The 144,179-nt window shown below is 44.8% G+C and overlaps 3 protein-coding genes and 1 pseudogene across 3 annotated transcripts in view; all 4 read right to left on the reverse strand.

Annotated features, from left to right (window-relative positions):
- Positions 1 to 15,116: 15,116 nt before the first annotated feature.
- Positions 15,117 to 23,282, reverse strand: LOC146189292 (uncharacterized). The gene is made up of 4 exons (XM_084605229.1): positions 23,154 to 23,282; positions 21,686 to 21,993; positions 18,531 to 18,533; positions 15,117 to 16,891 (listed from the first exon to the last, which is right to left on the reverse strand). The coding sequence occupies exons 1-4, from the start codon at positions 23,280 to 23,282 to the stop codon at positions 15,169 to 15,171; spliced, it is 2,163 nt and encodes a 720-aa protein (XP_084461355.1). The 3' UTR covers positions 15,117 to 15,168.
- A 7,708-nt stretch (positions 23,283 to 30,990) lies between these two features.
- Positions 30,991 to 32,854, reverse strand: LOC146189293 (uncharacterized; annotated as a pseudogene).
- A 19,255-nt stretch (positions 32,855 to 52,109) lies between these two features.
- Positions 52,110 to 113,707, reverse strand: LOC146189294 (fatty acid synthase-like). Its single transcript, XM_084604151.1, has 29 exons — positions 113,575 to 113,707; positions 110,568 to 110,894; positions 105,687 to 105,887; positions 102,306 to 102,428; positions 99,874 to 100,107; positions 97,775 to 98,076; positions 96,199 to 96,588; positions 93,920 to 94,109; positions 90,651 to 90,880; positions 87,240 to 87,443; positions 85,658 to 85,915; positions 84,818 to 84,823; positions 83,841 to 84,048; positions 79,739 to 79,993; positions 77,011 to 77,184; positions 73,980 to 75,204; positions 72,332 to 72,486; positions 68,254 to 68,469; positions 66,918 to 67,250; positions 66,091 to 66,210; positions 64,902 to 65,257; positions 63,411 to 63,764; positions 62,571 to 62,814; positions 61,281 to 61,517; positions 58,505 to 58,755; positions 56,846 to 57,070; positions 55,559 to 55,819; positions 54,265 to 54,522; positions 52,110 to 52,223 (listed from the first exon to the last, which is right to left on the reverse strand). Exons 1-29 carry the CDS (start codon positions 113,705 to 113,707, stop codon positions 52,110 to 52,112), a joined length of 7,584 nt encoding a protein of 2,527 aa, XP_084460277.1.
- Positions 113,708 to 142,512: 28,805 nt separating this feature from the next.
- LOC146189295 (fatty acid synthase-like) overlaps positions 142,513 to 144,179 on the reverse strand; it is a 49,479-nt gene continuing 47,812 nt past the window's right edge. The window contains exon 26 of the mRNA XM_084604152.1: positions 142,513 to 142,776. The gene's annotated coding sequence lies outside the window, so the exon portion shown is untranslated. The remainder of the gene's footprint in view (positions 142,777 to 144,179) is intronic.

Genomic DNA, 144,179 nt, shown 5'->3' on the forward strand with positions numbered 1-144,179 from the left:
GGTTATCTCCCATATCAAAGTATGTAGCCTCTCTGCTAACCGGTACTCTTTTGTGGGCCAGATACACTGACGCCAAGAAAAATGGTCCATCTGAAATTAAGGAAGAAGAAACGCATTATGAAAAATTAGGGGGGACACCTAAGCTTCGCCTTTAAGGGTATGACGCGATAGCGTAGGCTACTAGCCAATATATAACTTTAACCGAGTCGTATGAACGTGTCTGCGCGGCTTTGGAGTAGGGGTAGCGCGAATGGAAGGTTCTTGTCAGGCTGATCGTGATATCACCCTCCCATTATGAAAGGATAGGCTCGAGATGGCAGCTTCTGCCAAACGTAACGTCAGGCAACCCTATGTCCAGTTAGTGCTCGGCCATGTCAGCAGCTGCAAGCTAGCGCCTGCCAGCGCCTTGCTCGTGACTTTTCGCTCACAACGGCGACGCTGACGGATGGCCGTCGCTGGCCACCGGAGTGGCTCAAAGGACGAACTCGAATTGACGAAAATTTTTTAAAGTAAGAAAGAAAATAATGACAAAAAACAAAAATTGGAGGCTTATCAAAGTTAAGCCCAGTGGATGCGAAGCATGTTAAGCAGCTTCCTTAGTGTGGATGGGGTTGCATTCCTATTATTAACGTCCTTAGCGTTTGGAGGCATCTTGACTGCATACACGCCCGGCGCAAAGACGCTGGCGCGGTTGCGGGCACAGAGACTGACGTGACGGCGGGCGCGCGCCGCTTCATCCCTGGCGTGACGTCACATATCACGTGATGCAGCGATGGTGGCGCCGCCGCCGCGTCGCGCGCGACGGCGCGAACCGAAGCGTGGAGGCCTCCGCCGGGCGACGTCCGACGGCGCGATATGAGGCCCCATCTGCAGCCGGTGTGACGTCATCACGTGACGTCACATCATGTGATCTCACTTTAAGGTCAGTGGTGGCCACCGCCGGGAGGCGACAGACGGCGCGATATGAGGCCCCATCTGCAGCCGGTGTGACGTCATCACGTGACGTCATGTCACGTGACCCCCACTTCAGGGTCAATGGTGGCCACCGCCGGGCGTCGCGCGAAGGCCCGAAACCTACGTTAATATGCTTCGCATAATAGGTGTCATGCGAAGGCATGATAACCGATGATCACATCATCAACTGGACTATACCCACTGCAGGGCGCCCGCATCTCTAATATTCCTCCATTTAACTCGGTGCTCTGATATAGCTCTTCTCACTGATTATCCGATGATCATCGGTGATCGTGACTGAATGGAATCCAATAGAAGGTATGCGTAGCGATGGGCTGCAGTAGGTCAGGTGGGCGGTGCACAGGAAGTTTTGAAGCATTAGGTGATAGCAGGTGGCGCAGGACTAGTTGGAGGGATATGGGAAATACCTTTCCATTGCGGTGGGCGTGAAGATGGCTGATGATGAATATTATTATTAGTTTAAAACTATCCCAGATGCCCTTTGTGATGGGCTTTGGTCGCTTAAAGTTCAAGCGACCTAAATTCTGGGGATTGCAAACCTGAGCGATTGGTCTATAAAAAGCCTCCACAGAAACGAGCAACATGGTCCTCTCTTAGCTCGCTGCACGCTGTCTGGTTAGGCTCAAATGTTCCATTACGAACTATTTTAATGCACGAATATATCGTGCTCCTGACGTCGCTTGAGAGCTTGACTGGCTAAGTGCTCGAGTTGCATTGGAGTATACACGGTAGTTATCGACGAGAGTTGGCGCAGGAATAGCAGAAATGGGCGAAAAAGAGGAAACAAAATGGCGAAAGCAGGTTTTGGGGGTGTAAAGAAGCGACCAGGGTTTTTTTCGTTATATGACGAGTTATCGTTCCATCAGGGCAAAATTTAGTTGTTTGCTCTGCCTCGTGACGTAGGCGCGCCCACTTCAACCGCAAGATGCCCTGAGAAAAGAAAACGTTCTGCGAAGCCGCCCAAGACATGCTAGGGTCAGCGACGAACCGCGCTAGTGTAAGTGCACGGTATAGCGTGAAGTGGGGGAGAAGTTGAAAGCTTCCCAGGAATAGCGCGGTCGGGCACTGCCACGTTGGATGACGTCAATGGGTCCGCAACACATAACGGCCGGCTGCTGCCAAGTAGTGGCGAGAACCGAATGTTGAGACAGAGGCGGAAGTTTTTAGTCGTCACGCTGACCGTTCAGGGCTATTGCAAGATTGCAAAGGTCGTAAATTGTTACTTTTCACCTGAAAGCGCCGCTTTTCCCGTGATTGTTGCTGCGGGAGCCAAGTAGAGCTTCGTCAATCATCGCGATGTTAAAAAAGGATAGCAACGTCTTCGCCATCTCTCCTACAGATGGCGAGCAACCATCAGATTTCTTTTGTCTCCATTTTTTGGTGAAACTACTAACAGAAGCGTCAAAAAGAACTGATGTCCGCATTTTCCGGCGCTCGTTCACGATGTGAGAGACAAAACCGTTCAGTGCACTGTGTGTTGTTAAAGACTTCCTTAAATATAAAGAGAAATTTGGCGGATGTAGTCTTATTCCGTCTGACAGGTATACACGAAGATGCCTCCGGAACTTCTGCAAACGAAATAGTTTGTTGGGACCTTGAACAATTAAATAAATATTGCGCGAAGTAAAGGAAATGGACGTTGTTTTACTTTTTACCATTTAACATGACTGCCGTTTTTGTGACATCACAACCAGGTTTTGGTCAACGGCAACTAGACATTATCACCTTGGAATGGTCAGCCAATCATAGTGCATAGTGCTTCCAACATGCTATCGAGGTTAGTGGTTGCCTGGCCAACAAACCAAAACTTTTTGCTAAAGGTGGTTGGTGTTGCCATCTAGAGGTAGTAAACGTTGCTGAAGGTTGTTGCTGTTACTACATTAGGTTAGTTACCATTCTTACTACCCTGCGGTAGTAAATGTTACTGAAGTTAGTTGCTGTTTCTACCTGTCCAGAGGTAGTAAATGTTACTACCCTGCAGTTACTACCTACAGAGACAACCTGGGTACGTAGTCATATATGTGACGGTTGCTGCTACCCCAAAATGTAGTAACCTCAACTACCTTCTTTTTAGAGCTACACACCGACAGTTAGATAAACTTTAGTTCAACCCTTCTTGCTTAATGAACTCAACAAATTCTTTTTTAGTCCAAGCGTCCTCATCTCACCTATTGACCTGTAGCCCATAAGGCATTGCAATAGCCTATAATCGGAAATAGCTCAGCAACGAGGCGGCGAGTATACGCGTAGAAGAGGGCTCTTAAGCCAATGACGTCGATTGATTGCGATAACATTGCTGTTAATATTCTTGCCCCTGCTAATCTCTCATTGCAGAGGAACGGCAGTCGCAAGGGGATTAGACACAGAGATTAACCAGATTAACAGGTCTGTCGTGAAAATCCGTCGGTGCCATTGGCAGGAGAGCTTTTTTTGAAGTGCACCTGCTGCCGCTTTATTGAGCTGCATCCGACTATTGGCAATTTTCATGACAGTTAATTAAACGCGTCAATGTTAAGGAAGATTGTTCCCAGCGATAACGCGTGCTCCAAAATTTTGCTGTAAACCCTCGCTTCTTTGTCACTGAAGGCAACTTTGTGCCAACCGAACGTCCCCTTTTCACGAGAGTACAAAGGAGATAAGAAAACTCGCTATGTGATGTTTGTAAACGGCCGACGTAAAAGCGGGCTTGTAAGTGGTAAGCGCTATTTAAAAACTATGACGTCGCCAATAAATGGCTGTCGTAAAAGGGCTGAATGACAAAATCAGAATTACAGGTGGGCAGGACTAAACGAAGATCAATTTTGGAATTCCACTTCGCAGAACTGGAGCTGCGCAAAAAATCGGTCAGCCATTCTCGGAGGATCCCGAACTTGCGACGCTGTGTCTCTTTTGAACTATTACGTGTTCATAAACTGTATTATCACTATGCTATGCATTAAACATGACGTTACCTCTCCAATCGTGTGTGCGGCTGAATGGCTAAATCTAAAGAACAATGAGGTCGCTTCTCCTTTCTGCCCTCCCCCTAATTCATGATTTTCTCTAGGAAATAAACCCTGTGCTCCTATTTCGTTCGGGAGGAAAAGGTGGAAGGCGTGGAAATAAATGTAAAACCCATCTGGTGCGTATCTTTTACATCGATTTTTATTATATTCTGTTGCTACCCGTCCGTCTATCCGACTTATTCCAAAAAGAGCCACTGCATGCATTTAAAGTACAAATAGGAGCAGATTTAGATGGGGTTCAAAAGACGTCATTACGTCATCAAGCCGTCACTGTGCGTGCATATGTGAGAACCACATCATTATACAGGCATACCGCAAAATAAGTCTGTAAAAGGGAGGCAGTAAAGTACAGATATCTTAGTGGTTCAGATATGTGCCCTATGCGCGCTGAGCGATGCTCCAGTGCAGTCAGCGCGGCGCCCTTGCATAGGCGCTTGCGGCACTTGTAGAACATCTGTTCAGGTATGAGAGCTCGGCGCCTGAGGACAAGTGCGCTGCCGTGATCCTGCAAGCGTTCCTCAGCATGCCACTTACCGGCTCTCCGGTCTCATTAGCATGAAAATATCCAAGTAAATGCGTTCTTGCAATATATACATTTCAACAAATTTCTGACTAAAACGTTAGCAAATAGTAGTGACCATTTGGCAACGGAACAAATGATGATATTCCGCGCTCGCCAATCCTGAGCGGGCTAGTTAGCCATGCGCCGATTTCGTGAAAACTGCTGAATGTGACCTTCATTGCATTTGATCTACAATAAGGTGATCACTGGATCTACAGCTTTCTTGTTTTTACCCCGCCGGGGGGGCGCAGTGGTTACGGCGCTCGACTACTGTTCCCAAGGACGCGGGATGGAATCCCGGCCTCGGCGGCAGCTTTTCGATGGAGGCGAAAAGCAAGGCGGCGCCGTGTGCTGTGCGATGTCAGTGCCCGTTAAAGAACCCCAGGGGGTCGAAATTTCCGGAGTCCTCCACTACGGCGTCTCTCATAGCCTGAGTTGCTTTGGGACGGTAAACCCCACAAACCAAACCAAACCAAGCTTTCTTGTTTCGACTATGGTTCCCATATTCACTTAACCTTTCAGCCATTTCCCCTTTCTATTGCTTGTCATGTTTCGGATGTGGTGCCTAAGCTTACATAATCCTCCCGGTTTGATATGGAATTCACGTGGTAGTTACCGGAAAGCGACGCACGATTCATTTACTTGCTGCCACAACCAGCTCAAAACCTTTCGATTCACAGCAATAATTCTTTGACGATGGCAACTGTTCGTTTGAACAGCAAACTTGCACAGGAGCTTGGAGATGAGCTGAAAAAAAAATTTGTTGCTATTTAGATGTGCACAAAATATTTGAATGCTATTTACACTTGCTAATGCAGTTAGGACGTTGCGCACAGCAAACCGAGATAACCACACTAAACCCAACATTTCTGAATCGATGCAAAATGCGACGTTCCTATAAAATTATAGTGACCACAGAGAAGATTGCACTGAGGTAAGCAGCACGTGGCCATAAAGAACATGCACTAGACTGTGCCATAAGAAGTAACTGAAATTACTGTGGGTGTATGTTAAGCAGTTTCCCCCAGAACTAATGATGCACTGATTCCAGAAATACCTCTTTTTTTTTTCCGCACACCTTTTAAGCCGGACAGAACATTGCTGCTTTCTGTTTGACTAATTGAATCATAACAACCCTGATAAATATTCATCTGAGTTACGCGTCAGAAACTTGTAATAACTCATTTTTGATCAGTTTTTCCGTAGCATTGTAGGTCTTGAAAAAACTTTGAAAAAGTGAGGACTACTCGAAAGAACGTCTTGTTGGGCTATTTGATAGCAGTTAATCGCAAGTTAAAGGCGCGGAAACACACACAGACACCTACCTTTCTTGTGTCCATGTGTGTTTGCGCGCCTTGAACTTAGATGAGTACTACTCTTTGGCAACGGCTAGCACAAACGTTTACGCACCAAACAAATCATTCACGATGTTTTACGCAGTCATATACACCGGTATGGTATTTACTGTTCCCCCAAATTTTGTTTTTAACCTTCATCGGGCTGCAGTTTGTCATATTTCGGTATCCGACATTTTATTTATTTATTTACAATATACTGCCAACCTTCTTTCAAGAACACAGCAGGGGGCTATTAGTACATATCAAGCAAAGAACATATATACGTATTCTTCATGGGGAGCTGACAGGACATAAAAGTACATGTTTGCGAAAAGTGCAAAAAAAAAAAAATCTGTGTTAAAAGACATACGAAGCAAAAATATTCAATGACAAGCAAAAAGACTTCATTATCCAATCAAAATCGTGTAAAGTACAAAGTTATAAAGGTGACGGTTTTCCTATCAGTAAGTAGCATTTGCGGCTCTTGCCCCACTATCATGAATCCATTAAATGCTTTGCTTCTAAAAAGATTGCAGGTGGGGATTGTGCGTTAGAAATGCGATGCTCTAACCAATTCCATTCAATGATGGCGATAGGAATGAAGGAATGCTTGAACTTTTAATTGTGAATAATATACTCGGTTAGTGCGCACGAGTGTTGTATCGAGATGGTCACGATTGTGAGAAGGTTACGCATTTTTCAAAATCTATCTTGTTGTAGTGGTTATGCAACGACTGAAACAGAAAATTCAGGTACGCTTGCTTTGCTCTCGATGATAAGGGAGGAAGGCCACATGATGCTGCAAAGCAAGTTTAGGAATCTGTGCTGCTGCATTTGTTATATATTATTTGTCATATATTACTGGTAATGTTTTGCGCTGAACAGCTTCTAGTTTTTTTTTTTTTTTTTTTTTTTTTTTACGTTTGCTACTGATTGAGGGCCACAGACTGTATTCGCAGATTTTAAAATTGGCCTTAATAAAGCTGTGCATGCTAGGAGTTCAGAGGCTACTGGTTTGAACCTCAGGCGTCTCCTTATAAAGAAGAGCTTTCGCAAAGCAGCTGGTGTGATGTTAGTAATGTGAGAGTCCCACCTGAGGTCAGATGGCAGCGTGGTGCCTAAATATTTGTGGTGCATTCCATGTGTTAGTAGTGCGTCGCTTAATGTGTGCGAAAAGCGCGTCGCGTGTTTTTTTTCTTGTTACGTTCATGTAGATATAATTTTGGGTGCTTAATGTCGTTTTTCATGTGTTACGCCATTCAATTATTTGTTGGAGAGAACTATTTACCGACAGGTGATCGTTTCGTTTCACTTCAAAACTAATCCGCAGACCCGTGAGAATCCCTGGACCTAGTCGCGTTGCGTCACGTGTGCTTAACATTCACAAATGTTACAAAGAGGCCTACAAGTCTTACGAAGAGAGACTTGGCAAACTGTGCTTCGGTATAGGTCCAGTGTTCCAAAAATAAAGCCGACTTTATTTACGGATCGGAGTGCCTTTCGACGCAACAGCCAATAATGACGTTCGCGTCAACAACAGCTGCGCTCGCTGAAATGGCCCGTGTCGGTTGGTGTACTCGATGCCCTTGCTTGCTCAGTTCAGTTCAGTCGTTCAGTCGTGTCCGACTCTTCGTGACCCTATTGACCATGTCACGCCACGCTTTCCGGTCTCTCACTATCTTCCTAACTTCACATAATTTCATCTGCAGTGCCTCGAGGATGCCATCTAACCATCGCGTTCGCTGCCTACCCCTTCTCCGGCGACCCTCAACCTTTCCCAACATCAAATCTTTCTCCAGCGACTCCTCTCTTCTCATCAGATGACCTTGCTTGCTACTTCAATACAGTTTCAGCTAGTTGCACTTGGAGCCAGAAATTGCGCCGGAAACACTCTGGTCGCAAAGCGCAGCAGAATGCCACATAAACTTGGGAGTCAACACATCATTTGGCTCCCAGCTCCGACTGGCAGATTGTGGTTGTCACTGTTTCAGAGCTGGGGACATGTGTTTACTAGGTGGCATAGGCTAGATTAGTACGTGCGACACTAGATGGTGTTCGGAAGTAGAAATAGATCGATACTTGCAAAAATACTTAAACGACTCCAAACTAGCTCCCGCCGGGGTGGTGCAGTGGCTATGGCGTTCGACTATACTGTTCCCAAGGACGCGGGATCGAATTCCGGTCTCGGCGGCCGCTTTTCGATGGAGGCGAAAAGCAAGGCGCCCGTGCGCCGTGCGATGTCAGTGCACGTTAAAGAATCCCTGGTGGTGGAAATTTCCGGAGTCCTCCACTACGGCGTCTCTCATAGCCTGAGTCGCTTTGGGACGTTAAACCCCACGAACCAACTCAACCCAAAACTAGCTAGAACTGAACTACAAACGTTGTGACCGAATGGACTTCAGAATATAACCGTAATAGTCATTGGGACAGAGCGTATCTATCATGAAGAAATGTAGTCTATTCCGTTGTGTCCCTAAGCGTAGCTGGGCTCAAAGAAGACACAAGAAATGATAAAAGTTTAACTTTTTAAAGTCTAAATACACAGCGAGAGCTGTACGTACTTTGCTTGATTACGCTTGTTGTAAAGCTTCCGTGTCAATGGTCAAAGGTCAATGTCGTTGGGGAAATAGGACTCAACACTATGTTAAGCGGACTGCTTAACTTGAAACTAATGTGTAGTCTTCAAAGTCAAAATTGTACCACCCGATGACCTTGGCGAGACCTGCCGTAATAGAGTTCTCGCTCTAAATTAATCGCTTTCAGGTGAGATTTTTATTAGGCCGTAGAAACTGCACATCAATGAACATACATACATACATACATACGTACATACATACATACATACATACATACATACATACATACATACATACATACATACATACATACATACATACATACATACATACATACATACATACATACATACATACATACATACATACATACATACATACGTACATACGTACGTACATACATACATACATACATACATACATACATACATACATACATACATACATACATACATACATACATACATACGTACGTACGTACATACATACATACATACATACATACATACATACATACATACATACATACATACATACATACATACATACATACATACATACATACATACATCATCATCATCAGCCTGACTATACCCACTGCAGGGCGAAGGCCTCTCCCATATTTCTCCAATTAACCCGGTACTGTGCTAGCTGCATCCACTTGACCCTTGCGAACTTCTTAACCTCATCCGCCCACCTAACTTCTTGCCACCCCCTGCTACGCTTTCCTTCCCTTGGAATCCAGTTTGTTGCCCTAAGCGAGCATCGGTTATCCTTTCTTCGCACTACATGTCCTGCCCATGCCCATTTCTTCTTCTTGATTTCCACTATATTGTTAGTAACTTGAATACCCAATCAGCACGCTTCCTATCTCTTAATGTTACCCCTACCATTTTTCGTTCAATAGCCCTCTGCGTTGCCCTCAACTTAAGTAGAACCTTCTTGGTTAGCCTCCACGTTTCAGCTCCATAGGTGAGTACAGGTAAGATGCAACTGCTGTATACTTTCCTCTTGAGCGATACCGGTAAGCTGCTAGTCATAATCTGCGAGTGCTTGCCAAATGAGCTCCATTCCAATCTTATTATTCTTGTTATTTCCTTTTCATAGTCCCGATCTGCGGTTACTACCTGTCCTAAGTAGACATATTTGCTTACTACTTCCAGTGTTTCGCTACCTAACGTAAACTGCTGTTCCTTCCGGAGGCTGTTCAACATTACCTTAGTCTTCTGCATATTGATTTTCAAGCCTGCCTTTCTACTTTTCCTGTCTAGGTCATCAATCATTATTTGCAGTTCGTCCCCCGAGTTACTTAGCAAGGCAATGCCATCAGCAAATCGCAGATTACTGAGGTATTCTCCGTCTACCCTAATCCCTAACTGCTCCCATTCGAAGTCTATGAATACTTCCTCCAAGCAAGATGTTTATAGTACTGGGGAGATCGTGTCTCCTTGCCTAACACATTTCTTTATGGGAATTTTGTTACTTTCTTCATGCAGAACTATGGTTGCGGTGCAGCCACTATATTGTCGGGGGTATGCGAGAGTGAAGCTGCAGGAGTCATTGCCTCGAGCTCTTGGCGGACGATGCGGGTCAAAGTAGTGTCATTAGTTGGCGGTCGAGGAGGCGGAAGATCGACACAGGAAGAGCTGGCAGCCGTGTTCGGTAGCCGGTCGAAACGATGAGATATGCGCCTCTGTTTAGCTTGTTCGAAACGTCGGCACACTTGTAGTACAGAGTCCACGGTGGAACAATCCCTACATAAAAGGAGGTTGAAAGCATCGTCGGCAATGCCTTTTACTATGTGGTCGACTTTATCCTCCTCAGGCATGGCGTGGTCGACTTTGCGGCACAGGGATAGGACGTCCTGTATATAAGTGATGTAAGACTCAGTAGACGTTTGCGCGCGAGAAGCGAGCGCCTTTTTGGCGGCAAGGTGGCGGCCAATGGGCTTTCCGAAGAGGTCGTGGAGTTTCTGCTTACAGATGTCCCACGATGTGAGGTCCTCTTCATGGGTCTCAAACCACACCCGCGCTGTCCCAGTCAGGTAAAAGATGATAATAGCGAGCATAAGTGTGGGATACCACCTGTTGTGCTTGCTGACTCGTTCGTACAGGGCCAGCCAGTCGTCGACATCAACGTCGTCGGTCCCACAGAAGGTTCCGGGGTCACGGGGATGGGCCATGACGACAGCAGGTGCGGCGGCAGCAGATGTAGCGGCGTCAGTAGTCATAGTGGTGGTAACGATGCGTCGGCCGCTGCGGAGATCCAGCTTGTGATGGGGATCGAAAGATTCACCTCCACCAAGAGATGTTACGGGAGATATTCACAGTACTACAGTTGTCTACACCACTGAGGATGATCCCAGCACAGCACTAGCACAGCACAGCCCTCGTCTGCGTCTTCTTCTTCTGGGAGTCGGTCACACTTCTTTTTCGTCAGCACGGCCAGCGAATACCGCTCAGTAACAATATATATATCTTCCAGCACTTTCAAGTATGGCTCCTGGTTGATGTTATGGATATGACCGATAGTAGAGTACCGTTTCCGAAAACCTACTTGATCCTTTGCTTGATTGCAGTCTAAGGTTGTCCAGATTCTATTAGCGATTACCTTAGTAAATACCTTATACGTAACAGTAAGCTGATTGGTCTGTAATTAGTAGGATCCTTAGCGTCCCCTTTCTTATGAATGAGGATAATGTTTACATTCTTCCATGGTTCCGGTACCGTCGATGACACCAGGCACTGCGTATACAGGGTGACCAGTTTTTCTAGCACGATATCCTCCCCGTCCTTCAACAGATCTGTAGTTATTTGATCCTCTCCAGGTGATTTCCCCTTTTTCATAGTTTCTAATGCTTTCTTGACCTCGTCCTTCGTCACTGGTGGAACTTCTGACTGTTTTTCCCTACCGCCAATCTCATTACGGTCCTGACTACTTTGGCTACTGTAGAGATCTGTATAGAACTCCTCGGCTATTTTGACTATCTTGTCCATATTCGTGATGACGTTGCCCGCCTAGTCCCTTAGCGCATACATCTGGTTTTTGCCTATGGCCAATTTCTTCTTTACTGCTTTAAGGCTTCCCCGTTTTTTGCAGCATGCTCAATTTTCTCCATGTTATACTTCCTTATGTCAGCCACCTTGCGCTTATTGATTAGCTTTGATATCTCGGCCAATTCTGTCTGGTCTTTTGGATTGGAAGCTTTCATACTTTGGCGTTTCTTAATGAAATCTTTCGTCTCCTTAGACAGCTTACCGGTACCGCCTACTTCTAAAGCGCACTAAGTAATGATATCTCTGAAATTATTGTTCATTGCTTCTAGGGTAATGTCGCCACCCTCGATTAGAGCTGAATATCTATTCTGTAGCGAGATCCTGAACTCTTCTGCCCTCCCCCTCACCGCTAATTCGTTGATGGGTTTTTTTCTTACTAGTCTGTTGCGTTCCTTCTTCAGATTAGGAGAACTAGGAGCAGGTTTCCTTGTCAATAAGTATATAGTGGGTAATATAGATGAATTCTATAGTATTAATAAGAGGGTGGCAGGCATCGTAATTAGGCTTAATAAGCTGTATAAACTGAAGGTTGTACAGGCCTATGCATCTACATGTAGTTATGACGACCAGGCAGTTGAAAGCTTCTACGAAGAGGTAGAATCGGCGATGCGAAAAGTAAAGACGCAGTATACTGTACTAATGGGCGACTTCATTGCCAAAGTAGGGAAAGAGCAGGCAGGAGACCAGGCAGTAGGTGACTATGGCATTGGACCTAGGAATAGCAGGGGGGAGGTACTAGTTGAGTTTGCTGAGCGTAATAAGTTAAGAATCATGAATACCTTCTTCAGCAAACGGAAGAACCGAAAATGGACATAGAAAAGTCCTAATGTGGAGACAAAAATTAAATTGACCTCATACCGTGTTCAACCCCCGCCATTATGCCCTTACAGATATTCTAGTCCAAATCAAGGAAAAATGAGCATGTAGTGCGAAGAGATGGTTTGGTTTGTTAGGTTTAACGTCCCAAATTGACTCAGGCTATGAGAGACGGCGTAGTGGAGGGCTACGGAGTAATTTCGATCACCTGGGGTTCTTTAACGTGCACTGACATCGCACAGCACACGGACGCCTATAGTGTTTCGCCTCCGGCAAAAAGCGGCCGTCGAGGCCGGGATTCGATCCCGCATCCTTGGGAACAGTAGTCGAGCGCCCTAACCACTGCGCCACCCCGGCGGGGTGTAGTGCGAAGAGAGGACAACCGATGGTATCTAAGGGTAACGAATTTAATTTTGGGAGAATCGTATAGCAGTGGACTGCAGAGAACTGGGCGGGTGAGGTTAAGAAGTTAGCGGGAATAAGGCAATCGGAGTTAGTACGACAGCGTTATCTGGAGAAAAGCGACATGGGACGTTTTTCTAGAATGCAGTTAAGATGATGATGATGATAATGATGATGAGTACACTCACCGCAAGAACACAAACTGTGTCTCGCATTACAGAATGACAGGCGCGCTTTTTTTCTTTTGGAGACTCTATAGAATCAGTCATAACGTTGAGTTACTATTGTTAGCATTAGCGTTAGCCTTGAAGCCTTACCGGGCAACTTCCACAGCTTGGTCCCTGTTACCCGACACGCGCTAGTCGGAGGCAAATATAGGCTCTACGATCGCTGCCAGGGCTTCGGCAAAGACAAGCGCGAAAGGCCCGTTATGTTGTTCCGCGCTGAACACTGGTTCTCTTTATGCTGCCGACGGCGCCGCCGCGTCGTCGCTGCTTTTTGTTGATCTTGACCGGCTTCCAAACGGCGGGAGGAAATGGAACGAATAATACGTGTGTCGAAGAGCCGTATGGCTTTCTCCGTGTTCGACCTTTTCCTGGTGTTTTGGACCGGGAATTTGAGCCCTTTCTCCCGCCTTCCTCCACTCCCACAGCAGTTATATAGATGTCGTCCTCCTTTCTCCCGCTTTTAACTCGAGAAGCTGTCATACCCAAGCCACGCCTCAACAACAAAAGCCATGCCTTAGCAACATTAAGGTTTAAAGAACAAATATGCATAATTTTTACCTTGTCAGGGCTCTATTCGCTTGAATATACAAGCAAAAAATTGAGACCAGAATTCAAGGCTTTGATAGCATAAGCTATTAGATCCTATCCCGTTCATTAGACGCCGTTGCAGGCGTTGACATCCGCATTACATGCTCCTTTGGTCAAAGTGCTGTGACGTCACGCGTGAGAACTACATAGTGCCATAACAATACAACAAGCGAGGGAGATAACATTGGCGTTGGTGGCATGCAACCGTACTTTGATTTTTAACGGGAATGCATTCAAAGTTTCGCTTAGCCAAGAACTCGGCGACGGTGGTGGCATTTCGAGAAAATTTGGATTTGTCGAAAGGGTCGTACCATCATAAGGAATCGAAACTGATTTAAAATGCCACACAAATTGGGAATATAAAGTCGCAACATGACTCAAGCGTGAACATTGAAGAGTGAATTAGTTGTACTTTTCTGAAAAGAAAGTCGTGGTGAAATCGCAATCGAAGCTGGGACCAAGTTCCAGTTCTGTCCCTAAGATCATCGGAAAACTCTGCAGGTGCAAGTCGCCTACCCTTCGACTCTTTTGGGCACAAATGTACAAATAAACTTCACGCGAGAATGATGGTGCCAAAATGTTCGAACGTCTGCAGATAAATCCAAAAAGGTGGTGTGGAACAGTTTTCTTTTGAATTGAGCTTGAGTGCGAAGCCACTGTCAAACTTACGCAGGCTAGGGCTGACAGTTCACTCGGGAGCAAATTTAGTAGGAACAAGTTACTAAACAGAGAGCCGAAAGAGCCTCTCTTTCGCGCTGGTCCCCAATGAATGTTAACCAAGTTGCACAGTACAGCATGGTGTGAAATTGTTACCAAAACTGCACCTGAAAAAGCTAAAGCACGGGCCTATATTCACGCACATGAGTATTTTGCTCTAAAGGGATAACTGCTGCCTGAAGCTTCGTTCTGAAATGGTGACTGTGATCTCCTGCCGTTGTTCTATGTTGCAAGCATAGTTTCAGTTCAGAACGATATCATAACATCACGAAGCACCGGACAGTACAAATTGGTATCATATATCGCTCTGCACACAATTGTGGTTGTATGGCATAAAACAACCCTCAATGGCAAATATTCAATAAAATTTTCTTGCTTTCTGGAGTTAAAGGAGGGTTATTATTTTCGACATTTTTAGTTCTTTCACGTCACTTAAGCGCTCATGTGAAATCAATTGCAGAATACTGAATGATTCTTTCATTGTATAATTTTCTGCCCCCCCCCCCCCCCCAATTAAGAGGCATGTTCGCAGAGCTATTTATGGTTGATTAAATTTAAGTCTTGATGTGCGACGCGCGTTCTGATTGCGTAAAAAAGGTCGGTAGGGCTGCTGATCTGAGTAAATACAATTAAAAATAATGAGCCCCCGAAGGTCGTACTGGTACTTTGTCTAAAAGTTTCGGTGATGTGTACAGGTATATGATGCAAAAGGAATTGACCAGATAATGTTGGTATAGTACTAAACCACAAATTATGCGCTTTATTTTTGACTTGCATGCGTAAAGCAAACGTTTCCACGTTACGGTTCTTGAAAAAAAAAATAAAACTGCTACCGAACTGCTCATGTTAGTCGGATTTATTTGGCGTGGTTCCTGAAGTTCTCGTTGGTAAAAAAACAGTTTCCGCTTCAAAAAAGGAGACATCGACGACCACCCGCCTTGGATGATGCATCGAAGCAGCCAAAGGCTTCCCCAAATTCACTCGAGTTCATCGCTACGTTGCACAGTACCGGCCCGCGCGGATGGCCGCAAAAATTGCTGCAGAAGTTGACGTAAAACGTTTGCAGTCCCGTCAACTGCTCGAGGCCCTCCAACTTGTCCAGTCGGTCTCGGGTGATTTCCCTAAGGGCCATCAGAGCGACGTCCAGGGCGTACAGACGGGCCACATTTTCCTTCTCTCGGCTTGTCGTGGCTAAATCCAGGCGACATTTTTTGACCTGCATCCACGAGTCTGTCACGCCCGCGGACCCATCGATCAAGCGGCCCCGTTCGTCAAGTGCTCTTACCACCCCTCTGGCAAGCAGAAAGCCCAGACCGCTGTAGGCAAGGACGCCGGTATCATGGCGGTAGTATAAAGGTGGGAACAAAGCTGACAGACCGACTTCGAGGATGCCACCTGAGTACCAGTATCGCACCTCCTCGCCGTGCCACCGGATCTTGGCTGTTATCAGTCGATTGTAGTGGCTGTTCTTCATCAGCTTCCTGACCGCCTTTCGTGACTCGAACCAGGACTTGTAGAAACTTGTGGCCAGAGGAAAGCCCGCGTAAAGCTCATCCAGCAGCTCCGAGTGGAACAACGGTTCTGGAGGCCACACACGACGTGTGGTCCTTTGTAGCAGCTTTTCTACGGCCCAGAGCTTTGTCAATTGCACTAAGCTACTGGAAGACCGCACGTCCCTTGCGATCACATGCGTGGTTGTGTTCAACACAGTGAAGACACGCTGCCTCTCGGCGTTCCCGAAGTACGTTAGGAACTGAGGAGCCACCAGAGCTAGGCCAAAGAACTCCTGGACGGCCAAGAAGCAGGAGGTCTGGTTATCAAACACGTCGCATGTTTTGGCTGAGTGGAAGCGATCGAAGTCGGGATTGATGATCCAAAGATAAGTGTAGGCGAAAATCCAACCAATGACGTTCAAGAGCCTTTCCCTGGGCAGCGTTTTCAAAATGTGGGCGATGCCGAAAAAGTGCCGCGCGCTGTCAGCTTGGATTTTGGTTGCGGGAGAGAGGCCTACGTCGGAGCCGACGTGGCGCGTCAGGAGAGTTAGCCAGGTCTCATTAGTTTTGGATGAGGCAAGGGTCGCGCTCTCATTCAGGGACGCAACGAAGGAGTCACCTCTATCTTCAAGCAGGGCTGAGGACGTGAGGTTTGCCCTAACAGTTGTCTCATCACGACGCAGCTCGTCACATTCTGCGTCCGAAAGCTGCGTGCCCTGGTGCAAGTACGCGGCAACATTGCGCAAGAGTTCGTTGTATTCGCTGACATTCAGGCAACCGGAGAGCTGTTCCATGCGGAGGAAGGCCACGGATCCCATCTCGTCGAATGTGACAACCAAAGGATTGTCGACGTTGGTGTAGACAACTCTGACATCAAACAACAGCGGTACCCTCCAATTGACCGCCAAGTCTATGAGTATGTCTAGCGGTTCGGCTTCTTTAGGAGGACTTTGGGGCCAGGGTATCTTGCGAGCTTTCATAAAGTCCACAAATGGTTCGACGCTATCACCCGCCCGTCGCGAGAGGCAGGCGCTGAAGGCGGTGAACGCCTTGTAGGCGGCGCTAGAGTTGTGGTCTCCTGGTACTAGGCCACGTTGAATCATGCCTTGCACCCTGTCCAAGTAAGGTGCCAGTTGACTGTGAAGAACAAAATCATGGGATGGTCGGTTAATACTTCATAACAGGCCCTTTAACAAATACATTTCGAAAATGGTTAGGTGGTGAACGCATACCTTGCGAGCACAGTACTGCAGTTCTGGAAGTGGTTCGGGTAAAAATATGGAGGACACTGAAGCTCCGCCTTTAATGGTATGACGTTACAGCGTAGGCCCACATGAGAAGACGCGATTTAATTAAGCCGTATGAAGCGCTGTCGCATTAATATGGGCGCCTAACTTCTATACTCTTCTAGCCTACAGCACTGATCAAACATCTTGAAAATGCCGAGTCACTGCTAGTTGCTGTTATAGCTACTCGGTTGCCCAAACCGCATGTCTTGATCCGGGTATCCCAGCTATAAAGTTAAAAATATAAAACATTTGAGCTAGGCGGATTACAAAAAAATTCACACGACTAGCGAATTGTGCGCCACGATTGTACTGCTCTCAACCTAGGCTTGAGTGAACGAAATAAGCTGTGGCTGTGGACGGACTTCACGTTGCAGCGGCAGGCCGATGTGTTCCCGACAGTTTCTTCGCTCGCTTTAGCCACTCGATGCATATGTCGGTGCATGTGTCGGTGTAAGTTGCAGCGAGCGTTGTGAGCTCGCTGCAACCATCGCTAACATATAGCCTCTCGCTGGAACTGGACCGCACTGCCACCACCGTAGTTGATTTCGTTCATTCAAGCCATTGTTGAAAGCAGCACAGCCGTGGTGCGCGAATGCGCTAGTCGTGTGATTTTTTTTGTATTTCGCGGGCTTGCTTGGGAGCTTGGGAAAAAATACATATGAGGCTTTCTTTATCGCAAATCAATGGAATGGGAGTTTCTTAAAGTACCCTCCAACTTTGCAAATTGCATTCATCGTCTAAAGTGAACATTTAGAACATTTACTATTCGGTTAACTGCAGTCCAAAAATTGCCTGTGGTGTGCAGAAGGGCTGGCGGCTGCATGCAAGCAATTTTCATGGCTTTTGATTGTTTATTTTTTAACCCTTGGCTAAAGTTAGGTGGGACACCCTATATAAATAATTGAGATCCTTTTCCGTGTGCACACTGTCACCACGAGCGACACGATGACACTGAGCGCTGTGAAAGATATCGTAGAGCATGACCAAAACACTCTCTCCCTGAAAGCTTTGTTCTGAGTTTTGGATATTGTGCCACCCTGTAGGCGAACGTATACATGGGTTCACTTCGTGCCCGCACGGGCGTCGATAATAACAGGCATTGATGAGTTGCTACTTCGCGGTCTCGATTACTCGTGAAGGCTTAAACACAACGCGCAGATTATATAGTACAGATGCCAGCACAAGTTCATGAAATGGAAAACTGAACAATTACAAGCTGAACCACCCCCTGACACCCAGAGCCGAGCCGAGCCGAGCCGAGCCGTGATTGAAAGGTTAAAAACGCTTATGTCAACCGTTTTTCTAAGTTTTTTTATACGTCCTTGATACAGCGAAGCTGACGAAAATGTGGCTCATTAGCGGTCTAGTCAAGCTAGCACAGGACGAAGAATGTCGTTGAGGCTTCCTGAAATGAGCTGTGTATTGCACGTCTTAACGTAACGCTGCACATGCAGCAGCGTGCGCGTTTTTACGACGCGTTTGTGGACTGACTGTTGGCACTACGCTAGGTCACGATAATGGCGCCCTTTAGACGCACCGACTAGTATATGCTTTCAGGTAAAATTATCGGATGTTTCACTCTGGTTTGTTTACAAGGCTTAATGTCCAAAGCGACTCAGGCTATGCGAGAAGGCGTAGGGGCGGACTTTGGAAATTTCGACCACCCTGATAACGCACACTACATCGCACAGCACACGGGAGCCTAGATTTTCGCATCAAAAAGCGGCCGCCGATCCCTAGGTATTGTAGGTATTGTAGCCTTAACCATTGTCGCATCGCGGAGGGGGGGGGGTATCTCTGCTTAATCTTGTTTCGCATTGCTTTACATAGCGGTTTGGGACGGGGGAGACTGAAAAAGAGTTCAGCAAAGCGTTAAATTAGTTTAGTGTGTTTCTGGGAAAAGGGAAGACACAGTATCCCACTTGGGGACATTTACACTTGTAACTGATGGTACACAACTGGAGATAAATTCCTATTGCGAACTAGTCTCCAGCATGACTAGCAGATGACTGCTAAATCGGAAACGAAACGGTGTGATACGAGCCTGAACGTTGCAACAAGAACGGTTGTGTCACAATTCTGCTAAAAAATCTCATGGGTATTTTTTCAGACACGTTTGGAACACTGCAACGTTTGTCTCCAGGTACAGCGATGGCGACAATGAGTGAGACTGTTGGCACGATGCCAAGTCATGACAACATTAAGTCCACGTGCCATCAAGCAACCTAAAGCAAATGCTTATGAGAGCGAAGGACTTGGTCGAGCCTAATCGACATCCCGGAGTTGCTTACAAGATTCCGAATAACAATTGTGGATATGCATATATCGGTGAATGACGTCGCCAATGGACGCACGAAAGAAAACGCCTTGACAGAACATTGCGAAACTGCGGAGCATAGAATCGATTGGGACAACGCCTCAGTCATCGCAACGGAGAAGAATCTGTCGTCATGACTACCTCTCGAGTTACTGCACATCAAACGAAGTTTTAAACCGGACGCAGGATAATTTTTCCGAGACTTACGCACGCTCATTACGCCACCTAAGCTGTACATAAGCTATTTCCCTCGTTCATTCGCTTTCATTGTGAACAAGGAACCGGTACAGACTCCGAAACATTAATGTTTTTCATTGTTCTCTTTATTCTTTTGGCGAGTGTTGTTTTTTTAGTACGGACATTTAGGCTCCCCCTTGAAAAGGTACTACGGGATAGTGTTAATAGAGAGTTTTAGCTTACCGTGATCCGTGATCCGCTACCGTGATCCGCTACCGCGCGTTCCACTGCGCATGTCCAGACCCCCCTTGACGCCAATAGATGGCGCCACATGCTGAATGTCGGTACACAGACCTGCCGCGTCGGGACCAATCAGCTTGAGCGTCCGGCCAACGCGGTAGAGAGTCACGGTGGCGGATCGCGGATCACGGTAAGCTAAATCTCTCTAATGGCTCCTATAAATGACCCTTGTTATGGACCCTCGTTTGCGTATATTCAACTCTCACCGACATGGTATTTGCTACTCGTTTAATGACTGTTATCAAATTAGGCCTCTCTAATCTCCCACACGGTGATTAGCACACAGTCGTAAGCCCTCTCATAATGTTAAAATACGCACAACATAGACATAAAAATGGTAGCGGCGTTACTATGGCCAGAGAGCATTGAAGGACTCTGCTATGGCTGAACCGAGTTCGAAAAACAACAGCTCTGTTTCGCATGTCTTTGCGTAGTTTAGTGTCTGCTTTTGGGCTATACTCGTCGACAACTTTCCACCGAAATATGACTTGACGTTGTGGTTTAGAGTTCAATTTTTGATCCCAATTAACTAGTAAACGTTATTAACAAATAACTTGAATTAGTGTAGAGCATTCGTACCAGACAGATTTACAACGATATATGACTTGATGCTTCAGCATAGAATTTAATTTTAGTCAGAGTTACCCAATAATGGTGATTGGTTGTTTTTTTAAGGGGTTTAACGTCCTGAAGCGACTCAGGATATGAGACACGCTCTAGTGGGGGCTACGGAAATTTAGACCACCTGGGGTTATTTAACGTGTACTGACATCGCACAGCACACGGCCACCTTACCTTTCGCCTCCATCGGAAAGCGGCTGCCGCGGCCGGGATTCGATCCCGCATCCTTGGGCACAGTAGTCGAGCGCCCTCAGTCATACTCCTCATATGCTGTTATACTCGACATCAGCTACGCAACGATATAACACTTATTTTGGTACTGCTTGACTCGAGGCTTTGACATTAGGGCTGAGCTTAAGGTCAAACGGTCTCAATCCGCCGGTGGTCTACCTTTGCAATGATTAGAGCTATCGCTCTCAATCTCCCGCTTTTGAAAGGCCGGACGAATAGACTGCATGACAGTCAACGAATAACGTTTATGACTTAGGATCTCAGTGCCCCAGATTCGATTCGGTTCTCACTCTAAGTTTTCTTTTCAGCGCAGTTCATTTACTTTTAGAATTCAGCGTTGCAGGTGTGAGGTCGGACAAGTTCAACAATTCCGGAATTTCTCCACACACCGCGGCACTGGCAGCCTCGGGTTATCCGCTGAATGGATAACGCTGTATAGGGCTATCAAACGCTTTTGACTCCTGTGCTTCGAAAACGTTTTTAATCTTCTGTACCACGGCCAGACGAGAACGCCGGCAGCGGTGCGCACATCTGAAGCGCATGCCGCCGTCTCGGCTCAAACCTGGCCATACCTGTATCTTCGCTTCCTTCTCTTCTTCCCAACTCGGGATCGCTATCTTCACGTAACTGCAGAGGTGGCAAAACAGCTTGGGAGCCAAATAATGTTTTTCCTTTCTTCAGAACTCCACTTTCTTCTATGGTATATGTTCGAGAAGCTGCTTGAAGTGCTGCAGAAGTTATGGTCGACTAGGACAAACCATAATGACACGCACTGCATGAGTGTGCTGCTAAGTTCCAGTCACCGATGGAGGCAGAGCAAAAGAACTGCTTTTCCTTTTCGCATGACCAGTTTTCAACCTGGAACGATTCGATTTTATGGGTTCACAGCGGCTCAGGACTCATTAAATAGCCCAAGGCGGCCGTGTCCTTCAAATGAACGAGCGCTTGTCCAAGGTGTGGCTGTGATACAAACGGGACGTTGCAACTGTCGCCCACCTTTTCCTTGTATCGCTGCTGGTTTCGGCTGCGCAGGTGTATGCGTACAGGTCTGCACACGGTTCTCGGTTGGTGTCGATGCGTCGGGAGAGGAGGGCAGCCTGCTCGCGGCAATCGTCGGTGTCGCAGCCCATCATGGCGGTCAGGCGCTGCGCCTCAAGCCGCACCTGCTGACGCATGAGCAGCACCGCCGCAGCCAGGCCCCCACAGGCGACCAGGAGGCACACCGCACAGGGCAGCAGGTTGGTCTGCCGCTGCCGCAGCGCCGAGAACACCGAGAACGGGCCCACGCTGGTGCCGGGAAAACGCTGCTCGCCCGCGCAAACGAGGGAACACCGATGATCGTAATGAGCCAGGTACAAAGAAGCGGGGTAGAAGCAGTGGATAGCTGTCTTCACAACGTAATTCTAACGTGGTGGCGACAAACTATAGCTACAACAGTCAGCTGTGAGTACATGCGCGGGCATCAATTACCGGTTCTATATTTGGAACCCCGCCGGAATGGCGCGGAAATTAAGAAGAAATGGACATGGGCAGGACATGTAGTGCGAAAAGAGGATAACCAATGGTCGCTTAGGGTAAAAACTAGATTCCAAGGGAAGGAAAGCGTAGCAGGGGGCGGCAGAACGTTAGGTGGGCTGATGAGGTTAAGAAGTTCGCAGGGGTCAAGTGGATGCCGCTAGCACAGGACCGGGTTAATTGGAGAAATATGGGAGAGGCCTTCTCCCTGCAGTGGGTATAGTCAGGCTGATGACGACGACGACGACGGGGTGGCGCAGTGGATATGGCGCTCGACTACTGTTCCCAAGGACGCGGGATCGAATCCCGGCCTCGGTGGCCGCTTTTTGATGGAGGCGAAAAGCAAGGCCCCTGTGTGCTGTGCCATGTCAGTGCACGTTAAAGAACCCCAGGTGGTCGAAATTTCAGCAGTCCTCCGCTACGGCGTCTCTCATAGGCTGAGTTGCTTTGGGACGTTAAACCTCACAAACCCAACCCAACCCACGTTTGGAATGAGATGCAATCTGCAAGACGCCTGTTCACTGCGCGATGCCAATGCATGGTACAAACCAATTCCAGAAGCACCAGTCAAGGACGCGGAGGAGTAATGGCTTCCAAAAGAATGGTAAAGGAGGCGTTGCGGTTTTACTCTCAACAGAGAACATAAGTTGAAGGGTGAGCGGAGTAGAACATAATTTAGTGGCGCTTGTTGACCTGTACTCTAGGTTATTACTAACGAAGCAGCTGGAACGGCCGCGCTACGCAAACCACGATTTTCATTGCAAAGTAAGCTAGCGGTTAAAATCTTCGAAGATGCGATTGCCCTTAAATCGTGTAGAAATCTCTATATATGCTCAAAGGCGAGAGCTCAGATATGTCAGGGGGAGTTTCTCGAGCCACGCGCTACGATGACCGCCGCTGCAAAGAGCCGAGCGCAAAAGCCAGCTGGGTAGCTTGCATGTCTACTTACGCGGCGTCCTTTGATAGTGAAGACGTGGGGCAAGTTGTCGTCAGGAGAAGAAGAGCCCAGGCGGGTACGGCTCGTTGACGTTTCCTCGTCGTCCCTCAGGGTAACGGTGGGCCTGCGAAAGCCAAGCATGATCGGTCGCTTCGACTTGCTCCGAGCCGGTGCACGGGCAATGCGCACGCCAGCAAGATCACGTGCACATGAGACCGTCAACGGTTTCTTCTCAACACGAGCCAGCCAACGGGTACCAGAGGGCGCAAGTAGACAGTCGGCTGTAATCATTGTAGCGCATATGCTCCGTATATGGGCAGGACATGTAATGCGAAGAGATGATAACTGATGGTCGCTTAGGGTAACAAACTGGATTCCAAGGGAAGGAAAGCGTAGCAGGTGATGGCAGAAAGTTGGGTTGGCGGATGAGGTTAAGCAGGCAGGGGTCAAGTGGATGCAGCTAGCACAGGACCGGGTTATTGGAAAAATATGGGAGAGGCCTTCACCCTGCAGTGGGTACAGTCAGGCTGATGATGATGACATGCTCCCTTAGGAAGCTGGTTGCGCGAAGGTCCACACAATTCATCTTTCTGTCCCAAGAAATTTGCAGGAGAGCTCAGCTGAAAGAGCGCTTCTTGAGCGGCTGGAGCCACTAACACCGCAGCGCTGGTGTTCTGTAGTTCGCTTGCTCCTTGGAAGCGCGTAGGCGGTGGTAGATCAGAGAAAACGCGTTGTCCTTTGATTACTTAAATCCACAGCCATTGGAGAATCTGAGCGTGCCAGCCCACTGAGACACACACACATAGAGAGAGAGAGAGAGAGAGAGAGAGAGAGAGAGAGAGAGAGAGAGAGAGAGAAATAACAATTATTTGTACCCGTCAGAAGGTTGGCGAGGATCCCAGGCGCAGCTCTGTCCTAGCCACGTCCTCCCCCTCAGCCGTCGACCTGGATAAACTCGAGCGTCACGCGCATAGGTAGACGCGGGAGTTTAGATGATTTTCTTAATATGATGCAGCACCTTCACTGAATGGGTTCTTTTGAGCGCCTGATTAACAGTTCACATTTCTTTTGCTAGCAGTTGCCTACTCATTCCCGGAAGTTCTAGGTGAGAGAGTTATTTAAAAGCGAAATTCTTTATGAATGATTTCTTTTCCACTACTTGAACATTGCCCCCTAAAAATCAAAATATGCACGGATGGTCGTTTCGCTGTACTTGTAATATGTGCACAAATTATTTGCAAAAATGAGGCTCGTTGGTCTTATATGACAGTTGTATGGATGCTCCGTGCGAGCACGTGACAAGGTTAAGTATATTGTGTAATGCATAGGAATATTTTCCGCCGTTATGTATACAACTGCATAGTATAATTTATAATTGTGCATGGTTGGCTCAGAATTGTCAACAGCGGGACACATCGATTTCTGCGGTGGTTTTAACTAGTAAGTGCGAGCGTGGGTAAGGCATTAAAGAAAAGATTTTTGAGACACTTCGAAAGATTAGGCCGTTCCTATAAATGTGTTCAAACAGTATCTTATATTATTCGCAGTTTTTCTCTGAAAACGTGAAATAAAGCTGGACTGCCGTTTAACGAACTAATTGGCTCTTTATAACTTTCAAGAGAAGCTAAGCTGGGGTAGAAGACCTCTCACGTACTCCTTTGATCCTGAAATTCCGCGTAAAATAGGATAAATAGTGCTCGATATTCTCTTTGGTGGCCTGCCGAGCAATCCAAGGGGATGTGGTCGAGGTACCGTCAACATTGACCACGTGTGCTGCACTCTGGTTTGTATCTATCAGGGTACGCGTGACTGATATTATTTTTTTCTTGGCCGCTGAAGCGACATGATGTTATACAATATCGGCCATGGTATAACTGCGCACGCTTCGGCGATCAAACTCTTGTCCTCCCTTACAGAGCGGAAATTAGCGAGTACTTCATGCATATATTGGCACGTGCCACTGGTACGCTTGAATATGAACCCAAGAAACATTCGTATATTACCTGTAGAACACGACAGACAATAGTCATACAGGAATAATATTTCTGTGTGTTTCCCTAATATCCTGATTTATTTTGGGATGTTAAACCACATAAATAGACTATTCCTCTGCCTTTTAGCCTTTTAAACCTTTACCATCTTTTGTTTTTGCCTACAAAATGCGGCGAATTGAGAATCACAGGGTGGTTGTCGGTTCAGCTATGAAAGTAGAGTTGTTTTGATCTCTATTTCTCTCTCTCGGTTTCTTGGCTCGCCAAATAAATGCGGCCGAATGATTGATAACTCACTTCTTACTTGTCTTGGGAAACTTCCTGATTATTCTACCGCACAAGGCAGGTTTGGATTCGTCAGGGCCATAAACGATATAGTGTGAATGGAGAAATTGAACAGTTGATTCAGTCTTCGAAGTTCAATGCTTATCACATTCATTATTGATCGACTTAAGTCTTCAATGGGTCTGATGCGGCTGCTCGCGAGGTTTGGCGTTTAAAGCAGCATTCCTTCCATTTGTTTTAGCGAACGTTGTATGTAATAGGCGGGATCGAATCCCGGCCTTGGCGGCCGCTTTTCGGTGGAGGCGAAAAGCAAGACTCCCGTGTGCTGTGCGATGTCAGTGCACGGTAAAGAACCTCAGGTGGTCGAAATTTCCGGAGTCCTCCACTACGGCGTCTCTCATAGCCTGAGTCGCTTTGGGACGTTAAACCCCACAAACCAAACCAAACCAACTATATTCAGCTTCAATGGGCTCTGTTTTTATTGGTGTAAAAGGTCCGTAACATAGTCCAGGGTACAACGCCTACTGAAATAAGCTGCATGTCCGAGCGTAGGGCTTTCATCTCTAAAACTAGAGGGGTTCAACGCTGCTGTCTATTTTATGGATTTATTTCAAGCTGTAAGGATTTCGAACAGAGCCTTCTAATCACTGTATGTTTATGGGGTTTAATTCCTCAAATCCACTCAGGCTACAAGAGACGCCGTAGTGGGAGGCTCCGGAAATTTAGGCCACCTGGGCTTCTTTAACATGCATGACATCGCAGAGCAGACGGGTGCCTTGCTTTTCGCCACCATTGAAAAGCGGCCACCGTGGCCAGGATTTGATTCCGCATCCTTGGGCACAGCAGTCGAGTGCCTTTACCACTGCCCCTGCGCCACCACGGCGGGGCATTAGTAAAATTGTAAAATTGGTTTAGAAAAAGGGAGATGCGCAGTATCTGTCGCACTTGTGTGTGAACACGTGTATGGTGCGGTAAGGGAATGTAGAGACGAGGAATTGAAAAAAAAGGAGCTGCAGTTTAGCGGTCGCATTCCGCAAAGTTTGGCTGGTCCACCTAATCTGGCGCCTGCTCACGCCCCTCCTATATGAGTTGCCAGCAGAGCGTTTTGATCATACCAGCGAGGAAACATCTCGGCCTCCCTGGCAACAAGGAAGGTAATTCCCCAGCCGGAGGTCTTACATTCCGGGCTAGAGGAATGGAGCCCCTTTCTACTCTCTCCTATTCTATTCTTCATATTCTCTATATTATCTCGTTCTACCGGCACAAACGAAGGGTATATACACACCCAGTCCCATCCCTTACAAGCGCTTGCAGCCGCACATTGGCGAAGCTTGCAGACTCAGACTGCTTCATACCCTACACTTCTACGTGCCCGATACCCAGACCAATTCTTCTCATCATGTAGACTTTGCGGCAAACCGGAAGACTTCCTACATGTCCTTCTTACATTTCCCGTCTCTCCTCATGCCCCATCATCGTATGTCCCAGAGTCTTACTGGGTGTCTTTTATGACCAGAACTTCAAATCAAGACCAGCGTAGGATAATCTCCAGTGCTATGGGGAGGATTGCGCTCCAAAGACTATTTTGTCGTGTAAGGGTGTTTGTCATGTTGTAAGGAAGCACCCAGGTTCCGTGCAGAGGGCTTCGCCCCCACTATTTGTACATATGGCCATAAATGTGTCTACCGGCACCACAGATGCACCCAGTGAATGAGAAGGGCGTTTTACAGTTGCGGAAGCCGAGGTCATCTCCGGGCAGCGTTATACAAGCGCATGTTACACCGGAGCTAGCAGTCGCGTGCTACTCGCGCGCCTTATAGCCTCTTCGTCACCTCTTTCAAGGCTTCAAATTCATCGAGATGGAGAGAAGGCCGTTTACGCTTTATCTGTGCGCCCTCTCCACTGCTGAGCCACGTGACGCGCACGGTCCGCCTTCTTTTTCTTCGCTTCAAGTTCATGAAGACAGACAGAAAGAGAGTGAGTGAGAATTAGCGGCTTCGGACAGACATCAGCGAAATCCATGACTGCGGCTAGTATTACAATGCACTAAAGATCGCTGAGTGGCGGAAACTACCATCCCGTTTCAAAGAAGATGCTCTTATAATCCATCCATCCATCTTTGTAGTGGCTATAGGTATTAGCTGCTTTTGACAGGGCACGCGGCACTGATTGTATGGTGATCGCTCGCTTCCACTCATAGACCACGCGATTGCCAGATTATTGCTTCATGCCGCTTCAGGTGTTGCTCCCGCTTCATCCGTAGCGTGGCGTTTTTTTCAAATGCCGATCAGCTGGAGCGGCAGCCAGCGGCAGATTTCCTCGCCGTTTGCAGAGGTGGCATTGGCGCTCGCCCTGCTTGTGACTTGACCATCAAGGCTGCCATACTTGAAGCGTTGTTCGAGATGTTTTCTTCGCTTATTATTGCGTAAACAATAAGTTTTCAATGTCGTGTCACCATAAGTTTGTCGGCAGGCATAGGTTCGAACGATACGAGCGGTAAGATAACGAATGATTGCACTAGATAGATGATAAAATTCTCGCTGGGGAGTTAAATCTGGTGCATGCGGAGTAATTAGTTAATTTTGAGATCCACATAGGTCAATCAGACGTCGGATATGTTGTGTCACCAGATGATTGTCGACAGGATCACGTTCGAACTAAATGAGTTATATGAAAACGAATAGTTGCACAATGTAGAAAATAAAAAAATCTCGCTGGGGAAAAGATTTGGTGAATGCATTGTAATTAGTCAAGCGAGTGGAGTCAATTACTTCAATCAGATGTCGGGTATGTTTTCAAGGTCTTGTCACCAGAAGTTTGTCGGCAGGAACAGGTTCGAACGAAACGAGTTATTTCTTAGGATCTTTTATGAACTAGCTAGACCAACCTACTTCAAATAGATCCTCTCAGCGCAGCAGTTTCAAGAGAGAGGCCAAGACGACAACTCAACTTGAAGCCAGTAAGTGAGATTAGAATTGACGTTCTGCTTTCTGAAGCAATCGGAGCTGTCAGCTACGGAGGACGGAGGAACAGCTATGTCGCCGTAATGATGACGGCTTATCCTGGCAAAATAGCGGTGCGACATGAAAGCCATCGATACCTGGTAGCTTCGAAAAAGGCCGTCTTAATGAAGATTTACTATGTTTTCATTCCATTCTCATTTGTTCCTTACTAAACATGGCGGGCAGGAAAACCAGTAAGCTAACTTTTTACTAATCACCTTTATCCTCTTATATATCATGTTTCTTCCCAGTAATTTTAGCGCCCCTGCCTAAATGTCAAATGTTCGAGCTAGGACACATACGGGATCCAAACAAGCCACTACAGCCTTTCATAGCGATTACACTGGTGCTGCACGCCATTGTATACGCCTCTCTGAAACCAGAGCTTGAAGGAGCTCAAGGATAAGTAGCATCCTGCCGATAAGGTATGACGTGTCAATACCTGACGGCCAGCCTGATAACCCCAAGGGAGTCAGCCGCACCACAAAGAAACAGACAACGTTCCGAAAAATGGCAATGGTTTAAGCATGTCTTGAATCTAGTGATATGAGAGAAACCTGTGAGTAGCCGCGATATTCTCTATAATGCCGTATTTTCAACCAGCGATTTGTTTTCGTATTTTTTTAAGGTAATAGGTCTTGAAGAAATGGTGCAGTATACCTTTGGGTTGACACCAACGAATGATATATACCTATAAATAACTAGATCCTAGACACAGAACTTTTTGAAGGTCAATGCCTAATAAGATAAAAGGTCAAGTTTTCATACCTTTTCTTAATAAGTTGATCACACCAAAAGAAAGGTGCAGTATCTGAAACATTATGTTGACACCTGTATCGCGTCATAAGGAACGGGAGCAAGGTGGGAGTGAAAGTAGAGAAGAGAAAGGGGAGGCATAGTGAAGGGCTGTGGAATAATTTCGAACCCCTGGGGATCTTCACATGCACTGGCATCGCACATCGCACGAACGCCTCTCTGTTGATATAATAAAGAGAAACCTTCAATAGCCACATCGCGCGAAAATCAGGTCGCCGGCGTGTAGACGCGATGATACCTCAAGATAGCGTATCATGTTAAAGATCCGCAGGTGGGCAAAATTATCCCGTAGACCTCCACCAAGGCTCCTCTTTCTCTCTGGATGAGTGATTGATGCTGACATGTATTGGCGCGCCGAAGCCGGATGGAAGGGACACTTGCTTATGTATTGCGGCTACAGAAAGCAACGCTTTCGCAGTCGCACACCAAGCCTCTACCGAATTTTTCTTTAGTAGTATATTGTGACGAAGGAATGAAGAAGACGAAGCATGAGAAATGAGACACGTGCTTCCCAACATCACATACGCTTTCAATACTGTTACTCGTGAAACTACCGGTCACATTCCATTCTACCTCTTATACGCTCGCCTACCACGCTACACCCTCGACACAATCCTGCCGTTTCCTACCAGTCAAATCTGGATGTCGCTGAGATCCTGTCATTGGCTGAAGAAGCTCGTCGGGTTGCCAGCTTGCGATATATTGAATCACAACAGCGTTTCAAGGACCGCTACGATGGTCGTCGCGGGAGGTGGGTGGCTGCTCCTGACCTTACGGAGCTTGGACTGGTGGGCCACTGCCGCTTGCGGTATCTGTTGTAGGCCGTCATTGCAGAAAAAGAACAAAAAATGGGTTTTGGTTTAGCTTGCCTGGAGTTACGAGAAAGCAATCTGCATGGCTACGCGCAGGTTCGGCTTCAAAGTAAAAACATGGCTTTTGCGCATAGTAGTTTACTTTATAGCTTCAGCTTTATTTATGCCCTAGGGGAATCACTTCACGTATGAGCAACCCTTGCCTCTCGTCGTTGACTATTCTCATTCGGGTGTAGAAGGCTTCTAGTGGTATAAGATCATCTCTACGTCGAACTCTGGGACACACCACCATCCCAACGTTTGAACGAACCTTCTGTCCTAGCAACTACTTGTCGTTCGCCTCTACCAACTACCGAGTTATCTGTCTTCTTTTACTTCTTATTCTTCGCATTTTTTTCTTTTTCTCCTCATTATTTTCTTATTTTTGTTCTTTATCAGCAAATGGCTTACCGAGCAGGTACCGTCGGAATTTCGAGACCTCAAAAACTAGAGCCAGAGCTTCACGCTCCAGTTGTGAATAATTTCGCTCGGCTTCCGCCAGTACCCGAGAACGGAAGCCTATGGGCCGATGCACCCCGTCCCCGACATCGTGAGAAAGCACTGCCCTGATCCCATCCGGGGAGGCATCGTATTCCAGGACAAAATGCTTAAGGAGGTCAAAGTGCGCCAGGAACTCGGCGGACACGAGGAGGTTGTTCACCTTGCTGAACGCCCGTTGTTCCCTGAGACCCCCTCCCACTTAGCTTCCTTGCGGAGCAGATTCAGTGGGGTCATAGCTGTAGATACATTGGAAAGAAACTTGTGGTAGTATGTTACCATGCCTCGATACGACTTTAATTTCACGAGGTTCCGCGGAATCTGCATCCAAAGAATGGCTTCCATGTTTTCCGAATTTGGTTGCCGTTCCTGGGAACTAATTTGATGTCTCAGAAAATCAACCGGTGCACGACGCAACTTGTCCGCATTAAACCGCATGCCGTTTTCCGTAAGCCGCTGCAAAACTTCAGTGTGGTGCAGTCATCGTGTTTCTCAGCGATGATGACGTCGTCTAAGTAGAACTGAACCACAGGAAGTCCTTTTAATATAGTCTGCATGCGGTGTTGGAACACTGCTGACGCGGAAGCCACTCCAAATGGCAGGCGAGTGAAGTTAAACAGTCGCTTATGTGTGTTTATGGTCGTAAGTAGCCTAGTTTCCTCGTCTAACGGTTGCTGATTGTAAACCTCGCGCAAATCTGTCGTGGTGAAAACCTTACCACCGTTCAACTTTGTAGGATGTCTTCTACCCGGGGCAACGGATATTGCTCAGTGTGGCAATTTTTATTTACCGTGAGTTCAAAATCACCGCAGAAGCAAATGTTGCCATTCCGCTTTACTACAGGCACCACCGATGCGGCCCACGTCGAATGAGGCACAGGAACAATAATTCCCGCGGCCACAAGGAGTTCAAGTTCAGCGTCGACCATAGGACGAAGGTGTACAATACTTCGCGTGCTTTCTAAAATTTCGGAACCACGTTGTCTCGCATCTCAAAGCGTACCGGCGGTCCACTGATGAAAAGGCTTGGCGCGAACACTTCAGCGAATTCTGATACCAAACGGTTTATGTTCGCATCGTCCGTCCCGACTAAAGACTTGCGCGCACCTGTCGTGTAGACGTTCATTACTGGCGCCTCCAGCATGTTGAACGCTTGCATCAGGTAGAGTCCTAACTGGTTAGGGCCGGAGCAACCGAGGACCGTCAGGGGTCCGTCCAACGACTGGTTTCCACACGGAACTTTGAGCTTGAGTCCTCCCCGAACGGGAAGCGTACCCAGGAAGCAAGTCAGTTTCAATGGCGAATCATGCAGCTTAGGCCACACTGTCTTGTTTTGCTCGTAGATGGGCCATGTGATGCCCGAAACTGGTGAATTCCACTGGAATGCCTCCACAATTCAATGAGCGTACAAAGTGTTGCGGGATGCCTTCATGGCTGATATGGCTGTACGCTGCTTCTAACTGAAATATACCATCCGCGCGCACAGATGCGCCCTCTTCCCGATACGGTGAGGTATTTACCTGACGCAACGGCTCTAGCGGTGTTTCAATGAATTCCTCTCTCTCTCGATGGAAACAGGCTCGGGCGACATGGTCCCGCTGTTGGCCCGTGAAGCATATTGCTGAACGGAATCGGCAATCCTCAGACTCGTGTCCTCTCGCTCCGCTGAGGTTGCACGAAATAATCCGTGGCCAGTTTCTCGGGCGATACGACTGCCCTGCCGTCGCATCTGCGCTTCCTTCCTGGGCGTGGCTCCTTATTTGCTGCGCGCTCGCTTCTGCCATTTCGGCTGATAGCACGATTTCTTTGCGTCACTCATCGTCAGCTCAGGCTTCTCAAGCAAATGTCGACGCATTCCTACGTTTTGCAGCCCAAAACGGCGCGATCTCGCAGCATTCTATTGAACGTAGCGCAAAAATTGCATGTGCCCGCTATTCGACGAATGGCAACTATGAAGTCTTTTACAGGTTCGCCTGGCAGCTGGTCCCGTGTAACGAATTTGTAAGACTGTGCTATTTCGTTTAGTTGCGGCGAAAAGTGCTTTTGCAACAAAGCTACCACTTGGGCGTAAGAAATTTCGTTCACCTTGTCTGGCGCGCATCGACCACTAAGTAAATCTACGGTGTGAGTCGTCAGCGCTGCAACCAACAGGGCTCGCTTCTTCTTGTTGTCCGTGACGCCATTGCCTTCAAAGGCCTCCAGTCGCACTTGGTAAGCTGGCATATTGTCGCTCGTTTCGTCAAACTGCGGCGAGCTTGCATATTCTCGCATGATAGCGAAGGCTACAGAGTACTAAGAGGGGGGGGGGGGGCCCGTTGTCATCCCATCCTCATCGCCTCTGAAGAATCTTTACCGTACACAGTGGTGGCTGTGCCAAGGCAACGTTTATTGCTTTGATGCGTATTAACACAGGCGTTGAGCGAAACGGTTAGGAAAGAAATGTGAGGAGGAGGACAGCGGCGATAACTGTCGCCATACGCTGGCGTGATGTCATGCCGATGTAGCACAACTAATACCTCTCTTCTACTATTTCTGAACCCAATGCGATAGTTGCTCACTGTCTTGTATCCAGCTTGCTTTCTGCCTACCTTGGCGTTGAAGTCGCCTTTTAGTAGTAGTAGTAGTAGTAGTAGAAGGTTATTGAAGCGCAACACTTAGGCGCCTAAACCATCGATGGTCTGCTGGACGAGCAGGCGCTGTTCTTCCTCACGCTCAGCACCAAGCCAGTTCAACCAGGTCCATAGAGGGGTGGGAAATAAATCCAATTGCAATGCAACCAGGTAGGAAAATAGTAAGTGAGAAAGGGAAGGGAAGTTGGGCCATGAAGGATCGCGGCAGAAATTGTACAGATATAGCCGTGCAGGGGTTATGAGTGTATTCAGTTGTATCTGCCGAAGGACATGAGTCTTCTGCGCGGAGAGATTAGAATGAGGTTTGGGGTAGAGCTTGCTGTCTAAGCAAGCAGTATTGTAATATTCTTGTTGATGACATGAAGAGGCAGTTTTGACCCGTCCTCCAAGGACTTAGGCCAGGGGGTAAATGGTGCCCGGCTACGAGTTTTACGGGCGCTGGTTAGCCAGCTCATTGCCGTCTATCCCCGAGTGTCCAGGTATCCATCGGAGGAAAGCGGGGGTAGGTCTGAAACGAAACAAGTGCGACCTCGAGTTCCGTGGACTGATGAGATGTGAGGTTTGGCACGGATAGCTGTCTGGGAGTCAGTGTAGAAATACACTGAAGCACAGAAAGGAGAGAATGAAAAATTTGAATGGCATGAATAACGGAGAGGACCTCAGGCGAGATAATATCCAGAGGGTGGAGAAAGGGGCCGCTAGTGTGAATGATATAGGTAGATGGACGAGTTTGAAAGAGGGCCTGGCTTCCGGACCCGCGAGGAATCACATAGGAGGTATTCGTTTAAACGACCCGACGGGTATTGAAGGACGGTCTATGATGAGCGGTAGCAGCATGTCGGCGGCCAGTATGCAGGACGGGCGACATAATGGCTGGAAGAGGAAGTATACGGAGGTTTGTGGCCTCTGGAGGGGAAGGAGTTGGCAGAGGGACTGACTGGATGGGGGAAATGTTAGCCTGGTTTAGAAGCCAGCATCAATGAACTGTGCCGGAGAGGTGAGCTACATATCGGTCGTGGTGGAGGGAAATGAGACTGCGAAAAGGATGAAAAAGCCCGCTGGCATAAAGCTTATCGGTGGAAGTGATTATGGGAAGACGAAGAGCAGCTTTATAAAGGCCATGAGAAGCTGTTGTAAGTGCCTCTAGCTGGCTTTGGGTGAATGAAAGATGTTGTATGAAGTAAAAGAATTTGTTAAGAGCCAGCGTGTGAGTCAGTCGACAGGTGTGAGCTTCCCTCAGGCCGGAGGTTTGTCCCACAATTCGGCGAAGTAAATTGGTGACAGACTGCCAGGTAGACACAGCCGCATGGAGAGCGCGGACATTCTTGGCGGCATGCAGAGGCATGCCAAGAACGCGACATTGAGAAACTGGACATTGGGTAGCCACCTAAGATAAGGGACACCAGTGAGTTAGCTTGTTGATAGGGGGAGTGCGTCAAAAATAGTTTTGACTTCTTGGGCGCGGAAGAAAGACCAAGACAGGAAGAAATGATATCCAATTCCTGCTGAATGGTGTCTTGAACATGGCCAGGAGATCCGCGGGAGCAGCACAGTGTGATGTCGTCGACGTAAAAAAGTGCTGAAGTTCGGCAACAGACTATAACCGAACCACGAGAGGAGCCATGGCGATAATAAAAAGGGTGGTTGAAAGAACGGCACCTTGCAGGGTACCGCAGGTGAGACGGCGGGGTGTAGAAGTAAAGTCCAATGCTCGGAAACGGGCCTCGAGATTAGAAATAAAAGTTCGAATGTAGTTATATATGTGGGAGCCACAGTCGGTGCTGGAGGGCAGGAAAGGCAGGTAAGAATATGGTCATGGGAGACGCAATCGAATGCCTTGCGAACATCGATGTGACCAGGGCATGAAGCTGAGAGCTACCATAGATGAAGAAAGTATGCTGAAGTATGAGGAAAAGGTCCCGAGCAGATATGTGGGGACGAAAGCCAATGAGGGTATGAGGAAGCGAGTTCGAAGCCTCCGAATGCCGACTAAGCCTAGTGAGCGCCATTCTTTTTATCGTCTTGCCGACATAGGAGGTCAGAGAAATGAGCCGGAGATCGGAAAGGGCTGAAAGCTTACCAGGTTTAGAAATGAGAGAAATAAGTGAGGAAGTCCAGGGCAGAGAGCCTTCTTCCCAGGCGGTGATATAGTGGTTGAGAAGGTGCTCTTTTGCGTTATCGCGAAGATTGCGAAGAGCAGAGTAAGTGATTCTATCTGCACCGGGAGCCGACAGAGTGGCGTTAGCAAGAAGTGCAGCTTCAAGCTCGCGCAGTGTAAAAAGGATATCGAGGTCATAGCCTGCACAGCCTGCATATTCAGGTTAAAATGGGGACAGAGGGTGTGGGAGATAAAGATCAGCAAGGGCTGCGAAAACCTTATCGGGATACTTTGTGGCAGGGCTTTAGCGAGAATCGGGGCAGGGACAGGGGTGGTAGGAAGAAAGGTTCGAAAAATGCTCCAGGTATATTTTTATGGACCGCCGTGTCAAGATTGTTGCATACGGTATTCCATTGAGAACCCTTAAGCGTAGCACAATATGCCACGATTTCGTCTCGCAACTTTGAAAGGGAAGTCTGCAATTGAAGGTTGCGAGGTTGCAGTCTGGCTTTTCGAAGAATGTTTTTGCGACGCTTCCATAACCTGATAAGATAGAGGTCGGGGTCAGAAGTGAGGTATGCAGCGGTCTCCGTGCGAGTAGAGGACGAAGTCGCTTGGAGAAGGGCATTAGTCCATTCCTCATCGATGTGAAAGAAGCATAGGAGAGGATATAGCGAAATACATGCCAGTCGGTATGTCGAATTAGCTTCTTGCGGATGGGGATCCGAAGAAGGACGAAGATGGAAATAATGTAGTGGTCACTAAGAAGGGTATCGGCACTGGCTGACCACTGTGGGGAAATAGGACCAGAGCAGTAAGTGAGGTCAGGGGTTGTGTGGTACTGGGATTATGTGCCCGCCTAAGCGGGTACTCGGGGTGTTGAGGAGAGTCATGTGAGCTTGCTGAGCCATGGAGTGGAGTAGGCGGCCGTTACGAAAAGTCTGCGGATAACCCCATGGTGTGTCAGGGACATTAAAGTCTCCGCAGAGTAGTACAGCCGTATTAGAGGGCAATGCGTTAAGAAATTTACCTGGGGCCGTGAAGTGTGTGGCGTGAAGGGGGGGGGGGGGGAATTGTAGAAGGACAACCGTGCCAGGTTGAGGTGAGCCTGAGGAAGATAATAGATTGTTCCTCCATGAAGGATTGGAGCGATGATTGAATGTCTAGGACTGCTACCGAGAGGTCACGGCGAACGTAGATAGAAGATAAGGGGTTAGACCCCATATGGTGAAGTGCCCGGTAGCCCGGTTAGCGGAGCAGAGAATTTCGTGGAGGAGGACAAGGTGGGGCAGAAAGGGGAGAGTAAGAAGATATTGGTGTAATAAAGCGTGGTTATTATTAAGATTGCAACATTTCTACTGAATAATATTGAGGTCCTCCAAGTTGACATCAGTACAGTACGCGTTGTTTATACTTTCCCCATTGCCGATTCTACATCTTCGTAGAAGCTTTTGACTGTGTGTGCATCAGGACAACATGTAGGTGCGTCTGTTTGTACAACGTGCAGTTTATACCCCTTATTAGGCTTAATTTCGATGCCTGCCATCCTCGGATTAATGCTATAAAATGCATCTATATCACCAGCTATATCTTTATTTACAGGGAAACTTACTCCTGCTTCTCGTCTCTCCGGGAAACCTCGATAACACAGTACTACATGCCCACCCTCCAAAGCAGGTTATGCCTCATTTAGGCTCCTAACAATTCTGAGCCCTATGATATACCATTTCATATTCTCTAGTTGCTGTAATTGCACTGCTAAACTAGCCTCACTAGATAGGGTTCCAGCATTAAACGTTTTCAGGGTTAGTTTACAATGGTGGCCTGTCCGGAGCCCAAAGTTCGTAGCACCCTCCGCTGCGTCGCAGGTCTGACCGCTGTCATGGTCGCTAATTATGAACTATGTTGCGGCCTCTGATGGCTGCCGCGGATACCGTTGCACCTCGGCCATCGACTACCGAAGTTACCGTCGCACCTGTTCTGCCACTTGCCGCATCAACATAACATAGACTACTTCCTTCGCGCCCATGTTCTTGAACCGTCGCTCTAGAGCTTCGGCTCGTTTGGCCCTTCTTTCGACATTAAATTCTGGATGCATATTTCTAGGGAAGGGGGGGGGGGGGGACTTCCAAGGCGTTCCTGCTTTCCCTACTAATTGTTAATTTTTTTTGAACTCCTTTGTCTGGGTTTGAGGCCTACTTTTTCAAGGATTACCCTGCCCGTCTCGGTCGTGCTTAGTCTCTCTAATTGGGAGACTCGCACTGCCTCCGCCAATTTTGCCCACGTGTTATGCACCCAGAGCTCGAGTAGTCGTTCGCTCGAGGTGCCCATGGGCAGTCCTAGTTGTGCAACCAACCAAGCCGCCATGGTCACTTGCTCTGCAGCCGCTGGTGACAGAGGGATTTTTTTTTGTTTGTTGCAAATACCTTTTACGCAATTACCTGTTCCAAGCACCTGTTGCGCAGAACAGGTGCTTGTGAATTACAGCGTGGACTATAACGACGAAGAAAAATGACAGAATGGACCCTTCTTATCCACAGGTTTACAGTAGCGCCAGGCTGCCCGTAGTGTTCTTTCCGTAGCGGCGAAGGAACTAGAAGGTGCTCGCTGGAGCAGTGCTATCTATGCAGGTCTTTATTTCAGTCGGTGTTGGTCTTATCACTGCACCACCGCGGAGGGGGCCTGGCGTTCTAAGCAGAATCCACTTTTATGCGGACGCTCTCCTCCTCAACTCTGTCAGTCCTCCACGCCGGTGCGCGCATGCGCAGTGAAGAACTTTGTTACGAGGGCCAACGCCGACGGTGACGCCACGACAGGCAGGAGTGGGCGCCCAAGGGCTGCGCTCTAAAACGTCGCGGAAACTTTTTGCGAAGTATATCTCTCTTTTGGCTTTGAATGCCTTTTCCCGAGGACTACAGGTTTTTGTAACAGGTAATTCAGGCCTTCCCACTGTCTTTAGCTTGGACTGAAGATATCAGCTTGATTAAAGCAGTGGGTGTCGCGCACACTAATCTCTCCGGGTTGCCGGCTGCATCAGCAATGGTCGTCTGAATTATCTATCTTCCTTATCTCACATTATAAGGTTCATGTGCCATCTGTTTCCACATAACACCCGCGAAGTTGCTCTCTAATCTTCTTACTTCGCTTTCTGCTACCCCTGCTACGATTACCGAATGCTGAATTGATGTCTGTTACACTAGGCGATCAACACGTACTTTACGAAAGCATGTCTTGCCTCCTCAATAGCCTCATCCGAGCCTGTTACCAGAATGTCACCGAAGCGTGTCTCCAAGGCACATTATCATGAACTGACAGTCAATAAAAAAGTCGTGTCCATGTTAGGACTCGAGCCACCATCCTTCCGTGTCCCAACCAAGCGAGCTAACCTCCTATCTCTGCTGAGTTCAAATTAATTGTCTATAATGCTCCTTGTTTGACGTAAAGACGATAAATGATGTTGAGACAAATAAAAAACAGATTTGTAAAAATAACGGCAGTAAAAGAAAGTAAACATAAAATAAAAGAAATAAGAAAGAAAACAAAATAGAAATTGCAAAGAAAAATAATGCCGACGCTTCAATTCCCAGAATCACAGAAATAACAACGCTCACCGTTTCGCCCATTTGCGCAGTTGTTGTAGTGCTGTAAAATTATTTTTGTTTTGACATTGCTGATCACATTGCCTCGCTGAGTAGCTCATGATATGGTTTAGAAAGCATGAATTATGACATTGGGCGAATACAACCGTACGAATAATGTTTATTATGCAAAATATAAAAGTAATTTCAACAAACAAGGAGAGGAACCGCCGTTGGTATGAGCAGCGAGGCACTGGAAGTTGTAAGAGAATATGTCCACTTGGGTCAACTAGTAGCAACAGGTAGGACTACGACAGCAAAGGAGCGAGAATGAAATGATTGAGTTGAAGCAGATTTGAAAAGTGCTATCCGAACGTATCAATGGCAGGCAACCAATAGCTCTTGCGAGAGAAACGTATAATAAAATTATTATACCGGTTCTCCCATATAGAGCACGGTAGTGGAGGCCAGGAAATTGAGCTCTACTTAGGAAAATACCGATGAGCGAGAAAGGTTCACTGATGTTGAAAGGCAACAGGACGAGCGCTCATCCATTTTCCTTTTATCGCCGGAGTACCTTTTATGCGCTCCTGTGTCTTCCTGAATATCACCAACATGACCAGCTGCAAATACCTTTTCTTACACTGAGCGCCACGGAGCTATCTATGGAACGGAAAATGGTAGGGGGAACGTTAGGACAAGGAAGTGCGCCGACTGGACGAGGGAAAAGATTTTAATGAAATTTTAGTAGATATTAAACAGTTTTGCGTTAGTTTTTTTTTAGCAGATACGATTTAAGCTATCATTCACAAGGAGAAGGTTTGTATTTACTTTCTGGGTAAGTACTGTAATTATTATGAGGTTCTAAGGATCATTCAGAAGCTTTACTGCTTTAATAAAACCGACATAAATTAACCAATAAATTTCAACCAGTGCATACTCTATGGAGACGAGGCTGGGATGCAAAGAGACCCGTTCATTGTACAAATGTTCAAAATATGTCTTTCTCAATTTCTCTTCTTTAGAGCAAGAAAGCAAGAATGATTTATTGTTAGTTTATTTGCACATTCTTGACATAAGCGATTGCCTTCTTTCTCTGAAATGAAGTCATGTGGCACGTGCGTATCTGAGATGTGAAAGCGGCAAAAATTACTTCGGAGAAACAGTTTTGGTACTGCACGGTATTCGTTCCTCAATAATTAGTTTGACAAATTGCCACTGTTGTTATTTCTTTTCACGGAACAACGAAAGGTCAACAGCCGCACTTTGTCAAACTGATCATAGAGGAACGAATATCGTGCAGTAAGCAAAATCGATTCTCCGAAGTAATTTTTGCCCCTTTCACATCCGAGACATGCATGTGGCACATGACTTCATTTTAGAGAAAAAAGGCAATCGCTTATGTGAGGGATGTGCGGTACTTTTTTGAGAACGGGTCTTTTGACACTACGGCTTAAAAGGCTCATTGTCGCCGATAATCAGGTACTGCTCGAAGTACAAATGACTGCGCTTGTTTCCGCATATGGCTCAATGGATGAATGAAGCATTCTTGACTGGAATGCAGAAAAACATAATCGCTAATCACTGACGCATCGATGCACACAAGAGGGAAGAAAGATTAATCCGCGCCTTTGGGATTAGCTGGCATGCTGCGTGACTGCACAACAACATCGTGTGGTTTGGAGGGGCGTAGAAATTGACGCAAGTGTACAGCATGAAAAATCTGGTAGATAGGGAAGGTACGTGAAACCTCCAAACATTCAAACAGCGAAAAAGGCTTCAGCCACCCTGAAACCATCAGGAGCAGCCTAAAAGGCGATATTTGTATGTGTGTGTGTGTGTGTGTGTGTGTGTGTGTGTGTGTGTGTGTGTGTGTGTGTGTGTGTGTGTGTGTGTGTGTGTGTGTGTGTGTGTGTGTGTGTGTGTGTGTGTGTGTGTGTGTGTGTGTGTGTGTGTGTGTGTGTGTGTGTGTGTGTGTGTGTGTGTGTGTGTGTGTGTGTGTGTGTGTGTGTGTGTGTGTGTGTGTGTGTGTGTGTGTGTGTGTGTGTGTGTGTGTGTGTGTGTGTGTGTGTGTGTGTGTGTGTGTGTGTGTGTGTGTGTGTGTGTGTGTGTGTGTGTGTGTGTGTGTGTGTGTGTGTGTGTGTGTGTGTGTGTGTGTGTGTGTGTGTGTGTGTGTGTGTGTGTGTGTGTGTGTGTGTGTGTGTGTGTGTGTGTGTGTGTGTGTGTGTGTGTGTGTGTGTGTGTGTGTGTGTGTGTGTGTGTGTGTGTGTGTGTGTGTGTGTGTGTGTGTGTGTGTGTGTGTGTGTGTGTGTGTGTGTGTGTGTGTGTGTGTGTGTGTGTGTGTGTGTGTGTGTGTGTGTGTGTGTGTGTGTGTGTGTGTGTGTGTGTGTGTGTGTGTGTGTGTGTGTGTGTGTGTGTGTGTGTGTGTGTGTGTGTGTGTGTGTGTGTGTGTGTGTGTGTGTGTGTGTGTGTGTGTGTGTGTGTGTGTGTGTGTGTGTGTGTGTGGGAGGAATTGTATGTAGGAGGATATAAATAACAGGCCTTGAATATCATCGAAACCTAGAACACATCGAAAAAGAATTCAAAGCAACTATGATAAACATGGTCTGAATCAGATATACAAAGTTCGACAGTAAATAACAGCACAATAAGCTGCAAGTTATGCTGTCATTGTATGTGTTGCTTACCACATTCCAAACAGTTATTAAGCTGCCGACGTGTCACTGCTTTAATTGCAAAGAAAAGCCTAACGAACAATTTTCTGTTGAAAATCATGACGAAGGCAATTAAGTTATTATTATTTTATTTACATAACACGGCAGAAATCATGTGGTCCAAGCAGGAAGGGCAGGTAACAAGGCATATTTTCAAACACCATGAAGTTAGTACGTAGACAAAATGTTTGACACATGACACAAATGAGTGAAACAAGTCAAAAGAAATACAGTGCACAATTTTTTGTTTTATATTTCATTCCTAAGAGACCTTTCAAAACTCTCACATGAGACAATCAGGCAGTACATTCTACTCGCTTATTGTACGCGGAAAATATGAGTATTAAACCAGTTTCTTTTCGCGAAATATGGTGTTAGGGCATGAGTATATTGGTGACAAATTTCTCATGTGGTTGATGGTGTAACATAAGGTGAAAAAGCAATTCCAAACTTTCCCTGGATTAGTCAATGAAGAAATATTAGTCGAGCGATTTCCCGCCTTATATGAGGAGGTTTATTAATTCGAAAACATTACTTCGCTATGTTCACAAATTTCTGTCCGCAAAGCGCGTCCGCAGGCCGCATCAGCAAAATCGTGTCCGCAGCAGTTGTGAGTATTTGAGAAGTGGCAGAGGCTAATGAGTGGTGGCAGTCAATAAAGGGTGACGTAATGTTGTTGCTCAAAATAATGAGGTCAATAAGTTCATTCGGTAATTAATTAGACGCCAAACACGCAAAATCGTGTCCGCAGCAGTTGTGAGCAATTGAGAAATGGTAGAGGTTAATGAGTGGTGTCAGTCAATAGAGAGGGACATAATATTGTGTCTGAAAATTAATTAGGCCTATAAGTTGAACATGCAATTAATTTGAGGTAAATATGTGAAAATAAAGGCGAATATGGTCTCATTAGCTAATGTATCCCTCATGGTTTTTGCGTGACTCGCAAACATAGGACTCTTTGCACTGTATGATCAGGCACTACAATGCTATGGAGTTAAAATAATGCCCAATAAGAAAGAATCATTCTGCACTGGACTTGCCTGCAATCTCATTAGTAAGGTAACAGACACTTTTTAAGGAGATTGGAAAAGCGAAATGTGGTCCCATTGAGTGATGATGATACTGTTTATTATTCTGTAAAATGAAGTCGAATCTACATTTTAGCACCACTTTCTAAATTTCTGTTCTTTCTTTCAGATTCAGAAGAATGCGAACCCCCCACGTGGAGACAAATAACGGCCCGGTTCGTGATTTTTCTTTCACATACCTCCGGTCACAAAACAAACATAATGGACTCAACGTTGTAATGTGGTGCATACGTTTTTAGACTTTCCCTGAGCAAGAAGTAATAAGTTTCAGGATATGCGCTCCTTAAGGCGAAAGCCTTTAACGCCTCATCATTGTCGACAGAAGCTTGTCAGCAGAAGGTTGTCAACAGAGGCGTCACGCTTTCGAGAGCGAGAGTGAAAAATAAATTGATAAACCTTGTCTCCACAAGAAATCGAACTTCCGCCCCACCGGGGTTGCGCAGTGGTTACGGCGCTCGACTACTGTTCCCAAAGACGCGGGATCGATTCCTGGCCTCGGCAGCCGCTTTTTGATGGAGGCGAAAAGCAAGGCGTCCGTGTGCTGTGCGATGTCAGTGTACGTTAAAGAACCCCAGGTGGTCGAAATTTCCGGAGTCCTCCACTACGGCGTCTCTCATAGCCTGAGTTGCTTTGGGACGTTAAACCCCACAAACCAAACGAATGGAACCTCCATCCCTTGAATCCCCAGTGCAGCGCTTTACCAACTGCGGCACTCACCGTTTTTTTTTTGATTGCCGGTCAGCAAATTACAGACAGGCATAGAAATCACTAGCCTACCTTTGACTTAAGCGATGTTTTAGAACTTTTTCATTGTCATCAATGCGTCAGTCAGATTCATCCACTGAGGCTGCTCAGGCTGACTGCGGAGAACATCTCTGAGAAATGTGACACTTTTAATGAAGTTGTCCCTGACCGACTGTATGGATCATGAAACGCTCTTCATAATTCCCCTTGTCTATCGTGAGGATGATAGCGGGATTTCGCGAGTGGCAGATACCGCGCTTTTCTTTTCCTGCAAACAAATTATAGAACGCCGTCGAACTTTGATGCGTTCAATGAAATGCTGGTTGGGTTCGACAACGGGTAGGCGATGTACCGTCACGAAAGGTCATGACGTCACCAGGTGATTCATGCTTATACAAAGCTGACCCCGTCGGGTGTCTGATCCAGGCGTTGTTGTTGTGACTGTAGGTAGAAGGAAAAGAAAATGCGCGGGCCTGCTACTCGCACTGTAGCTGAGCCACCTCCGCTGTCTCGTGCGGACAGAAGAGAGAAAGCAGAGAAGAAAGAAAAAAAAAAGAGGGAGAGAAAGACGCGCGCCGCAACAGCCGTCGTCCACCTTAAAAGAGGTGGCGGGTGCAGTGACAACCTACAACAGATAAAAATTCGGTGGCAGGCTAGCCCACGATCATGAAGGCTCCCTAATTAGCCGCTAGTTTGCGCAGCCATTAATGGAATGACTCACGTTTGAAAGGCGATGCATATGAGTACCTCAGCAATTACGAAGAGCTGACTCACTTAGCTGCGGAAATCCATGCTCTGATCAGCCTGTGCGCCATGTTTGGACAGCAGTGTGCCCTGCAATAATGCAGAATGCAAAGCAGTCTTAGTGGACGGCTTCGCGAGAATTTGAACGCGTCTCAAGATGACGGTTGTACGGCTAGACATCTAAGTCAATGTCTGTTAGGGAGTATTGGAACCCACCCATAGCGTATCATGGAGCTTGCAAACTCGCCATAAAAAATGTGATATTTGCATCTGTTACAGTTTTGAAAGTTCAACAGCAAGCGGCATAAAAACGAAAAGAAAGATCACTTGCTAGCATCGTGTGCAAAATTGTGTGCTAGCATCAAAAGAGGTCATGACTAAACTACTATTTCTTTGAAGTTATACTTTAATTATATTGGTAGTGTATATTTAATCGCCTAATAATAAGCCGAAATGAAGCATGCTTTTCGTATGTGAGAAGTATAGTAAATCGCTAACGTTGAATATTTAATGTATTTGTAAAACGGGCCATTGGTTTACTTCTAGCATGTTTAGAATTTATTCATTCTGGCGTTTAAGTATACGGACAAATGCATGATTAATAAAAATTATTACAATACGCTACAAATACACATTTAGCACACACTTTATTTTTCTAAAGCTCCTTCCAGCATCATCCAAGATTTAGCAATTTTTGTATAACTTCTTTTTCACAGATATATACAAAATGTTCTGTTGAATGTCCCTTCTTGGCTACGACAACGCGGAAAACATTTCCCGGCCACCAATGTGCTGTAAGTTACACCGCGTCCACGCATATACCTCCAGGCAATATTTAATGGTTGTCACTGAATGAAAGATCGTATTTGCTATTTAGTGGTCTCGAAAAAGCCCTGCAATATATGATTCCGACAATATTCAGGCCCGGACGTTAAGTACGACAAATACAAATGCCATGATTATGACCGTAAAAGTGAACGACATAACTGCTTTTTAAACAAGCGTAAATTCATTACTTCTTAAATTTAACATCCCGTAAAATAATTATCATTTACTATATGGGCGTTGCTGCTTCGAAGTGGATTGTAGCAAGAGAGAACGAACGATGTAAAATGTTCTAAGGACTCATTGCATTAGGCCCGACATTTTTGCAATCAAGAACGTATAAGGAGATATCTAAGGAGAGGTTCTTTTTATTGTAATGCCGATAAATGTTTGTACGCATTTTGGTAACGACATTGGCTATGATTGGATACCTGCGGCGGAAACTTGAAGTATACGCTGTTGAGATTATCGTAAAATCTACACATATGATATAAAACTCAGATTTCTGGTGCAAATTGTTTTGGTAGTTGGAGCAAATCATTTTGGACTAATTTTGGAATATTGTCTTTGTCGATTGCAGTTGTAGCACAAAAAGCCGGCAATACCTTGTTGTTAACTTCCATTAAATTATGTAAAGCTCATTTGCGAATTTCTATGCAACAGGGGAACTTAGTAAAAGGTATTGATTCGCGCTAACGTCAAGCTCGTCTAGTTGATAAATTAGTTTTCTCTTTTGCAAAGCAATTTAGCTCAGGTCAGATAACGAACACAAGTACTATGCATTCTTGGAAACAGAGAGAGGTGAGCGTAGAAATGCTAGTATTTATCTCACTTTTTTTAAATATTCGTGTAGCCTAGGAAAGCGGGTAGGATGTAGTGTTTCGACGAATCTTACATTTATTTCCACCAATTTATTTTACTACATTTGCTTTTTTTTACTCCGCAGCATATCACATCCGAAGAGCACGAACACATGAAAAACGGTGTACGTTTTCAATGCCCTTTAGGTACATGCGACACTAAATTGAATTGCCAAAAAGGAAATCTTCGAATTGAGTGCTGGAGGACACGAACAGACCTGTAACTTCAACTTGTGCCATTCATTTCTTCTGCAACGGACCACAAGCTTTTGAAAAATGTTCTAAAGGAAGCGCCTGAATTGTGCCAGAAAAATATAAATAAAGCATATACACGTATTCCTAGGTTACACCATTTTTCGCTATAACCAAAAATAAAGATTCCTTATGGCATATCGCCGGGCAGCAAAGTGAAATTGTCAGCGTATGTGATGTAAATGCTGTAGTCACAGAAATACAATTGTTTATTGTTCCTTATGATGATCAATCCAAACTTAGCATATCAATAAATGTTTCCTAATAGAGATTGTCTAATACATTAAAAGAAACCACTTTTATATGTCGCCGGTGGAAACCAATCCAAGAAGCTCCAGAACACTGCCATGATGCTCGATCAAGTTAGTTACAAAGGTGACTGTCCATCCCTGCACTTCGAAAGTACTCGTGCTACGCGTAGTTCAGACCTTGAGAGTGTCCACCAGCGCTACACTGAACTATAACTGTATATGTGCAAAGTCCAGTAATATTGCAAGTTCCACGTCGAATGTGATCACACAGTGAGGACAACACTTATACAAGAACACTTATACAAGAAATAAGGCAGCTTTTAACGACTGACTGGAGCACACAACTGAATTAGTTTCTTAACCAGTCCTGGGACTTGTTTTAATTCAGTAATTTGGTTCAGCTGCGCGAAATAAAGACGAAGGAAGGAATATGAAGCACTTGGGCGAATCCAATAATTTATTGATCGAGGGCTGCAGAGACCTAGCAGGATGAATGCGTTATGTTCTAAAAATACCCTGTACTAAACTAGGACGTGGCGCCATAATTCCACACACCATCCTTGAACTATGCATTGGCGTGACGTCATCTACAGGGTCAAACCAGTGTTGTCGACGATGGAGAACATGAGCAACTGATCACAATTAGAGTTATTCCTTTTAAGTTTCAAGAGATCAATATGGTCAATTACAGCCCAGGAGAAGTCACTGGATATTACAGAACAGTTATTGAATATTATTGAGTTATTTTCGCCGAACTTTATTGCCGTAATACAAACCTCGCTCAAAATGCAGTCAACTAATGCGGCTTGCTCGGCATTATTAAACTATGTTATATTCAACGTTTTGTTTTTTCCAAAATAGTTGTAGGTAGCCGATTTCGCAATATCGTTTCACGATACCATCAGCCGCTACACTGAACACTCCTCAATATAACTGAAGAAAATGATGTTCCTTGCATATTAAGAACCCTACACAGGCCCCCTAGAAAAGGATACATAAAGCACAGTATAAAAAGAAATGAAAGGCCAATCGTGACTGGTCATCAAAATTTACAAACACAGAATGGACTGGGCTATTGTAGTCTACTTATATCATTGAACAAATTATGCTTGATATTTTCGTGACCAGTTCTTATAGGTAAGACTTTTATTCGCATTTACAACGGTTCAATATCAATTATTGATTTTATTTCTGTGAATAGAGCTGAAATAAACGCCGAATGCTGTGTAATACCCGGTATTGCTGATCACAAGGATGTATTACCTTGATGACTGCAAAAATCTCTCGCTGAGAGTATGGGCTGTATTCCGTGTTTGCATCGTTATTGAAAGTACCGTTACCTCCCTGACCTCGAGTCATCTGATTGGTCAAGTTATCTGAATGGATGCCACTACCACTTCCGGTTCTGGCGCTTCCACCAGTCAGATGACTCGAGGTTGGCGAGACAGCGACACTTTCAATAACGACGCAAAATGGAAATACGGCCCTATGTTTATTTCTTTCATAATATTTTTCTCGCGTACATGATGAATCACACCATGATACGTTTGACATTCATTACGACATATTTAGAAATTTAAATGGCAGTGTGAATGAGTTATACTTATGTTCAATGATTTCATTCTTGAGTTTATGGAATTCTTCGTTCCGAAAATTGTTATAAGTTTTTCAGAATGCAACACGAGAATCACTTGATTATAAATAAGTGCAAAAATATTTAGAGTAGGAAACGGTTCCCGAACGATCATTAATGAAACGTGATGAAAAATAAAGCATTAAATTACCAACGAGAATGAAAGATATATTTCTACTAAGCTCTTAAATGGCTGATATTACTGATCGCCAAGCTGTTTTCTCACATTGATGAGTGCGAACTTAGCGGCTCAGAAAATGTCAGTTTCTATGGAGGGTAGAGATGTAGGCCAGTTGGTGATACATTTGGAAATTAAAAACTGCGGCAGATACAAGACAGAAGGAGGCGAAGACAGAGGGCGGTACTGGCAACTGAGATATAATTGAAAACATTCAATGTTTTTATAACCAGTTGGCACATATGTGATTTGACAATCAGGTAAGAAAAGATAATGAACCGAAAATGAAAAGAAGATCTCTGGCTAACCAAACGACAACAATGCGCAGGTGGAAAACATCAAAAGGCGTGTCATATGTGATGCAAGCTGCAATAAAAAAATGACCAAGCACTTAAAAACTTGAAAGATTACGCCTCGTGTAGAAACAAGATATTGAAACTACGGCAGAGACCACCCAGAAGCGCACGAAAAGAAAATGAAAATGAACAAGTAGCCAAAGGTCACATCGCAAGAAAACCCAATTCTTTTGGATGACGCAAATAGAAGGCGAGCTATTGCATTCATCTTGATGAGCGCGTATAACGAACACCGCTTCTACGATCTCAAGCTGCTCCTGCCCTCTTCCAATTATCTTTGACCGCAGGACTGCAACCCCGCCAACTGCCACAGTGAACAGGCAGATTCGAAGCCCCCGACTCACCGAAGAAACATGCGTGTTCTCTTAAACGATCGTTTAAGCACCTCCCGGTCTGTTGTGGCCGTTTTTATATTGAACAGACCGGGGGGTGCTAGTACAGACCATACGATTTCATTCTGGCGATCAATTAAGCAAAACACAGTAATGCTTTATTTATAAACAATAAATAAAGCATTCCGTGAAATTTTGCTGAACAAACTTGAATTGAAAAAGTCAAATTACTCGCATGAATACAGACTCGAGAAACCGGCATCAGTTCGTGGTATTATGCTTCTTTCCCTCCAGTTCCTCATGAGACTGTTTTTGGCCCACTTTTCCTGCATTATACGATACGATGTATACATTATTAAACACTTTGTTTATCTTTTAATTGTCCGTGCTTATGTCTTGATTTTGTACCAGATCCTTATATGTCTGATGCGCTCTGTTTGTATCCTACTTGTAGTGAATGCCATATTTTAGTGGCCGTGAACCCCGTCAAGCGCAGTTAGAGACTTTTTGTTCCCGATCCTCAGCATCTGTAAGGCTGTTGTAATAAATGATATGATACAATATGAAGAACCCCAGATTTAAGCACTGGTGCTTGCATCGAGCCTAAACGTTGGCGTAGTAGCTAGGCGTAGCCTAGTTGCAGACAGAAATGCCAGCAGCCACGGGGAGCACTGCTAGGGTTGAAAGAGAGGGGTTCTCTATCTGCACTTACCTGGGTGAGAAGAGGCCGAGAGTATGAGGGACAACGGGTGGCTTTGGCTGGGCTGCGAGAGTAAAGGAATGCACACCAGGAAAGTGGCTGCCACGGGAAGACCTCGGAGGGTGGATACCGTGGAATTAGACTGTACGTGTAACAAGCGCTGAAGGCTCCAAGTAACCCGACAGTGGCGTTACAAGAGGAAGCGGAGGGAGCACTACCGTGAAAAGGGAATAATATGGCGAGAGCGTCGGAATGGACGAGACAGAAGAACAAGAACGACAGGCTGAGGTGGGCGACCCGGTTGGGGAGTTAGGAAGGGCAATGGCAGAGAAGGGTGGAAGGGTAACGTGAAAGGTGAAAAAGAAGGCCACGGTGAGGCCGGGGAGCGTTGTGGGCAAGAAATCACTCTTGCATCGGGGGTTGGAAGGTCACATCTATCGCAAGAATTGAGCTGGTATAGATCGCTACCCGAGCTGGAAGCCACCGAGTTGACAGCTGCGACAATGATGGCAACTAAACCCTGGACTCTAATTTGGATTTAGACATCCAAACAGGGTGATTCTGCCGTCCTAGTTCAAACGTTTTGTGTTGCGTGGTCAGTCACACAATGCTGTGGCTTAAAACTCTGCGCTATGTCCACTAGATAATGTGTGGGATGCCTGTTTGAGAAACGAGAGGCACTAGTTAAGGGAGTACTGACTAAGCTTGAAGCGAAGTGCATGAACGCGAGTTTAAATCTAAAGTGTAAGTTGTACACGGAACCATTAAAGCGGTCGCATCAAGGCATGCGCAAACCGTCTGTGGTGTGTGCGGGAGGCGGGAATACGGCTGACACTAGAAGAGCACAGACGGTGGTTCCGTTAATGCAAGAGGTTCTTATGCCTACACACAAATGCGCAAATTGAGGGTGTTTGCCGCTGGAATACCTCGGAGGGTATCTACCGCGTAGCTATCGTGGAAGGTGAAGGGTTGAGAAGTTAGAAGTTTGTACGGGGTGCGGGAACAGGATGGCACTCTTCAGTCAAATTGGGTGCATGTGAGCACTCATTGATGATTAAATGGGGCTCTGAGGGACTTGTGAGAGCGTGTCATAGAAGCCGGACCTTAATCTTCAGAACTCAAAAAGCATCGAAGTAATGCATCAAGCCCAGGTACTCCTGCAGCAACGCTTTGTAGAGTGGAACAGCAACAACTGGAGAACCTGCACTCGAAGTGAAGAACTATAACCATGCGAGTATATAAAATACAAATGAGGCTATGTACGCAGTGAACGTAGATGTGAAGGTATGCGTGATGTTTCGTGTCATGAAGAATATAATAGAGGTAAATGAAGGCCCGCGTTTTTCGTCACATCGACCAATACACCAATGGTTCATTCTTGTCACCTCTACACTAGCGTACTTTTCAAAAGCAGTTCCGATTCCTTAGTGTAAAACGTTAAAGCGCTTATCAAAAATATTCTTGCAGCTTCTGGCGTCTTAGCATTTTCTATCGCTGTTTGTGACCTACAAATTTGTAAATCGGGAATTACAAAATAGGGCTCAGTTGTATTCCTGGTCCTGTGGATGCCTCGGACACATTCTCTTCACATACTGCTCATTACCCACTGATTATAACGACCAGTTATACTAATGCAAAAATCGCTCGGGACGCAGGGATTCCTCAAGCTGTCCCTCTACAACTTTTTTTTCACTCAGAGTTCTGTGATTATGAATATGGTGGTCGAGTAAAGCTTATTTTTCTTATTCACATTATTAGTTTTCCAATTCACATATGTACCAAGATCATCCTCGAACACTCTGGATTATTGAGTCCCTCAGTGTTAGGTTCATTTAATTGTTCTCTTGTTCTCGGAGATAAAATGTTTGGTCAACTTCAACTGCCTCCTTCAATCTTAGAGATCAGTTTTTGATTTGACTTGTAGGACTATTTCATTCTCCATTGATTTCAGACTTTTGATGCGGTTCTTGATAAAGTGTTAGGGTATCCTTAAACAGTTTCTTAATCTACAAAAGCGGATGCTACAGGGAGCTCAGTATGGTACAGTATTATTAAGCTTCAGTTTTGTTTCGCTGAATTCCGTGTAGGACCAGTATTTTTTCCCCAATCGCGGTCAAGGAGTGAGTGAAGGAATGAGACTCATGTTGTGCACAAAGGCAAGCTAGACGACGATACAGACACGGAGAGATCGCGTTCACTATAAATATCGGGGTTGTACACACTGTACACACCAGCCTTAACCGAAAAGAATGCTGTTTCGGTTAGCGAGATGTTAGAATAGTATCCGCCGTGTCCACAGCGAGATAGCTTGAGAAGCTCGTTCTCAGTTTCCAATCACCGTCGTCTCCATCAGCAGTAAACTGGAGCCATAAGACTTGGCGCTATTTTTTGTCATTTGGCTGCTGTTTTGATCTAGAAAGCAAAATGTTTTTATTTGCTTCCTTCAATATAACAGAGCTGTCACTTGGCGCACGACGATATTCTCGACGGTGCATGAATGGCGCGAACTTCTTTTTCTGGTGGCTGTGATTCATGGTTGTCCTTCACCTCTGCAACTGCTTAGTGAGGATGCCTGCACACTGCTGTGCACCCTGGCCGAGAAGAAAGTCTTCGTGTCGGCCGTCCACTACCTCCACCTGCACCTTGCCGTCGCAGAACTTGAAACAAAAAAATAACAAAAAATCACAGACAATGAGTATCAGCTGTTGAAAAATGCTGCAGTGGGGCATCCAGTGACGCATCGCACATGCTTACATTCATCGTAAGGCACAATTTCAACCCTGAAACGCTGTTCGATATTGCAAAACTGGCGGAAAGCAAGAATTAGGCGGAGCTGGAATTGAGGTAGGGTGAATCAGACTCTTCTCTACACACCAGATCAAATTGTAAGTTCAAACAAACTAGAATTTCAAATTGCGTGGACTGAAGTCAATTAAATGTTATATCTGCTAATCCCTGCTACAGAATTAGCAAGATATTAGACTATTCCTAATTCCATCTTGTCTCAAGATTCAGATGGCAATTTTGGTGGGAATGTGCGTCATTCATAGCTTCTACAGAGAATATTTAACCCCCTCTACTCCGTTTATTACCGCTCGCTTTGAAATGCTCCCATAATGTGCTGCATGCTATCAGACTCCGCAGTGAATAACGCGCTCATACACACCAATTCAATGATGAGGGTTATAATTCTAGCGACCTAATTCTAGGTGGCTTCAACTACAGTCGTGAGCTATTTGAATTTCGAATCTCCTCTCGGGCGGCCAAAGTTATTCCCCAGCCTATATATGCAGCTTTCGTCGCAGCCCCCACAGTTCTTCTTTCGGCACCATAGCACCTGTAATACACTCTCGCTTTCATTTCTCTGCAAAATGTAATATTTTTATCAGCCATCATAGCGTGGAAAGAAGGAAACTGAAAGCGCGTCATAAATCATGCATATCAACCTATATTAATCTCGATCCTGCCACAGTGCCTCAGTGGGTAGCGCGTTCGCCTGATGAATCCGAGAACGTGGGATCGAATCCCGGCCGCAGCTTCCGCTTTTCGATGGAATCGGAAAGCAAGACGCCCGTGTGCTGTGCAATGTCAGTGCACGTTGAAGAACCCCAAGCGGTCGAAATTTCTGGAGCCTTCCACTACAGCGTCTCTCATAGCCTGAGTCACTTCGGGATGTTAAAAACCATCAGCCAAATCAAACCTGCATGAATCTCCTTTGTTCCTTTCAGCTGTGCGAAAATAAAGCTATGAATCAGCGCTTAGTTACCTCCTCCATACCTTAAGCTCAAGACTTTAACAAGTTGTGATTAGCACTTTATGAGGTGAAGTTTATACTACAGTTAGGTTGGACCAGTCAAGGCAATCAACCGTCCAAGATCATCGAATCGCAGGAATGCTGTGCGCTGAAGAATGTGGGCAGGTGTCCGCACAACAGGCCAGTCGCTCAAGATAACATATACCACAGTAGGGAATCCAACCGAATAACTCCGAAATTCATCTATGGAGTCCTGCCAACCATCCCACGCAACTGCACTGGCCGTTTGTCACTTCATGTATGTCGCGATTTTCATATAGCTATGGTTACTCTCATCATAGACCACTACAAAGAGCGCAGGTGCTGCTTTTAGATACATGATATATGAAGGCGTTCCCTGGCCTGAGACACGTTTGTGACCGTAACCTGTGCTCTGTGAAGTAAGATAATCAAAAATGACCTGGTCGCCAGGTGAGGAATGACAGCTCATAAACTGCACCTGGATGTCATTGGGACATATGCGACACAACAAAACAAGCCAAGCACCATGCTGTTTGCACCATCTCTGCCACTCCGCACGCCTTTACAAAGTATGACATGCCAAAACATGGCATACCTTTCCCCCACTATATTTTAACTCAGCAAATATAGCTGTGTGCAGTTCACCTGCGGTTGTTTAACGAAGATATATTCTGGTGATAGCACATCCACAAAATTGACAATAAATTTATGTCCAAGAATAGCGTGCTCTGGCACGCAATAGCATCAGGTCATCCAGCTGATATTGTCATGCAAAAATGTATGACTCAGTGACATAGAACTATCCAATATTCTCCAGTGTCTAAACAAGGAAATCACTTTTGTCTTGTACCTAATGGTTGTGGGCGTGTTGTATCTCTAGAATATGGTAGAAGAGACTAAGAAAAGTGATCACACTTGCTAACCTCTGAAAGTCCGTAGTCAGGAGGCAGCTGCTGCGCCGTCTTTCGCGGCCTAGATGCCTTGATGAGCGTCACATCACCGAGGTACTTTGAGTTTGGCCGGTAAAACGATCCCGCCCGGAGGAACTTGTAGTGGAGGCGCATGGCAGTTGCCAGGTCCTGACGGCTTGGATGTATGCCGGGGTAGGCCTCGAGGAGGATGTCTATGGCAACTTCCTGCTTCGCCTCGTAGCTGGGACACTGGCTCAGCTGGCCGCGGATCTGCCCAGAAGTAAATACAAGTGACGGAGATTTGGTCAAGTGAGGAGCATCATAACATATTTTTATGATCCTTACAAGGAAATGTCCCAGATCGCGAAACCGACCACCGCAAATTCTTGTGAAAAGTAATGAACGTGTTATCAACAGTGTGAATAGGTTTAGTCGATGTGCCTTTCTAGAATGATTTTTTTTTGCTGACGTAAGCGCCTTTTGAAATTTCAGTAAAAAAACTTACGTTGAAAATAAACCTTTTTGAATCTGTCGAAAAAAGAGTTGCTATAATAGATACTATTTTAAGATATATAGCTTCATGGTTCTTGCGAATTGTGACTGGAACAATATAAGTATTTCAAGTTTTGTTGGGTCCTTCAAGTGCAAAAGAGTAAGGCATTTCAGAAATTGTTTCTACAAAAACCTAAGTAGCATATCAACCGAAATGAATTTTTACGCTTTAAAACAAAGCATGGCGTCAATAATAAAAATAAGTTAATAAGTTATTATGTTAGCAATCAAAATAATTTATTCTTGTTGAGAAAAAAGTTCTAAAAAAATTTCCTGAATGGCACAAAAAATCACATTTTCCAGAAACAGAGAAAATCAATCTTGAAATCAGGGCCGTAAACAAACATTTGACATGGCTCATTACACACACAAATATCTGAGGCTTTAATCGAGAAGGTTGTGTGCGCGTGAAACGTTTTCACCGGGAGAAATAACCAATTTGAGTTCTTTATCAGCCACACAATTAGGCACTGGCAAACGGAAACGTCACTGATGTACACGCACATGCGGCTGCCTAGTATTTTGCACCTCATGCGCACTCGTGTTGTTTACGAAGAGAGTGTGTGATTAGCGTGCGTTTCACGTAATCTTTATTACCTTCGTCTGGAGTAGCCTGCTATATAATTATCCAGCTAACCACTTTAGTGCGCATTATACAGGGCCTGTTTCTCCTGACTGTCAGCATTTGAACCCTGTGTATCTTATATGCGTTTATATAATTGCCCGATTGCACTGTTTTGCACCAAGTCCCGACCTTAGGCACGTCGAGGTCCATGTACTGAGCGAGGAATACTGCGAAGAGCAGCGTCTCCTGCTCGTCGCTGTTGAGGGCACAGCGGGATTGCCGATGGGCGGTGTGCTCCGCGATGAACCGAGGAGCTCCGTCCAGGAGCGTCAAGCTGGCCACCCTGTGCCCTGAGGACTGCAGCTGCAGCGCCATCTCGAAGGCAATCGTGGCGCCCAAAGAGTAGCCGGCCATGTGGAACGGACCTTCCGGCTGAATCTCCAGCAGTTTCTGCGCAAATTACAATAAACAAATTAATTAACTTTCCTTGATCATTCCGTCGTAGCGGAGAGAGTAGGTAATCAAAGGGCTTTTCTGTGACTATTGATGCCATGTTAGCTTCTCATGAATAGGCGTTGTGGTCCCGTAAACCCAACAAAATCCGAACAAGTTGTGAGGAGGCATACTTAGATGGTCATCCGAAAGCCTGAAGTTTGCCAATAAGCTCAGAAAGGTCATCACTCAAACGTTTCTTTTTTTAGCATTCCGCTTTTTTTACAGCACTTGCCGCTATGGTTTGAAGTCGCAACTTTAGGCATGAAACGCTTCTAGCTCTCATTATTGTTGCACCGCCGACGAGCTTAGCGCGATAACGGAGACATAACATAAAACCAAATCGAAGGAGAACACGAAGGCGTCGAGCGCGAGGTAGGAGCCCCGATGGTTTTAACCGGCTGCTCAAGAGATGATAATGTGTTCGGATGATAATGTGTTCCAACAAGGACAAGGCCTTAGAATATGCTACGCCAACACTAGCATTTTATGCTTACATCCAGTTTCTACTCAGAGGGACGTGACTTTTTTTTTTCACCAGCATTGCTGTGAGATTAAAGTTGAGGATATTTCCGCGGATCGCTCTCAGCTAAGAAGCCTTGCCTAACCTCTACATAAGGATAGTGCAATGATGAAGGCAGAGTTTGCATTTAAATTCAGCAGACTATTTTTCGATGGTAGGAAAGGAAGGTACTCCGAGACAAGCAGAAAGGTGTCGACCACAGTGAATCAAGCTTACACGAATTGGTCAGTCCAAAATACAAAAAGTTGCGAAAAACAATTCTCTCTTTTCGCAAATGTAGTACTTATTTTTGCCATTGCACGGCTGCTGCTGCTGCTGCGGCAAAGCCTATCCTAGCGTCATAATAGGTGACTAAGGATTACCACCGTAAAAGTAGCTGTTATCACGAGTGCAGGTCAAAAATTTCACATTATGGTTCATTGTGAGAGAAATTTTTTTTTTCCGTATAAACAGTGAATTACCTGAACGTAGACGGCGGCCATTTCCTCTATGGAATGCGCAGGAATGTCTGGTGTCCACTGCAGTCCCAGGGCACGTACGGGGAGGTGTGTTGCTAGATGGAAAAGGGCTCCCACGTGACCTTCTATGGGATGCACGATGAACAAGGGCGTGGTGTCCTCCAACGCGTTCATCTCGACAACGACTCGGTCGGGTATCAGGCGCTCGGTGAAGGTGAGTCGGGCGACCTCCAACGTATCCTCTGTTATCGAAACGATAAAGAAGAATCTCGAGGTATAGGAGGGAATTTTGTTTGAAGGGCTTTCTTTAAGTCTCTCTTTAGGTAAACGCGCCACTTTTGCAGCGGGTAGTGACTCCAGCGAGATATGGTGCATGTCCTCAAACCATACCTGCCAAAATTATTTGCTGAACAAACTTTCAAAGTTCCACCAACCGTAAGCAAAGCAACGAAAACAACGTCCTTTTACTTCTGCCGCTTCTGGCAGTCCGAGCACAGTTTACTTATTATTTCTTTTATTAGGCTTTGGATTCCGCGGAAGTTGTGCTGAAAACTTCTGAAAAATGCTGGAAATCTACAGCAAACATGGTCATAGTCAATTGTGGCAAGTACAGGTGGTGGCATAATGACACAGAGCACAATATGAATGCATTTTATCAGGAATCATGCATTCCTTTTTGGATAGAAAACATATTTTTCTATAAAAGAGCGCTCTAGTATGTACTGCGAGCCTGCGCATACCACAGCTACCGGTTTCGACTAAGCAAAGAGGACGCATAGGAGAAGGCAACAGCTCTACTTGGTTGCACAAGATTCCACAGGTGGCAAAAGTGCAAAAAGTGCTAAGTTTATTTTGACAGTCTCGCTACCAAAGACCAGCAAACACGTTGTATGGCTAGTTGATGAAGCATGGTTTCTTAACAAGTTATTCAGTGCTACATACTAACGAGGACACAGGACTTTTTCCATTGTCCTCGTCATTTATGTAGCACTGAGTAACGTTTTAAGAATCCAAATTTGTTCATTGTGATTAAGCCATCCATCTGCCATATCGCGGCAACTACGTCAGCGGTACATGAGCGGTACAGCGGCAACTACGTGAGCTGGCAGCAGAATGTTTTTTTTTTTTGCTTTCTTAGCAAGCCATCATCAGGCTTGCTAGCTGGCGAAAGAGCATGCTTACCCAAGGGAATTAATTATTTCAAATATGCCTGCTTGGTATTGTAACTGCAAAAATTGCATACTAACAGTACCACATTATTGGCATTACGAGTTAAGCTTGTAGTTCTTTAGAAGAGCAACATATGAGCGAGGAAATACCTGCTACGGAGTTTATATTGTTTATTTTGCGCCTTCTCTGGTTATGCGAACAGAAACTCCAGTAGTAATATTATGGTGATTTGCGTCTCGCGTTGGGATAGTCTCACCAGAGCTGCGACTCATCGCTCACCTTTGTCCACCGCGGTGGCTCAGTAGTTAAAGCCCCCACTACTGAACCCAAAAACGTGGGAGGAATCTCAGCTGCGGGGGCTGATTTCTAAATGAAGACGGAAAGGAAGACGCCCAAGTACTGCGCGATATTCCGAGGTGGTCGAAATTTCCCGTCCTCCTATTCCGCGTTCCTCATAGCTTGAATAGCTTTGAGACATTAAACATTATAAACCAAACGAATCCATATTTGCTCACCTTCCTCCTTATCAGCCTCTTCGGTCTTTTCCTGTGGAGCTGAAATCTCGCCAATACCTTGATCGATCTCCCGGAGCCGGGAAACCGTGAGCTGCCGAATTTCTTGCATGGAAAGGGTGATGTCGTAGTCTCTCTCCAAGGTCTGCTTTATCTCAACGCTCATCAGGGAGTCGATGCCCAACTCTCCTAGGCTTATGTTCGGATTTAGGCTGGACGGATCTTTGATGCCTGCAAGGACCAGGTCCTATTTTGAATGATCCACGAGAGTTCCGGAAAAGTTATCTTGTAATAACATTGTTAGCTTATCTGGTTTCTTGCTACATGTTTTCCTTCGATACTAAAGAGGATGCGGCATAGTTTCAGTATTTAAAGAAGAATAGATAAATAGATGTTTTTAGCGATTATATGAGCATCTTCAAGATGCAACTGCTGCGGCGACAGACGATTTGCTCATCATGCCTTGGTGGCTGGCTATGTTCACCGCTGGCATGGCTTTGGTGTATCAAGCATACCCATCGCGTGCTCTATGCCTACCGCTAGGTTTTAAATGTTACGCACACAATCGTTTTTTCTCCAACGAAAAAAAATAAAGAAATAAACTATAGCAAGGAAGACAGAAATAAAACCCAGAAATGTGGCGAAACAAACACAATCACATGCAAAGAGACACAACACACGCGCACACTACCAACTGTAATATGGATCTGAACACACACTTCCTCTTCACCACTCCTCTCTTTCTACACCCAAGTACATCTTCTCATCATCCTCTTCTTTGCCAAGGAGATAGTAGCACTTTCTTCTCAGCAGAACATAAACATCTTCCAAGTGTGACAGTCACCAATTCTACACTCACGTACATCTCCACACACCTCTTCTTTGCCCAGCAGCTAATACCACAATCGTCCCAGTGTACCACACCCATCATCCAAGCTAGACAGTCACAAAGTCACACACTAACTACCAACCACCAAACATGTGCAGTAAGACATGTCTATCTAAAACACATCACTTGTGAAGTCTTTATGTAATGAAAACACCGTAAACTGCCCAACATGCCTACGAAGCAACGAAGTAGATGAGAATGAGAAGTACATGCACTTGAGGGAAAGAAGGATCAATAAACAAACATGGCCACAATGCAGGATAGGTGTTTAGGAATAACATCCTTTCTATTTTTAGGGTACAAGGAAAAGGACTTACTTTTACTCATAAACTACCTGTGGAAACTAGTTGCAGTTTCTAGATTTAAAAAAGGAAATTTTTGATGGGGAAGTGTGTTGGAAATATTTTCCCAGGGCTAAAAAAGAGCTACTTTCATATGGTTCAGCCCATACAAGGACTGTTAAAAAAGCGATAGCTTTCCTTTGTTTGGAGTCGGCACTATTAAAATCATGCGAACATATGGCTGAGCATAGCTTCAATAACCAATTACAAAGGCTTCAAGTGGCTGGTTTCCCGGTTACGATTATTTGTTGGGTAGAGAAGTCTCTGCTTCAGAAAATGAAAGGGAAAAGAAGGACTGCAGATAAGTTGAGAAATAAACGCACACAAGTAGTACCGTATATTAATAGAGTGGCGCACTGCCTGAAAAAGGCGGCAGGTAGGTATAAGGTGCCAGTTGTGTTTTCTGCGCCAAAAAAAAAGTGGGTGGGTTGTGTGCATTAAAAGGGAGGTGAAAAAAACCACAATGCGTTAAAAAGCATATAAAGAGTTTTATTGGATGTGTGGTGGGAGTGATTTACGAGATTCTCCTGATTGCGGTAAAGTATATATAGGGCAGAGTGGAAGATGTATCAATGATAGAATAAGGGAACATGAGAAGTCCTTAAAAATGGGAAGAGGTCAAATTTACCCCTGCACTGTCAGAAGTGCAAGTGTGAGCCATTGTTTAGCAGGCTTAATATTTTAGGGAAGAGTCGGGATAAGATGGGCGCACAAAATTTTAGAGGTGTTCTGGATACAGAAGAAAGATGACATATGTATTAGTGAAGCCTCGCCGAGTTTACGTAGAAACAAATTTACTTTTATTGAGGAACCTTCTTGAGTAATGGAAAGAATCAAGTTTATTATCGGGCCTAAAGCTGTTATTCTTAGACACCTCTCATGTATTGTGGCCATGCTTGTTTATTGATCCTTCTTTCCTCAAGTACATGTACTTCTCATTCTCATGTACTTCGTTGCTTCGTAGACATGTTGGGCAGGTTACAGTTTTTTCATTACATAAAGACTTCACAAGTGATGTGTTTTAGATAGACATGTCTTACTGCACATGTGTAGTGGTTGGTAGTTAGTGTGTGACTTTGTGACTGTCTAGCTTGGATGATGGGTGCGGTACACTGGGACGATTGTGGTATTAGCTGCTGGGCAAAGAAGAGCTGTGTGGAGATGTACGCGAGTGTAGAATTGGTGACTGTCATGCTTGGACGATGTTTATGTTCTGCGGGGAAGAAAGTGCTACTATCTCCTTGGCAAAGAGGAGGATGATGAGAAGATGTACTTGGGTGTAGAAGAAGAGGAATGGTGAAGAGGAAGCGTGTGTTCAGATCCATATTACAGTTGGTAGTGTGCGCGTGTGTTATGTCTCTTCGCATGCGATTGTGGCTGTTACGCCACATTTCTGGGTATTATGCAGCACCAACTAGCCTCTCAAGCTGTTATTTACAGAAATAAAGCTTATTGGCATGATTGCAATCACATTCCCCGATCAAAAAAGCTACTGCCTTATTTTGTAGTAATCTATCGGGACCCACCAAGAATATGTGCGATAGATTGGACAAGGCTTCGCCTGTCCCTGCCTCCTGACGTTGTTGAGAGGTCAGCCTTGACGAAGCTCGAGACAATTGGATGATGCTGGCTGAGGAATGAGTCCATCACGCTCATGCAGGAATCGATCTTCTGTGACACGACTCCGGCCACCACCTGGTCGTCACCCACAGTCTCATGGACTACGCCGACGTCCCCTATAGCGCCCCACTGGATGGCAAGTCCTGGAAAGAGAGGTTATTGTAGTCATTAGTAAAAGTAATAAATTTTCTATAACGGTGCATAATGTTCCTTTTTCTAATGCTTAGCATTAGAGCAAACGCCACAAAGAGAATAGTGTAGTGAACACGCATGAGGCCAATCTTCAGCAACGTTACCGTACCAGCAGATATAGAACGAGAGGTTATATACACGCACAGGATCAATGACACACCTCTAGCAGGCGATGGCTGGTAGGTGACGTTTCAGCCGACTGGTAGGCAGACGAGTTATGGGACATCACAAGAACAAGTATCATAGCAGGAGCTACAACCCGAGCAGGTACTTTTAGATGGAAGGATGAGATGGCGATCGAACCTACGGGAGTATTCGATCCCTTGTCGGACACGATACTCCCAGGAAGCATGTTCACTCGCCTTAGTTAAGCGGGTGATTTATATCTACATCGTATGACCTTTCACAATTAGTTCTGTCACTGGGATCGGGAGTGGCAATGCAGCACGTAACCTAAATAGGAAAAGGTTCAGAAATGTATGAAGATATGGCGTCAGAAATGTGGTTAATTTTCAATGAGAGCATCTTAATTCTGACTGTCCGGAAGGTGTCGATAAAAAACTTGTGCACCAGTTCACAAGTTGAAATGGCTGGTGTGAACAGAGCACCAGAAAACTCATCCAAATCATCTGGAAAATAAGAGGAAAAATTGCAAACGTTTAACGTGCCTAAACATAGCACAACATGAGGAATTATTTGTTTAGCACAGTTTATCTCGGCAGATGACAGATGTAACTTACATTGTCTCTTCCTCACCATCACAAGTCAAAGGCATTCTTCAGAAGATTTATTGCAATCATCGGAAGGGATCAAGAACAATAACTGCAAATGGTTAAGTTTGCTAAACACTTGCGTGAATACGTGCCCTCACTACATCGAAGAAACTACTCTTATACGTCATATTTGCCGCTTATTCTCGTCATGTACGGGAGTTCCTGAATATTGAGCTATTCACCACTTCTTGCCTGCTCTTTCTCGGTCTGTAATTAAAACCCGAAACATACCTGGCAGCCCGTCAGCGACGCGCCGCTCACATATCCGCTCCATGGCGGAGTTTGCGTAGCCGTAGTTTGTCTGCCCTGTGTTGCCGCGGCCGCAAACCATTGAAGAGAAGACGACGAAGTGGTCGAGTTCGGAACACAGCTCCCGAGAGGCGGCGTCCAGAGACTGCGTGCCAGCAACCTTGGGCTTGCAGACGTCCTCGAAGGTTTCGACAGTTTGGTTCTCTATCAGCGCGTCTCGAAGCACCTGCGGGGACAAATTTGCATAGCTACATGTTTTTCCTCGCACTGTGCTGGATGTACATATGCCACCACTTGAGGAAGCATCAAAAGAGGCATATTTATTAACATTGCCTGGAACCTCCACGTGTTTTGGAGTAGATGAATTCCATCACCACCATCCAGATTGCGTCAGTACAGAAAAAATATATTCAATAGACTTGTGGCCACCTCATGGTTCCCATTTGTCATCATGTGAGTGAGTACATGTTTCATTCCAATAACACAACATACATAAACTTATACCATAAAGAGTCAAACACTGCTGGTGACTCCATTGTATGTGGTGTTTCCAAAAGAGAAACGATTATGGGGCCGCAGTTATACGATGGATTTCATCACCACCATCCAGATTGCGTCAGTATAAAAAAATACATTTCATGGACCTGTGGTAACCTCATGGTTTACATTTGTCATCATGTTAGCGAGTACGTGTTTCATACCAATAAGACAAAATACATGAACTTATACCATAAAGAGACAAACACTGCTGGTGACTCCATTGTATGTGGTGTTTCCAAAAGAGATTATGGGGCCGCAGTTATACGAATATGGATTACAAACCATGGCGAGGTTGAAGATTCCTCCAACGAGGCCCATGGCGGCAGCTTGCTCCAGGATTTGCCGAGCCCCTTCTTTGGTCGAAGCGTCCGTGCTGCTGGTGACCACCGTAACTCCGAATCTCCGCCACCTGTGAAGGCAAAGCCTCTGGTAGCCCGTCCGCACGCCTGACCGGGAGGTGAGAAGCAGCTTGCGACAGCCGCGAGTCACCATCCACTCTGCCAGCTCCAGGCCGAAGCCTCCGAGTCCGCCTACGATGACGTATGACTTGTGCTCGTAGAAGCAAGGACGTGCCAGCGCTTCTAGTGTGAGTGTTGGTGCGACGGCAGCCTTGCACTCAGTCTCCTCTGGTCGGATCTGCGCGCATTCCGTGTTGTCAAAACGTAAAACGCCTTGTTCAGATTGGAGGCTCTGCCTTCCACATTTTCAAAGCGTGGACTGAAGATATCTTGTTCGTGTGCATCTTTCGTTTTACAACGTTCGGCTGACTGGCCCTATTGGCGCCATACGTTCTACAAGTTTTAAACGTCATATTCGCCGGTTATATGTATCTATATTGTCGTTGTCGGTGTAACCCCGTGCCACATATGGAATAGCCAGCATAGAGTGGCGTCACTTAAGACAGTAGACCAGGATGCCATGCGGATTCATATTAATACAGTGAGGTTAGAGGTGACAACATAGTAGTGTCGCATACTGCGTGAGAGAGGAGAAAAATCATTTTGAATAAACAATTAAACTATAAAACATGAAATGTTGGAAATATCTGTTAATGGATTTCGTGTTTTCAGTAGTGATAGTCTCTGCCACTCAGCTCCACAACGAAATGCACCTCCCTTCCCAAATCATATCATCGTAAATAAATGTTTCACCCCCTCCCCCTCCTGAGGCACCACCAGTAAATACTGATGTAAAGTTTTCTGTGGAAGAAAATCTAAATCATTGCTTATTGTATGATTGAAAATGAAATAAACTTTAATGCTATAACATTGGTTAAACGTGCAAACAATTTCCGAAGACCAGAGGATGTCACAGTGGTTCCACACATCTCCCGCTGCCTGCGATCTCAGTCGATAATTGTTTAATCTATAACGTACAGTAATCGAGTGCAAATGAACCCTGTCTTTCAACAAGGGGGCGTATTTTAAAGGTACGAAACATACGTATCGATTTGCGCGAAATGGTTCGCATTTGAAAATGACTGACTACCAAAATTTAAACACTTCAAATGTGACCCGTTTTCTTTCTGCATAAACATTGGTAGATTCGGCATTTTTCTTCAAAACAATTTGATCAAAATAAATGTATTTATCATGAAGGTACGGCTGCGAAAGAAAGGGAGCGAGTCCTGGATGAGATTACATGAATACATCGAGCTGGTGGCACCAGCGTAATGTTGTTGGCATGTAGCGACCGCACTAGTGCATTTGAGTCGGTGCTCTTGTCTTTCCCGCTTTTGCTTTCGGTACTCGAATGTTGTCCAGAGACACTCACTTGTATGACCACTTTTCCGATGTGCTTTCCAGAAGCCATGAACCTGAAGGCCTCTTCGACCTGGTCTCGCGTGTACAGGATGGTGTTCAGGGGTCTAACGACTCCCGAGGCAATGCCTTCGCGGACCATCTCCATAACACGACGCTTCTCTGCAACGACAAATGGATCGTTTCCCATCATCGTGTCCAGCAAGATTCCATGGAAGGTGATATTCCTGAGGAACAGTGACATTCCCAGCTGGTTGTTCTTGGCCATATCGAATTTGCCGATCTCCAGAAAACGGCCGTGAGGCGCCAAGCAGCGAGCACTGGCCTTGAGCTTATCTTCCGCCAGCGAGTTGAGCACGAGGTTGACACCTGCGGCGCGAGAGAGTCTGAAGAGTGAGACGTTCTTTCATAACTTCACGTACACGAAATACACGTGCGCATTTCACGTGGTACATTAATGTCGAGGTTTTATTAGCTGTATACCGACGACTTCAAGTCAGTCTTTGCTTGTTACGTTCTCTTTGAACTGTCAAAGTTTTATAAAAGGCTCATGTATATAAAGCGAAAAAATTCACAAAGCGCTTGGTCTTTCACGTTAAACGCGTATCGTTTTATAAGGCTTAATGCCAGCCCGACGCGACCGATAGACCGTTACTTTCCAGGCATATGACGGAATGTTGAAGGCCTATGTTCTGAACCCACCGGAAGTAAATAAAACGTATAAGAGGTTTCGCTCTGAAAGACCGCCTTGTGGTAATATTCCAACAACGGCCTTTTACACGAATACAAGAAGGCCATGGACATAGACAGTTATACTTGTTTTTATACAGTATTACAAAGAAATTAAGAAGAGACGTCGGCATCAGCGTAGTGAATAAGGGCTCCTCCCTGCCAAATAGTACTGCGCGTTTAAAATTTGCCAAACTCAGGTAAAACTTTCCTATTTTCTTGTGAAAGAAGAGATTTAATGAAGAAAACAACTTGTCTCATAGAGAACGCCAGATATTTAACGTCGAAATGGTGTCACAGCCGAGCTATATCGCCAAACGAATAATTGCAAAGCTTATCCTGCCAGTGGTTATCAGCGGGCCCTATCTTAAGAAGAAGGAGGGGGTCTTTCGTGGGAAAACTAGGCTAGCTGTTGTTGGCAGAAAATTAAAGAAAGAACCAGTTTAGTTACGACCATCTACGTTGCTGCTTACCCTTGCCACTCGTCTGCGACAGGACGTGTTCTTCAAAAGACAGGTCGCGTGAATTTCCGAAGTGCGAATCTTGTAACTGCGGAAACCGACGCTTCAGAAACTCACGCTTTTCGTCAGAGCCTGCAGGTGAAATATGTTATGAAAAAAAAGAAAAGCAAAACAGAACACACAAACCACGAAGCAAACCACCATGATATTATATTTCAGTAAATGGGAAGTGCACTAATTCACTAAGTACCTTCTTGACTGTAGATGGTAGAACGTCTAGCTAATTGTAGATGTGTAATATTATGTGAATGACTTTTAAAAACAATGAAACTAGTGAGCCAGGGTCGCTCTTATGTTGTGAGGTAATGTTTTAAAGCGGTTTCATATTGCGCAGCCTACAGGCCTATCCCTAGTGAAAAAGTGAAAAAACCCTATGATTCACAATAACCTCATACAGACTTCTCACACTAAACTCATATCAATCTCATATCATCTCATACAAATATAATTTAACATATGAGAAATATATGAGATTGTATGAGATTTGTATGAGTTTAGTATGAGTTCAGTATGAGAAATTTGTATGAGGTTATTGTGACTCATACGGTTTTTTCTCTAGGGATCTGATGGGGCATGTGGTAGATGATCGGGACAAGAAAGAGCTGCATGAGTGCGATTGACGTGCACACGCAGAATAACTGCAAATAACTAGTCCCTTCAGCGAAATTATGGGGATTTGACTTAAACGCCATTGGTTTCCGTAATGGGAAGAAAAAAGGTGGCACCTAGCTGGTTAATATCTCAGTGGAAAATGTTTTACATCATATTGAACAGTTTACCGACGGTGGTGAACACGGTGGACCCCATGGATAGGGCGACGGCTATGGCGGCCTGCCCGACGCCTCCACTGCCGGAGTGGACGAGAATTGACTCTCCCGGCTGCATGTTGCCCCTTACAATAAGGGCGTAGTAGGCGGTCACGTAGGCCACAGGAACAGTTGCGGCCTCCTCCAGTGTCCAGGACTCAGGAACTTCCCAGAGGAAGTCCGGGTCGGCACGCACTACCGTTGCTATGGCTTCATAAGCCACCATACCGGCGACCCGCCGGCCCCGGCGGCGGTCGCGGCCCGAGAACTCCAGGCCGATGATGCAGTCCAGGGTCGCAAGCTTGCCTAGATATTATAAGAAAGGACAATGAGTTTCATCGGGTGCATCAGTCGAGGGGTCCTAGTTTAGCGTCTACGTTCCTTTCTACAACCGCAATGTCTAATGTAACACGGTCGACGTCTCGCGGCACTCCTGATATACCAGCTGCTAATAAAACAGTAATGCATAACTGTGGCTGACTGCGTAATACATTTTGGAACAAATTGAAGCACGCGAGCAATCATATGCTAAACACACATGTAACATGCGCTGTAATATTTCCGAAGTCACTTTGCCCATTCGTTCAAATAAATGCACTCGGTGGTGACCAGCTGTGAAAGAATTGCCATACTTGCCGCTTTCCCTTTCTAGGATGTGCGTCGCTAAGCACTTCACAGAATGCTTTGAAATAAAACCAGAAGATAAAAGTAAAAAGCTACGACGCCATCAGAATTTTTTGTGGAATCAGAATTTGCATAACATTACCTTGCGATTTTGAATTTCTGCTTCACTGATAAAATTATAACATTACGTGTATACTCTTCCTTTCGGCAATTATGTTTTTAACTTTTAACAAGTTATTCAGCGCTACATAAATGACGCGGACACGGGAAGAAATACGCAGGATGGGCGCTAACTCCAACGTCTTCATGCAACGCTGAATAACTTACAAAACCATGCTTTACCAAAACACCCGGCAATGTGTTTTGTTATGTGTCCTCAACACTAGATTCATAGCCAACTTCGTACCTTTTAACCTTCCTATATGCTTTGCAACAGCAACGACGTTGACAGATACCACCAGGAGAAAGTACCACAGCCAATATCGGCAGAAAAAATGTCCACAGGAAGTGGCAATATCAGCAACAACAATCACATATGCAACTCCAAAAATATCTTAACGATGATAGTAGGGCTCGCAGCACTATTCGCATCACAAGAGCAATAGAAAAATCGACACGAACCGAAACAATAGTGATAACAGCATCCCCATTTGAGGTGTAAGCTTCACTGCGGGAATGCACTCACCACGCGGGACATCCGGTGGCACTTTTCCCGACGCGAGCATTACGTCGCGGAAGTTCAGCGCCGAATAGTAGACGTCACAGAGTATCGGGCTGGAATCAGTTCGACTTGAAGCGGATGCATAACGTAGAGGAGACTCGTACCACTGCAGGCTGGACAGATCCCCACGCGTCCGCACATTCATGACGGCAAACTCTGTGGCCGTTTTCAGGCCTTCACCTGCAGTGCATTCATGCAATAAAAATAATGAAATTGATGAAATTATTTTCGTGAATGCTACACCTTTGTGTTACCAGAAACGTGGTTTACGTCGGCTGTTGAAAAACCCAGAAATATTTTTATCCTGCCCTGGTTCATATTCTACCGGTAAGCTTCTTTATTTAGTAGGGGCGGACACGTCTTGTTTCAGAGAAAGTCAGCTATAAATTTTAACTACACATTCACATTTTTCTAGGGGTTCTTTAAATCGCCTGTAATACCTCATGCGGACGTATCTTTTGAGGATCGTGCTAGGTTCTCCGGAAAATGATTCCAGAGGCACTTCCACGGTGCCTTAACTACCTATATGCTTAAAACGAAATAGCAAGGGTATAGGACAAATACAGGAACGAAAGGCTCAGGCGCTCCGTGCCATTTTCTTTGTCGTATATCTGCACTGTTTTCTTCTAAGTAATGTTACACCAACAAACCCATAACAATATCCTCGTGTACAGATATTAGTACCCATTCGCAATATTCGTACTTCTTGGAGATTTTTAACTGCACTAGCACAAAGGCATTCTAATGAAGACGCGATATATGTACGGGCGTTGCAGTAAACTTTTCTGATATATTACCAACCATGCTCAGCACTAACCAACCGCAAAATACTGCGGAACCCATCACTAACAGTTGTGACAAAAGGCTCACTCACAACGATTCAGGAGAAGCGCCCTTTAACCGGTACTATTATTCAAGCTTCAAGCAGGAACACATCCTGAATTGGCTGAAGCGGTCTAGGTCACCAATCGCTAAAGCTTTGGCATTGACACTAATTACTCCTACTGGTCTCAACAATAATCAATATTCAAAAAACGTCACCAGCCGCCGGCAGCAATAAGGTAACATTTAGGAAAATAAAAATAATGCGATGATGAGTAAATTTGTGAAACTAAGTTTAAAAGAGCAAATTGTTTAGGCAGCGCGCTTGTGAATGGAAGATGGGAAAGGCCATCTCAATTTTTAAATCAGCGGGCAAGTCATGCATTTACAATTACAAAACAATTTCATTATCTAGGGTCTGCTCTGAAACTGCGGATCACAATACTTTCTCCTGCTTTATTAACCACCTCCAGGAACTCATGTTGATGTACTTGGCACAACAGAAACAAGGTAAAGGCCTTCCGGGCGAAACGAAATTAGCTCCATTTCTCCGTGACCGATGTACTAAGCTCGGCAGGAACTCATGAGTTCTTGTGACGCTACCTATCTTTGTTAGCTTTCAAAAAGTGAACAAAATTATCGCTTTTCATTCTTGACCAATTTTCCTTTGTATCGATAGAAAATTTGAATAACAAGAGGGCAGTCTTCTTATACGGCTTAATAACACAGCATCTAACACTGATGGTATTCTTTCCGGCGTTCCCCAGGGACCGGTGCTTTGCCCTTTTACTCTCTTTTCATCCGTAACGATCTTCCCGGATGCATAAAAAATAACATTCGACGTTTTGCAGGCGAGTTATTAATTTATTCTCAAATATATTTGCGTAGTAAGCTGCAAATGTCCTTGAGCATTAATAAGGTTAGGTCGATTCATTTCCGCAGCTGCTCCAACTTAATCGCACGTAACTATTTTCTCAGCGGCTCTCGTTTCCAGGATACGAAAAGCCAGATACATCTTGTTACATTGGTGTAACCATATTGCTTGGTCGACGCACATTAACCACATCACTTCAGTGTCAAACCGATCCTTGCGCTATTTCCAACGCTTACTGAAGTTTTCTTCAACACATATAAAGTAATTAGCATATACGACATTAACACGCCCTGTCCCTAGATTAGGATATGCATCAGCCTTTGGTACCCACATTGACAGTGCATTGACAGTGATTACACCAGTTCAATGCTGCAATAAAGCATGAGCTTCATACATCCATTCAAACCATAAAGGGCCATGTGAGCATCCATTTATGTGAGCAAAACGCTGCCAGATGGGACACGAAACTGTCCTGGAAGTTTTCTCGGCGGTCTTGTATTTGGAAATACATTCCTGCCTAAAGTAAAGCTTACGTGACCGATTGACGTCTGGTGCTGGTGTGTCCGTTCTGATAGTTGCTACCTTTTTAAGACAGGTGTACAAAGCGCCAAACAAGGCTCTTCAAATTCCCTATCTATAGTTTGCTATTATATTTTCGTAATAATGACATGGTGCAGTCTGTCTTCACTCTGCGCTGATCGCGAGCGCGTGCCTCCTCGGTGAAGGGAAATTTCAGTTGGGTATATATTTTTGCAAATGTGATAAAATTCGCGCCTGCTATGTGTGAATTAAAATTTGGGTATTTCACTTATTATATTCAGAAAAGATACATTGTGTGAAATGTATAAGAGCCGGCTATCAGCAAGAGTGTATCCGATAACGCTACCATATAGATATCATGCATAACTGCTCAGAATGGGTCTGCGTTGGTAATTAGTAGGTCTCATTATTATTCCCAGCTGTGCTATGTAGCAGTGTCAGCACCTGCAGAGCGAAATGGTAGTGTTAATTTGAAGAACTAGTTACTATAATAATTAGTGGTCCTAATGTTGACTAATTGTTGCTGTAGAGTAACATAGGGCTGCTGAATAGTCTACAGTATGATGTGATTGCAAAATACATTTAATCTGTCGTACTGAACGAACACTCCTTCATTGTGTAGAGGCGACACAATGGCAGTTGTTAGATTTCGCTTGACCGCTAACTTCGTTTTTTTTTTTTAGTGATAGTGCAGTTTTTGATTTCACAGGAGCTTTGTAATAATATTTTGCCGAAATTGTGACCATGTAGATAACGTGACAGCCCTTCCGAGCCGTGCTGTCACGCACCAACAGGGCAAAATGTTATCTGATTGGTCGCAAAAGTATTGAGGTCAGAAGGTCACGTGACCAATCTGAGCGCTGATTGGTCGCCGGGTTGTGTACCATAGGATAATAGGAGGTTAAGGAGTTCGCAGGGGTGAAGTGGATGCAGCTAGCACAGAACCGGGCTAAGTGGAGAAATATGGGAGAGGCCTTCGCCCTGCAGTGGGTATAGTCAGGCTGATGATGATGATGATGATGTGTACCATCATGAAACCATGTGACCCGTCTCAATAAATAAGAGTACTTCGTGTAATGAGAGGACGCGGAGTATATTTTCGGAATGTATATAAGCAGTATGGTCCGCATTCTTAGATATTGCTAGGGTGGCTCTGAAGCCTCCTTGAAGTAACTTTTCGACAGAAAGAAAGCCCACCACAGTAGATTTTGAGCCCAGGCAGAGACAAAAAGTCCGGCTTCACTGGCCACTTCGTTACACCACTGCATCATCTTGGTAACCTTTTTGTTTCACGTGCGAAGCTGCCAGTCTTTCAAACTGTGTTTTGAGCATCGTTGTAATCATTTTCACGTCCTATCAAGACTTTAATTTGGCTGCCTTCATTGTACAGATGCCTAAAGCACTTCGCTAAACATTCAAGACGTCACAAAGCGAAACTAAACTAGTGCAAAATAATGCCTCAGTGTACTATATCTGTGATTATTAAATTTTAGCGAAACAGTTAATTTGTTCCGCTACCCAAACAAACGACTGAAAAAAAAAAACTGCAAGGCCAAGGCGAAACTTCAAAAGCAGCTGATATGTTGAAGCGCCGAGCGTTAAAGTGTCGGATAGTTTGCTTATGTGATGGATTAGCGGAGCAATAAACCCCGGCGCAAGCAACATTCTTTTCTTGCCGTGTGCTAGCTTTTGTAATTGCAAGTGTCCTACTATGTTAGTACTTTGCTCTGAGTTCCCATCGCTAAATGCAAATCGTGCGTTGACACAGTTTATAGGATGCTTGCTGTGTAAAGTTGAAGCACTCACTCCACGGAACGGACTCATGTCTGAAGGATCCCCACTTCCCGTCGCGGTACACGTTCATGACCAGGTCTCGCTGAAGCAAAGACTCGTACGCCTTGTTGCTGGGACTGAAGTCGGCGATTTGGCTCGATCCATTTGCACTCGCGTCAACGACGCACCTGCATGAAAAGAAAACATCGTTTCATTTTGTCCGACTCTTAGAAGCAACAGCGAAGGAATTGTCCCTTCCTTGCAGAACCTGACATTATGAGATAAAAGGAACATTTAAGAAGAAGCCTATTCAAACTGTGAATAATGCAATAACGTTATTTCGAGTAGTAGTAAGACACTTTACAGCAGTCTTCAATTGGGTTAGGATTTGAGAGCATATAATTTTAAACAGCTCGTTTACAAGAGACACGGAACTTTATTCACACCAAGGCATTGAATTTTCATTTTGCCTGCAAGGACATTTATTCTATCGACAGCAACTCCACAGTTATCTTCAGAACTGTTGGCTGCTGACAATGAACACCAAAAGAAATGATGCAAATATAACTAGAATACCTAAGAGAGAAATGAGACTGAACAGTTGCACCGAAAGGACAATTCGAAGATTCATTCAGCACCAATTGCGCAGGCATTAAACATCCCATCGTGCATGGGACACACACACACACACACACACACACACACACACACACACACACACACACACACACACACACACACACACACACACACACACACACACACACACACACACACACACACACACACACACACACACACACACACACACACACACACACACACACACACACACACACACACACACACACACACACACACACACACACACACACACACACACACACACACACACACACACACACACACACACACACACACACACACACACACACACACACACACACACACACACACACACACACACACACACACACACACACACACACACACACACACACACACACACACACACACACACACACACACACACACACACACACACACACACACACACACACACACACACACACACACACACACACACACACACACACACACACACACACACACACACACACACACACACACACACACACACACACACACACACACACACACACACACACACACACACACACACACACACACACACACACACACACACACACACACACACACACACACACACACACACACACACACACACACACACACACACACACACACACACACACACACACACACACACACACACACACACACACACACACACACACACACACACACACACACACACACACACACACACGCACGCACGCACGCACGCACGCACGCACGCGCACGCACGCACGCACGCACGCACGCACGCACGCACACACACACACACACACACACACACACACACACACACACACACACACACACGCGCACGCACGCACGCACGCACGCACGCACGCACGCACGCACGCACACACACACACACACACACACACACACACATCACCAGAAATGAACAGTTAAGGTATACTGTTCCTGTGGCATAATTAGTACCATTGCGAAATACGTGGACAATTCAATCTGCGCGCGAAACCTCGAGGAAGGCAAAACTGAACCATGACTTCCACATCTTCCTTCATACCTGATATGGCGCCCGCCAGTCTCCAGTCGAAGGCAATTCGTGAGGCCCACAATGCCACTGTCACCGGCGTCTTCGGCGAATAACCAGATATTCTCCCCAACTGCCTTACTGTCGTGTTCGATGGCCTTTTCTTTGATCGCCTGAATCCAATTAAGTTCTTCGTTCTTCACTCGGATGAATGCCTGCTTGGCAACGTCGATGGTTTCGATAGATTTTCGGAATAGCAGCAGCTCGGAAATGTTGTTACACTTCACGCCCAATAGCAGAAATCCATGAACATTTAGTGCTGAAGTAATATCTTCCCTATTATGTACTCGAAGAGGAACACCGCTTAACTTCGACAGGAACAACTCTGGCCCCGTCAGTGCAGTGCGGTGAAAGAGAAGAACAAATCCACGCTCTTTGCATAGCAAGGACAATTCTTCGGCCAAACGTTCGGTGTCGCCAACGGCACCTGTCAGGCCATAAGCTGCCATCACCAGGTCAACCTCCGACATTTGTCCCTGGGAGACAGTGGCAGGGCTCCAAACGACAGTCCTCACTCCTGCCGGAACGTGGTCTGCAGAGACGGCGTCTGGACTAGGGTAGGCCACGGTATAATCGGTCTTCAACTGAGCATTGTATGAGTTCAAGAATGAATGGGCGGAAGGTGTCATAAGTGAGACGCATTCATGTCCCAAAAGCTCCAGGACTCGAATCTTCGTGAAGCTTGTGTTCTCAACCACGACATCAAGGAGGTGCCTCAAAGGGTCTTCTTCGAAAAGGGCTGTGTTCAGAAGGTCCCTTTGTAGATGTTCTTTGGAAGAGAGGAGAACTGACTGTATAGTAGAAGCCAGTGAAATGGATGTTTTGGCTTGCTTGTGGACAGAAATGAGTGCCCCTAAGAGGCCGTGGTTTTCGGCGGGGTTTTCAATGTATGTTTTGAGCTGGTCCTCCGGAATGACCCGGTAGCCATTGATGACATCATGCAGGTGGGCCTTGTTATCCCCATACGAATCGACAATGCGATGGGCGACCCCACAGCACGCTTCAACGTATTCTCGCACACGGCACTCCCTTTGATTCCTTATGTCTTCGTCGTCTTCATACGGTACAAAACGGTACTGCTCTAGTATGGTGGACTGTTGTAGGGATCGTCGCTGGGCAACGCTGGCGCTCAGACCACGCAGCACACAACCACCAGCGTAGCAGGTGTTGAGGTCCCAATTGCAGATTGCGTCCAGTCCTGCGTTGTTAGAGGACATTGGGCACGAAATGTTATTCAAACTAAAGGTTCGTACAGTGCGGAGTTTGAGCGGCCGAGGAAGCGGAACCGAACCGAGCTCGAAGTTTTCCTCCGCCATGTTGGAAATGAAGCCGAACCGGAACAAATCGCAAAAATCGCTTCAAACCGGTTCGCGATACGGTTCCGTCCCACTTGTGCTGGCAACACACCTTCGTTATTTTCTCTTTTATAGCTGCCTTTAAAGCTCCCTCCTAGTTTATTTCCAAAGCGCCAATGCACACCACAAACATCAAACCCTGCTGAAAATTCTTGCCTGCAAAAAGATGTCAAGAGCAAAGGAAAATATATTGTCACATACATAGCACCAATTTCTGGTGTCGGGCTATCGCTTCATCCCGAACACGGGTGGCCGCTACCCTGCGAAATGACGCCGATCAAGGAGAATGTTACGGCATTCGAGAGCTAGCTATGTAGGCAGTGAAATAATAGCATATAATTTGTAAATTGGCTGCATATTTAGATAAATACTAATCATTTACAACTATAAAACAAACTAATATGTTAAAAATATCACGCAAATCATTTTATTTTCCTATCTTTCGAACACGTCGCAATGAGCCACATGAGACGTGCATAGCAGCCGTATGCGATGCAACGCCAGCAGATGTAATTAGGTTGACCATGACTTCAGAATGATAAAATCATGCTGATGGTAGAAAGGCCAACTTGGGCAGCAAGTTACCGGACTGTTATTGAGTTGTATCTGAACTTAGCATAAAGATGATTCTATAAGTTGTTTTTGCCCTTTTGTCTTCTCTTCGTTTTGTCCCTAACAATGACTGCTTGTTTTATTTCCCTTGGCAAGTTAAACTATGCCAGGAGTGAAGCTCCGATGTTAAATTGTGAAGACTGGCTGGAGCAAGAAACCGAGTGGAATATTTTGGTTGGAATATCAATTCACAAGCTCCTTTTCGTTTGCTATCGTTTCGGCCCATACATATACGGTGTCGAAAAATATAATGTGTTTCATCGCTTTATCCTTCATCCCTGCTGCGAACACCTAAGACAGTCTAGAAAGGCTGCACCGAAAGCAAGAAGTTCGCTATTGTGAGGAAATGTAACTAAAGAGTAGCCTGGTCTACGGGTTGCGCGGTAACGAGAGAGATCAGGGTAAAAACCTGGAAAGGCAGGTAGAGGTACGAGGTCAAGCGGACCGAAGGAACCTGCGACTAGGCCCTAAGGGGGAAAAAAAAAGAGGAGAGAATAGCAGTATGCACAATCAGGGAACTGCAGTGTGAGAAACTAAAAGAAAGAAAAGCCGGTGAGGCGGCGGGAGGAAGCTAGCTTGAAGAAGTATTGCAAGAAGTAAAAAAAAAAAACAAAAAATCAAGAAAAGGGTAAATGGAGTCATCATTCCAATGCCATTCGGGCGGACGACACCGCTTACGAACAGAGGGTCCGTGAAACTCTCCGTGCTACCGTTAAGTTTTTTTTTTTTTCTGAACCCGTTTAAATCGGTTTGGTCAGGGTCGAACCGGTTCTTACCGGAACGAAACGTGTCTCCGGAGCCGGAACCGAACCCGAACCCGAACCGAACATGATAAAATTCTGGTTCGACACCAATGATTAGAAGATCGAAATTAGCTGGACAAATGAGTTTACGAAGTTTTCAGTGATAGGGGGCACAGCTAGAAGAAGCAATTGAGGGCTAATTGGATTCATCAGGGAGAGGCCTTTGCACAACAGTGGAAGTGGTTAGGCTTATACTCAAGATGACAACAACCGTATACAATGTCGAGTGCTCACCTGCGTCTCCGACCTTAGCAACGACTTCCGCATGAACTTTGGGGTCGATGCGGCACGACTGGATGCTGACAGGAAGTACGAAGCTTCTATGCGGGTAGCTGAGGACGCTCAGTTGAAGCATAGCGTCGAGGTATGTCACCCAGTTGCCCTCCCATCTGAGTTTCGCGTGAGGCTCTGAAAAACGAAAAAAAAAAAAGAGCACTTTAAGTGCAAAATAAACGGCAACGTGGACTTCTCAGAATCATTATAACAGCGTGCGAAATAATGTTTGTTGTGTCACTTGAGCACCACGTAGAGGCTACAACCATGTATGTAACTTAGTGCTCGGTAAAAGAATAGAACCAAATTTGAAAAGATGCAAAGCAATCCTGCCAGGAATATAAGATATATATATATATATATATATATATATATATATATATATATATATATATATATATATATATATATATATATATATATATATATAATTTAAAGCAAGGGGTACAATGTCTACAATATTATTTTAGCGTTCGACCGAACGTGTGAGGTATATATAGGGTAATAAATTAATTCAATAAATGTAGGTCATTGTTCGGCACTACCCTTTTTATTTCGGTCGAACTACGCGTATGTCATTTCTTTTTTCGTGAACGCCTCTCAGATATTATCCGCTTAATGTGACCAGACACAAGCAGCTAAGTCCCATAGTTCACAAAATCTGTCCGCACAGTCGCTGTTTTAACCGAGATGACGTTATCGAGAATTCCGGCTGCTTTTTTTGCGGACCACGAGAATTAGGTAATCTTGTGGTGATAATAGCATACACTGCGTTTCAAATCATTTGATACAATATTTTCTTTCAAGAGCTATGAAAGCTACGCCGGTGGGTCACTTCAGGTGGAGTATAAGGCAAGGCTGATAATATGTACGTTACAGAGTCTAATATTGACAATATTTATTTTACGTACCGAAACAATTATAAAATTATTTTAGGGTAATGTTATGTGCGAAATTAAAAGCCATTAACACAAATGCCGTGTCCCGTTATTGATTTTTTTGTCCGTCCTCTGGTTCGAAATATCGAACGTCAAAAATAATAATAAGAAAGTTTGGTGAGTTATTTTTCAGGCATTGCACATTTATGAAATCACATCATTGAGATTATTCATGCATGAAATATAGACTCAATATGTGTATTGGATGATGATGATGATGATGATGGTGATGAAAACGTTGGTTCATTTTGGCGACAGTAGCCCACGCAGTGACGTCATTTTATAAATGCACTACGCGTGAAAACCAATACAACGAGCTTTCAGGCGCGTATTATTGATTTTTGCTTACGGAAATTTAAATAAGGAATTCAGTTTTGATTTTGACGGCATTAAATTTAGTAATGCATCGTATCCCCTTAAAAAACGAATAAAAGCTTTAAGCTTCATTAAATAATCATCTAATTATTATGCTGTGTAACTTGCGTGCATAATGTTCGCCTTGCCGTACCATCCATCCGGAGTGAATACACTGGCGAAAACATTTTCATTGAATAATTCGAAACGCTATGGGTATTAGGGCAGCAACAGGACCGGACGGGATAAATCTAGAAAATACAAAAATAATGAGGAAGCTTCATTGCAATATGTCTCCCTCTCCTTCTTATCGCTCACACTCAATGCCATGCCAAGCACTTGAGTTCAAATGCTAAAAATATCGCGAGGACTTAAGCTGCATCTTCGAAAGTATAACACTACGTCACAGCCCTAACGGCTCCCGTGTGCAGGTCCCCTTACGTTCACTTCTTCGGTACATGAAATTTACTGATCACTAGTCCCACACTTTGCACCACTTCACGCATGCGCATTAGCATGCAGTCCTAAATTACCACATCAAAAGATAAACTACACGACATAGATATAAATATCCGCTTAAACAAAACGTGCGAATGTGCTTGGGATCCCAGGGCTCGTAGTTAAATTCCCCATCGTCTCCTACCTCACAGAGTACCCAAGTTGGCAGCGTCTGCCAACTTTGCCATGCCATGTCGTATTGTGGCGTCCAGCAACCCACTAACCAATCTGTGTCTGCCAGTGACATGGCCGTTCGCTCAGAATGATGAGTATAATAATAATATAATAATAATAATAACTTTATTTCACCACCACAAAGTACATGGTGGCAGGATGCCTACGCATTGTCAACGCCGTATTTTGAGCTTAACGAAGAGCTTAACGCTATTGAGTCATCAACAACAATCTGGTAAAGTGTAAAACAAAGATATCAAAAATTTTAACCTTGCTTTCTTTAGGCAGTGTTTATTTTTACCTCTAGGGACGGGGGGGGGGGGGGGCGGAATTCAAGGATCTTTATTATTAATAAATGAAGCTTTACATACACTTAATACAAGGATCTTTATTATTAATAAATGAAGTTTTACATACACTTAATACGCTACCATTTCGCATCTTGTGTTGAAAGCAACCAGTATGCTTGAGGTATAGGCGTGCAATAGAATGTAAAGTACAGTGGAGATTGTAGTACAAGGCTGCAGAAAATATATTCAAACGAGAGCTAATGTAGAAGCTGACGCCATGGATTCCGGTGGCCGGACTAGATCCCGAAATGTGTGACTTTGCGAACAGAAGTGGTCTCGATTGGTTCACAACAAGGTTATTCGGAGGTCAGTGTGGGCGAAGCCTATGTGTTACAGTGGGCATAGTTAGGATTATATGGGACGAATGTAGCTTACTTTGTACGTCAGCCTTAAGAATGGCCTGGAAAGCGCCGTAATACTCGTAGCCGCGAAGTCTGAGCTCCTTGTAGACGTCTGCGCTGTCCAGGTTGTAGGCGTCTAAATCCTCTGGTGCCACGGGGGGTTCCTTGTCGAGCACCGTCTCTCCTTCTTCGGCTAAGCGGATGTGGCCTCTCGCCACCGCAGTGCCAGCCTCGCATACTTCGAACTCACCCGACGCGGGCATCAGGTTCACCTTGAAGCGCACCGACCCTGTACAGGTATAATTGAGTACCTGAATTATTTAACAACACACAAAATTTCTGATTCCTAAAGTTGAGTGGCAGAATCTGTTTGTGTTAACCTCTTCTAGTCGGTATTGCCTGCATCGCATGAAGAAAAAGAACAGGTCGAGCATAAACCCATTAGTTTGTGCGGCATAGAAACGGTAAAATAATTTAGCGAAGTTGATGTCTTGTCATCTTCAGTCAGGTGTAATAATATGCCCCTCCCCCCCCCCCCCCCCCCGGCCATGCTAACATAGATATAATACTTATGTCTGGGAGGTCCTCTGACTCTACATAAATATTTTACAGCCCCCCCCCCTCCTCTCCCCTAAGCACAATTCCCCCTATATGTGTCTCAAATTCTGTGATACAAGCGCGTGAGCATACAGAATTGTGCAATGACATGTAATGACATACTACATTAGGTTCACTGCATGCAGACATGAATGAGTACATAAATCCCAATTATAAATAACCTCATAAAAGAGCACGAAAAAGATGACAGCAATGTGCCTATAGGTAAAATAATTTTGATAATTGATTCGGGTAGGAAAGCTGCTTTCAGCGCTTGTACTGGTAGGCAATACTCGAAAACTTGACTTCATGTGAAAAAATAGTTGTACACTCGTAGCAGTTAGGTTTCACAAGTTATTTATCAGCAATCATTAAGACGCCCATTATTTCAGAAAGTGTCCGGCGTTCGCGACAGCGTGTTAGGCCTTCTGGTAACGAGGCGAAGTAGAAGGAGAAAAATGTTTCTCTACATTTGCCTACCGGGATCGAATTCTGGCCGCAACAGCCGCTTTTTGATACTCGATCAATACGTCGACAGCGCAAAAAATGGACAACCACAGATGAAGGCGAAAGGTAAGACGCCCGTGTGGTGTGCGATGTCAGTGCACGTTAAAGAACCCCAGGTGGTCGAACTTTTGCCGATTCCCCAACTACGGCGTCTCTTATAGCCTGAGTCGCTTTGGGACGTTAAACCCCATATACGATCTCCTCTACATTGCCATAGAAGAGGTGCCAAAAGAGAAGCGGTAGAGAGAAGAAAAGCTAGGAAACTGATGGCAGGAGGAAAAATAGTTTCCGCAATCACAGTCAACCGAGGAGGATGGGGACAGAAAGGGGGGGGGGGGGGGAGACTCATTGTGCAGGAAAGTTGTATTTGATCCGGATACTCCAGAAATGGGCATGGGTGGGACACGTAGTACGAAGAGAGGATAACCGATGGTCGCTTAGGGTAACGAACTGGATTGCAAGGGAAGGAAAGCGTAGCAGGGGGTGGCAGAAAGTTAGGTGGGCGGATGAGGTGAAGTTCACAGGGGTCAAGTGGAAGCAGTTAGCACAGAACGGGGTTAATTGGAGAAATATGGGAGAGGTTTTCGCTCTGCAATGGGTATAGTCAGGCTGATGATGATGATGACTCCAGCAACGGGTACGGCACGTTCCACGGTTATTGATATGCTGGATCACGTCACATGCTCCCGCAGTTTGAACCCGTCAACGACTTGGGCTACTCTGTTCGTGCAAACACATAGGGGAGGAGAGGAACACCCCCCCCCCCCCCCCTCCACCGAGACAATGACTAAAAAATACGCTCACTCTTAGGCATGAATCGCTTCTTTAGTCTACCTACTTATGTACAGCCAAAGAGAAATAAATGTTCATTATAGCGTACGCGTGATGAGTATTGATTTGTAGCTATTTTAAAAAAGAAAAAAGAAGCGGCGGGCGCTGAATGAATATTTGTATTGCTGGAGTTTTGTCTGTGCTCCTCTTTGTGTTAAGACGGATGTGCAGTTGAACTTTTATATTCCGCAAAATTTGGCCAGCCGCTTGTTAATTGACGGCTTCGATTTATTGCCTGCATCAAGCCCCCATCAAACACTGCTCTTCAAGTTTCGTTCTCGTACACACCCATCAGGCTATCAGAAGAAATTATATGTCTCCTGTCTATATATGCTCACGAGATACATGGTTCGCTTCTGAGTCGCCGATAAGCAGATATTTCGCCGAAACCACTAGCGAGAGTTTAAAGCAGCGGTTGCTTTTTTTTTTTTTATCTGGAATCCTAGTCTGGCAATCCACAACAGGTTTTCATGCTCCGCGGAGCCCAGCAGGTGCTGAAAAGGCCCTCCTGGATCCACATTTTATATTAATATTGTACCGTGATCGTAGAGTTCTTAGACGGCTTAACCACTTTAATCCACCGTGGATGCGGAGACCGCTCCGCGTGGGGATAGGACTAGGAATTCGCCGCTGGTCTTCCTGCCTAGCCATCCTTTTGTTCCTGAGTTATCCCTTATAAAAATGGCAACGTCCTTTAAGTTCAGCGTGACCTAAAAAAGTCAAAAGGAAGCAACTTCCTTTCAACTGAGAATTGGCTACTGACTATGAATTTACAGTGAGTAAACTTTCTCTGGCCATCCTGTGAAATTCCTTTGAACTCCCAGTGAACAGAACGTTGTCAGTTTGAGTTGAGCTCACACAGGCAGTGGCCAATTATTGGTTCGAAGGAAGTTCGACGGAATGATGACTATATGATATTTGGTGGACGTTCGAAAGAAGTATGTTCAGAGTGAAACATGTCTTTGCATGAGCTTATATTTATTTGAATAGACATACTTTCTTTATTTAGGCCTTGAAATTAGGTTTGCGTTTGAAGACCCTGAGACAAACAATCTAAACACTGCCCACAATCTCAGTGCAAACATGCGCAACTTATCACCCAATTCAGCATTTCATTCCTCTCGTGACTGACACAACTTACCGTAACCTGAAACACGAGATTATTAAAAAAATTGTAATATAATTCGTAGAATTATGTAGACTTTGGTCTTTTTCCTAAGACCATTGGTTAAAGCTGTTTAGAAGATGTTATTGCTATCTCTCTCACCCCTGCCCTTGTTCTAGGAGCCACTTCATTAAACAAGCGTCGATTCGCACTCAATTTCCGGCCTGAATAGACCAGTCAGTGCGCTTAGTGCTTACGAAATTCAGCCAATTTCACTTTGTCCTTGCGTGGAATTGTGAAATATGTTAAATCTAGCTTGTCAGACTGCCTCTTTTCAGAATTCCTTGGAAGCCAGTCACCTATCGTTGCATGGTCACCCAGAAGCAGAAAAGCAAGTTTTTTAAGCGTGAAGTAGCCGCTCACATGATTACACAGACATAAATATTAAAAGCATATTTCCCGGTCCTGCGCAGTCAGCGTCCCACCATGCCACGCCGTTTGGTGTACACGAATTGATGCAATGCATGATGCCACTGGTAGTACCAAAGGTGGTTCGTCATTAACTACGACACGCAGCACGTTTAAACCAGACATTCTTAACGATAAGAAAGTAATACCATATTGCATACTCTGCCAGAGAAGGCAAATAATCATTAATGAATGCTAACCGAGAAATCCTGCTTCATATATAGCGCCTGGACGCCGGGACCACATGCTCGCTCACTCGTTGGGTAAAGGTTTTATTTATTTAAGTCTTACTTCAGCCTTCAAGGTACACACCATTGACACAGTGAGGCAATAAAATAACGTAACAAATGTTGACACATTCACTCCTGAGAATGCCCGGCAATTAATCACGCTTTACACGTCGCCAATTAGCTCATGAGGTTTAAGAAAACATATGCCGGCGTGTTTTACGTGCGTACACTCCGTGCAGCCTTGCAGATCAAGAGCTCACAAATCGGAAATTCTTGCTTGCATGGCTAGGGTCAGCATCATCGATACCATTATCTAAACCAAGTGCTTTGCGAGGAAGCGTATTTAACAGCTAGAAAATTCTCAGCTCTGCATTTTGTTGCACTCGAACGTAACCTACCGGTCTTAGGCAGAATGGTAGCCCTGTGCAAGACGACGTCTTCTATGACCACGGGCGCTTGGTTCAAAGGCCTTCCATGGCGGCTGGCCAGACACTTCCAGGCGAGCACGAGGTAACCAGATGCCGGAAACAGGACTCGCCCGTCTGGCTTGTGACCGGTCAGATACTTGTCCGCCTCATTGCCCTCAACGTCGACGACTGTTTCTGTCTGCGGGAACATGTAGCGCATTTTCAGCTCTGTTCTAAATGCGGAACTTCAAAGGCACATAAATTTTTCTAAGGGCGGATGCGAACAGGTATTGCTATTACTACCAGAGCATCCTGTTATAATTATATTTTGAACATCCTAGTTAGAGCCGGAAGTTTAGTGAATCCAATTTTTTTGCGCCGGTCGCCACGAGCCAACATGAGGATGATCTCGGAAGCAAGCTACTTTTAAAAGAAGAAAAAAAGAGACGCTGGAGACACGCAAATGAAGGACACGCTTTGGGCTGCCACTGAAACTGTTGCATGAATCCTACCTTAGCTTTTTGTGAAGTTCACCCTCAAGTATAAGTCGGTCTTCAGAAAAAATCAGTGTAATATGCTGAGTAGTTTTTGACATACAGTCAAAAGGTTACATGAAGCGTGCTAAGAATTACTAAATGCTGGCCTATTTCTGCTGTTTCGTTATGTGCGAAGTGCCGCGGATATGACGATATGAAACCACATAAAACATAAAACTTATCAAGTGCGATTGCAAAAAAGAGGGTTAAGATTTGATGGCCAGCTTCAGTCACCAAGCTTAAGTTAGAATAAGAAAGCTTATAACCGCCTTCTAGACAAAAACAATTGCTCTTGTCAAAACATTTGCTAACACTGCGAGGCTCTCTCTGCACCGTAACTAGTTTTGATTGCGTTATGATATCCTCCAGCCCTCTGCATATCATTTACCTACAGGGTGTCCGAGCTAAATATTACCAAATTTATAAGACCACTAAAGCCTCCTCAGAGTCGTGTGGCCCGGTCAATTTTTTTCATCCGCAAAAGGTAAATACCTGCACATGACTAATTAACTAGCCTTTAGTTACTGGCTTAAAAAATACCTGAAAGTTGTAGATTTCGAGAAGTGGCTAGCCATGTTGTTTCCGTCAACCTATAGCCCCTAAGTAAAGTGGTTTTTACGGGCCAAAAAAGATATCTCCCACATAAAAAAAAAAAACCCTCCTTGCTAAGAGGAGCGCCAATTCGAACGTGTCCTGTGAGCACTCGCCGAGTGATTTAGGTATCAGCTGGCCACGTAACAGCTTTCTCTGAAGGCCAATAAATGAAGTTACGGAAATCTTAGCGTAACGAAAAGATCTTAACTAGCCATTTTTGGAGGCGATCTACTACATTCTTCCTCACCGAATGAACAAAATTGGCTAATTAGTCTTCACTAATGGACTTTCTGAAAGGAAAATACAGAGCATTAGGATAGATGAGTTTGTGCAGCTTTAAAGTTTTTCAACTCGGCTAGGGCGGACCAGAATTTATTTAAAACTTGTAGAGATTCCCCCGCCCCCCCCCCCCCCGCGCCTTCCCCTTATGACAATCTGTATATTAGTGCAATTTTCACTGGTGTGTAGGCGTTTTTGCCATGAAAATGCTCTAAAAAGGTTTTAGCCTTATTGTTCCCGGGCGTGTAATAATTTAAATAATTACAGTATTTAACAATGTTTTGTGTAGCATGTTGTTCTTCGAGCTATTGAACTTTAATAAATATCGTCGTTACGAGGGCTTTTAAATACACCACGTTTTTGCTGAGTATTGCTCGACGAAGTGCCATCTTATTTCACCTGAAAAGCCGAGGGAAAGTCCTTCCAACCGGTAACCGTCCACGCCTCCGAGTGGTCCCAGCTGACCAAGTGTCCAATGTTTGGTGTTCCACGGGGAACAGGCCAGGGAACTGGAGGATAGAGCGGAGACAGGTCCATTTGGACGCCCAGGTTGTGCAGTTTTCCCAGCGAGCCAAGGAAGAATTCCAGGTTGTCTACGTAACGCTTCATCACGCCCAGGCAGGTGGCTTCAGGTCCCAGTGCGCGGCGCAGGATCGGCTGTTGGAAGAAGGGGAAGACAAACGCATAGAGCAGCGAGTTTGAAAGACGGTGCTGATTCTACTGCAGCGATTTTGCATGAGAAAAATTGCCCGTCACTAAAGACGCCTTATTTTGTGTCTGGTGTATGTGGCGGGTTGAAATTTTTACTTTGGCTTGGCCAATCAGAGGTTAACCCTGCTAGCTGAAAATTGGACGTTCTGTCGTGAATGTGTCCAGATGTAAGGTTTGTGTTGTAGGATCAACTGGGGTCCTTCCGGAACTCAAAATCTGCAACAAGCCCTCCCCTCTCTCCCCCCCCCCTCCTTAGTTCCCTCTCCGACACTGCAACTTACCTTCAGAGGCTGAGAGTAGGGAGGAGAGGGAAGGGTAAGGGAGCCCAACGTTGCCCTTTCTTTACAGCGGGCGATGGTGAAAATACTCGCGCACTTTTCCTCGCTACGTCGATATCCGAAATGTTTATTTTCCAACTGAGATTATGCCAAGAGTTTGGAATTATCTAAGTTACACAAAAGCACTGAATTTACCAGAAAGCAACATGTTCGAGCTCCAAATAGAGGTGGAAGTTACAGCCGAGGCAGGAAAATTTCCTCTTATATGTTGTGGTGTATCCATCACAACCTGAACACGCGGCATTCACCCTACGACCAACAAGATGTTATTCACATTCCGCCGTGTGATCTATGCAAGACATACTTGTGTGAGCGCTACAGTGGTAACTCTTACTCGCCTGGAAAAAAATCGCAGTTTACCTTTTAATTCCACAAATTTACGAAAGATCTGAGTACCGTGCATTCATGCGTTCAGTAACTAGCAAGAATACAGACTAGGCAAGTGGTGGTCCCTTCATTACGTTGACTGACTCCCAAGCAAGGTGCCTTATTTTGCCGCTATAAAGCCTTACGGCAAAGATTGCAAGGTGCTAAAAAAAAAACGTTTCTAGAAGAAAAAAAAAGGTTTTTAAACGAATCACAGTACGGAAGCTTTCTTTATTACGCATGTTGCTTATAAAGCATGCGAATGGGTTCTATCATTCAGACATTGAGATTAAAGAAATATTCACTTTGAAAGCTACACAACGCGTAAATTCAGATAAAAGAAATTGAATAAGGGACCGTGTGAAAAACACAAATAAGCATTGCCTTCTCTTTCCGCCTGCTTCTTTCTTCATTCAATTAGATAATCTCTAATACTTGAATTGCTATCTCATAAAGAGTAAGAGTCATATGTCTAAAGTAAGTAAGTGCAATCCAATTCAGTTCTGCGTACCTTGGTGCGACAGCCTAAAATGTACCGAAGACGTTGGCATTCGCAGACAGCCTACCTGTAGGAGACAGTGGGGGGCGATCTCGACCACAATGGCGTTCTCCGGAACGTGCTGAAGCGCCTCACGGAACAGTACGGGCGAGAGAAAGTTGTTGGTGTGGTACTCTGCCGAGCAGAGCTGCGCGACGGGTTCTTGCCACCGGCTCTCTGGTACCGAGGAGCTCAGCCAGCGATTGCTGCGGGCCTTTGGGTCTGGCACAACCTCGAGAAAAGTGAAAAAAAAAAAGAGCTCAAGAAATAATCGACGCCGTCCACGAGGCATCTTCAGTGACCTCCCCGAACCTTTTATTACGCAGAAATACCTTTTACGGCTACCAACTAGATTTTACGGCTGCAAAATATGGCTACCAACTACATATTCGCAAAATAATTTTACGAAACATCTCAGTTCCGCGTATTCATACGATCAGTAACGAGCAATGATACAGAAAAGCAAGCGGTAGTCCTTTCATTCCGTGGACTGTGACTCCCAAGCAAGGCGCCTGACTTTCCCGCCATAAAGCCATTTTAACTATACGTGGTCTCATTTCCGACACTTATATCCATGCGCAGGGTGTCCGATATGTGAAAACAGAAATGTTGAAGCCGACGTTTACCACTTGCTGTGGGACTGCCCAGCATTGAAACCGATACAAATCCGGCACCTGACGATAGCTGGCCTATCAGCAAGCAATCCTGGATCGTGTAACACCTAGACGCAGGTGTTACACTCACTTCATAAAATCAGCAAACCTTTTGTCATTCATTGAATTTCTTCATTCTTCATCATATACCACACTGATTCCATGAGGAAATAAATATCGTTGCAAACAAAAAGCTACATTTCTTCGCACAGCATATACAACCAAGACAACATTGCAGGTCGAGCCTTCTCTGTTAAACTTAAATAATGCATGTGCATTTGAACAGTATGCTATAAATATTACTATGTGTATTGTACAATTCAGCACAGTCGCGTAGGCAGGAGGACAGATTATACAATGTGATATCCAGGTTATATAATTGTTACGTAATAAGAAGTGATACCGAAGTAGAAGTAATATTTGGGAGACACAAGTGTTTGCGTGGTATCGCTAGGCTGGTATCGACTTCAGACAACGCCAAGACTTGCGACCACTGACGTTATTCGCTTACAGATGTAGTACCAGTTTTGCCGACGAGGTTTCTTTTATATCGGCTGCGTTGGCCGACGGGACAACCATGAGCTGAGTGCCACGGCACGAAACCTGTATGTTTATTCAGCGGCCGTATATTATACACCGAAATGAGGCTACGCCCCTGCAGCTTATCGGCCAGCACACACGTGGCTAGACGCGCTATGATACACTTTCGAGTAGCGAGTGCATTACAAGCACGCAGTGAAAACTTGTGCTGGATGGACGTGAGGTAGAACATTTCAGATGCAAGCTGGAACTCCAAATCGTCGTTTGTTGTCACGCCATTTCAGCAGTGGAATATAAACGTCGTGTCTTATTTTGCTAAGGGGAGGTATATATTCTAGGCCCGGATTGAGGTACCTTATTCTACCAAGGTATAATATTTAGGTTCTACCGCTGCAGTAGCCTTAGTGATCCAGCAATTATCCTGTATGCTGGGACTGCTGCATTCCAGTGTCATTATGCCGCCCAACATGTACGACTCTCCAATGATTGGTTTGTGGGGTTTAACGTCTCAAAGCGACTCAGGCTATGAGAGACGCCGTAGTAGAGGGCTCCGGAAAGTTTGACCACCTGGGGTCTCGTGCACTGACATCGCACAGCACACGGGCGCCTTGCTTTTCGTCTTCATCGAAAAGCGGCTGCCGAGGATGGGATTCGATCCCGCATCCTTGTGAACAGCAGTCGAGCGGCGTAACCCCTGCGCCACCCCGGCGTGGCGACTCTCCAATGAGGACATGTGTTCTTCTGGCCTGGTGCCCAAATTTTGTGGGTTTATAGATTACAAAACAAGCATTTTGGCCTAGTCATTACTTCGACTTGGGAGGGGGAGATTATTTCATTTCTTGCAGCACTTCAAACGGCCTCTAGCGATGCGACATTATTCCGGCCATTTGCTTTAACTTCTTCAAGAGGCTGATGTAGAGGCTTGCTAGGATATGAGTGTAACCAATGTCAATAGACTAATGTAACGAACATAATTTAGAGTTCTACTTAAGTTGAGGACAACCCAGAGGGCTATGGAACGAAAAATGGTAGGGGTAACATTAAGAGATAGGAAGCGTGCAGAGTGGGTCAGAGAAATAACTCAAGTTACGGACATTCTAGTGGAAATAAAGAAGAAGAAATGGGCATGGGCAGGACATTTAGTGCGAAGAGAGGATAACCGATGGTCGCGTAGGGTAACAAACTGGACTCCAAGGGAAGGAAAGCGTAGCAGGGGGTGGCAGAAAGTTAGTTGGGCGGATGAGATTAAGAAGTTCGCGGGGGTCAAGTAGTTGCAGCTAGCACAGAACTAGGTTAAGTGGAAAAATATGGGAGAGGCCTTCACCCGGCAGTGGGTGTAGTCAGGCTGATGATGATGATACGAGCGAGGTGAGAACCCTGTGAACAGGATCCCCTATATGAAACCTGAGGTCATCGCTTTACAGATTCAGGGGCACACAGAAACAAGTGTGACAGATACTGCGCCTTTCCATTCCTGGGAACCAATTATGAAAGGCACGCTTTAGAGTTTAATTGGAAAACGTGACTACACATGGTACACTCTGCAAATATAATAATTCATGAATAATGCGAGCGCCCACACCAAAATGCAGGGTAACATGTGCAGTAACCGAGAATTCACACGCTCAGAGACAAAAGCATCATATTTTGATGTAGTTTGCCTATATACAGCTAGTTTAACAGTCCGTATCTCTAGCCCATCGTCCCTTGGCTTTTGAGGAAGGCCTGGGCCGGATTTAGCTCGCACTCATTTTCTTTTAAGACATATTGCTAGAAATTTGATTAGACACTTGCTAACTGTAGCTACAGCATTTTCTAGTCAGCTTAAGATATTTTCGAAGGTTCTTTTTTCTCGGCTGCAGTTTGTGGCATTAGTCTCTTTGCCGCGCTACGTTCCTATGGGCCCACGCGCTACCTCCTGTATCCTCCGGATAACTTAATTGCTCTCTTTATTTCTCTGACCACGAAGCTTCCTTCATGTCAGTCAAGAACTGTTAGTGGAATGTTTTTGAAGGAATAAGTGAAAAATAAAATTGTCTTTAATTGTGCCTACATGTCTTGCTCGAAATATTTCTCTCAATCTACCGAAAACGATGAAACAGCTGATGAGTTGCGTTCAAATTTCGCATCAGGAATACCGTAATTGTCGGCAAACAGTTTCCTCTTCTATGCCGCGGACGCCTCGACCACTGAGAGAATGCTGCAGGTGTTCATCTGGACGAATTACCTCCAACAAGGCCGCTTACCTTTTTAAGAGCCTCGTGGAGCGCTGGCCCGATGCTGTGGATGTGCTTGCAGTGGAAGGCCACGTCCAGGGTGTCTACCAGTCGGGCGAAGATGTTCTCTGCCTTGAGTTCCGCGACCATCCTCTCGACCGCATCTGCCGGTCCCGAGACCGTCACCGAGTCTTCAGCGTTGTGGCATGCCGGGTAGACGTCATAGGGGCAGCGCTTCGCAGCTTCTTCCCATGTAAGCCCTAGGAAAGATGTTCCACAGTTCACGCCCATTTGTGCACTATTACAAGATTATTTTAGTCTTGTTTAGAGTTATGGCTAAGAAGCAATTACTTCATCATAACAATGTTCGAAAGAATTTGTGCGTGTTAAAACCGGCCTCGTGTGACTACTCAAATAAGAAATGAAAAGTAAAGTTGCATATACGATGCTCACATATTCGCCATTAGCATATCAAATCTATGCTATTGTCAGCAAGCTGATGCTTTGCTCTACATGAAAAATTATCAGCACTATTATGGTAAACTCCGCTATTCGTAACTAGCTCGTGTTGATTGTGAAAAACCCTAAACACACTGAGCGCTGGAACGGCAAATGGACTGATACTAGGCTCATGGGCTGTGTCATACTGACTAACGTTTTGAAGAAGAGAGCCAGCAGCGTCATAGCCAGCTCATTAATTCCGAAGAACATCAAGCGTCGGGAACGCGCAGAATGAAACATTTATGGCACTCTCTGGCCATAATAACCTGTTGCTCTGCATACCGCCTCTAGTAATCCTCCGAGCCCTCAGGTACATCTGAGCGCATGCTGCTTCACTTTCGCTTAATTTAAAGTTTCAAAGTACGGAAAACGATCCTTCCTTTGTGGAATTGTGAAGTCAGATCCTGATTTCATCAAAGCCCAAGAAAGTGTTACGTCACGAAAGCCCAAGAAAGTTACAACGACCACCTCCAAAAGTCGGACTATCTCTCCTTTTTAATCTGCAGCTCTAAGAAGCCCTGCTAAAGGCAATTCACAAATGCCGGCTAGGTCACAACATCTCAAGATGGATATTTAGCCGCTCATGTTACCACATGCATGGTCTTCATCACCGGTCCATGACAACCGCTATACGTGCCGGTAATAGAGCTGTCTTTTCGCTGTCGACGCCCTCACAAGTCTGCATCGGAAGAAAATTGCGATCAGCAACAATTATATCAGTGCACCGTGACAAGACGGAACAGCTTTATCCAGCTGCAGATTCATTGTACTGTGAGCAACTCTCATAGCCTGTGGGGGATCCTATACTGAAGAAACCGGCAGGTACGTGATCGGCCGGCTGATGCGCACTTCAGAGAGGTCAGAAATTCTGACATCACCAGAAGAAAGCTCGCTTCACATGCTGTGTCATATGGGCGTGCGCCAGTTTTCCAGAACATCTCCAACAGCAGGGGTGTACGTACAGTATAGCGGGCTTTGTTCCCGAAGCCTTCAATGTTAAGACATGCGAACCATGTTTCAGCGTATGTTGCTGGGCGAGTTGGTTATTTATTGTCAGAGAAAGAACGCTATAGCAGGCGACGGACCAGGAAGAGGAGGACACGTATGTGGAAGAGGAGCGCATATGTGTGTGTCCTCTTCCTGGTCCGTCGTCTGCTATAGCGTTCTTTCCCTGACTATGTTTTAGCGTTTCCCCTATCAGTCTGCTTCAGAGCGAGCTAAGAAACCTGAATGACTACTTCCGTTTTTTTTTTTTTCAGCGGCTTTGGCGTATATGCTTTCTCAGTCTTCTACTGATTTAGTTTATTTTTTTCTGACAACGTTTCTTACCTCAAATGCATTTGCCAACGATCCTTGAAAACACAATAATTGTTCAGAGACGAGAGCTAACTGCCGCCAGTCGTTCCGGAGTCTCCTTCGCGCACTTCCTGCCTTTTTTTTTTTTTGTGGGAGACGGCAGCCACAGCGGGCATATACCGCCGGCTGCGCCATTCAACTCTCATTTAAGCTTTCATCAAATTTGAAAGCAGAGAGTATTGGGCTCGTTGTGCCAATGAAGCTATCGCCATCACGATACCCAAGAATTTTCGGGAGAAAACCTTGCATCGTCCCAAACAAGCAGGAGAATATCTCAATTAACGCATACCGTTTGGGTTCCCTTTTAGCATCCGTATGATAGTCAAGGTGGAGGCTAGTTTACGATAAAAATTAAATTGAAAACCGTATCTCCAATCGTTTGCCGTCATTGTAGTTGTACACCGAGAAGTGATACCAATACTGGGCTTTCGTTTACCCAAAAGACAATATAAACAAAAATATAGAAAACATAAGTACCTAAAGGTGATGTTGCACGCGCTGTCGCGTTATGTCTAATATATAGCTGCAGTATCCTTGTAATGTTTTTGTTTCCCTTTCCACTCGTAACCCATCTAACCTCTCAGATTTCTCTTCTTGGCTAATAAATGTTCCATTGTCTTCCACTATTCCATGTGCACTCGCTGTTTTTGACGACGTTCAATCTTCACCAGCTAGCCAAGTTCAGACTGTTATTACATGTCCTACATTTAAATGATGGGCTGACCGCCTTAGGTAAATTATGTTTCTTACATATAAGCAAATAATATCATGAGTGGACGCAAAATTGCAATTTCCGGTGTTTTCTCTTAGCAGCAGTTGGAATAGTTCGCGGTGGAAACATTTTCCAACGGGCAAAGTTGTGAAGACTCGGTGCTTCGCACTAACAAAGTGAATTTAAGTAAGAGTATCAGGCGGTTATTACTACTGGAGCCAGTAAAAACAAAAACGAGAGAATTAGGGTTTCTTCCCGATGGACATCAGGGGACGAGCGGCCGAATTATAATACGCCCGTTGTCAAGCGGACTTGGTCGGAAAAGGCGACCTTGCTAGGTTTCATAATTCGTTTGAATTGAAATTTCCAATAATTTGATCAGAATGAAAGGAATCGTTATCATAGCATTTAGAAGTAGGAACTCGATTATTTAAGTGTTCGTGAATGGTGCGGTCATCCTGGTCGGCCACGACGACAATACGATAGACGGTGTTTCTTCATACTATAATGACGCTCGTGGGAAATGCAAGCGTGGTGGGTCACGGATTATAGAACTTTGTGCAGTTATCTGCGTTATCGCAAGGACCAAAATAACCCGGATATTATTTTAGCCTAAAGTTTGAGCAGCCAGCAACAACGCCCGTCGCGGACTGCGGGGCTCACTAGGTGGTACAAAGCAATGCACCACAGCGATTCATGCACGCATGTTGTATGTGGGTTAATTGCTCACCGACGGCAGCCATGGCTCCCTTGGGAAGATTGCCCAGCTCTGTACAGCGCCCTCGCCAGTACGAGCACAGCACGGTTTGCTCGGCTGTTAGGCCTCCGTCGGCGTAAGCACAGCCGATCTCGCCTACCGAGTGGCCCATTATACCATCCGGCTGGAGACCTACAGCCCGAAGCAACTCCACAAGCGCAACCTGTTGAAAGAACGCAATTGGGGGTATGCTACAAGCATACCATGCAAATGACTCCCATTTTTGGTCACGCTCAAATGAGGTTACAATGCACTAGAAACTTGTTGCGGAACAGCAACCACCAACATGTCCATGGCAACCCTTCTTGAATGCGTGGGTTAATATTTGTTCGTTATGCGCAGCTATCCAAACGTATTGCTAAAAGAAAACTTCGGAAAGAGGCCTTTGGGCGATGAAGGATTGTCCAGTATTTTGCTCGTATTCGAATGAGTTACGTAGGAAACAGTGAGTCCGGACTGAGCGTGGGAAAATAGCTCTGCATGAAAACTGTCGTCAATATATCACCTGCCGGTAGTTAGCCGTATCTCCAAAAGAGGCGCTTCAAAGTTCGCTTTTATATAGGTTTATATACATCCCGTTGCTACTGACTAAATAATAAGTCGACGTTATATATCTATTGAACAACACCTTCCTTACAAGCAAAACGCCTTTTTACAAGTTCGCGACGCCAGAGCTGGCTTGGGATAAAAAGTGGGAATAGAGCTCATAGGAATACAGGGAAGCAAACATTGTCGAAGCATTTCTGTAACTTTGAAGAGCACCTATGATTTCTTGTTTTGGTAAATAGCCGCCATGAGCATCCAAAACCAGATTGCGAAGCATGAAACTTCTTTTCAAAGGTGCATTATTTTGAAAACCCCGCGAAACGCATGGAGGTGCGGTTTGGAGGGCAACTCATAAAAACACACGTAAATACTAATTACCGCAACGCTTTTCTCGTTTCGCAGAGCTCCAGCATAGATGCTCGCTCATTAAACGTTGGCAAGAGATTTAAAAAAAAAATGTATGACAGAGTAGGCTACGCCATTCCGAAGGCAGACTATATTTAAAACGCCAATAAAAAGACGTATTGTTACACCGCACATACCGCCGGCAGGCCCGCTACCAGCTTGGCATTCCTCCGAATCACGCAAGGTTCTCATGCTGCCATATGCACTGAATTTGCTTAATAAGAACGGTATGAAAGACCACTGAACAAGGTTAAAGGGTAGGAGAGGAGGCAAGCCTTAGTTCGCAGGTCGAGCCGACGTTTCGACAAGTGGACTTGTCTCCGCACAGACGAAGACAAGTGCACTTGTAGAAACGTTGGCTCGACCTGCAAGCTGAAGCCCCCCCTGTCTAACCTTGCTTACTGCTCTTTTATACCGTGTAGCCATCGTATTGCTCTAGGTCTATCTGGATTTTTACTAATAACAGTTATTCAAGGTATAAAGCCTAGAGTACATTTCAAAATTCTCAAACGTCTTGAGAAGAGGACGAAAGAGAACTACCCATTGTAACAGACAGCGGCACAGACGACGTTGTATTCTAGCGCGGACAGCTCTGGCGTCCTCGAACATTACTTATGGGCGCAGACGGGGCACCTTGGTCGCTTGCTGCTACGCGGAATTTGTGTACCGTCCGTTGCGAGAACTGCTTTAAGCTTAAAAGCATGTATCATTCAAGTGGTAGTATTTAGGAAGGAATGTAGTATGCGCGGCAGCACTTCGGTCAAAACGAGATTTCATAAAAGATAATGCATGCCGAAAGGGGAACACACCCCCGGAAAGATGTTAGTAATTTACTTGAATGTTGTGAATTGTAAAGAAAAATTCAAGAAAATGTTGCTGGGATAAGCAGCCATAATTCATTGCGCCACAGAAGCAACGGGAAGGGCGAGATTTAAATGCGCTCTTATTCGTTTTGACAATATTTCCACTATTTGTCACCGGGAGGCGCTGCTCAGAAGACCCTACCGTAGAGAGAACGTAATAACGCGAACAGGCGAGTGCGGGATTGCTCTCTTGAGAGCCAGTGCTTTCGATCCGACTGCTCAAGACTCCGCAGTTATAGTATACGGAATGCTCAACCTTAAGGTGCCTGTGTACCAGCACCATGTTGCTTCATTTTGCAGCTGTGTGGGACGCAACGGCGCTTTTAATTACAGAGGCCAACCACGTGCTCGTATGTTCCCATCAAGAGCCCACGACCCTGTCCGTTGTATTCTTCGCTGAAAACTGCACGCGGATGTACGTGTGCATTGCAAACTCACCTGAACTGCCGCAATCGAAATGAAAGGCGAGACCATGGTCTGTTTTCTTTTTTCTTCGCTGGTAACCAGGTCAATGAGGTCAATACCAAACTGTTCCAGAACGTCGTGGCATTTTCGAATGGAGCGGGCAAAGATGTCGAAATGCATCATCTGCCGGGCCATGCCTGTCCACTGGCAGCCCATGCCTGTGAAGACAAACCACAGCGGACGATTTTCAGACGGTGCCTGGTTGACCGCTTTGAGGACCTCCTTCTCGGATTCCCCGTCTACGGACACCAGGGCGAAGCCGCGGTAGGAGAACTGTTTGATGCTCGGCTGTCCCACACGATTCAGGAGAGCATAAGCCGAGTCTGGGAGTGGACCTTCTGTTTCGATGCGATCCAGAGATTCCTAAAATACAAAAAAAAAAGCCAAGTAGACTGCGGATGAGTATCCAAAGTGGAACTTCAGGTGTACTGAAGGCAATCCTCTCCATTTCATTTGAAGAGAAGAGATGAACGAAGAGGCCAGCAAATTAAATATAAAATTCGGCACGCAAATTTCATTTATGCAAAGAGGCATGCGACTTGAAGCCAAATAATTGGTTAAAATGTCTTTTGAACTGAACTGATGAGCATGGGAAGTTTTAAGTTTAGGGGTGGTGTCTTGTTTAGATAGTTAAATGAAAAGTCCATTTTGCGTCTTTAGTGTCCACAGCTGGATAAGATGCCTAAAAAACGCTTCCAGCCTATTTTAGGAAATAGCCCACCAATTTTATTTATTTTTAGCAAACCACTTCGATGCATTTCGTTCTGCATTCAATGGCCTCAATTTTCATTCCATTTTGCCCAGTCGCAGAAAAAAAAAAGAAATATGGAATATTTTTCGTTACGATATAACTTTTGTGTGTTTTTTTTAACAAGAAACCTGTAGTAACAGAATTTTATGTAGTTACTACACAAAATACTACAGAACTGAAAACAACAAGAATTAGTACAGAAAGAACTACAAGACTACAGAAAATGCGGACGTTTACTACTGAACTACAGAATATTTTGTCGTGTTCTTGACACGGCTCAGTAGTTTTTGTTGTTTTTTTTCTTGATTGGGTGTTTTTGCTTTTCATTATCAACACAACTCTCTTCCCTTTTTTTTCGAGTGAATTCTCTTCCCTGTGGAGATAAGCAAACCAATTGGTTTTAAATGCCAGTTAAATTGTCAGCCTGTTTCATTGGTTAGCTTCTCTTTGTGGACGGTGCGGTTTTTCTTCGTGATGAAAGCGCGTAAGATTTTGTCTTCTATGATATACGGGTTAGGATGAACTGAGTATGAGGTGTGTGAATGCTAGCGGCATTGTTTTAGTGCTCGTGGACGTTAGTTCGCCTTCTGTTTGCCAGCAGATCCAGTACGCGGCTGGTCGTCGTATTTTACTTCGCTCAAAAATAGTAAAAATGCGGCACTCAATGGGACCCCTAAGCAATGCTAACTGTAGCATAATACTGTTTGAAACTTGATGCCAGAATAAATCAAACCTCAACCTGATTGGTTTTATTTGAACAGTTGTGTGGAGAACGATTCCAGGAAAAAGAAAACTTGCCTTCAGTGAGTCCTCTTTTCTTCCCGCCATAAGGAGCAGCCTTGGCAGTTGCGGCTTCTCACGCGGCAAGCTGTCAACACTCGGTCCGGTGTTTGCTTCGAGAATTGTGTGAACATTAGCCCCGCCAAATCCAAACGAGTTCACGCCAACAAGGCCCCCCGAGAAGGGCGTGGCCTTGGCTACCACCTCGATTCTGCCGTCGAGCAGAGCCGGGATGTCTGGGTTGGGCTCACGGAAGTGCAGGTTGGCAGCGATAGAACCGGTCTCCATGGCCAGGATCACCTTAGCCACCGCAGGGATGCCTGGATCAGGGAGGCAGCAGTGATATTCACCCGTTACGATTTATTGTTAACAACTTGACAGAAAATTGGAAGCACGCACAGCATCCGGAAATAAACAAGTGAAAGCTTATAGCAGGAAATATATTATTCTTTTACGAGCGATTAGCTGTTCTCCTCTAAAGAAAGTACGTTGTAAGCTGCCCTTTTGCGAGAAAAACATGCCGTAAGCATTATCAATTATTAATGAATTCTACAATTCAATCAAACGTGAACCGATAAACTCGCCGCCATTAAGCGAGTAGCAAGGACCGGTTGTCATAGGTTTGCGGTGAATACTATTTCCGGACCATCTCCGATGTTCGGCTACGCAATTAACCATAATGTTATGAGGACTTTTCGACACAATTAACTGGACACCCTTATTGCAGAGTTGCTTTCCGCGTCGCTTACTGTGCTTGCGACTTCTTTTGTAGTATAGAAGCCTTAACCACCAAGGCGATACTTATGCGTACCATTCGCTGATCACTATCGACGTCTACCGTATATACGATCTCTGGTGGTTAGCATTAGACTAGTAAGCATTTAAGCAGGCACTAGAAGATTTTCATACGGCATGTAAGAAAATGAAAAGACATTTGCGATTGCAAATAAAGCTCGTTTGTACGAATTTTATTCAGGCACACAACACCGGCGCGTTGGGTTAAGCATAATGCAATGCGTATAGGCACGAAAAAGCTGCGAGCAGAATATTGGACAGGCACATCCAGGAAGTGAGAGTAATACACAAAAAGTACTCGTGTACAACACTACAAGCGAATGTACGTACATTGCATAACATTTATTGCTGTGATTAGGCAGTGCACGCGGTTATTTATTTTTTATATACCCAGAGGGCAAAAAGGAATTACAGAGGGGTGTGGGATGAAAGGCACTGCATAACAGAGGAGAGCAAAAGAAAAAGATATTAGGCTAGATGCGGCAAAAAAAGACAGTGAAGCAAACGCGCTTTGTTCCGAGAAATAGGAATAGACAAAGCATATGCAAAGAAAATCAACAATTAAATTTGCGCAGTGAGAGTAATATGCAAATAGTACTCCAGTACGCCACATTAAAAGAGAATGTGAATTGCATAGTATTCATTACTTTGAATAGACAGTGCGCTGAGGGGTACGAATTTATTTATATGTTTTTTTAATATTTCAGGGCGCGAAGAAATTACAGCAGCGAGTGAGAAGAATGGCATGGTATGACACAACACAGCAAGAGAAGAACATATTAGGCTTGAAGTAAAAAAGGAGAAAATTGTTGCGATAAATAGAAACAGTTAAAGGAGATCCAAAGAAAACTATCAGGTGTATCGAAAGAGGGATTAGATACGGGTGCCTTCAATGTGTTAAAGCCGGTATTGTCGAGTAGTGCTTTAGCGGAGTAAATTAACCGCCAGATTCCGTAAAATGCAGTACAGTTCGCCGTGTAAAATCATTAAGACTGAATACATTCTCGGGTTTTTTTTTTTTTTTTTGCTTCGCCTTTGCCTTTTATGATTTGTAGATAAAAAGTTAAAATGATAAAAAACAAAACAGACAAAACCGTCCTGCCCAACAATGCGCATCCAGTGTGATATGAGATGTGGCCGAATGACTAGTAACAATAGAGAGACAGAAATATGACTGGAAAAAAAGAAAGTGGCAACAGCTGCTTCACAGGACAAACCCGTCGTAAATACAGCTGAAGACGCGGTGTGTTGCACAATTCCAAAGCACGGGGCATTGTGCAGAGAAAGGCAGCAAACTAGCATGGCTGAGCCTGGCTTCTCACCGCAAGCGCTTTCAGCGTGTCCCATGTTACTTTTGACGGATCCAATCTTGAGCGGTTTGACTCGTCCCGGCTGGCACAAAACGCGGCTGATGGCTTCCAGCTCTTGGGTATCTCCGGCTTTGGTTCCAGTGCCATGAGCCTCCACGTAAGCGACGTCTCGCGGATCCACTTTCGCCTCCGCGTAGATGTCGCGCAGAAGCACCTCTTGCAACTTGCTCGATGGGTAGGTGACTCCTGCGATGGCAGTTAAAGAAGAGAGTTCCTGGCCTAACAACATTCTTGAAGCGCTCTTAACTTTCTTGCGCTTTTCACGGAGGAGTGAGGGAGGTGTATATTGGGATAAAGACATCTGATTTATGGTGGGCTAATGTTGCAAAACAAGAGGAGCCTAATGCTCAATATACTTCTTGTGCAACACTAACTTTCTGCATTTCCTGGTTGACAATTCAGAATTCTGCATCAAGTATATTTCCACTAGCAATTATGCGAAAATTACGAAGTGTGATTTAATGCACCTTTAAAGAGTTTCTCATGACTGGAATTAACAATGTCTTATTGATTCCTACCAAAAGGAACAGGAGGCAGGGACTAAAGGCTACGTGAAAGCCTAGCAGAACGCCCTGGCAACCCCCCCCCCCCCCTTCCCGAATTCTACATTGTGCAGCTTTAAAACACTAATATGTGTCAGTAACGGCTTGCAATTTCAATCACTATTAGGTTAAAAAAAACGACATAATACAGACACCAGTACACGGTTACAATCCTTTCTGCCATATACAAATTACAAAAAAAGATTGTGATCGTACATTTCATATTAAACATTTCCATCTACTCTGAACAAAGTTCAGGAAATGTGATGGAGCACATGTTAATAATTCTCGTGTATTGTAGAAACCATGTACCCAAATGGCTGCATATAGTAAGAACAATAAATACTGAAAAAGGCAGGTCATTTTTATTGTGTACCAAAAGCCATACTCTGCATTGTCTCAAAGCGAACAAGAACGATGTAAGAGATAAAATAATTCGTCGTTATTCGGTTACTATATGCGAATTTTTCCACCTTGAAGTTTAACTGCAAAAATCGCACATTTCACACAAAACGATTTTATCCATGCAAGACTTTGAGAAAATACACATGAACAATTCCTGTATATTACAGAAATCAACATCTCCATTATTTGTTTTTTAATTTGTGCTCCGAGCAGTTGAAATTATTAATTCATTTAGTGTATTCAGTATTTCGATTACTTGTAAAAAAAAGTATTTGTTTTGGTATCCTGTTCCTATCTTGGACGCATACACTGATTTCGGTCTTGAGGCAGTTGCTTTGAGTGAAATGTTTATTTAACCGCCATCCTAATTTTTTTAAGGAAAGCTTAATTTCCGAAAATACACTCACTTAGCGCTTTGCCTGGTGTACTGATCGAAAAGAGATACTTTTCGCAAGCGCTCATATTGGCCATGAAAATGTTTAGAAAATGGGAACATCGTTATCTTACTGGACCGCCAGTTTCCTGTATTTATTATTGGCTGTTCTGCCCCATACTAAAGCACCACCAGCAACCTTGCTTTGGGCAAGTGCAAAATATAACTCCTTTATTCCATACAAGGCTCTCATTGTTTGGGACAGATAAAATGTAAAGGAATTTACATGCGTATTCTAATTCAGGAGTTCACTGAGCATACCATTTTTTATGTAGTGCAGTCAAGTTATCTCATCTTTTTTTTATTTGGCAGTTAGCTGCCGGTTAAGTTTGGGCTTATGTTCCTTGGACGCTAAGGCCAGTCACCAGGCTGCTCTATATGCAGTGTCTACAAAGGTTACATGTGGAGCCTTCGACTACAAAATTGCTGTGACATAGAGCGTTGATATGACGAAATCGGTTGGAAAGAAGTTTAGCGTGATTTGAATTAACTGTTTTTGCAGCATTGCACAACATCATCTGCCTCGCTGCAACTTTCCTTATAACATTCTTCTACCGCGGTACACCAGCGGGACGTGATATAAGCCCTCTCCTGAGAGATCACTATAAAAACTCTTCTGCAACAACCTTCTCAGCTATTGAAAAAACTGCGAAATTATTGGTGACTGTCAGAAAAGCAATAGAGTAAAGCGAATTGGCTGTCAAAAAGCTGCTACTTCCACTGGCTAGCCGCGATGCTGCGCTGAAATAGTGTGTAGCGTACTCTCTCGTTGCATAAAAACGCCATCGTCGTGAAACTGCCCGTGTCAAACAAAGGTTGCAAGCTGTGCGACTTGAAATTTACAGTTTGTGTGGTCACTCAGGGCAGCACCCCTTTTTACTATTTTAATGCTAGCGAAGCCTAACATCACTGAAGTAGCCGCCATTGTAGTATATTCAGAACGGTAAGCACTGTTCACTAGGGCACCGCTAGAACAAATCATACAAAACAGGGCGGCCATATACCTTCGCTCTTATAGCCGTCCGCGTTCGCCTTGACGTGAACCACCTTGGCGTAGATCCGCCGGGCTTCTGACGCCCGCTGCAAGAAGAAGGCGCCCACGGCCTCGCTGCGGACGTAGCCCTTGCCTGCGTTCAGCATAGGGGAGTATACTGGGTTACTCTACAACGTCGCCTCTACCAGTCATCCTTATTCAATATTGCCTTGTTGTGGACGAAGCCATGCGCACACACCGCGCCTACGCACTGCTTGCAACACCACTCAGCACTCACACACACAATCCTCCAACTTTCTCCTGAAAAGTCATTCAGTGGAGTATACCTGTAGTGATGTATACAAATTCAGATAAGAAACCTTTCACACCCAAAGCAATAAACCTCTCAGACTGGCAACAACATTTCTGGCCGCTACAGATATCACATGAAGGTGCCTTACCACAAGTGTGAACGTTCAAGTATTTTATTGTACGTCTATTTGTGCATCACCTACCGCGCGAAGATGACAAAATGCCCCTTTGCAGTGACGTAGTAAGTGTTACGCTGTCCTATAATTTAAAGCTGTCGCTTCCCCGAGGTGTACACGGTAAAATACTTTGAGGCCATACTTTTATTAGAAAAGAAGTCATCATTTATATATAACTTGCATAGCGTCTGTGCTTGACAGCAGTAATTAAAATTGCGATTGCGAAATACCCAATGAGTTCACGAGAAACCCTTGCATGGAAAAAAATCACATGGATTGAATAAAAATATGCCTCTAAACTGGATGCAGTTCGGCTGGTGTTTCTGCATCACAAGCAGATAAAATAACCTAAGCTTCAGGGTGGTAAACATTGGAGGCAACGAGGCAACGCCAGCAGAACGCCACGCTAGCACTTTGCCTATTCAGCCTATTCGTATGCCGTCAGCGCTTTTGTCTGATAACCAATTCCATATTTCAAGCTTCACAGCCCACCGCCATATGGCTAATTTTGTTTGGCTAAGAAAAGTTGAGTAAATGACAAAATGGAGCAGGCCGCATTGTTGATCGTCATATCTCTAGAATATGCATGTTTAAGACTACGCTCGCTTTTGGCCGTGCCAAAATTCTGCAGCTTATTTTCCTCTCCACTGGACTTTTATCCGGAAATTCCCTTATTCCTGACTTCATGCCATCACATGCTCCATATACGTATATGTACCACACAGGCATAGACTTTTCAATCAGTGCCAATCAAGAGCAAGGTGTAAAGGTGCGCTCATAAAGATCGTATTATTGACAGGAAGCAACGCAAATAAGGAAGAGATATTTATCTGCATATTCTTCTCCCAAGACCATTAACTGCCACCACTGTAGGACGAGCGGCTACAATTATTCTCTGCAAAGCTCCTAACTTTGAAAGTTCGAGAAGAGCTCGAATTGAGCAATTCCTTCCTTGTCGGTCCAGCCTTGTTACCCACTCAGTGTTCTTTTGTGGGAGGGTAGAAAAAGAACTTACTTGGTGCAAGGCAAGCTGAGTATAGACAGTGGGATAATATTTCGTGTCCAAAAAATGACCAAGTGTGCAACCGCCACCTCTACTGAGGTGGCAAGCGCTGCAACCTTCTTCGTGTACAGGCTATTTTGAAGAATGGCATGCACTGAGCCTGTTTTCACATCAAACTCTTCAACTGTTTATTCGATAGTAATCAGTCAGTCAGCGAGAACTAAAGTCTCATCTGTTGCAGCAATTCGGGGTTCACCATTGAGCGCCGGTAGGCCATTCGACTATTTGTCGCCCAGGCTTGCTTGACAAGAGTGGAAATGATGCGAGCCTCTCGGAACAGTTACATATGAGCTGGGGCATTGCGTTTTACGTCGCCATTAGCTCGGAATGAATCTTATTTTAATAGCGGCCCTTCAAATAAAGTAAGCGGCAATCCAGATACCGCCATCATTGGTTTGATGGTGTTGTAATAATAGTCTTGGCGTTTCGCGCGTACGAATGCGATTGACAAACGTTTTCCAGAGGTTGGGAGTAAGGGAGCCCCTTTAGCTTCACGATTTCAAGAGGTCAGTTGTTTTCGAACAGGCGAAGCGAGTGGATGGGCCCCTGCTTCAATGCTGCGTCGAGGAAACGACAGAAAACTTCAGGGCAGTGAAACGCGGTAATTTTTGCAATAAACTGGAGAAGTCGCCTACTGCGAAATTCGTCATGATCAAGGCAATGATGTATGTGAAGACTGCGACTGTTCAAACGACACAAAGCATTTACAGACCGTTGTGAAAGAGCCAAGCCCAGCAACAGTGAGGGCGCCCTTCGATGACGACTACGAAAGCCGATAATGATTGCGCGCGTGTTTGACTACAAACAAATCAGCGTTTAAGAGTCCGTATTATGGCAGAAGAGTTAGATAGTCTACAACCATGAACGAGAATATTTAAACGCAATTCAGGTTTCTGTCTAACACATACACAATAATTAGCAGATTTTGCAACCGTCATCACCGAGCGTCCGAACCGTTGTAGGGCTGGATTTCTTTACGACCATCTCTAAATTATTGGTGCCGTTTAAGCAGTCGCAGTCAGCATATAGCATCTCTTCTTTGATCATGGCGAGTGCCTCGCTAGACGTTTTTAGAGCTTATTGAACAAATGCACCGGGCATTTGTGTTCCAACGTTCGCAAGTTAGCTCCACTTTCCTCGACGCAGCTAAGAAATAGGGGTGCACGCAATAACCCGTCCGCTTGTTTCGCCTGCTCGGAGCCAACTTTAGACGTCACGTTGGGAAGCTGAAGGGTCTCCCACCACCTCCGGTAACCGATTTCCTAATTGTGTACATATTGCGCTACGCCACGACTAATATCATTTCTTTAAGGACAAACCCTGTGTATGAAACACAATTTTTACGTTCAGGTAAATGTAGTCAGACGTATGTTTATTTCGATTCCTCTCGTGTATGCCTGGTACAAAGTTATTGCACTGATAATACGAACGCCCATTTGAGAGTGCGGTTAACTCTAGCAGCGCTTGACGATAAACAATCGGCCTTCACTCCCATGGTAAAACGTTTAAGCGTACGCGTGCGTCTAAGCACAGCGGTCTCATGCGAGACGCTGCGCAAATATGAAGCGTTTCATGTAGAGAACGTGATTAAGTTTGATAGTGTGGGGTTCTTGAATAAGCTGTGCCCCGATTTTCCGCACGGTATCAAGACAATGTAGGGGGTACTTCTATTTTTTTATGCCTATCAACTCCTCCTAATCCAGCCTATTATCCAACAGGTTCTTATCTCTGCTAGTAAGGGTCGTAGGTATCGACCATCTGTGGCGGCTGAGGTCACTCCGCGCTTCTCAGCTCTTATCCACGACTATAATTAATCGCTTCCTACACTGACGCAGCAGAAAAACGCGAATTAAAACTTCACCATTAGAGTCGAACGCCTTGCACTTTCCTTCTTCGGATAGCAAGCCCAGGCTAAGAAAGCTGGTCGACACAGCGGGATCCATGGTGACATTGCTGCCCCCCACGATGGCTGCTTCGCAGTGCCCCGAACGGAGAGCCAGAACGGCTTCACTTAGAGCGGCCATCGTCGAAGAGCAGGCCGTGTCGACTGTCATGCTTGGACCTGCAAGAGGGGGGTCGATCGGTTAAGAAATGTCATAACAAGCAGCGCAGGTAAACATAAGGCTTAATGGTTACTTTCCACTATTTTTACAGTAAAGGAAGTGTAACAATTATTGATCAAGAACATTTCATGCATGATCTTGGTATGCATGCTTGCATACGCACGTCGCCGCCCTTGCTGAGTCCATGCATACACGCGGAGATTTGTAAATAAATACATCAAACCGATGAGCGCGTGCATATTTTATAGCGAATAAACATAGGCGTGTTCATGCAAACACCTATATTCAGGTGATCTTTTCGTGGTGTCTAAGTCGTCCAGTAGGCCTTCAAACTAAATGAGCAGATACTAATTAAAGCACACGCATGATAATCTGAAAATGTTGTCGGGTAATTAAATCCAGCCTTTAGTGTTGTTAGCAGAAATCGTAGTAGTTCAGAAAAGAGGGCACCGCTATGCTTGATCCACTACGGGGAGAGAGGGAAACATGTTGAGGTGCAAGTATCAAAACTCACGCTACACTTCGTCGCACGTAGCGCAGCGAGGGCAACTTCCAACAGGGTTGCCACGTGGCGGGCATCGTGAACATGTGGACTGTGTCAATCACCAACCAGCCCTAGGGAATTATATTCCCTACGTTTATGTGGATTCTTATTTTCACTTGACAAAGAAAAGTATACAGCTTCTGGCGGCAAAAAAATGTTTAGTAGAGTAACTACCGAGACTTGATCATTATACATTATATTCATTAACTGCATGTTACTGATATATGCACATCGTACTAGTTCTGGTATATGCCCAGATTAAACGATAACGGCGCTCTAGCAAGTACAGACATAAAGGCTCCGAAGCAGTTTAAAATAAACACCCTAACAGGTATGGCACTCAGGCTCAATTGTGGGGCTAGTGAATGTGCATTCTTACACATCTCAATAGAGCAATAACCACAGAAAAAATAACAAATTAAACACGAGTGTAAGTTGCCCTTTCTTATTCGGCAATGTTTCCCCTTTCCCCTACCCCCGTATGTTCCGTTCTCCTTCCTGTTTTCTTGCGCTGAAAGTGATGATTGTAAGAAGAGCGCTGAAAAACTATTAGCTTAACCAGTTCTGAAACTCGCTGCAATTGAACATGATGGGTGCACATTTCTAATACCTAAGCTCTATACTCGTTCCAATGGTCTGTCAGGGTAACAAATATTATTAGAAGGAGAATGCTCTCCGATGTGGGAAACGTTTTCAGGGAAAAGTATTGGCAGAACTCTAGGGACACGATGGCTGCGCCTTCCGCAAGTTCGCAGAAAAAGCCAAATCTCATGTTACAGGAAACCCTTTGCCTTGCAGTGTGCGTAGTTATACTGATATCTCTAGTCGTTATTTATATGAACCTCTTACAACTTTCCTGGGCGAATGTGCGGTGGTCGATGTGGACTTAGCATATAACAGCGCCGAATGAGCCACTCCTTAGTGCAGATGTAGGCCTGGTACTGTGCCTGGTAAGCCACACCTATATAGAGGATGGTACTGTCGCGATAAGGTGGCCGTGGCTGCGATAAGAGAGGTCGTGGGCAGTTTTCGCCTCGAATAGCACATAACGCCGCACGCGGCAAAACTGTAGTCTGCCGCAGAATGATCCATTGAGTTTGGACGACAAGAGCTTTCTTTATGAGCTCAGCTTCTTAGCTTTGTTATTGCCCAGGGTTTAACTTTTGTCCTAGATTAGAAAATAATGGGAAATGATCGTGGGTCAACATGTACCCATCTTGATTCCTCTTCTCCATTTGTTTCTCCACGAGTAGAACTGAAAAATTCCACGCATCACCTAGTAGGCGAAATCATTTCAGTAGTATGCCTTTGCTTAGTGGTGCTCCACTGAAAGTCGCTTATGAAATCACACATGTGCTGATGACGAAGTAATTTTAAAATTTAAACCCGAAGGTTTGCTAAGGGCAGCAACATTGGCTAACATCTCCGCCGTAGCTCCTAATTGTCCGCAACTGACAAAACATCCCTTCAGCGACAGTTAAGCAGTTCGGGGTCTCATGAAGATTGGAAGAAACGTCTGCTGGGCCGGCCGCGTGATGGAACTGAGAATACTGCCGTGGCGTCATGCAAAAGCAATGAGTCGAATGAAATATATAGGAAGAGATAAAATGTCGTGCGTACAGCGAATGTATGTTAAGAAATCATGCTGCTTCATCAACAATAGATGTTTGTACAACTCCTTGCATCGATGTTACGCTTGAAAACGTGTTATGGCTCAGCGAGCAGTTTAAGCAATGATTGACCAGTTAGCAAGTAAAGGGTGCTGTAGCCAAATTTGCCATATCCTATCAAGATGTGCGAAACATATTTTTTTTATTTTTCTCTTTCTTCTCATTCCTTTTATTTTATGAACAAACCTGCAGTTGAGTTTGTCAGCCTTTATTCGTAACATCGGCGGCATAGTATTCATAGTATTGAGCACTTCCGTTTATTTAAAATATTTTTACGTTCCATACCACTAAGTTCTGTAAGTTTCCTGGACAGAGTTCTTGAACATAATTGTTCCGCAGAACGTTAAACTTCGCGCGAGTAATCAATTTGTCCGCAGACATTCCTCCACAAATTTTTGCGGTGATTTTCGAGAATGCGCCCTTTTTACTTTCAATGGAAGTATTATTGACCCATTTTAGAACAGGACAAACTTGAGAGATAAACGTTTGGTACGAACCGTAAGCTTAGGCCATCTCTATGGATATGTTCATAAACACATTTTACAATGATCTACGCGTGCCTCAAAAGCATGAAAACCGTTAATTGGTCTTTGCGAGCCGGCGAAGAACTTCAGAAGCAAATTTTCAGTACGCATGGGAAGCTTAGATGATTTATTTTAAACATGTTCGCAGAACAATCCTACAATGATCCACATTTGCCTGACAATACTTAATAAACCCTTGGCCTGCTGGCTTTATATGGCACTTTTAACTACTGCTTGTGACAGCAGTAAACCCTTTAAAAGTGAATTTGTGCCTGTCAGTAGAAGCGTGGAATATTAAAATCAACGTGTGCATAAGTGTAGCATAGTATCCCAGATATGACGCAAAGTGCAAAGGTGTCTCAGAATGCTGTACCCTCTTCAGAATTGTTTCACACTTCTGGAATATGTTGGAAGATTTTATACATATGTAGACTTAATCAATTACTCATTTAGACTTTTCTTTCAATGTGTATCGTTGTTTAAGGTTTGGTTTGTTTTGTGGGGCTTAACGTCCCAAAACGACTCAGTCTATGAGAGACGCCGTACTGAAGGACTCCGAAATTTTCGACTTCTTGGGGTTTTTTAACATCGAACAGCACACGGGCGCCTTGCTTTCAGCCTCCATCGAAAAGCGGCCGCCGAGGCCGAGATTCGATCCCGTGTACCGTTGTTTAAGTACGCGTACCTAACAGCGTTGAACGACGACAGGCATATAGTTTGTATCTACCAATGTAATGCCCGCGTAACCTATGTGACGAGCTCAACGTCGCGTTAATCCTTTTACGACAACGCCTTAAGGGCGTAGCTGTGTTTTAGTCGCAAGAAAGGAGTGAGACAAGGCTGCATACTGTAGCCCTGCCTATTTAACCTATACGCCGAGTTCATCATGAGGAAGGCCGGTCTGGACGAGTATTCAGCTGGAGTAGATAGCTGGGAAGCGTATCAACAACCTTAGATATGCGGACGATACCACTTTATTGGCAGAAAGTCATGTGGAACTCAAGAGACGTCTGATGCGCGTACAAGAAGAGAGTGAAAAGTTTGGGCTTAAACTGAACATTAAAAAGACAAAGATCATGGCGTCTTGCCCTATCAAGTCCTGGAGCATCAAGGGACAAGAAGTGAAAGCCACGACAGATGTTCTCTTCTTGGGCTCCAACATTACCCCGGAAGGTGACTGCAGCCACGAAATTAGGAGACGCCTGCTTCTGGGAAAGAGAGCCATGACTAGCCTTGACCGCCTAGTAAAGAGCAGTGACATTACACGGCCAACCAAGATCCCTATAACTCGTGCTATGATCTTTCCAGTTGTGATGTATGGATGCGAAAGTTGGACTGTGAAGAAGGCTGACCGCCGAAGAATTGACGCGTTTGAATTGTGGTGCTGGCGGAGACTGTTTAGAGTTCCTTGGACTGCCAGAAGATCAAATCAGTCGATATTTTCGACCATCCTAACTGCTCATTGGAGGGTCAAATTCTAAAGTTAAAGCTCAGCTACTTTGGTTATCTGATGAGAAGAGAGGAGTCGCTGAAGAAAGATTTGATGTTGGGAAAGGTTGAGGGTCGCTGGAGAAGGGGTAAGCAGCGAACGCGATGGTTAGATGGCATCCTCGGGAGCGCTGCAGATGAAGTTATGTGATGTTAGGAAGATAGTGAGAGACCAGAAAGCATGGCGTGATATGGTCCACAGGGTCACGAAGAGTCGGACACGACTGAATGGCTGAACTGAACTGATGTGCTTGAACAATGCCTGCTAGACGGCTTCCACTCAGCTTTACATGTGAGTGAAGATGGGCCGCCATCCTGTATAGTACCACTCGCCGGTCAGGTAAGCTGCCAACAAAGCAGCAAATTTCCGCCATTACTCTGCTGTCTGCCAGTGCCGCTTGGAATGCCCAATGATAATGATCGTCATGATCACAATGATGATGCACTACGTACCATGAAAATCCAGTGAATACGAGATGCGATTCGAGAACATGGCCCGGCAGCAACCAAGTGTGGAGTAACCATCAGTCTTTGAAGGGTCCACCTTGAAGGCGTCTCCCGAGTCGGAGTTGGAAGCCCCGATGAAAACGCCAACCTTGCGACCGCGGAACGTCGCGGGGTCGTAGCCGGCGTCCAAAATGGCCTCATACGAGGTCTCCAGGAGAAGCCGCAACTGAGGGTCCATCACGTGTGCCTGTTTCGGGTGTGCGCTGAAGAACTGTGCGTCGAACCGAGACAGGTCCCGGATCTTGCCATGACGTTCAGGAAGTCCCCGATGTCCTGTGAATAAAAATGACGTCTCAGTAACTTTCGACCCTTCAGGTGTGTTGACGTACCCAATGTTTACGATAATAAGATGAAAGTTTTTTAACAGCTCATAAGTGGCGTCCGCAGAAGGTGTGCGCGACATTCCGCGTTATATCGGTGGGTATGGTGTATAGTGACCGAAATTTATAGTTAGGGATTGATAGGGAGTATTAAGAAAGAGGGAGAGCGTGTGTCTTTCTACTCTCTGTCTTCTTCTCTAAATAGAAAGAGAGTTCTCTCTCACAGAGAGAGGGAAAAAGGAGGTAGAGAGTCTCTCTTTATAGTGAGAAAGAGACTCTCTCCCTCTGTCTCTTCCCTCTCTTACCCTCTCCTTTCCTTCTTCTCCTAGTACAGAGAAGGACGTTATCTTTCTGGAGGCTCACTCTACTCTCTCAATCTCTAGAGAGAATAGACAGTGAGAAAAGTAGGGAGTCTGTCTTTCTTTCTCTCGCTCTCTCGGGGAATCAGGGGCGTTCCAAGGATCGCTGCAGGGCTGCCATAATGATTTCGCCTTGCTGCACTTAAGGTGACTTAAGTACTGCTCTGGCGTTTTTGTTTTCATTAAAGTCAGGGATCCGAACCGGCCTACCCTCGTCCGTTAACTTTTTCACGTAGGAGCAGCGGAGCCCATGGCGTGTAATCGACATCTTCAAGTGATTTTCTTACAGCTTCATATCACTGAAGGAACATGAAAAGCAGCTTGGCTGCTTTGAAACTTCACATATAACTTCATCCAGATATGATACACATTTATGCGCCGCACTTACTAACATGAAGCGCTAATGTTACACGAAGGTAGCCATCAAAACGAGGCTGGGGCTTCCAGTGGAGCAATTTCTAGGCATCCAGCATAGAACTTTCTAGGCTCCTTAACACACTTGGACTCCAAGACCGAGCAGCTCCTTCGAGCCTTACGTCGGCTTCGCACGCCACGAGGCTGGGAAGACACTATTGTTCACGCATGCGCTGCTCTGACGACAGCGCATCACGTAGGCACTAGGGTGTACACGGAGTGTTTCACCAAAGTTATTTTATGCTCGATTTTGTTCAGCGCTTTCGGTCTGTCTGTGTTCTTGCAGCAATGTCACTGCTGTGCGCGGACCACAGCAGCTAAAGTACCCCTTGTTTAATTCAGTTCAGTTCAGGCGTTCAGTCGTGTCCGACTCTTCGTGACCCTATGGACCATGTCACGCCACGCTTTCCGGTCTCTCACTATCTTCTTAACATCACATAGCTTCATCTGCAATGCCTCGAGAATGCCATCTAACCATCGCGTTCGCTGCCTACCCCTTCTCCGGCGACCCTCAACCTTTCCCAACATCAAATCTTTCTCCAGCGACTCCTCTCTTCTCATCAGATGACCAAAGTAGCTGAGCTTTAACTTTAGAATTTGACCCTCCAATGAGCAGTCAGGGTTTATGGTCGACAATATCGACTGATTTGATCTTCTGGCAGTCCAAGGGACTCTTAAGAGTCTTCGCCAGCACCACAATTCAAACGCGTCAATTCTTCGGCGGTCAGCCTTTTTCACAGTCCAACTCTCGCATCCATACATCACAACTGGAAAGACCATAGCACGGGTTATACGGATCTTGGTTGGCAGACTAATGTCTCTGCTCTTTACTAGGCGGTCAAGGCTAACCATTGCTCTCTTTCCCAGAAGCAGGCGTCTCCTAATTTCATGGCTGCAGTCTCCTTCCGAGGTAATCTTGGCGCCCAAGAACAGAAAATCTGTCACAGCTTCCACTTCTTGTCCATTGATGCTCCAGGACTTGATAGGGCAAGACGCCATGATCTTCGTCTTTTTAATGTTCAGTTTAAGCCCAAACTTCTCACTCTCTTCTTGTACGCGCATCAGAAGTCTCTTGAGTTCCACTTCACTTTCTGCCATTAAAGTGGTATCATCCGCATATCTAAGGTTGTTGATACGTTTTCCAGCAATCTTCACTCCAGCTGAAGACTCGTCCAGACTGGCCTTCCTCATGATGCACTCTGCATATAGGTTAAATAGGCAGGGCGACAGTATGCAGCCTTGCCTCACCCCTTTCTCAATCGGAAACCAATCAGTAAGACCATGCCCAGTTCTGACTGTGGCCTCTTGCCCTTCATAAAGGTTCCTGAGGAGACAGATGAGGTGAATTGGAACTCCCATCTCTCGGAGAGCTTGCCACAATCTGCTGTGATCTACGCAGTCAAACGCTTTCGCATAATCAATAAAGCAGAAGTAAATGGGTTTCTGGAACTCTCTTGCTTTTTCCATGATCCAGCGAAGGTTGGATCATGGATCAGGCCTTGTTTAATTGCGAACCGATAAATGCCCTCAGCACTAGCTACTGAACGAATTATTATAACAGCAGCTCGTTACATTTCAGCAGAAAAGTTGGTACTGGTATGCTACTCAGTTTTTGTTTTGTTGATGAATCATAATTTTGATGTATAGAGTCCTTCCGAAGACGTCCATGACTCGCCTTTTAACAAATTCAGCCCTTTTTTAGCATTCTGTCACCGATTTTGTCCACCACATTTCCTTGTCTACTTTGCGTGTCAAGGTGTTGGTTTCATTCTTCGCAATTAGTCTCGACAACTTCACAGGTCTCGCTGAATTGTGTTCATTTAATGTCACAATTAGGACCGCATGCTCAGCAGCGCATACCTGGAGGCCATCGTGTGTCGTCTACAGTGACCATATCGACGCCATTGTAGAGCTTCTCCTTGAACTCGACAAGGTGGTCAGCTTGCGGGAAGTGCGCCGAAAAGCCAGTGATTACGATGTCGTCTTCCGTCATGACACCCTGCATGAAAGAAAACTATTAGCGCGAACAACTTTGTTACGCTTTAGGTGAAAATATTTGAGCTGGTTATTTACTTCTGTCGTCCCACCTGCGAGCCTCTTCCCCCTTTTCGTGTCGTCCAATGATATTAATATTTTGTATGTCAAAAATACTTGAGGCAGCACCTTACAGGCTGATATGCGTTCTAGCAGCCGGTACCTACTTTAAAGCAAAACGAGAAATGGACGCTTTTATTTTGTGATGTAATCTTGGAACACAATTACGCCGTAGTGGGTTTCAGATGTTCTTGCCCTCAAAACTCAAAACGTGGATATACCTATGTCATTGGCACAACCCAGCTCAGAAGCAAACGCAGAATAGTTTTAGTTCAAAGAGAGAATCCGGCCAAAAGCTTGAGTGATGAAACGAAATTATGTGGCTCTGTTGTTTCCATGGACAGGCAATCAGCTACTGAGCCATAGTAAAACGTTGAGGTGTTAGTACACATGAATGTCTCAGGGTGTTCCAAATTACCCGCAGTCCTCAACTTCTGCGTCCTTGATAACATACCCAACATAAAACATCATACTATGCAAGTTTATCTTCATTTATAGGGCTTAACCTCCAATAAAAACAAACTACGGAGGGACGCTGTGGTGTATGGCTACGCATATATCGGAAAGCTGAGTATTTGACTGAGATCATGGTTACTTTTTCAAGCGCTGCGGTGAAGGAAATGGGGGATGGTGGTAAGGAATGGGGGAACGAGGCCTAGAGATATGACACCGGTGTCATGCTGGCACCAGTACTGCAACCCTCGTGAAGCCGGTAGCCAATTGGTGGACGCGGCCCTGACGGCTCCAAGATGAGCTTCAAGGGAGCACGCCACCGGCTTTCGGCGTACGTGCGGTATATAACTAGTTTCGGGCAGGACCAGGCCCGGAGAGAGGTCGGCCAAGGACGTCCCAATATTGATGGGGTGAAGAAATGGGAAATCCCAGAGAAGGTGGTCTAGGCCGGCCCTGGTGGGGAAAGTGGTGCAAATGGCTGGGGTATCAGGCGACGACCCGCTTTGACGAAGGCGATGGGGTTCTTTAAGTTGCACTGACATCGCAAACAACTCGGGTGCCTTGTTTTCGCATCGGCCACCGCGGCTGATATCGAAACCCAACACTCGACCTTTCTAACCACTGATTCACCACGGTGGCACCATGGCATGCAAAATTCGACGAAAAATGTGTAGCAGCAAGATCAGAGTTTACAATTCCATCGGAAGACAACAGAAGGACGTTCGCTGCTCGGCGCCATCAGTGCTCGCTTCGAGTGCGCTCAGCGACCTAGGGTGCACAGAACGCCTCTGTAAGAGGCTCAATTACCTTGTCAGTCCGATTCAGTTTTCTCTCATGAAGTCAGTCCTGCTCGTAGCCACCTCGTAACTATTCAAGACCGCTTTATTTTATTTCGGAGACTTGAGTGCCCATGTGCTGTTATTTATGCAACGTAACGCCTTGCCCTTTACGTCTACAATTTGGTGAACACGCATATTGAAAACCAGGCGACCAGAGCTCAAAACGCTTAGAATGTGATCAATCTCTCCTGCTGGCGCAAATCAACAGCCAGCTTTTGACAGCGCGGATCGCATCGCAGGCTTCAACTCTCCCTGCGTTGGGTCTTCGCTGGCTCCGGAGATTGTGGGTGAGATAGCAGTACAAAAACTTTATTTAAGGAGAATGGTTTAGCAGTTAGAGATATCTGTGATATCATTCTTTCCTCACCAGAGACAAGCCCTTATAAAAATTTCATGCATAGCACCTTAAACGGATATTGTCACCGGAAACGAAGAGCTTGGCGACTGGGTTACTTCACTAATTTGCAACGCGTTCAGAAGATTTTCGGAGATAAGACCGCGTCTTTCGATGGCTCTTGTAGTACCGGCCTTCCAGTGGTCCCACGTGTCTCGCCACCCAAGATTTGTCCTTAGAGAAGCCCGCGCAACTTGCCAACTCACTGTGGACGTCGCCTACCTATCCATTTCTTCGAAGTGCGTATTTTTTCGCAGCAACTACAGCTATTCGGCTGTCACCAGGTTACCTGCAAGTTATTCGCGCCGAGGGTCACAGCCACGTAGACGATCTATTCGTGCACACTGCTGTCTTATTGGCACTTTCGCGATACTTCTCCAGCCGCGGTCTTTGCCCGGCGATGTTCTTGATCTTGATCCCCGCGACGCGGTGTGTGTTAGTGCCGCAGAACCTTCGATGCGGCCGCCCGAAGCATCCAGTATTTTGGCATTTTTCAGCGAAATGACCCGGCACATCACTATGAATGGTGATAGTCCAGTATGCAGCCTTTATTATTTGTTCTGCACAGATTGTCTGGACTCCATTTTCTCCTCCGTGTGGGAGACGAAGTTAACTTTAGTGTACCCTTGTCAACGCTTTTCAAGAATCACCAGTCTGTTGTTACACTGCAAGGCGACAACAATACAACCATTGTGTTGTACGCGGCCTCTCCTTGAACATTAGACTATGGCATATTTTTCGGTGGGATTTTCTCATAGCGGACTCTACTCATTCCTTTTCTGGAGGAGCTTTAACGCGAAAGCTTTACGGAGCTCGTGCCGCAGGAAATCCAACGGCGTCCAGTGCCCGTCGAAGGTAATCATTCGGGATTATCAAAATGGGAGTAAAAAATCAAGGAAAGGTAGAATGAAGCCAAACTTGGCGACCAGATTCCTATAAATTAGGCACTTAAATAAATTTATTTTCATGCATTACTGCAATTTTCGCTGCTGGAGGTTGAACACATGCCCTCTTTGTGACAAGCGAGCACGCGACACATAGACCTCAAAGGCTTTTTTTTTTGTATCTTTATTGCCGTTATTCCACAAAACAATACAGACTGGTCGAAACGTTAAAAGTGAGTCAACTCATATCAATATAAAATGTTCAAGTCGGTGTCTTTCTCAAATACACTTAAAACAAATTCGCCAGACTGAGTCTTCAAATTATCAGGTATATGTTGGATAGAATCTCCAACACTCTCAAATAACCCTGATTTAACGATCAGTATGGCGAACAGCCATTCGAAATTTCCACACACTATGCGAAGTCATATAGCATCATTATATTATACGGAACACCATTATGATTATTTACTTATAGAAACGTAATTCTACCGAGGTGTAAAGAGTTTGCTGTAACAAATTCCAAAAGAAAAGCCCCATCGCGACAATCTATAAACCCATGCTCAACAGCTTTATACATACAATGCAGTTCATAACTCATGGTACCAAGATTTTATCTTCCTTTATTCATACCTTCATAGGCTCGTTGGTCTACACGTGTCAGAGGAGGGCGCAAAGTATGCGTTCTGGTCTATATGACATAGTAGTATATGTATATGTACTGCACTATATTACAATAAAGTAAGGAAAAAGGAAAATTAACAATAGTGTTTCACTCGATGCGAAGCTTGCGTGAACGCCTTCCGTGCACGCTTGGCTCGGCGCACAGTCGTTGACATCAGTCTGCTGACGTGGCTTCGACGCAGGATCGGGTCGGCTAAATATTGGGCGGCTGGTCCTGTATTTGGTTCCTTTGCGCCTTTGCGCCTTTTACCGTGTAGCTAACGCTCGCGGTGAGATTGTCATTCTGAAGTGATGTCTACGCAATGTCCCGACAAGGGGAGCACCCCCTGGCCGGCTGCCGTTCTTCGTCATGTTGTGCCAGTGGAAGCTTTAGAGCTTTCAAGCGTTCGAAGCGTCCATGTAGCGCTGGCGCCTAATGATGATGACACCATCAAAATGTCAACACTGAGACTGTTCGAGCTGCTCTCCAGGCAACCTCTTTTCCGTATAATACGATTACGGAGGTGAGACAATTTGGATTCGGCGGAATTCTGTGCCGAACACCTGACCTTGACTGCGTTAAGGATCTCTTTAAATGCTCTTCATTTGGATCGCTTCAGGTGGGCAGCATTATCCCTTATCATTTTACTTATTCAGACGGAATGGTCCGAGGAGTAGGCACTTCTTTAACTCTAGCTGAGACACACGACCTTGTCTCTGCGGCTGATGTTGTTGCTGTATATTGCTGCAGCCAGGGAGTTAATATGCGGGAGCCAACAAAGTCAGTAATTGTCCCCTTCGCGGAAACTTCATGCCCGTCAGAGGTAAAAGCATGACCTTTGATCTTTTGTGTTCATCCTGTTCCATCTAAGCCACCGCAGTGCACCAATTGCTGCCGATATGGTCATAGTGGTGGTGGTTGCGAGTTAACCTTGCGGTGTTACAAATGCGGCTTTGGTCATCATGTCCGGAAAAAAAAAACGACAATTGCTGCCTTTGAGGTGAAGCCCATGCTGCGAATTCCTTGGATTGTTCATCTCGAATACAGGAAGTTCAAATTCTAGAAGTAATAGACCAAAATCGCTGTTCGGGACGTGAAGCTATCACAGAAGTTGAAGAGAAATTACACGGCTATGCAAGTCGGTCAGCCCGATGAGGTGTGCCACTAGATGCATCAATTTCACACGCAATAATGACTGTTTGGGAAGCCTCCATGGCTACAATTGTGGACTGAATAGTTACTATTCTCTCAGAGTGTTTTACGAACGTTCTGGCAGGCCAGTTTACACGAACCTTGGAAATAGGAACGACCCTTATTATGTTAAACATGCCTTCTGAAATGTCTCAGTCGCAGGAAAAAAACTTCTGCTACTTTTCCTTCAGACAGGACTGCTCCTTCAGGTGATGTTGGAGTCATTAATGACGGAGACATGGTAGAGTCAGAAGCATGAATTCTCAAACGGAGTGAGTTACCATGTCTAACCCTTCTTTTCCGCGACCCCATCCAAATTTAAGGAATCATCAGCTTGGCTCTAAGAAACAGGAAAATATTTTTGAGCCGGCAGTTGCGGTTGCTCGGATTTCGCAACCATAAAGAGTTAAAAGTTCTCCAATGTAACTGTCCATCAATTGTAGTAAATTCAACAGGTTTAGTTTGCATTTCTTCAAGGCGTAATTCAGACAAAAATTATTTTCCAAGAAACTTGGCTAACAGCTGATAAGCATTTCCATTTACAAAATTATCGCTCTCCGACAAGATCGACAATTAAAAATGAGAGGCTTGAATTTATTCGTTCCATCAAAATTTTATCACAGGGCTAGAATTTCTTAACAGTTATCTTCTCCGGATTGTGAGTTATTGGCTCTAGGCATTGACATTCCAGGCACTGTGCGTTTTCATAAATGAATGTTTATTTACCTTGTGGTGTACAAGATACTATACGTCTAGATGTTCTATTAGTTAATTGCCGGAACTCATTTCTGTTGGCTGGCGAGTTTAATTCGCACCATGTGTCGTGCGACTTCAGGATAATGTCTTTGGGATTAGATAACATATACATTTTACTGTGGAAATTATGGTTTGGCCATTTTATACGAATACACACTCAATCTGTGTGTGGCCTTGTGGTAGAGCATCCGCCTCGCATTCGGGAGGTACGGGGTTCGATCCCCAGTGCCGCCGGGTACCCACCGGTTTCCAATGGGTACAAGATTTCCCCCGGCCTGGTGCTCGGCTCTTCTGGGGTGAAATGCTTGGGAAAAAGGGCCATGAACCGAAATGAAGGTTCAAGAAGAAGTAAAAAGGGCCACATAATGGGCTGTTGCCGCGCAAGGCGGACTTACTGTTGTCCGATGGCGGAACGAATCACTGCCACATCGGACCTTTGCCACTTCCAGCCTTTCTGTCAATAATTGGTTCACACTGGGCTGTAGCACATCTAGTGAGGCATACCAATCGTTTTTGATGTGTTATTGTTCCTTAACTAATGCGACTTCTCAGTTGAAGTCATTCATTAAATATAACTATTTTCAGTTCACTTTGCGCTCTACTCTTGAGTTAGAAATTAACACGGATGAAATGCAAAAATCAAATCGCTTATGCTCAGTGAATGAGGATTGCCGTGAAAGGTCTCAATTCTTGGTGTGCAGTTCAAACGGTAATACTACAGCTGTTTGGTACAATGCTGATCGTTTCCGGGATTACCAGTGCAGAAAGGTTATATTGAAGAAACTCCTCAACAAGCAGTGCCCGAAAATATGGCATATGATATAGGTTCATCGCAGCTTCTTTTTAACATACAACTGCCAGAGCAAAAGACGAGTATGGTGCTAAACATTTTGATTTCCTTCCTAAATTTGGAAACCGTTATTTGTTTCACTGCAACGAACGGCGATACGGGGCAAACGATGAGAGGCGAATGAGAGGAAAAGGGTAGGCTTTCGCCATTCTCCCATTAAGAGACATCTGAGAGACCGTCTAACTATTATTTTTTTTTTGCCGCCGCTTTCTAAAGTTCAGAAGATGGTTGTTGGAAAAGCCATTGCAACAGCTTGGCCTCAGTGTAAGTAGCCCGATATTATTATCATTTGGCGCCACCATCCTTGGCCACACCCACAGGTCTGTTTTTATCATCATGCTAAATTTCTGACCGAAATCAAACCGCTTGCCTTGCTAACTTTTCTTAATGTTACTTGTTCTACAAATTGCAGCGTATATCTCTTGTTATGAGTTCATTTTTTATTTCATTTACTTCACCTTTTCGTTTCTTTTTCTCTACCCCTCAAATCATTTTCTTTTTAGACATGTAAGAACACTTCACAAACTTTCTCTGCTGCCCTATTCTTGGCCGATCCCCCTGCGTGGACATGCGCCATATGCTATTTGGTAAACAACAACAACAACAACAACGAACTTAGGCTACCTCTATGTTTTCTGGTCGGTTTCACCTGCTCATAGACATGGGTCACAGACGTCTTTTCGATGATACGACACACCTCGGGATGCAAGGTGTCGCAAAACAACCATCGTAACCACTGTTATCAGTATGCCGGCTTCATCTGTGAACGAGAACTTACTCGAGTTTCGAAGCTTGCTTCGTCTGTCGCACTTGCATTTTCTTTGTGGCGCCATCTGTGAGCCGAGCTGCCGCGTCAAATAGAGCGCGCTTTGCTCTACGAAAACCTGGTTATAGCGGGCGAAAGCAACCACAGTGCAGGCTGAGTGCTTAGGATGCTTGGCTACTGACCTCGAGCACCGGTGTTTAAACCCAGTTCAGTGGTTTCTTTTAGTGTGAAAACACTAGGTCATGGTGAGTCATTGTTCAGACATAGGCTCCGTCATTATTTCTTGGCTGGTGAACTTCAAAAGACTCGTCGGGGATACTCGCACGTTGGAGCCGCTATGCCTGATTCAGTTTGAATAACCTGCACAATGCCACGCGGTTGTGACGTCACGAAACAGCTTAGCCAGTCTGAACCACGGCACAAACAAGATCGGACACGCTTCTTAGTCGGTGGTGGTGAGCGTACGAGCGTTCTCGCTTATGAGTGTAACCGCGCGTCGATCCACTGCGTGGGATAACAGCGGCTTCGCGGCGTAACTGTGGTTAAGCGAAAGCGGGAAACGCTGCCCGTGCACAAAATATGCAGCAAACGACGTGGCGTGCGTGGAAGTCGGTTCAGGTCCGTAGCATTTACGCTACATACCAAACGAGCAAGCTCTTGATGGAAAAACTAAATACTACATTTTAACTGTGCCTACTGTACCGATAAGGCTGCAAGATTGAGATATCGCAGCTTGGAACACCAAGGATATGACACAATAATTAGTACATATTCAAAACTGGTGTCATGACCTCTTTAAAGCAGGAAGTGCACTGCTGCCAAGCAGATCTATGGTTTGCAGCAGCAACACCGTTGTCATGGAGGAACTCAAAACTCAGGAGGGCGCCTCCCGCAGTGACCTTGAAGCCTAGTGTTAAAAAGTAAAAAAAGAGTGAGCATTTCCTCCACGTTGTCAAACCACGTGATAGCGTGCGGTCATATCTACCATTCCTGCAAGGGCGCATGCGCAGACTGAGGAACAAAACGAAAAACGGTCTTGCGCGCCACCGCTGACGCCTCCACCGTTGTCTGCGCCAACGCGCCCACTATTACATACTGACCTCGAAACATTATAGACAGACGCAGAGAGCGATAAATAGAGGAGAGATTGACGTCACGAACAGTTGGCTTGTGAAAGGTAGGTACTCGGCCTCGCACTTCTCCTTAGTTTTTTTTTTCTTTTTTTCCAGCCTGTTTTGTCGATAATCACGTCCGACAACGGCTGAAAAAAAGACGCTGCATTCTCAGGACCGTGTTCAAGCAAAGTACAATTGTGAGACATCGTTTCAGCGCACGAAAAACCACGGACGGAGGTAGAAAAGACTACACGAAGGCCGGTTTATTTCTTCAACTGATGCTTATTCTACAAACAGGCGTATATGTACAAAAGAGGGGGTGGGGGTGTCTTCTACCTTCGTCCGTGTGTTTTTCGTGTGCGCTGGAACAATTTCACTCAATTGTACTAGAAACCAACTAGCCCAGCTGTGTACGCTGAGTGAGTCAAGCAAAGAGCTCGTAGTGGCCTTGGCCGCCCCAGCGCTTCTGTGGCGTCTGTACTCTTGTACGCACGCACGTGTTTGCGTTGCCCTTTCTTGCAAATAAAAAAAGAACCAATTAAACCACTGTTTCGCGCAGAAACGCCAAAATGTGTGCTACGTTCTGCGCACGCGATCAAATTTCATTGATTCAGTAGGTCAAGGCACTACCACGAGGAAAATTCATGCTCACAGGCCACAGTCAGCGCACATTTCGTATTTTGTGCACTTCCTGATTCCAATCCTATAGAAGCACACCTGCGACAACACGAAACCCTGCCTGTCGCCCGTATCTCTACATCAAATCTAATTACGGTCGTGTCAAAGCGCTGTCTCAGCCTGAACACATACGTGATCAACTTCCTTCCGCTTGTATAGTGTCCAGCTATTGACGAAATAGTGTGGTGTTGCAGTTCTGGGACACCAGTTCAGTTGGTTTAAAGCTAGTGTAGGATTAATATCATGGCTATCGGAAAGCACTGCATGGTAGAACAAAAATTAGCCGAGATTCAACTCCGCTTAAACCAATTAACAGGTGCAAAAGCAATGTTTGGAATGGTTTAGCTTCGCGGTTTAGCAATCAAAAACTGTCAGAGAAATTTGGAAAAGTGTGCGTTCCCCGATATTGAAAACTGGTTAGTCTTGATGAAACGAAAGATGCATAGTCTGTTTCGTTCAGGGTGGACACTTGGTTTAGACATAGTGGCTTTCAGCTGGATGTACATACATACACATGTCGTCGGTTCTGGTCACTATCATCAACTAGTCTCCACGTGTCCAGATGATGGATGCTAAACTGCAAACGAGATGGTATAACGCGACCTTGAATGCTGTACAACGAATGGTTGCGTAACAAGTAGATATGAAGTCCTATTATATATTTTTTTGATATCTATTTCCTGCCACTTATAATGTGGACATATTCTGCAGACGCCACTCATTTGCCAAGTAAGACTTTCATCTTAAATAAAATGACTCTACTGCACAAGAGACGATAATCATGCCCCGTACCTTTCCTTTTCCCTTACTCTTTAATGCAGCTATTTAGAAAAGCTGCATAAATCTAACCCTTTCATTCTGTTCCTTCTCATATTAGCTATAATACCTCCATTCTGTGTGAGGGAACTATAACAGTATACGACTTAAAATATAGTAGCTGCTAAATATGAGACTTTATGCGTGCACGACGCATCTATTACTCCGTTAGATAACAAACAATATCAATTTTTTTGATATTTTAATATAGGAAAGAAGCACGATGGACTGAAATTCTTGAGCTGACAATCTGGGCTCCTGCGTACCGTTTTATTTAGGGAAATGCTTCAACTGCGAACTACTTTCTTTCACGGAGGAATTTTGTGTGTGCCAGTTACTGCCGGCTTTAGGTGCATCTAACTCTAAGAGACTAACAAGACAGATAATACTTTCGTACGAAAGGAATGCAGGATGACCACCCTGATCATCAACAACATGACTTTGTAACCTGACACTGTAAACTAACCTGACGCTGTATAACAAGGGCTTCTCGGATGTCTCCGAAATAACGCAGTATAGTCTGCTCGTTGCGTTCACTTGACCTCCGCAAACTTCCTAATGTCCTTCGAGCAACTAGCTTTCTGACACTCTGCTCTGAATCTGTATTTCCCGGAATCAATCAGTTATCATTTGCCACCATCGCGTATCACGCCTTCTTATTATATTGCCTACCCCCGCTCATTTGTTGTTGATTTCCGCTAGAATATCCCTAACTCGCCATTTTCCCTGACCCACTTTACTGCCTTCCCGTGCCTAAACCTATATTCCTATCTATACTTCGCCGCGTTGTCCTCAGTTTTACGTGAACGCTTTTCTTTACCTTGCAGGTTTCTCCTCCATACGTTATAGTCACGTTGCGATACAGAAGTAATGCACTTTCCTCTGCAAGAGTCTGGTAATCCTTCTTACAATCTTATCTTGTGGCCCGAATCTGCAGTCACACTGCAGAATAAGCAAACTGCACGTTATTAAGGCACTCTCCTTAACTTTTATCCCCAACTGTGCCGAATCTAGGTCTGACCTGCTCTTGTAAAAAGACTGTAAATAGCACTGGAGTGGTATTGCCTGCATGCCAGACACTTTTCGTTCTTTGAATTGTATAGCCTTCCTAACGAAGACCTTCATGGAAATTTTAGAAATTAACCGCTGTCGATTTCTTAGTTTTTTTTTTATATGGCATAAAAAATGAAATGCATCATGCGCTTATTGAAGGCTTTACGAGAAAATGACGAATTCTGTACACAGGTTTCTTCGTGCTGTCAGTGAAAATAGTCGAAATGGCACTGAATTACAATGTAATATAATCGCATATAATCAGATATGAAACTCCAGAACACAAGGAATGGTTTATATTCTCATATTTATGTTTACACGCCTGTTTTCTGCCGCGGAAGTGCGCGGTAGAGAAAGTAAACCTTACCTCGGGCGCAAGTTTTCAACTTGCAACTACCAAGACGCTTTTCCGCGATGTCGATCAGCTATTTTGTGTGATGCATCTGGAAAGTGGACCATGGTAGACACCAGATCCTTATCTGAACATAAAAATTAAGCTAGCAATTTTACCGGCGATTTCATTTGTTTTCTTCGAAACGCTTGTCTTTGACTATCCAATATCACGAATTTGGGTAAGCGCTGCGTCTAGGCTTTTGCAACGCTGAGGTAAGGTTGCTGATTCTATGCGACGATTCGAACTCTCCTGCTGCTGTAAAGCCGTTTGAGCACTTTACGACAGGCGTACATCGGTCGATCCTACCAGAGCTGACAATTTTATTCATTTCTCTGTCCTTTCCCCTCCCTCTCTTCGGAGTTGCTGATGAGGCGTCCTTACTCCCGCTGCAAGCAAGATGCTCAATAAGAATTGCCTGTCGTACGGCAGATAAGTCGACAGTTATACGAACCGCGGTGCGTTTTGCTCATTCTTTGCTCACAGGCCGCGTATTATCTGGGAGTTTCGCCCCATACCGAGCCCTATAAGCATAAAGGAATGCAGCCAAAAGCGACAAGGTACAACGCTGGCGAAATCACATCCGTAGGGCTGGCACAAAGGTGGAAGCAATTTGCGTGAGATGACAGACACATGATCGAGAACCTCGTCAGCTGCTCAGCAAAGCTTCGTCTCTCTTTGATATATATTGTTAATTTGTGGGCCGTTTTTATTTGCGTCTTCAGTTTTCTCTTTCATAGCGGAAGTATCACTGCGCAGCACATTGTTTAGTGCTTCGCATCGGCGTCACATTTAACCCCTCCGATCGATTGCTAAAGTACGACATAAAACAAACATCAGCGGACACTTAAACTCCTCATTTAAGGGTATGGCGACAGCGTTAATGCCTCCTGTCTGCTACTCGCCTTGTGGTTCCACGTTTGCTTGCTTTCCTCGTTTCCGGTTCCTAGTTTGTTCAATCACTAATCTCTAAACTTTATCCTCCATGATCTCAGACATACTCGTAGACTACATCCTTATATGACGAATCACCTGGAATAAATTTCCGCTATAAACCAAGCCATGCGAACGTGTATGCGTCACCTCACAATCGAACTCCCAAGTGTGCTGGCTTCGACTCCTATCTGTTGGTAGCTCCACCCAACTTGGCCGTGGTGGCCTCGTTACTTCACAGGACTCACCGACCAATCAGCGCCCTGCAAATGCGCCTGCTAAGTGCCTTCTGCCAAGGACGTATTGCTGATTTGTCACTCAAAGCGCAGGTAACGCCGATTTCAGGTTTATTGAGCTGACGAGAGAAGGAAGAGAATATGAAAGCTGGGAAGCTCCCTTCGTTTATGGGTTATTGAAAAGAAAAGGCGCTGAAAAATTCGGGCGTTCGAATGAAGTCACGTTGAGCATTGCGACGAGGAGGGAAGGACTACGGGCAGAAAACGGCGTGGTAACTGCCAAATCAGGCGCTCGCATAATGTGGCGCTGAAGGTTCCGAGTTCTAACGTCTTTTATTTTTTGGTATATACTGTTATAAGTCTGGCAAAGGGCAGATCTTAGAAATATAATCTATGAGACTAAAGTTGAATGCTGCGTACTTGCTGCGTCGTAGCAAATTGTTCCCAATATGCTTGCATGAAGTGTGCCGCTGTTGCTTGAGCCCATCCATGCGACAGCAACAAGTATGTCATATCGTCTAGCTCCCCATTTCCAGAATCTGAATCACCTCAGCCTTGGGACTCAAACGATTGTGTGCGCTCTTGTACACCATCCGCATTGGAATATGTTAAGTGGAGAATTATATAATAAATATATTCCGGCATTTTGATAAATCTTAGTTTGCATTTTCTGCCTTTCATGGCCTGAATACTGATAGTAACGATCATTCCTCAGTCTTCAAGTACGTGTCCTTCACAGAAACCTGAAACACTGGACGAAAATTTTATCGGGCTCCAACGCAGTGGCAAAACAGGAAATATTTGTTGGGCAGCTTTTATCCCTTTGGATTAAGTAATCACGAAAGCAGATCTCATATATACTCACAAATTCTTAATTGAATGCCAGCCGATAACTCAGCTTTTGTCACGAAGTCCGATTAGACAGCATTTTATAGTTATAGCCATTTGATAGCTTTCGGCCCCCATTTTATAGTGCTGGTTTACTGCGAAACCAGTGTTAGTATGCTATTTTAACCGACTTCATCTAGCTTTCACATCAAGCACTGTAGTGGGTAATTACCCCAGAGAGTAAGGTGATTTTAACCACAGAAACGACATGGGAGAAGACGTCTAGGCAGAGGGGTGAAGAAAGGTAGTCGCATTCAGGGAGAAGCGTTGTTCGACTGTACAATACCAAAGCCTATTACGCACAAGAGATGGCGATGAAGTGGAGAGCCGAGACGTTGCATAGTTATAAAGCATAAAAATGGGATTACGTTAGTTTACATGATTCAACGCCAAAAAGCGGTAGAGGTTATGAGGGACGCAGCAGTGTAGGTGTTCTGTACCACCTGGAGTTGTTTATCCTGCACTTACATCACGCAGTGCAGGGGCGCTTTGCTTTTGATTTTCGCCTCCACCGAAAAGCAGCCGCCACAGCACGAATATAACCCACGTCTTCAAGATCAGCAGCCGAGAAAACTATATAGCTGTAGCTTTTGTTTTTAAGAAATTAATTTTCTAAAATCTCTCAGACGTACCTCGGTGCAGTCTGAGGTGTATTGCCAAGGAAGATGGATATTATGCACCCCATATCTTCATGATTAGACGAGTAATTGCCTCAAATTAAGTAATCAACGTGCTTCTGTTTTACTTTAAGGAACCATATTAATATCGAAACTGGAGGATTCCATAACCAGATGGAAGTCCCTCTATTAAAGTTTGGCAATTGTCAATTTGGTTAGAAATATCTGACGTCAAAAATAGGAGGCACAAAGCTTTTGAAGCGAAAGCTTCACTACGCTACGTAGAGCCGGTCTTCGCGTGGGCGACAATTTGACCTTAATTTGACATTGAAGGTGAAGGGGGACCAACTGCGTCTATGCGGTTCAAGTGTCCGCAGAAAACAATGTGACAGATACTGTGCCTCTCGTTTCCTATAAACCGACACAAAATGTCAGCGTGGGCTAACCATTGACCTTCAAGAAGCCACCTGACGAAACGCGGCTATAAATATACTGTGCCTTGTTTTCTCTAAAACATCTGATCGCTTGAAGTGTAACCTTGCCTACTCCTTTGGTGTCGCACCCTAATGCCACGACCTTGACCTTTTGACTATTGGGGGACCTGACCTTTCAAACTTGGGGCTGAGCAGAGGGGGGAAAGGGGTGGAACACGTGTTTATTCACGTGAATGACATCACGTCGCGCCATCGCGCGACAGGAAAAGACACTAAGCCAATCGATGGGTATAAGAACGAGGAGTAACCGCGTCACGGCTCAGAGCTGTAGTCATGGTCGCCAGTGACGATGATGCTGAGCTTAGCACGTCGTACCGAGCCAGTTAAACCAGGTTACTTAAGCGTTTCACCAAGCTTAACCATGCTGTGAAGCGTTCATTGAATGCCATGTTTAACTATGCTGAGCCATTGCTAATTTCTTTTTCAGTAGTTACCACGCACTGTACTTTATAATAAGGCTTCGTTGATATTTTCTGCATCATGAACAGACGCCGCTTTCATAATTGGCAGTTTAGAAGTTAACTTTTTTTTTTCGTCAATACCAGATGCTGCGAGGCCATTTATATATCTCCAGTGTGTGAAAACCTGTACTCAGAGATAATTTACGTATATTTTAACGTTGGATTGCTACCAAAGATAGAACCGATTAAAGAAATTTTCAGTTGTTTCACATTTGATGTCTCAATGACATATCGAAAGCGCTTGAAAGCACGAGGACAGAGACAAGGATGAGCGCTGACAGACAAGGACGAGGGCTCGCACTTGATTGTCTCGTTTTTCGTCCTTGTGCTGAAAAGCACTTTCTATATGTCAATCACGCGACGTCGAGCTAGTTCCGCCACCGCTCATGATTACGGCCTTCAATTTCGCAGTATATTATTGCCCCTTAAAGTAACAAATAAAAATTTATTAGGTATGTTACCTAATGATCCATCTTATCATTAAGGTCTTTGATGTAAAAAATGTCAGCCGTGCTGTAGAATCAAAATGCACAGGCTGCAAGGAAATATCTTTTATAATATTTTCAAACAAAATTTTCTAACTAGTAATATGATTATCCGGTGGTAAATAGGGGAATTTTTCTTTCTGTTCTAAATCATTTATGTATCATGTAAAACCGAGTGATTACTGAATATTGTGATGGCCAACACACTCAATAATTTATTCATTTTTTGCTGACTGTTCACAATATAAGATTTTTAAACAATATAAGTAATGACAAAATAATTTAATCGGAATGCTTTATTCTAATTATCTAATTATCCATCTTATCATTAAGGTCTTTGATGCAAAAAAATGTCAGCCATGTTGTAGAATCCAAATCCACAGGCTGCACGGAAATATCTTATATAATATTTTCAAACAGAAATTTTCAGCTAGTAATATAATTACCCGGTGGTAAATAGGTAAATTTTTCCTACTGTCCTAAATCATTTATGTATCAGGTAAAACCGAGTTATTACTGAATATTGTGATCACCAACACACTCCATAATTAAACCATTTTTTGCTTACTGTTCACAATATAAGATTTTTAAGCAACATAAGTAATGACAAAAGAATTTAATCGGAATGCTTTATTTAATGCAGTAAATATCGATTAGGCCAAGCTTAATTTCGCCGCGCGGAAAGAAGTGTGTGGCCACTTCTCAGGGGTTGGGTTGGAAGTCTTCTTTAGCCATGCCTCCAACTCAAGCCTTTAATCAAATTATAAATCATTGACATTTGCACAAATGCTTATTGACAGATGACGCATAAAATGTCTTTCTAAAAACCGCAGTCATGCTTTAATCCTCTCGGGGCCGTAATTGCGCCTGCCGAGTACACACATGTGAAACTTACCCCTGTACATCCCCTCCCCAGCTTCGACACTCAAAGAAGAGTCGCCCATAAGGTGACTTAGTCAAGGAATATGTGCGCTAGCGTTTACGTGGTAGCAACACCTTGCACGTGTTGGCGCGGCTGGCATAGAGTGTGTGCAGTTGTGTAGCTGTGTTTAAGGCGCTGTGAAGCTTTTACAGCCAGCTCATACCAGTTGCATAGACCGAAAGGTCGAATAGGTTCTTGTTCAAAGAGATTATGGTGTTAAACAGTTTTGGAAACTACAGCAGGCGAACAAGTGAATTTTTTTAATGCGTCGAGCTGGTCGAAACACATATCTGTAGATATGAGGAGACTGAGCGTGCAATGAGTTTGTTTTCTAAGCACCTGGTTGCGGCGCCAAATTCTGGACATCGCGAGCCCGAACGACTCGAGTTAGGCGAACCCATGTCGGCACAAGCATCTCAGCCTAAAAGGCTGAATTGCGATAGCAAAATGAATCGACTTACGTGGTCGGGCGAGGAAATCAGAGAAACAAGCTCCCGTCGAACTCAGCCGCCTCAGATGTGGAGCGACAACTCAAGTTCAGCTTTATATTTACTGTTGTGTATGCTACACCCTGCGGCTAAGATGACCCCCTCGTGCTGTTTAAATAGAAATACAAGTCGATGTGCCCTTGCCTACGAGCGTCGGGCTCTTCTGCAAATTGAAAAATAACGCATCAAACACGACGCTTTCGCGGTCTTTATGAAGGCATATACGTCTCTCTTACAGTGGAAAAAATTTGCGGTAACGCGAATGAACATGATCATGGTATCAGCAGTGGACGGACGCCTCGGCAGCTATGATTTCTCGCAGCTGTCACGCATTGGACGTGCGCACAACGCAATGCCAGTCAAACTCTGACAAGCTAGAATGGCTGTAAGAGCAGCTCAGAAGAAATACAGATGGAAATCGAACAAAAAAAAGCACTCTTACCCGGCTCTTCCCCTGCCAATTTCAGAAGAGAAGAGAGAGTGCATGCAATACATTTCTCATATATTTCCGAGCCCGGATGGCTGCACCCTTTTGCCAAACTCATCTATATTATCACTGCGACCGCAGAGGTGTCATTTGTACATTATAGACATCACAAAAGCATGTCCGCAAAAAAATGCTTACACTTAACCGCACAAAATGGTGTTTTCCTGCGTTATTGCATGATGAAATGTGAGCGAAGGGTGCAGCAAAAGGGGTAGCTTTTGTAATGCGAACTTTAGAGTTCGCCGTGCTTCTGGTACGTTGTTGATAGTCTGAAAACCGTGAGTTTGTCGCAGAATCCAAAAAGCGGCCGAAAATTAGGGTATTGTTGGTTAACGCTCCCTTTTGTGTTATGATTTAGCACTGGCGAAACAACGAAAACACGTTGACACTAGACGCCTTGTCTACTCTTTTCAGCTGCGATCACTTATGCAGCGATGAGGGCAGAGAGGAAGAGCTTAGGGCAGTACTTGGACTGCATGCTGGGGACCGAGTTCAATACACACCCGAAGCGTCTAGCCCAGGTTCGCCCCGATCCAGCCCGCCTGTCTCCCTTTGAGGCGCGGCAGGGCACTAACCCAGGCCCGTTCCGGCAGCTATCCCAGAGTCAAATTTTTTCACATAGCGCAAGCAGACTCACTCTAAGCCTGGGAGGGAGTGACCGGCAAAGGCTCTCAAAACGCGACGACACTTGAAATATTTCGTTTCGTAAGCACGAAACGAAAACAATAAGAGGCGGATTTGCCTGCTCGGCTTTCTGAACAGTTATTTTGTCTACAAACGAACGTAATACTCCGAAGACTAGTGAACTTTTCATTCACTTGAGAGAAACTTTGCGTAGACTCTAGATTTTCTATCAGGGGCTTTTACCCCACGTAATATATTATCCGCGAAGCCGTAACAACGACAATTATTTTTATGCGCACAATTGTGTCTACAGAACACATGACCACTCTGACCGCGTCTGTATGAAGACGAAAAACATGTTTCAAGATCCGTAGTGGCGTTAACCAATATGCTCTTTATCACTGGTGTTCCTCCTCGAGATTCCTATTTGCGTGACGAAGACAGAGAGCTAAAGTAAAAGCCTACCTTGCAACAGAAGGCAATCTCATGAAGCTCCTACTTCAATGGTTCTTATGAGACTCAGAATGTCCAGTAGAAAGAATTAGCGCAAAACAAACCAGATGCGCAGCTTGTTATTGTATATATTATGGCTTCCTGCTGGTAAACAGCAGAAACAGTTCGAGACAGCAACAATATCTTCTTAAGCAGGCGGTTCTTTTGGGTTCTTTTGGCGCCCGAAGACTGCAGTCGAAGACAGGTCCAGGGAGTTCTAGCAGAGGGCAGAAATAGGCGCTAGAGCCAGGCGGAGCGGCAGCAGCCGACTTTACGTGCACTCTCACGATCTTTTTCTTTGTCGCCGACGCGCCCGTAATGAAGCAGCAAATATAGTTGGAACAAGTGACAACATGTGTTTGATCACAACGCGCCTCTTGATCTAGAAGCACCGCTGCAATACTGCCCACTACTGCATGTCATATTTATTTTTAACTTCTACGGTATCGTCAAAGTGGCCAGGATTGCTGATCAGCAATTGCTTCGGCATAACACAATCAGTTAAACTGATTAAACTCTGCAAAATACCACCTCATAAAATCAGGCGCTCATTCCCCTTTAGCAAAACAATAACAGAGGTCTTTTAATGGCTTACCAAAAGAAAGACTTTAGGCCTTGGCTTCCCTGCATTTTTTTATATAACGTTGTTTTTTGCCTCAGGGCATAATGGAATATTTAAAAATAAAGGGGGTATTAAATGAAAAAAAAAAAAAAAAAAGGTTAGCTGTTAGAATAAAGTTCAAGAGAGAGCGATGATAAGGCCCTTGAGTCCATGCAATGTATGAAGATGACTTGTTCGGTGAAAGGCCCACTGCAGTCAGGTGCCGAATTCTTGTCGGCTTCAGTGCCGGGCAAACACACAAGTGGTGAATATCTGCCTCGTGATCTGGTGACTTTCAGACAGGACATCCTGGACGTTGATATAACGTCCAGGATATGAACGTCAAGGAAATGCAGGGAAGCTACCGCAGGTGTGACGGGGCTGCCCTCACACCTGCGGTGGCTTCCCTGCATTTCCTTGACGTTCAGGGCAAGGACGAGACATTCTTGATGACTCTCGCATGAAGAAAATCCGACTTCCAAAATATATAAATTGTTGCGTAAGAATTCTTCCTGCAGTTCAGACCATCTTCTCGGCATCCGTAAGGCTGCTAGAACACAGGTGTAACGTTAAGACAGCAGCAGTGAGGAAAAAAAATTGAATTAAATTTACAGGCCATTAATAACTAATAAAATCACTCGTCATGCTGTCGACTTCAACTATAAACATATTGTTCATTATTTCTTTTCAGCTGTGCCTTCATGTGATGGTCGATATTGCCTGTTTATACTAAGAAAAATGACAGATAACTGTATGCTTCAATCTTTTTTTCCAAATCCGAAATTATACTATTATCAAGAGTTAGTAGCGTTCATTAAATAGATCTGCTCAGATCTGCAGTACATAGGAATATCGAGGCGTGGAATCAGCTATATGACACACCCCGCATCATTGGTTTTACTCCTTCGATTGATGCACTTCTGTTGCATGATTGAAACGCAAGGATGGTTAGTAAAATGGATATATTTCTGAATAAGGCGTATGATCTAACGAACAACGTCTAACGCCATATCAAATGCGCTTACCTTTTGGCCAATGCATACGCTGTTTCTTACTTAGTAATCAGCATGATAACTACAACAATGCAAGCAATGAGATCACAAGGGGAACTTGTGTTTTATGAAAGAAACATTTCTGGGACGTGCTGACAACGGAACGATGAAGGCAGAGGCAGGGGAAGGATGCTTGGTGCATATTTCGATGCAAAAGCATTATATGGTTTACCGACAATGAAACGTGGTGTTGTTCAAAAAAGTCACCCGAAGTATCCTGGCGACGTCAAAACCACGTGTTCTCGCACAGGAATTGCAAACAGCAGACAATTGTCGCGTTAAACCTGACGTCATGTGCATAAAGTTATCAAAATATGACTCGCGTCACGAAATGAAACCCGCCGAATGTCTAGCGCGATCAATTTTTATAAAGTGAATAATTAGCTCAATAAAAATAGTTGATTCCAGTCTGATTTCGAACACAATCATTGCTTGCGAGCCAGACACATCATCCACTAGGCAACGCAAAGCATGCTTGTAGGAGAGCGAATAACAAGCATGTTTATATGTATATGTTGTGGCGTCAATAAGCTTTGCAGTAAAATTCGCGATGAAAGATTAATGTGTGTGTATTCAAAGCCCGTAAGAAGACTTTATGGCTCTGCAAAAATATTGGTATTCACATCGAACTCTTAGTACAGTTTATTAGTATGGCTTGTTTTAAACCAGCTTTTGTCTGCGCACTAAGCTGCCCTTCAAGCTTCAAATGAACTTTTGGGCACCTAATTTCATTATTCTTGGTTTTATGTGCTCTGTGGCAAGGTAGCAGTGTTATCCTGACTGCATTTGTTACGCCTTGAGTTTCATGCGGTTTCTAACTTTATCCTCTCATTTTTTCTTCTGCCAATTTCCTTTGTTGTCCCCGCTTCGCCCAGCCCTTGCTATCAAGCCCGATCGTCACACGTACTTGCGGCGCCCGCCTCTTGGCCAGTCGTTCTGCTCTTTTCGTGTTTAATTCTGAGCCTTGTGAGCCCGTCATTTTCCTGTATGTTTTCCACTTCGTGCCATGGTTGCATTGTTGACTTTTAGAGTTCCGGCATTTTTCCCATATTTTCTCGACTGTGACCTTACCTATCGGCCAACAAATGAGAAAAAAATGGTCACATTCCTATCTGCCATACCAAACATGGCCGGAGTAAAATTGCCTTCTTCACTCTCCAATGAATGAATGATAACACTTCCGTTCAAAAGGAAAGTATGGCTCAGGCTGCTTTTCGGAAATTTAGAGAGAAAAGGGCAGGGGAGCCAAAGCAATTTTTTCGCTATTCTCGCTGCCTTCAGAGTAGCACGTTGTAAGTACTCCCGACGTTTACCCCACTCGAAGCAGGCCGCTCTCAAACCCCAGCACATCGTGTTCCGCTGCTGGATCGTATGATCGTATGGAATGTGCTAAGGTGGAAATGTGGTGCCCTTAACCGAAGAATTTAGTTGTTATTGTCCTCATTTGTACCTCAACATTTTTTTCCCCACTCTATATTGTGGCGCGAAGGCAATAAGACGTCCAGATGACGCAGGTACTAAGATTACCTTTTGGTTTTCTAGTGAAAACAAACAAGAACGCGACTACATGAGCACGCACACATTCATGCGAAAACAAATGAAAAGCAAAAGGGAATCAAACATCAGATTGTCAACCTTCATACGGTGTTATTTTTATGTTCACCCATTTAAGTGAATGTCGCTGGAATAAAAACCATTGTAACGTCACTCAAACCGTTGTCATTCTGACATTGGATGAGGCTGAAAACGGGGCGGCACATGTTTGGATGGCACGTGCATTATTTTGTTGTTGTTTTTTTACGCTCGCGAAATGCACTTCGCGTATGGCAAGATCAAAGTGTTTGAATGGTATGGATCTGATGAACGGTTTGTTACTGCCCACTTCTAGCTTGGCGCAGATATCTCAAGCGTCTGTAGCAGCATTCTGGAGTGAGAGTGTTAAATCTTACATCCAGGGGAAAATCCAGACACGACGTTGCCGTCTGAGAATAAACTCACGAGCATTTCATTTATTTATTTATTTATTTATTTATTTATTTATTTATTTATTTATTTATTTATTTATTTATTTATTTATTTATTTATTTATTTATTTATTTATTTATTTATTTATTTATTTATTTATTTATTTATTTATTTATTTATTCGATACTGTTAATCCCATCAGGGATCGTAACAGGAAGGGCATAAAAATACAGAGGTACAAAATATAGTAATGGCATTTAATCAAGTACATGAAAGAATATGATACCAAAATTATGCATAACAAATTATACTATAGCAATAAGACAGACTGAGGAGCGTATGACAAGATTTTCGCGGACAAATAATACGACAAGTGAAACACAAACGGAAGGAGAAAAATTCGTAATGACATAAGAACACAGTAATTAGTCAGATGTAAGTAGCTTATGCTTCACACGTGTACTAAAAGCATTTAGTGATGAATTATTAACAATGAATGTGTGTAAGGTGTTCCATTCGCGTATAGCACGAGGGAAGTATGAATATTTGAAAGTGTCAGTACGGAATGAAAACTCGTTTAGAGTGTGAACGTGATTATTACGTGTTTGTCCTGTTTGTGATTTTGATATGTATCTTGAAGTGTCGATTTTTAAGTGATTGTGTATTAGCTGGTACATGATTTTAAGGCGCGCTAGTTTTGCTCTGTTTTGAAGGGTGAGTAGTCCTGCCTGTTTGAGTAGTTCTGTTGGTGAGTCTGTCAACCTGTGTTTGTTATATATACATCTGACCGCCTTCCTCTGTACTGCTTCTATCTGTTTAGTAAGCTTGTTAGTGAAAGGGAACCAGACAACATTGGCATATTCTAGAACTGGCCTGACAAATGTCTAATAGGCGAGTAGCTTTGTTTCCGATGGTGCTTGTTTAAGGCGTCTGTTAATGAAAAATAGCTGTTTTAAGGCGGTTGATGTGACAATGTTAACATGAGAATCCCATCTGAAATCAGAGGTCAGTGTTATGCCTAAATATTTATATTCGGAAACCGAGGCAAGGGGAATGTTGTTTAATGTGTACTGAAAAACTTATCGATGTAACTTTCTGGTTATGGATAAAGTAACTGATTTTTTAACATTAATAGTCATTTGCCATTCTTCACACCACTTTGTCACTGCTGTTAGGGCGTTATTTAAAGTTATAAGGTCATTGACAGAGTTAATTTCTTGGTAAAGTACGCAGTCATCGGCGAAAAGTTTAATATTGTGAGAAACACTAGTAGATAAGTCATTTCTAAAAATTAAAAATAATACTGGGGCCAGAACACTGCCTTGTGGTACACCGGATGTTACATTGGCTGTTTCGGACCTCGCGTTGTTAATTTCGACGAATTGAGTACGGTCAGTCAGGTAGTCAACAATCCAATCTACTATGGGGCCAGCTCCAAAGGTTGCAGTTAGTTTCATAATAAGTTTAGAGTGTGATACACGGTCGAAAGTTTTAGAAAAGTCTAAGAAAATTAGGTCGATTTGTTTCTGCTGATCAATGGCGAAGGATATGTCATGTGTAAGTTCGATTAGTTGTGTGACTGTAGAAACTCCTTTCCGAAAACCGTGCTGAAGAGGTGTTAAAATTTGATTTTCTTCTAAGTAGGTTGTTATGTGTTTTAAGATAATGTGTTCTAGTAGTTTGCATACTGTGCTGGTTAGTGAAATTGGTCTGAAATTTGAGGGATCTGATTTGCTTCCTGTTTTATGTATAGGTGTCACTTTAGCTATTTTCCATTCTTTAGGAAGGGTGTGCGCTGACAACGACTTGTTAAAGAGTACCACTAAAAATTTTGCTACCCATTCGGCATATCTACGCAAGAAGATGTTAGAGATTCCATCAGGCCCTGATCCTTTTTTTGTGTCCAAGTTTATTAAAAGGTTTAAGACACCTGTTTCTGTTACGGTAAGGGGTTCTAGGTAATTTCCGGGGCAAAAATTAGTACGAGGCGTAGTTCCGTTGTCTGTAGTGAAGATAGAAGTAAAGTAGTTATTCAGCGCGGCTGAAATATTTAGGTTTTCGTCTGGAGAAGCTTGGTTTTCATTTCTTGATTTAGGGCTCAGGTGACGCCAGAACTTTTGGGGAGCATCTTTTAAGAAGCGAGTCAGCGTATTAGTAAAGTAAAATGTTTTAGCTGTTTTTATTTTGGATTTCAAATCAGTGATAGCCAAGGTTAATTTTTCAATTGTTCTCGGTGATGGAGGGCGTTTTTGCACTTTTTTCAGTCGTCGAACTTTTCGTTTCGCATGAATTACGGCTCGAGTTATCCATGGATTACGTTTGCGTATTCTCTTAGTCTTGGTAGGCACATAATTAGTGATGCAATATGACACAACGTTTTTAAATCTCTGCCACAATGTTTCTACATCAGTGTGTATGTCATCCGAGAGATGTTGAAATGATGTTAGTTCGTGCGATAAAGTATCAAGTATGGTAGTGTCGTCAGCTCGGTTGTAGTCGGGATACGTTATTGTTGATTGCAAACAAGGTGCATTATAGTGATGCGGGACAGAACACATTACTAGTTTGTGGTCAGACAGGCCATTTAAAATTTCCACATTGGTTTCTTGACAGGGGAAATGACTACTCAGGAAAACTAAATCTAGAATGTTGGAGCTGGTTCCTTGTACACGTGTGGGCTCTGTTACGATTTGCGAAAGGTTAAAAGAAAGCATTATATCAAAAACAACATCGGCGCAAGGTGAATTATGGTGCAGGGTGTTCCAGTTAATGTCAGGAAGATTGAAATACCTAAAAGTATTAGTCTCGCCCCCTTAACATGATGTTGCATATACGTATACAATGATTGGAGTATGATAGGATCAGAACAAGGACTAAGATAGACGCAACCCACAACGATGGTAGAATCAGAAAAGCAGAGTTTGCAAAAGATAGCTTCTACCCCTTCAACTTCAGGTAACGTAAGGAAACTTATATCTTTTCTTATCAATAATGCCACGCCTCCGCCTCGCGTCGGCCTGTCTTTGCGTGATATGGCATAATTTGGGGGAATTACTTCGAAGTCTTTAATTTCTTTTGTTAGCCATGCTTCAGTTATCGCCATGAATTCTGGCTTTAAACCTAATAATAAGGATTCTAGGGGACCGACCTTATTGATAATACTACGCGCATTAATGTTCACGAAGGTTATTTGGGACGCTGGGGACGGCGCGAGCGTAGAGAAAGGAACAAAGCAGCAGAAACGACACGACTGAGGCAAGATGACAACACGGCGGGGTGCAATGGCGCCCCATGTTATCGCCTTGCCTCTGTCCTATTTCCCACCAACTGGCCTACAACCACGGTCTGTTAAGTCACGACTGCAGATATGCGAAACCTTAAAAAGTACAAAAAGTAAAAAAAAAGCGTTTTTTTTTTGTTCAGCAGAAGAATGAAATTGCAAGGGTTCAACACTGCTGAACCAAATATTGAGCGAAAGCATTAGCTGCGGTTGACCGAGCGTTCTTCTTTTTCTCTTTTTCTTCTTCCTCAGCCCACATATAAAGCCCCGCTTTAACCAACCGATATGAACGTGCCTTAGTGGCCGATAGGGGTAACGTGAATTCCAGGGTCCTAGCACGCTGATTCTGACATAACCGTCCCATGTGAAACGAGAAACCCAAGTTGGCAGCTCCTACCAGCTCGGGGTCATCTACGGGGGTCGTCTAAAGGTCAAAGGTCGAACGTAGTTACCGCCGGGACCACGCTGACGGCTTGAAATTGTGAGTAGTATTGCTTTCGCAAAAAGAAATGACAAAAAAAAAATGCTAGATTTATAAACTGCTTGCTTTTATCCTAGGCCTAACTTTTTGTTTTGCGATCCTCTACAGCGTGTCTCGACGAGAGAGAAGAGAGAAATTGTCATATCCTGCATTTGTTTTTTATGGAGTTTAACATCCTAAATATACATCGGGTATGAAAGATGCCGCAGAGGAAAGCTCGGATAATTCCTATTAGAGTAGATATGCTCCTTAACGTGCACGTGATCCGACAGCACGCAGGCGCCTTGCGTCCTTCTGCACCGAAGCGCGATCGCCATTGCCGACATCGAACCCGGATCAGCCGGCATATATTAGTTGAGCCCCTATGTCATCGTCCATTAGGACATATGTTTTCAGACGTTCTCACGGCCAGCAAATGAGCCGAAGGAAGTTCTCACGGAAGTACCAGGCTGAGTACAACAAATCAGGTTTAATGCATTAGCTAACGGCTTTTGTCGACCAAATGGCTGAACGTACTGCCGCGCGGTGGACGTGGCACGAAACCCAGAAGAAATTTACTCAAATAAGCTGCTTTATCTGCATGCGAGTCTTTTTTTCAGGGCGACATTCGTTGTTGCAATGGTTGTTTTCGGGAAATCTGTGCAATATATGTAGGAGTAATATAAGCGCGCTGTGGTCTGTGAATTCAAGAAAAGTCAGATAACGTCATCAGCTTACATGACTGCGCAGTTTTGCCCGTGTACTTTATGAAGGTAAATTAACAGAGGATATCAGTGTATGACTATCGGAAAGAGTTGTATATTATTGCAAAAGTTGCAAAACGTTCGCCCGTCATTTTCTCGAAGCCTTTTCTGTGTGAGAAACGGCCACAGGTGAATAAATGTGAGGAGTATGCAAGTACTGTAACGCTGAGCGTGATGTTCTTGGCGCGTTTGACAAAGCACTGTCCCGTAATATATTTGGCTGGACATGAAGGAAATTAAGCAAATACCAAGCATCAGGATTGTTTCTCATTGTATTCATGAGCTCAAGCAAGTGAGTCGGTACTTTGCACAGTCGAATAACAGTACGAACCTACTTGTGAAAAGAATCAAGGGGTGTTGTATCTCTTCTGAACCGTCCAGAGCTGCAAAGCCACACTGACGCCCCCTCAGCTCAAACTTTTCGACTTCTGGGTGGAGCTTTGGTCTTATCGAACTGCACGCAAGTAGAGCACCATATAGAAGAGATCCTAAAAACTGAGTTCTATTGTGCTATACCTGCGATAAATAGAGGAACTAAGTAATAGCCGTGACGTGTTCATGATTCGTCACGTCTTCGCCAAGATCATTATTCTACTGAACAGTTGAAACAGGCAAGAATCGTTGATTCGTTAAGTGACAAACTCATGGAAGCGATAAGGTAGTGCTGTTAGGATCGGAAGACACACGCAACATACGAGCTGCCAGTGGTGATGCTGCTGATAATTTGCACATATCGCATCCTTTGGATAGCCGACTCACGACCTGAGTTTGCTTATGAATGATCTCATGAAGATAACGTCATTATTTGATGCCAGTGATTTTTGATAAAAAATGTACGGTATTCCAAGCATCTATTATACATTTTTAAACATTTTGTGAAAATTTGCACATTAGATGGTAATTTTAAATTACATGGTAAGTAATGATTACAGGCTAATGAGCATCTATGGGATAATAGAAGCACAAATTAGAAAATTATCAATTATGCGAGCAGCAAAGTGCATGTTCGATAACGAGTATCTATATTCAAGAAGAGCCGTAAATGGTAGTCATCGATGCTATCCGATCATAATCTAAAGCAGGAAGTTGATTGCCCTAAAGTTTTTTAAACTGTCCATTAGAACGCATTGAAAATGCAGGGACTTGCATTAACTTTCATCGGTCCACTTATTAACATCATGTGTTATCGTTAAAAAGTAGATTCGCCATGTGGAAAGGTATACAAAGCACCTCTTTCTTGTCCTTTTTAATCTTGGCGCCGTTGCAATAGTTGCTTTATTACAGTGGCTAGCATTTACTGATTCCATAAGTTTGTGATAAACCGAGCTAAACCGTCAAAGAGCATCAGAGTTGCCAGGAAGTTAAAAATGCAACCCCTTTAGACGCGCATTACTTGTTGCGCTCTAATTTAAGAAGGAAAACATTACCTTTTGTTCGCATCATTTTTTATGTGTGACGCAAATGACGATTTGTGTAAGAGTCTTCTGTGAATACAATGGCGAGAAGGCTCTACCTTTTCGAAAGAGCTGACTGGAAAGCTATTTTGAACACACAAAAACAGTTTGTCTCAAGGTGTATAACGTGTTCTTTAAGACCGCCGCGATGTTTGTCTACCGTATATGTTATAAGGATCCAGTGCTCGGAAAAATACTGCAGAAGGAGCAAAATGGGCCAGGCATATCCTACAGTAAGCACGGGACTGCACCGGCTGTCATTAATAATTAACTTGGTTCACAGGAAGGGAAAGGCGCAGTATCTGTCGTACTTGTTTCTGCGGACACCTGAACCGCGCCATATAGTAAGGGAGGAAAGTGGAAGTTACTACGCAGACTTTATAGCCCGCAAAGCCGAAACCTGATTGTCAGCTTCCATGTGCTGAACACGAAACTGCGCCGAGAACTTCTGAACGTCAGCGCTGCCACAGAAGAGGAGCTCATAACATTGTCGGATGTCATAATATGCGTTGCTTGTAACATTGTTCACTACCGCTATACCTTTGGGAGATTTAGGAATGTTTCAGATCCGTTATCAGAATCGGGTGTTGGAGCTTCACGTCTCTGAATGTTTCACTCTGAGATCACAGTGCGGCATGGGCCCCCTCTGTTATCACGACCCAACAAGTGAATGCTCCTTAGCACAGCTCCTGGAAGATAAGGAATAGTATCGGTTGGTGGAACTACTGAGACACCGGACATTGAATGCCAACGTAGAGGCGGGCTATACGCCTACCTTCTGAATTGTTCTCTGGACCATGGCCGGCTTCACTTGTGGTGAGGCCTCTAACCTAACTGTCTGAATTAGTTTTCGTGAGCAGAGAGCAAGGTGAGCTCACTAGCATGCGGCAGTGAGTGTTGTAGGGCTACACCCTCTTTTTGCGGAATCACTGTACAATCATGCATGCGGTTAAAACTCAAAGCCTCGGATACAATGCTGCATATAATTTTTGTATTGAATGCATGTAGAAAGAAGAGCTATCACCCAGAGATCTGTTCAGTAAAGCTACTACGGAGCGAACATTATGACAAAAGTGCAAGAAACGTTATCAGAGTGAAATGTTTCCCTTCTTGGCACACACGTGCCGAGAAGAAAAAACAACTTCTCTCGCTTTTGCAGTAGCTGCGAAGCAATGTTGTGTGAATACAAAAACGGCAGGCACTTTTATTTGTTCTTTGTTTTTGCTGGCATTGCATGTCTGTGCAAAAATGTAAATGAACTCCATCAACATGCTCAGGCGCCTTGGTTCGTGCCGCTTTGGCACTTCCAGACCGACTGCACACGCCTATTAGTAAGGGCTCACTGCCGCTTACTTCGACGAAGCACGTGTCCTTGGTCACAACCCTCCGCCTCTTCGACCTGGGGCTTGAGACAGCTGCGCTGAGAAATACACAATGGTGAGACGTAACTTCATGATGAGGTTCTGCACGGACGCTATAGGAATCCCTATAGAGGGCATTCCGCAGTAGTACAGGGCAGGAAAGTAATGAACAAAAGGATGCAGGCGTGTGTATACGCACCTGTCTGAGCAAAAAAGAAGGGGCTGCATATCGAGGAACAAAATAAAACTCCCCTCTCTCTCACCTGTGAATAAAAATGCGTTAATATTATTAATATTTTAACATTTATATTATTTACCCTTTCTAGGAAACACAGCTGACAAACAGCCGTGTTGCGACTTTCTGGTCACAACCGTCACCTTGGTGATGTACACGCACGCTTAAACAAGCACCACCAGTACAGGAGATAAGACAAACATATATAAGAAATTTGGAACAATACCGTTTGAAAAAAAGCTGATAGATATTTTTATGCTCGATTACGCCGCCAGTAAAGCATGAGGAGCTGAATAAATGTGGACATGAAAAATGCCTCACGATCTCTAATAAAGCAGTATATAATGACCTTAAGGGTGAATAAAAGAGAGCTAAGTACCCTTGCGGAACCAATCGCGAACGCAATATTTATTTACTTGTACCTGAGACTGAATACTTTTTCCCCCTTTATTCAAGATTCGAGAGTCCTACGGAGGGAGTTTTCATTATAAGAACCACATGGTCTCGCCCGGTCTTGCCCGGTCTGGCCGCAAAATATACTACTCCCAGACTTTTCACGGAGTGCGCATGTTTTCTCAGTGGCTTTGTTTTGTTTGTACAGTACAGACATGCCGTTACATTTTCCTTAGCAGGATTACAACCGCATGACATATTTTGCTGCTCATGGAGGTCATGGTTGAAGGCCTGTCGCTGGAATCTACTTAGGATATACGGGATAACAAATACCATGAAAACATATTTAGAGCATATGGAAAGAAGGATCGATCGCCATTTTCATTGCTTGAACAGTTTTTCAGCACATAGAGGCTAAAGTAAAATACCGAAAAAACTAAAAACAAAACAACACCAGTTAGGGGGGGGGGGGGGCACCGTTGTCTCGTGTGATAAACATAATTAATAAAAGTACTTTCTTATACAGTTGCTTTAATCATCTTTGTTTCTCCGCTGAGCATCCCGCTAATCATGCGCTAGAGATACATACAGTACAAATTGTAACCCATTGGAAGAAATGTTTGGTATGCCACATCAAACAAGAGGGCCAGGCTGTTTCTATATTACGGCTTTTTAAACGTGGAGTGCGCGCATATCTAGACACGGTTCTTAAGCAGGGTGCCTAGTTGTTTGAGCAATATAGTTTCCTCCTCCTTTTGCACTCCGTATGCGCTATGTGCGAGGTTATCCTTCCCTGTACGCGCGGACTACACATGCGTCAGCCAAGGGG

Source organism: Amblyomma maculatum, chromosome 5 (genome assembly GCF_055883805.1).
Source record: "Amblyomma maculatum isolate TAMU_Amacu chromosome 5, ASM5588380v1, whole genome shotgun sequence".
Lineage (NCBI taxonomy): Eukaryota > Metazoa > Arthropoda > Arachnida > Ixodida > Ixodidae > Amblyomma > Amblyomma maculatum.

Coding starts and splice junctions, on each gene's coding strand:
- LOC146189292 (XM_084605229.1), bottom strand. CDS start 23,282: ATGCTTGGCTTTCGCAGGCCCACCGTTACCCTGAGGGACGACGAGGAA. Junction 21,994..23,153: donor TCACTATCAAAGGACGCCGC/GTAAGTAGACAT, acceptor GCGGGCGAGCAG/CGTTTTCCCGGCACCAGCGT.
- LOC146189294 (XM_084604151.1), bottom strand. CDS start 113,707: ATGACGGAAGACGACATCGTAATCACTGGCTTTTCGGCGCACTTCCCG. Junction 105,888..110,567: donor GTATTCACTGGATTTTCATG/GTACGTAGTGCA, acceptor CCCCTCTTGCAG/GTCCAAGCATGACAGTCGAC. Junction 62,815..63,410: donor GAATCTTCAACCTCGCCATG/GTTTGTAATCCA, acceptor TTGTCCCCGCAG/GTGCTTCGAGACGCGCTGAT.